Source organism: Chironomus tepperi, unplaced genomic scaffold (genome assembly GCF_022539635.2).
Source record: "Chironomus tepperi strain 1889 unplaced genomic scaffold, CSIRO-AGI_Ctep_v1 contig_359, whole genome shotgun sequence".
NCBI lineage: Eukaryota > Metazoa > Arthropoda > Insecta > Diptera > Chironomidae > Chironomus > Chironomus tepperi.
Window position 1 is genome coordinate 4,131,790 of NW_027226481.1, and position 144,179 is coordinate 4,275,968.

The window sequence follows — 144,179 nt, forward strand, 5'->3', positions numbered from 1 at the left end:
TCATTATCTAATTCTTCAATATCTAATACATCCCCACAGTCATCTTCTGTGTTGTGTATTACAGACAATTTGATAATTCTCCCTGGAAGGTAGAATATAATTATAAACATGCAATGATAAATTTATTTAAATTATGACTTATAATACATGTGATTAAAAAATAAGAAGATGGATACATTTAATGACATAATATCACAATGATGATAGAGATAATGATTATGTGATGTTATTATTGTTATGTATTATCTATAATACTGGCATAATATAAAGGTTGGATAATCTTAACAGGTTTTAGATTATAAGAATAAAGAGAATTCAAGGGTATAGTAGAGTTGTTGGAATAAATCTGAGATTATGAATGATTGGATGTAGAGATTGTTGAGAAAGTTATGGAAATTTGTTAGGAAAGTGAATGGAATTATCTAATTTTAGCTAGTATCACGACTTAATAATGCAATATTATAGATTCCTAGAAATTATCCAGCCTAATATAATTTTTATAGCAAATTTAGAGGAATAGTGCAGCTTATTTTCTCAAAAACAGTATAAAAATCTAAAAATTGAAGCTCCTTTCATTGAAGATCCACTCAGCAATTCTCAAAGCCTCATGTGTCGATAAAAATACTCCACAACGTGTAAACACATTCAATTGCAATAGACTCAAGCATTCAAAATCCAACAGCGAACGAAAAAAATTGTTCATCTCCATTCATTGTCTTTATCTCTCCATGTGCAAGCAAAGTCTCGTCTGTGCACAAAAAAAAAAAAAGCTAAAAGTATGCTAGTTCATATTATTATTTTTATGAAGTAAACAATAACGTTTCAATAGCAGCTGTCATATACACAAACTCACTCAATTTTTTTTTTTATTCATTTCGTCTTCTTCTTCATGAAATTTTTGTGAGAACATGCAAGACGATGCGCTGCACTTATTTGTTGTTCAAACAAAAAATTCTTCTTTTTTCATATATTCAGACTACTTGTTGGAGCGTTGAACTTTTGCTCTATTTGGTTGATTTTTTTTAGCGCAGTTTTTTTTTTTGTACTAAACAGTATGCGGTTGTGAAATATTTTTTTTTTTTCAACTGAATGATTGTGTGGCTGTCTGGAAGTCTGCTTTATTTTGTAGGTTGAATTAGTCATCCACGTGATGAAATAAATTGATTGTTCGCTGAGTTGATTAGGAATTATTTATTGAGTGGGATTGATGGGGATATTTTTGTAAAAGATTAATTGATATTGGGAAATTCTGGGGGTTGAAGGGATTATTAAGGATTTCATTGAATTAATTGGTTATAATCATGTGAAGGCTTTAAAATGTTTGAGGATTCTAGCAGCAACCTTGGACAAACTATAAGGTATAGCCGAAAATTGCAGGCTTTTAGATCTAAAATCCAGAAAATGAAGGTCTGTGGTTTATGACCGAACCCTTAAAAAATTATAAATTCTGCAACAAAAATTGTCAAAAATTCAAATTTTCCCAGAAATCCCCTCAAAAACTGCTCCCAAATAATTAACCTCACAACATGTCCAAACTTGCATTTAGTCTACAATCTCTCTGTTGTTTGCAAAACTGTATTTTTGCCTCAATGAAATTTCATTATTATTTTTCTTACTGCTACCTTTATGCACTAGTTTTATCTTATCAGCCGGTCGTAATAACATTTTTTGTCAGCGACTAAAAAACTTTATATAGTCATTGAAATAATTTTCTTTTTCCTTCATATCCTTATCTTATCATGACGAATGAAAAAAAAAAAAAAAATAAAATATTCGCAATCGCTGTCATATTTGGCATGGTAGAGAAAAAAAAACTAAAAATAGAGCAAATGAAATTTCATAAAGTATAAAATTTGCACTTGAATGTTCGTACATGACAGCTTGACGAGGTCATTGAGAATGTTTTAGTGAATATTAGTATAGATAAGATGACTTGATTGTGCGACTCTTTAAAATTTATTTAACCTTGTGATTTTTTGTGATCATAAAACTGCTAATCTAATAATAGAACATAATTTTTTTTTTTTTGTAAACATCTTCAATGATAAATTTTTCTTTTTTACTTCTTATTACAGGAATCAACTGCATCACATATCGTAATAACTATTTTTGCACATTGCGTGTGATCGAGAGGAGAGAAATTTTTGTGAAGATAAAGGTTTGAGAGAAAAATTGACAAGCTGGGAAGAAGAAGAAAGTCACTTTACACCCCATTCTACAGGCAAAACTATTGTGTGGTGAGTTTTTTTTATCCTTCAATTTTTATTTATTTTGATCGCATTCTTTAAGAGGATTACACTTTAAATGCAGCAATAAAAGAGATGGTCAATTTATTTTTGGTTAAATCTTTATTGTTTTTCACAATTTCCTGTCTTAAAATTAAGATTAGATTCACAAATCTCACCACGAAACCTTGATATAATTGACCAATTTCCACCAATCCAGTTTAAACTCATATATCAAATATTAATCAAATTTTTCAAACTTTCAATTTGTTCAAAGAAAAATAATAGCTTATCGTTGATAAGATTAAACGTTTTCGAGTGTGGGGATTTTAAATACTTTCTAATCTATAAGTCATTTCAAGTGTCTTGAGTGTAATTGAAAGTTTTTTATTTTTTTCTTTAGTACTTCATAAATTATTAATAGTACTGAAGTGTTTACTGTCGTGAAACTATTAATTTTCGGTGGGTTTATGAAACTTTTTCATGGAATTTTAAGTTATGGTGAGTTTGTTTAAAAGATTTATGATGAAAAAAGAGCATAAGTTGGGTGTATATACATTAATGTCAAGTTTATGACTAGTTGTAACTGTTTTTGTCTACTCAGGTTTGTTTTTCGATCGACCATGATCAAAATGTAGCTTGTTCTTGACTGCTATGGATTAATCCATGCAGATAAATGTTAAATTGACGATTAGTTGTCAATTTTCATTTCAATTTTCAATTCAGTCATAAAATTCTAATATCCAATCAAAATTAAAACACAATATTGGAAATGCTTCAAAATTTTCGCTATCTTCAAATAGATAAATGACTGCCAAATACACACTTTTTCATAAAACATCGCCGGCAACATTCTGCCAAATTTCGCAATTTTTCCCATCAACTCAATATCAAATTTATATTTTTTTATCTAGTTTCCTAAACACCTGAATTTTTTCTCTCACTTAACAAATATTATCAAAAAATATTTTTAATTCTCTTTTTTTTTGCCGAAAATAAAAATACATGCAAAAAATGACCTTAAATAGTTTTCTTATCGCGAAAAAAATGAACGCACATTTGATAATGAAAAATTTTAATTTGAAATTTTTGGGGGGTAATTGTGATTGAAGGTGAGATGTGGATAGTTGTGAAGGTTTTTTGTTCTTTTAAAGAATGCGATTGATTTTTTTTTGTGATATTAATTTCTGTGCAATATTTTGAAGGATGTTTGAGGCTTTGTTGGTGAAACTTGAAATTCGAGATGTTTTTATGTTGTTTTTTATAAAAATGCAGACAAAAAACATAAAACTAGCTAAGAATTTGCAATTTTAAGCATTCTTACCTCAACTGATTAAAATTCTCATCAGATTAAAATGTTCACGTCTTAATCTTCGTCTCCACAAAAATTCCATAATCATCCATTATTCCTAACTATTTGTGCAACGTGCACATTTCATCCTCATATTTACTCAAATGTCATTGGCATTTCAAATTGTCGCAAAGTTTATTTGCCTTCTCGGCAGCGAAAACCAGAAAGAAATGTCTGTATCACATTAGAATATTGTAAATAACATAAAAAATATTCACAAATGTAGTAGAAACCAGGCTTACTGATTTTTTTGAGAACGAAAATGCAATTTCATATTTTTTGCGGCTTCTTCTTACGAGAGAAATGAATATCTCTAAGAGTGTATGAGTGCAATTTAAAAATGTTGATTAGCTTGGAAATGTGATAAGTAAATTTTAGCTTTTTATGATGAAACCGTTATCAAGATTTTTTGCGAGGTTGCCATAAAAAGCTTATGAGGAATAAATTTCGCGGTTGAAATTGCTCATAAAATTTTTTGTTTTGTTTGAATAGTTGGAGGCTTGGTTTTGGAGGAACGGGGAATTTTTTGTTAGGATGATTAGGGTAGATTTTGGAGGTTTTATGATTAATTTTATGATACAATCATGATGTTGAGGTTGAAATTGCACAAAGGCTTCCTAAAATTCTATTGCTACACAAAATAATGCAAATCATCCTCAAAATATTGCCAGAAATTCATCGAGTCTAATAAACTGTAATATCGACCATAAACCTATCTAAAACAATACACACGAGTAAATATTAACAATCTAAAATTAAACTTCCAACAAATATGCTAAAAATTCATACAATAAACCCCTAAAATAATTTGAAATATCAACAGTATGAAGAATTTTTATTAGAAAAACATAAAAAGTCTCTATTCAAGTCATAATTCACACAAAAAATGTTATTTCTAATTGAAACTTCAACAATTATTCATGAAATAAATATTTTCTAAGTAAATAACGACATAAAAAATATTCCATTAAAAAAAATAATAGCAAAGTTATGCGTATAAACTGCAAGTGCGATTGCAAAATTTTGCCTACATTCGCATTGTTTAGTTTTCAAAATTTTGTCCACTTGCTGACATTAAAAAAATGCTTTTTTTTTGTGTGTGCAATTTTTTGATGACAATTCTTTTTTTGGTCGCACAAACAAGCATACACACACACAAATCACCGATATAGGCATAGAATATTTTGCCGTATGAAGACGACATGGTCGGTGACAATTCATGACTTCATAGTGCAGAATTTATATTTGATAGTTTTATTAGATTAATGTTTGTACAGCAGTTTTGTATGAATTCAATATAAGTTGGAAGTAAAAAGAAGGCATTTTTATTGTTATGGAATAATAATAAAAATTGTAATACAAATGCCTACTCGCAGAACTTCTCTATCGTTCATCAAGTAAAGGTGCAAATAGATAATTACAAAAGAGTTAATTAAAATTAAGTGTGTCGAAATAAACAAATAAAAAATTAAACACAAAAAATAAAATAAAATTTCCTCATCATCAGGCCGAGTCAGGTAAGTAACATTGAAATAAGACATTGCACTTAGTGTTTATACATCTACGTAGAAAAATAAATTGTTTTTTTTTTGTGCAACTTCTCTATCGCCAAAAATTATATTTTTAAATTTATTATACACTGAAAATAAATTCTCGTCTTTTTTTTGTGTGTGTATAAACATATTATTGAGGTTACAAGCGAGGGCAGTAGATTCGCATCGCATCAGTTAAATTTGAATGGAAAGAAGAAGACTTTTTTTTTTTACTAGCGTGATTGCGATTGTGAATTTTTGTCTTTTCGGGATTTGTGGCGCTTTTTTCTTGGGTTTGTTGGGGTGTCGGGAGCTTTTTCTACTTAGTGTTGAATATTATGTCAGACCTTGACATTGAGACATGCTCGAAAATTAAGAATTTTCCTAAAATTGTCCACAATTTACAACTTTTTGTTCTAAAAAATTGAGATTTCAGAAAATTCTAAACATTTTATAGAATTCTAAATTGGTTCCACAATATTGCTGATTTGGAGCTTAAAATGCAATATCATAAATCTGCGTAGCCCTAAGATACGAGATAATATCTGCAATAATTCAACCTTCACTAAATTTATCTCAAATCAATCTCTAAGAAATTCCAATCATCAAGATTACTACCCGGTCATAATGCACTCAGCAACATCATCTTTTCCATCAACCATGCATTTTATTTATTTTTTTATACACAAAAACCCCGAAAAATATTTTAATAATATAAAAATTCTATTTCATGAACAATTTTGTTTTTCATCATCGTCTTTTTAAAGCCAAGATGCATTAAAATGTTATTGAACTTTTGCGGCTTATTTGCTCACATTTTTTTGTGTGCCTCGTCGCGATGCATATACATGTGAATTCATTCCGAAAAATTCTCAGGAGAAAGAGAGCGAGTTCATCTCTATACAACCAGAAATACACATTGGAATAAAAGCAAATTATTATTATTTTTAAGAGGCACACCAAAATTTCGGAATTTGAAACTTTTTTAGCTAGACCGCATTAATAAAAATTAAATCATGTGGTTATGTGAGGATTATTTTCAATTATGAGCACATTTGTGGCGGTTCTGGAGTAAGAATTGTTCTGGATTGTTTGAATGTTTCATGGATATTGTTTTGACTAAATTTAAGCAGCTAGATTGAGAAGAGTTTAGGGAGGTTTTAAAAAATTTCAGGAATTTTTAGTCATTTTTACGATTTTTTTAATTTCTTCATTGTCCTAATTTGCATATTTTAATTCTAAATCATCTAATTAGTCGACCGAACCCAAAACTACCTAATATTCTCAAAAATTCATAAAAATTTCCAAGAATCTACTCAAAATCTTAACGACTTCCTTCATTCACCCTTTATTACTTCCTTCACATCTTCAATATTCATTCAAGACATTTTCCTTCATTATTAAGTACACGCAATATTCATTTAAAAATGCAATTTATTTAATTTATGTCACCATGCACTAAAAAGAGCATTTTATATGTATATAATTATAGAATCGGAAACAATTTTGTTTTCATTTTGCGTACAAATGCAGAAATTTTAAGAATTTGAGTCAGCATTGCGGTGACGTTCGTGGAAAGTCATTGTGTGGGTTTTGTGGATTAGGAAAATTTATTGGTTTTTATTTTGTTTTTAAAAAGGTAAAATTATAATTTTTAATTGAATAGAAATTGGTAATAAAACTCTAAAATCGGTCGTATCCTTTAAAGTGATCTTCATCCTTAAAAATTGTAAATTAGGCCAAAAAATGACATTTTGTAAATTTACAGTGCAACGTAACAATATTTCCACTAAATCTTACTCATTAATCTACCTCATAACTTACTAATTATAATTCGCACGTGCATTTACGATAATTTCTTATGCATATTTGTGCCACATGCAGTCGTCATTCATCCTCTAAGAAGTTGAAAAGAAATCTGTTAAAAAACAATCAAATATCAATTAGTGCCATCAAATTCTTCTTTATTGATTTCATACCACAATCAAAAAGCAATAAAATAAAATAAAGTTGAGTCCGCATTGGTAACAGAATACATAAGCATCCAGTGATGCATCAAACAACAAGAATTATAATCTTATAAAGGTCTCATTAAGGTTAATTAGTTAAAGATTTTTTTTCACTTATTTTGTGATCACAACGACACCATTAAGCTGAACACCTCGCTAGGCGATTTACCAAAAATAAATTTTTTTTTTTGTGAATTTTTAATCTTCAAAATAATAATAAGAATGCATACGCGAATCTATAAGTTCATGCAACTCACATTTGATTTTATTTTTAAAAAAAAAAAAAAAAATAAATAAATGAATTTTTGCTGATGAGCACATCCAGAATAAGAAGAAAGAAATAAAATATAAATGAACTTTCAAAAAAGAACATTCATACAATTTTTTTCGTTAGTAAATGTACACACATTTTAGATCGGATGTCTGATGTCTGCAGAAGAGATAGAAGTTCGTTTAAAAAAAATAAGTCTATATAGAACGTCTATAGTCATATATTGATGTGCATAATACATTTATAAGATATTTTTAATTTAGACAATCTTTTTCGTTTATTTCTTATTTTTCGTCTGTGCATAGTTGTTGACTTGATATTTTTTTCGATTTCTTTTTCTTCTTTCCATTCATCTTTTTGCATTCTTGTGTGCGTTTTCAATTCTCTACATTTTTAGTGCGGTTGCTATTTTGGATGGATAAGTGAGTTGTTGAAATTGGTCGGTTTGGATGGGAAGTGATGAATTTTGAAAGAAATAGACTAAATCTGAACAAATGAGACTAAATTTGTATGATTTAAAGTAGTTTGTAAAGGGTTTGTAGAAATTTGAAGCTTTTTCAAGCAATATTAAAAGCTAGTTAAATTTATTTTAGGGTTTAAATCACAAAAATTGCCAAAAATTAATTTCAAATATTTTTAAAGCTTTTTTGAAGAATAAAAAATTTAAAATTGAATTTTAAGTTTTAAACTGAATTTTTCTTTCAATTTTAAACAAATTTTTATTTAATTTTGAAATTTTAATTTGTTCAAATTTGTTTAAAAGCTCATCAACTTCTGTTAGAAACCGGAACTTTTCTGGTCATACAACTCATCAAAATTCATTTCCTCAAAATGCTTCACATCCATCCTCACCCAGATAACTTTCCAAACTCACATTTTGACTAACTGACTTGGCGATTTATTCAATGTTCTTTTCTGCAAGAAAAATATACATTTTCTATATACCGCATGCACTCACACTCACTAAATATTTTCAGTTCTTTATTTTTTCTTCTTCTGTGCTCTCTTCACATTTGAGAGGTTGATGTCCTAATATTTTACAGGACATATTAATGTCAAATGCAAGACTTTTTTTTCGGGTTTATTGAAAGATTCTTTGTAACTAAAAATATTATCTCTAAGTGTGAGTTCAATAAAGAACGTGCAGCTATGCATCAATAAAATTAATTTATTTTACGATATGAATTATTATTTTTTTCGAAAAATATGTGATTTATATGAATATTTATATGAAAATGAAAGAATTTATGGCTATGATGATAAGATAGAAGGTTTTTGTTCCTTTTCTGTTTTATGCATTTTGAAAGGAATTAAAAATTAAGTTTTGTTCGATTATTTAAGCATGAACAAGTGATTGTTACGTGACCTTTTGGGTAATTTATTGATAGAGATAGTTGGAGGTATGTTGAGGGTCATTTACAAATTGATGTCTAATTTATCATAAGGTGCAAAGAATTGGTTGGTCTATGCTAAGGAAGTGTGTACATATCAAAGCTCTAAGTCGTCTTGAGTTGCACATGCAGTCAGGTCAACTCGAGTTGACTTTATCACACAAAATATGAGTTAAACTCAACCTCTGGTTGATGCCCAACACCTAAAAGTAAATTTCAATCAAACCTTGTCATACTAGACAGCACACTTCACCTTTCCTCATCATATGTGATGGAATGTTGTTGCATTTTTGTTGTACAAATTCAGAGAAATTCTTAAATGAGTTCATCGTCTCACAAGATAGTCGAGAAACTATTTCATGAATCATAATATGGTTATTACTACAAAGTAGCAGAAAGGTATTATTAAGAATGTCATGAAAGAAGAAATAGGAAACTTAGGCAAGCAAATGGCCAAAACTTTTAATATTTAGAATATAAATTTTTAGTATTATTGAATCATTTTCAGTTGTTGAACCTAAAATTACATTTCTTACCTTCAAAATCATTCCCTCAAAACTTCATAAAACCACACAAAGTAGATGCCATTAAACTACAGCACCAAATTAACTAAAACCATCGCCAATTCCTTTAAAACAATCTCCCTCATTCCACTTTCATCCAAATCTCATTAAAAGCCCCAAAATTTTTATTTTCTCTTGTGTCTTATCACGAAGTAAAAAATTTTCTTCTCTTTATGTCTCATCTCATAATACCGCCGATGTGAGTAGCATCAAGAAGTTATTATTATCACAAACCATTAATGGTGATGTAATTGTAGTTTTTTTCCCTCCTTCCTTCTTCTTTTCTTCGTCATTCCCTCATTTTTCCATAGAATAATCTTAAAGAGTAATCTCTTGTGTCAATTTTGCATTAAAATTAATGAAAAGCACCATTTCATGCATAATTTTTTTGGTGCTATTGTAAGTAAGCAAAGAAAAAAAAAGAGAATATAAGAATGGCAATGACGACGTAAAAGATCGCTATCAAAGGACTATAAATTCAAAATTATTGCCAATCTCCTCGAAAGCATGCCATTATAACTTTTATAAACACTAAAAAAATCTCCATCTAATCTGCGATTACAGTTAAAGATGCCTAAGACTCAGTAGAATATAATATTAGACATTCAACATATATACATCCTCACTTACGCTGACTTGGTTACTGGGATAGTCTTTGTGAAGAAAAGTTTTTTGGCTTTTTAATAGCTTGTTTTTGATGATGGAAATGTTTAGAGAGTAGAGATGAGTTTGAAGGTCTGTTTGGGTGGCTGGGATTTGATATTGCTTTGAGTTTTGAGGTTTTTCCTGTTTTTTGGGTAATAAACTTGTCCTTATTGGAATCAGCACCTTTACAATTCTTATTAAATCGTCTCAGGTTCCATTTTGGAGCAATTCACATATTCTAGATCAAAATAGTTAAGAATCCCCCCTCCTACCCCATTCATAAGTGCTTCACACGATCCCTGACATCACATCCTTTACATCTCAAACTCAGTATATGTATTCTACATCAAGCCATATCAAGTGCAATTCTCAAAGGACATTCCTATTTCAAAAGCATCAATCAACTTACAATGTCTTTCCTACTTACTTTAAAGTATGTAATATGTAACGAGTAGTATGAAAAAGACCTTCGGAAAAAAATAAGGAGAATATACTTTGGTGATGCGCATTTTTTTTTCTTGCTTCCTTGCTACTTGTGCTTACTATATACTACAACTAAACAGCTTTATGCTGAAAACGAGATGGAGGAGAAAAAAAAAGGAATGTAATGTAATGGGCTTAGTAGTATGAGGTGCTTAATATTTGTATGATGTAGTGTTCTTCAGTTTCAACTGCCTCAGCCTACTCTCTATACTCTGACACTGCTGTTGATGCTGATGCTCCCACGAGAATGAAGAAGGAAAAAGTTTTTTTTTTTTAGAGAGAGCATTATAAAATACATAAAAATTGTGCTGTGCTGAGGCAAAAAAATGGCTGTTATATTTTTTTTTATTTCTTATATTGCTGCTGGTTGGAAAGAGTGAAATAGAAAATATTATATATTTTATGTGGTACATTTTCGGCATTAAAAAAACTGCTATGGCAGAAGCCAAGCACACAAAAAAAAGAAGAAGAAAAAATTCGCTAAATTTTTTATACTTTTTTTTTTCTCAACCATCTCATTTTTTGATGTTGAACAAAAAAGGAATATATGAAAGCTTTGAAAAAAAAAAGCTTCTAAAACATACATACATAAAAAACACGAGAAAGGAGATGCGAACATAACAAGGCATATAAAAATAATAATAAAAGAAAATGGATGTTAGATTATGTATTAAATATTATTTTACTTGTTTTTTTAGAGAATATATTCCTTAAGTTAAGTAAAATAATTGTACTGCTGCACATGTTAAGGTGTGTGATGTTATGAGATGATTGAGCAATAAATTCACATTTGCAGTAACTTTTAATCTAAATTTTTGTGGGGGATTTAAATTCTTTTTGAGTTGGGGTTGAAGAAATTTTTTAGTTTTGAGCTTCATCAAGGTTTTATCTGGGATTTTGGAGGTGAAGTCATGAGCAGATGAAAATTTATGGGAATCTGATTCACAATATTGAAGAATTTAATATTTTGAGCGATTCTTTAACTTTAAAATATTGTGAAATTTGGCGAATTCCTTCAATTTAATCGCGAATAGATCAAGTCGGTTACTAGATCCAAAATCTGGAACCAAATCGGAGTCATACTGGCCTGGGACCGGATTTTCGATCAATCAACCGATTTGTGCTATTCGGCAATGTTTTACTTACATAATTTTCAAAAATCTTGACAAAAACTTTTTCAATTTGCACTTTTATCCTCAATTTGAAATTCATTTTGTTGCCATGTCAACAGTTATTTGATAGCACATTTTTTTTTGATAATTCTCAGAAGGATAGAAGCTTTAAAGAAGCAGTCATAAATTATGTTAGACAAATTTAATTCCCTCACATTTTTTTAAGACAGTTCTAGGAAAAAGAAGAAAATCATTCAGCTGACCGAGTTTCTTGCTGTAATTTTTAAAAGGAAAATTGTAAATTGTCCTTGAATTTTAGAGTGATGTGATTTGGAAAATTGTGACGATTTTGACATTTAGTTGAAAATTGGTAATAGACCAACTTATTCTAAAGATCATGAGTGATCGATCCTTATTTTAACTGCTTAAAATCCGTAAAAACCCCAAAAAGCTCCCTTAATCCATCTAACCAGCAACTGCCATTTTACATCTCATAATCCACACATCCAACAAAAATATTATTCATTAATTAGGATAAACAAGCAAAAGAAAAAGAAAACAGCAACATAAGCAGCAAAAAAATATTGTTGTGGGCGATGATTCTCAATATTTTATTTTGTAAATAATTTATTTTTTCTAAAAAATTTACATTTTTATCATGTATGCAAATTATTCTAATAAGCTAAAGTTACCTGATTATATTGTAACTTCTTATTTGCTATCAAACTGTACTTAGCATGGTGTAGATATGTAGAAAAATAAAGGATTGAAGAACACATGGAGAATTTATGTAAAAAAACTCATTGTTCACGTTAACGACGCTGAGTGGTTAGGATTCAAAAATTTTTTTGTATAATTTTATATATTTTACTACATGAATGTACAAACATTGGAGGATGTAGAAGTAGGAAAAAGATGTAGGAGCTCAAGTTTGATGAGCATTTGATGGTTGATTTGAGGGATATTGAGAATATGTAGACAAATGTGGGATATGCTGTTGAAGTTAAGATTCTAATTGATATATTTGAGATCTAAGGGCAAAAAAGTATTGATTATGTAAATGTTTAATGACAAGAAGCGATTTTAGGGCTAATTTTTGATTGTTAAAATCTATTTAACTCTAAATCTACATAAAGTGATCAATTCTTGACTATTTTGACTACATCCCAATTCCTAGTACCAATTTACAAACAATTCTACGTGATAAACCCTTAATCCCATAGAATACTTCCAAGAAAAATAATTTTTTTCAAATCCCTGAGACTTTCAACCGATCAAACATGCAGACAGTGTCTCACACCTAACAACAAGACAGCCAATTAATCAGACAAAACTCTTCAGCCCACCCCTTTCTCCTTCAGAAATGAAATTGCGTTTTAAAAAATATTTTTTTGTGTGCTTCTTTCATTTCTCATAAAATTTTATCCATCATACACATTGAAATGTATTTTTAATGATTAAACATGAATTTTTTGTACATTAAGTATAATCTCATACGCGAAAACGAAACTTTTTTTTTATTTGATATAATTCTGAGGGCTTTTTTTTTTGATGAAAAATATATTTTTAATAATATTCTGTGTTTTTTGTTGCTCCTCCACATCTCTTTTCATTTTTTTTTTGCTGTTGCTCTCATTTTTGGGTTTCAATGATGAATATATGGATGGATGGATGTAAAGTAAATGTGTGTGTATATGTTGCTTGGGGTTTTGCTGAATTAGCAAAATGGTGGTAGCAGAATAAATTACATCGCATCTACCTCAAATCAGTGAGAATATATAGATATATATAAAAAAATGAGAATAATTTTTAAAATATAAAATGAACGCGAGGATAAAGATATCTACATATATCTAGCTGTTAAAAATATGTATATGAGCATATAAAAAATTAAAATATATAAAAAAAAATTATTCATATCTCGCTCTATGTGTTGTACATCACTCATGAGTGAGATCATAGAAATAACAAATTACGGTGAATTTGAAAAGGACTCATTTCGATGCAAAAAACGTGGGTCTCTTTGTGAAATTTGATGTTCTCCCACACATGGATTGTGAGACACCTTAACGATATGAAATTTTAATTTTTCTAGATGTTCTTATGTTGAATATGGATGTGAACATGTATTGAGTTTGATGTAGTGAGTTTTGAATAGACAAATTAAAACTAATGGATTTTTGAGGTGCATCTTAGCATGTTTTCTAATGTTCATGCAACATGTTAACTAGATTTTAGCATTACTTACCCGTTTCAATCTCTAATTACATTAAACTTCACAAAAATATTTCTATTTAATCAGCCATTTTACATAACATCAAAAAAAAAAAATCTCTTTTAAAATCACTTTTTTGTCTTCATTCTACTAGAATAAATTTAGAAAAAAATAAATAATTAGATTCGTGTGTATACCTACATACCCAGCAACTGACAAGCACACACATTCACGAGCATTTCTAATTATTTTTTAATTTTTTGTTCCATACAAAACCACAATTTTACATCTTTTTTTCTTCTCACTCATCAAAAGACATTACCATGCAACGTACATATTTATATATATTTTTTTAATTATTTACTAAGATCCAACATCTCACTCAAAACTGGATGTAGCATTAAATAGCGAGGCATAAAAGGAAATGAAAAAAAAAACAGAAATTTTTTGAAGGAAAAAAAAAATCCAGACATAAAAGGGTCCACGTTGTCATACCATTCTCCATACGGTATAAAGTTTGGGTAAGAAGAACATGACAGATTTGTCACCCTCATGTAACGACATCATTTGTTCTTTCCTTCTCTTCGCCACACAAGCAATAAGTAGATGGAGAGTATTTTTTGTGTTTTTGGGGAGGGTGGGAGGTATGAGAAACACAAAAATTGTGTACTGGAAACAGCAAAAGAAAAAGAAATTATGTGACATATCCTTTACGGTTATAGACCGACAGAACAAATTGAAATCAAGGTCAAGATGTTTCATGTATTTGGATTTTTCTTACTTGCTGTTGATTTTCTTCCTTTCTTGAGGTAGTTTCGGAGGTGGGTGGGGGACTTTTTTAGGCTGATTAAGATGATTCTTGTCTAACAAAGTTGATTGGATGATTTCAAAGCAGAAATTTTTATTATAATTCGATTAAATCATCTGGGAATTACTGAGAACAATCGGGATTTGAAAGGAAATTGGAGCTTGGAGTGAAATATGAGTAAATATATTAAAATGTTTGCAAAGCTCCAGGAATATCAAATATTATCCCAAACACTCTCAGAAATCTCAAAAATTCACCCCATAAAAAACCTTGATTTCCTAATCATCGATTTCCTTTTTAAAGAAAATTTATAAATCATCAAGAAATGTTTCTTTTGCCTTCGATCGCTTAGCATCTCATGAAATGAGGAGTTACAAATGAAAGAAAAGAAAAAAAATATGCCATTTCATCTCTGTATTATATTTGTTCAAATATGTCAAAAGCTCTTATCGAATATGAAACATAAGAAGGCATTTGTTCACTCTCTCATACTCTGTTATGTTTATATAGCAATACATTCCACACAAGAAAAAAGCTCTCATTTTTTTATGATACTTTTTTTTTTTGAAGATTGTTTATATTTGGCAATGGGAGGGAGAAGAGGAATTTTTGAAGGATGAGAATTATATTTTTTACTTTACTTTTCAATTCATTTGAAAACAGCAATGTCACATTGTGTATTTGTATCATACACATATAAGATATCATGAAATTCTAAGCTTTTTTTTTTATTTCAATCAAATAGAAAGTGTATATATACATTTTTTTTTGAAAAAAGAAGCGCTACGAATATGATAACAATCGAAACAATAGAAGAAAAACAGAAGACTTGAGATGATGTTTGGCAAGGCAACTTCCATTTTTTACTTTTTACTTTTTTTTTTGAAGCACAAAAGAATCTCGTCTTGATTATAAATTAATTGACTTAAGAAAAGCTGAGAAATGAAAGAGATTGAAATGACAAAAAAATTAGAAAATTTCACCCCTCACACACATTCTACATCCCCTTTTATTTCATACTTTACTTGATTTTTATTTTCTTTCTTTTTACTCTCACACTTCATTATGTTGGGGAAGGAACATCTTTTGTTGCTATATGGAGAAAGTTTTTTCATATCAAAGTAAAAGGGATTTTTTGGAATTTTTAGGGCGTACTTGGGGGATTTTGATGAGTCGATAAAGTTGCATTAATTAGGGTTTTTGGTTATAAATTGCAATAAATGAAAGGATCTGACTCAGAGTTTATGATGAAGCCACTCTGCGTAGCTACATGAAAAGCTTTGATATTTCGACTTCATCAAGTTAACTCAAGATGAAGCCATCTAAAACTAGTCGAAATCTATACCAAAAAGCTCACGATCGAGCTCTAAATTGACTCAATTCAAATTTCACAGAATATTTATCCATAAACCTTTCCATCAAAAGTTATTTAAAATTCTTCTCAAACTTATATAATCCCCGACAAACTTATGAACCCCCACATCCCTCATGTGTGAATCTAACCATGTATGTTACATGAAGATGAAAAATGCGTTATATGAGATTTTTTTTTTGTTGCCTTCATTTCTCATCTCGCGTGTATTCCTTGTGCGAAGGCTGAAAAAAAAGAGAGAAAGAGCGAGAAATTTTTTTTTTACCCCAGCTATAAAACATTAAAAAGTGAAATATAAAAAGGTATTATGTGTGTACATTATACATTTATGTGTGTACATATTCGTGTATACCTCTGATGATGCTGATGCTGCTTCAAAAAAAAAAACGTCTCATACAAAACGCGAAAGCGCCCTTGCTACAAAACTCTCGCGCGTTTTGTATATATTTCTATTATACACACGAAGAGTAAAGCATCTTTTTTACATTATTATTTGAACAGTTTTTTTATTATTATAAAATATGTATGAAGCTTTTTTTTTTTCTTCATACAAATATGCGTGGTTTTTGAAATAATTTTTTTTTGTGTGTTTATATAGGTAAATGCGAACATGATGATGAAGAAGAAAAGAACAGGAAAATATAAGATGAGAATTGGAAGGAAATGTATGTTAGAATATTGCCATTTGCCACCCACTAACATTAATATTATATCGTACTTTTAAAAATTTTCAATGGCTTTTTACTGGAGGTTATAGCAATTTTACACTAAATTTATAGTTAATTTAGCTTTTATGTTAATATCGTATAGAATAGAAGTTATGGATGATGTTGGAAAATGCCGTTAAATGGATAAATTCTCATATTAGTGCCTATTTTACCTTTTTGTAGCTTATAAAGTGTAGTTTAGGGTGAATTTTCATGTGTATTTCCGTAAAAATCATTTTTCATATTCCGTGTCACAAAAAATTTCAGAACAAAAAATCAAAATTCCGTTAAAAAATTCACAAATCTCACAAAAACCCCTTTTGACCTTCCAATAACTACACAAATCTCATGTAGAATTTTTTTTTTCAAACAAAATATTTCCTGTAAAACATCAATTCAATAATCCATAAAATATGTTTCATATAACAATATAAGAGCTTTTTGAAAGCTTTTCATTACATTTTCACAATACCGTATGAAATGCGATATACTATTGTATTGGATTGTATTTTTTTTTTCGTATCGAACGTGTTAGATATGATGATTTTATTTATGTATTTAAAAGTTATTGATGTAAATGCTTGGTAAAGCCCTTGAATAGGTCGTGAGGAAGACGTGTGTTTTGAGGTCACGGGAGGAAAATCACTGAAATGAAAGGGATTCGACTATTTGTGGTAGATTTATAGCGAGGAAAAAAAAAATGTAATTGTTCACGCGTGGAATATGATTTTTTTTTTAATATTGATTATTGGAACTTGCGAGGCTTAGCGGTGTTGTATTGTTTGCAACAAAATTGTAGAGAGTGATTGAAGTAAGTTGTATTGAGCTTGATGATGAAATAGGTTATTACTTGATGGATAGGTGTTGATTGGAGTGCTCTCGAGTGATTTGATGATAAAAATTGTAGTTTAAATGCTTCCATTTGCTGATGTTTTGAAGCAACTCGTTTGGTTTTAGTATAATACTAGTTCTATCGCTGACTATAGATTCCGAATGTATGGATTACTTATTTCATGTAAAAAATGAAACACAATGTAATCTCTCAAGAGCTATTCAATTTAAAACTATTGTAATGACTAATCCTCAAAATATTTCACTTCATATACCAAAATTCCTACAAAACATCGCAACAACAGATATGTTCCTAGATATGTCGTAACAATAACCCTCCAACCATAAGATGTATCATCAAAAAGAATGTTACTGAAAATGCTTTCGCATCAACCACTGATCATGAGACGACCTTTTATCATGACAATGTATGAATGTAGGGTAGACCTTGTTGTATGTCATACACATTCATATATATTCCAACTTGTTGCATTTAACACAAAAAATAATACGCGAAAAAATTTCTCTTTTTTTGTGTTAACAATGAAAGGAAAGAAAAGAAATGTTCGAATTTTGGGTTTTTGGGGAGTAAAGAGAAGATGAAGGAGGAATGTGATGACATGAAGGAACCTGCGATAAAAATCCATGCAATTTACTGCGAATTTCATTACCTCATGAACGGGGGAGAGAAGGCATCATAAAAGGAACTGTCATTTAAAATGATCCAATTTCCTTGACAGAAGGGAAGAATCTTTCATCGACCGTTAAAAAAATAAACTTTACTAGACTTGATGACGTCCATTTACAAGAAATGAAAAATTTCAAACCATAAAAAATTTCTTTTTTATTGTCTTTTTTTTTTTTTTTTGGTACAGAAATAAAAAAGAAGTTTCGAGTTAGCATTAGCGAATGGATGGGAAATTGAGAGCAAAGAAAGAAAAAAAATCTCTAAAAAAGAAACGAAATAAAGCAGCGACATAAAAATCAATACCCATTTTACTCCCTCCGATTATAAATATTAAATGAGAAGACATAAAAAATCCTCACATAAAAATTACATAAAGTTTTTTTTTATAAAAATTTGAAGCGCAAGCCCAAAAAAAATTTTATATAGCTCCTTTACATCATCATTGTACAGTTTTTTTTTTATATTTCGCTCATTCTCATTTCCTCTTCTTCATCTACTTTCCAATTTTTTTTTCTTATTTCTTCACCACCACCCACGCACACCACCAGTGGAGAATAACGAAAAAAATAACGTGTACATACTATTTCGCTCTATAGTAACTATTATCATCCTAATATTTCACCCTATTTCACGAAACATAAAAAAAATTGGATGAGTTGGATGGGATGAGAAAATCTCATCCCAATTTCTCATGCTTCGGTGACCAAACTTTGCTGTTTTGGATAAAAAAAAGGAAATATAAGAAGAAGTTAAGGAATATTTTAAAGATGGATTGAGTTAATGTGGATTTTTTATTTGGGATAGTATCGTTGATTTATTAGGAAATCTTGACTTGATTTTCGTTTCGTGCATGGTTTACATAAAGTAAGGATTTTTTGTTCAAAGTTCTCTTACAGACAGTGATGATTCTCGCTTAAATGATCATGTTGATGAGTATACTCGTTCAATGTAATTGAGCAGGCTCATGAACATGGTTCTTATCTGTTCGGGATTGTTTTAAAAATTCTTACTCCACGTCTGACTCTCTGCCTAATTGTAGGATATGTGAAACTACTGCTGTGAGTTAGGAGTTGGTGTATAAATAGGCTGAAACATCTCGATGAGACATTTGTCTAGTTTATATCCTTCTGATGCAATAGTTTAATGATCACTTAGCAGGTATTTGTCAAGACAGTTAGACCAGCAGTGGCGTGGTTGCTTGAGTAGATTTATAATGAATCAAGCTCTGAGAACTGAGGTCAGACAGTTCCGAACATGTTAACCTACCTTAATCGATATTCGATGATCATCTGATCAAAGACGGGTTGCCTTGCTAAATATTACCGATGATGAGCCATCCAAAACCTTTCAAATTTCAAAAATGTTCATCTATAAATATTATTCGATTTTTCCCCCTAAAACTATTCGAGCAAAACACGTTAAAAGAGAGAGAATGAGTGGAAAAAAATTTTAACAGCATCTTAAACATTTGGCAATGTGCTTTATCTACCTTTTATAGCATTGGCAAATGGTGTGAGGCAATTTTTTAAACAAAAAAAATGAGGAGGAAAAAAAAAATTTCCACTTACATTTACAATCCTTATTTCCTATTTTTATGATAGCGCAATGTAAAGGGAAATAAAAAAGTAATACAAGTACACATTTTATGTTCCTACACACTATAATATTACTTTCGTTTTTTTTTTCATCTTCATCCATCCATCCATTCCTGCCTAAACACACAAAATCCATTCCCTTATGCTTTGCGCCGCTACTTGCTCTCGTTTTTTTTTATTCCACTGTACTGTGTGTATATATGCTGCTTTTGAAATCCTTGAAAAAAAGAAAGAAAAAAAACAGAGCGAATCGTTTTTTTTTTTTTAAAAAAAAGTCTTTATGAATTTTTTCCAACCCGCACTGCCTCCCCCCGCTCCTCTGTACATCGCCTCACTCTAATGACTCAAACCATTTCTCTTTTCTTTTAACATCATCTCTCATGAAGGGAAGTAAGAGAAAAAAAAATTCTATTACTAAAAAAAATCGTTTGTATTTGTATGATGGCACTCATACCTCATACTATTTATATTTTTTTATATGCCATAACATCTAACTCTTACCACTTTTCAGTGATTTTTTTTTGTGTGCTTCTTCTTCCAGTGCTTCGGGTTTTCTTCATACATTTTTTTGTGCTGCTTTTCTTTTTAGAGGAAAAAAAAAATAATACAAAAGGCGCTCCTTCTTCCAGAATGTAGTGTACAGGGTTGGTAGATGAGGGATGTAATATAGATTCATAAAAATAGTCGGTTTTAGTCAATGACTTAAGAATTTAGATTTCTAAAGGTAGAGCAGCTATTCTTGTCCTGTACTGTTGAATATATAATTAACCTGGGTCTGATTGTAAGCAATTTCAATTTATATGCCTACACACCCCATGATCTGATAGAATATCACAAACAAATCTCATTAGAGTAATGCTGGTCACCAGAAGTGTAGTCAAAGAATGTAATACTTAGAATTGTCTATTTAAAAGCCAGAGTTCGAAGTCGACTTGAATTTTACCAGAAGTCGAGTCGACTAGAGTATCAATGTAGTCCATACAAAATTTGAGTCAACTTCTTGCTCTGCTAAAATCATTCTCTACATCCTCACATATCAACCCTGAATAATACAATAAAGCAATATGATGTCTGCCTTATTCGATGTCCCGGCTACAAATTCTAAGTTTTACAGCCTCTCATTCTCCACTCCCCATTTGCTTGATGTAACATAGTTGTTTTGCACAGAGAGCATTGTATAATACATAAACGATTGTGCATTGGAATGAGGATGCTCTCAATACATTCTAGTGCTTCCTTTAATACATTTTTAGCGCATTTTCCAAAGGAATGACGCTATTATTTTCCTATTCAAAAAGGAAGTAAAGTTAACATAAAAGGAAAAAAAAATTTAACTACCGTTGATAAGGCAAATACACATAAACGCGTAAACGAAGATGAAGAAGAGGAAAATAAAAAAAATAGCGAAGAGAAGGGTGCGTAAGATAGAGGAACATTGAATGTTGTTGCTGCTGTTATAAGAAGATGTGGGTGGGGTTGGGTGAATGAGGAAAAAAACTTTAAAAAAAGTATTTTTATGTGTTATTGTACGCACTTGTTAGAATAGATTAAAATGGGATGAAATTTTTTTTCTACAGCGGCGCATTACAGAACTTTTTTTTACTGCCGCTTCGTTCTTTCTTATTTTTTAATGTATAAGTTTTTTTTTTCTTTTCTTTTTCTTTCCCTTCGCTCTAAAATATTTTTTATTTCTTTCGATTATTTTCTTTTTTTTTCGTAATTTTTTTTTCGCTCTCGCGAATGCGTTTTAATTGGAAATTTTTTTTAAATTGGATTCTGATGATGATGATGGAGGGTAAATTGAAAACTTTTGTTTTGTCGTCGTTAAGGAATTGTTTCCATAAATGATTAATGGAAGTTGATTGTGATGAATAGGTGGGAGATGTTGCTCATATGGGGTGTTTATGTAATATGATGATTGAATTTTTTTTTTGTTTTATGTGGAAACTACATTTGATGTATTAGATTGTAGGTACAGGAGGTGTTTTTGTTGAGACTGTATTTTTTTGGGAAAAGTATCGAATTTTCTTGAATTTTCAAGCTTAAAGTAGAATGCCTATTTTTAAAACTAACAAAATCCTACGATATTTCAAGGTTAACAGAACAATATGGGATGCTATGTTGAGTATTTTTGACTTTTTAGTCGTCATTATGCTGAAAACAGAAGATTCAAATAGTTTGCAGAATTTTAAGACACTACAGCTTAAGAAGATTACACTAAAGACTAAAGGATGCATCTTATGCATTTTAAAAACTGTTGAGACTAACGACACGTCTTTTCTTTAAATTTTCAAATACATCTCAACCAATAGACACACAAAACTACTGTTAAAAAATTGGAGCAAACATTAAATCCAATGTCATAGCTAAAAAAATGGAATGAATCTTACTTTGCGCAATTTAGTTTTTTTCATCTTCCTTAATAATCTAGATATACTATAAAAACGGCGTTTTTATGTTCACTTCCTTCCATTCCTTATACTATTCCACCTCACCAAAAAACCCCACTCATCCTCCTCAAAAAACGTCTTTTTTTTCTCTCATGAAAAATATAATATCTCTCAACTATATATTATGTATACTTATAACAATAGCGGAGGGGATTAGATTAAGGGAAAAAGAAAAACTTCCATCTTTGTAACGGCAGCAGCAGCAGCAACAACATCAAAAAAAAATTTTTTTTAGATGTATATGACTATAAGTTTATAAGTATTCTTGCCTCGCTATTTATCTTTTTACAGCTAAAGCATAAATGGTTGAAAAGAAAAGTTTTTCTTATTTCTATGTAAAATAATTTTTTTTTTCTTGTTTCTTCAAGGAAACGAAAAAATATTGGAAAAGCAACTCGCAGTAGTAGAAAACAATTTTTTTGGGGGTAAATTTTAAATATAGAATTGTGGGGAGATCTTTTTGGTTTGTCTGGATGTGGATGAATAGTTTGGAGAGTGAAATTTTAATAAAATGATTTGCGTTGAATAATAAATTTAAAGATTTATAAAAACGTTATTGGCTGTTGGGAGCTTGATTGTGGGTTATAAGACAGCATTAATAGGATTGAGGATGATTTGGGTAGCCGCAGCCAATTTTGATTGTAATTTTTGACTTTTACGTTCTGAAGGTTTCCTTAATTTGTCCTGTGACAGTTGTTAAGATCAATCACACAGATGTAAAGCATAGTTTTCAAGATTAAGGACATGAAAATGCTAAACCTTAGGATTGAACCATACATCCTCCTATGTATGGGACTCTATACATCCTAGAAACAAAAAAATGCGCCTAAAAACCCTCTAAAACTAAAAAAATCTTCTCAAAAACACAATTTTTTTTACATTTCTTGTTGTATTATTTTTTCAAAAAAAAAAAAAAAAAATTCCTCCTTTCTTGACATGGAAAAAACATATATATGTATACACAATCCAGCATTATGGTATGAGTTAGCGAGAGCAGAAGAAAAAAAAACTTTTCATAACTAAAATTATATTTGAACTGAGAGAGAGTCGAAAAATGCTCGAAGGGGGATGAAGAAGAGGAAAAATATTTTTTTTTCATACTTTTTCGTTGTAAAATATCAAGGAAAAGTCAAGATTAAAATGAAAAATATAAATATAATAAAAAATCATTTCTTTCGTTTTTTTTCTTCTTCTTCTGCTACAATTTTTGCCAAAAGTGGAATGAAAAGTTTTCTTTTTGGGTTTGAGGATGACAGTGGAATAGCGTAATAGCGCAAGAGGAATAAAAACTGGAGAAATTGACAAATGTATTCAAGTTTTTCTTTTACTCTTCTGACTTTCTTTTGCTGTAATGTTTAATTTAAATATTTGAAAATGAGGCAATTTATAAAGATTTTTGGTGGAAGAGACGTGAAGAATTGAGGATGATAGAGGTAGGGCAAGTTAAAAACTAAGAATAGAAACATTTACAACAACAAAAACTTTGAATAGATAGTAGAAAATTGTGAAAAAAACATTTTAGATGAAAAATGACATTTAGTAATTAAGGAAATGGCATCAGATGCTTATTTACATCTTCTTGACTAATGAAATTGAATAGAAATTTTTGCTATGACTGGTTTTGTGCATAAATTAATGAAGAAGTTGAGATATTAAGAAATGGAGATTATGTCTTCATTTTTATACTTAATCTCCTTTTTTGGAGCATTTTTCTTGAGGTTTTTTTCTATTTATAAAATATTCTGAAGATTTTTATGCGATAAATGTGATCAAGGTCTTTCATTTTAACAGACTTGATTGCATATGGCGATGGGTTTCAATGAGATTCGAGACAGATCGTGACTATTGAGTCTTAAATTTGGCTTATTTCGAATTCTGATTTGCATGATTTGTCATCATCGACACTCATAAATCTAACTATCTAAATACTAGAATTTGTCCATAAAAAGACCCATCATTGAATAATTTTCTCTAACTCATCATCAAAACACTCACAAACTACATCCAATAGCACTAAAAAACCCCATCATCATGTCATTTCAAATGATTTTCAACTGACTTTTAATTATCATCAATTGCACAAATAACACAAACATTTTCCGCATTTCACATTTTCACACAATTATAAATTCATTAAAAATTTTCCACATACAAATGAGTGACACAAATACACGTGTATTTAGTGACAAAAACCTTTATGATTGTATTTTTCTAAAAAAAAACCTACCCAGAAAAAAAAAGTTGATAATGATGATTTTGTGACAGCACGACTGACCAATGTTTAATATTATATTTGATTTAGTGACCGCATCACATGCAAAAATGTGATACCAACAGGTTAGCTGCTTATGATAATTTTTCCTCTGATACATAAATATTAGTTTAAACACGAGCATCATATCGAGTTGCACGAGCTAAGGAACGGGAAATAGTGGAAAATTTGTTAATACAAAATTATAATGTGCGTGTATGATGTACGATAATTTTAATTAGTGCTGAATAAATTGTCCCCATAGATAGATCTCACATAATAACGATGATGACAATTATCTCGGACATTTGTCGGACTCTTTTTTTTCTCAGTAAATGTGGGGGTTGGATGGAGGCATGTTTTCTAATCAATTAGACAACGACAATATTGTGTCATGTATACATGCCGTGATACAGACAGATAAAAAAATGATATGATAATATTTTAACAGATGGAAATGAGTGGCCTGAACATTTCCTACAAGATATTTTAGAGGTGCGAAAAATTGGCACGATGGAAATTTCGCCTGTGACAATTGATTGATGTGTGGAAGTCATGTGATTTAATTTGATGATTTCAAAGAATTTTATTGGTCTAAAAAATTATGTAATATCATTTTAGAGTCTATTTTACACTAAACTACTTGAAATATTCCATCAGCTTGAGACATTCGAATCATAATCCACAACAAGCTTCCTGAACCCTTGAACTAAAATTCAATCAAATCCTCAAAACTTTCACTCAAATCAACTCCAAATTGCACATTCAAAGAAGCCAAAAAAATGAATTTTTATCACAAACATGATTGCAATTGTTGATACTACAATTACTGAATACAAATGAGATACACATGTTGTGATACTCAATTTGAATTTGTAACATGACAAAAAAAAATTTATTAAAAATTGTTTTCATTCATATCCGATCGATGTGGAGTTCATTTGTAACAAATTATCATATAGTGTATTTTCAGTTTTATCTAGTTTAAGTGATTATTTGTTTGGAAGTGATTATGGATAGTTTGCTAGTTGAAAATTGCACACTTTTTTGTAATTTGGTTTGGGGAGAAGATTATTATGTGTGTAAAATGCTTGTTTTTAGTGTGAATTTTTGATAGAAGAATTTGTTGAATTTTTAACAATTTTACTGCTTTAGAAGCAATTGATTTAATAAAAATTAGACTAATCTAGTTATAAACTCGACCAGTAGCATTCAAATATCACTCGAACTTAGATCCTTCTTACATAAATCGTCAAAATGTACATTTGGGCACTATTCAGAGTTTATCTCATCACTTTATCGCTCGATTATCAAGAAATTTCAATTTCATACAAGCAAATTTTTATTTTGCCGGTTTTTTGCTATCTCATCTACACATCTACATCATCTTAACCGCAAAACACTTTATTCTCTAAAAAAAACATCCAAACCAAGTCACAAAAAATATGTTTTCGAATGTATGTAGATCGATCAGTTCTATTGTATTTTAGTATAAAGCTTAGACAGTAGCTAGGTTTTATGAGAAAACATTTGAACAAATATTGAATGTATAAAAATATGAACAAATATTATTTGTGGATTGAAGCTAAAACTAATAGAAATTATTTAAAACTACTGAAAATTTGAAGGTGTGTTATTTAGTTTTGATGAGTAGAATTTTATTGAAATTCGATGCCAGAAAATAGTCTATTTTAAATCATTATTTGAGATCAATGAAATATAAGACACAAAATTCTAATTTCCGAGCAAAATGCATCAACCCCTCCTAACCCCTCTCTCAAAATACCTCCTAATCTCCACCATTAAATAAAAATCAATATCAACATTGCAATTCTTTTAAATAAATAAATTTAAAATACATTACATCACATTCAGCTAAATAAATCGCATCATAAAAATTTCTCTCTCATTTTTTTTTGTTTTTTTGCTCAATCAAAAAATAAAAATCCACTCAATTCTAAATAAAAATTTTCTAACTCCCCCAATGAATTTTTCAAATAGTTTTTTTCCCCGTTCATTTTATACTTTTTTATTATGGAATAAAAATTTGCCAGAGAGTAAAAAAAAATTATTGATTTTTTTTTAAAATATATAAAAAAATAAAATATAATTTTCTGTCCCTTTACTAGCTCGCACACTAATGTTGTGTACAATGTCTGTATTACGATATCATGAAAAAATATTACATGACCACGAAATGTCTGCATTATCCTAAAAATAAATTTTAAAGAGAGGACTTGGAGAGGACTAGAGATTATAATTTTTTTTTGAAGTAAATCTGTAGTTATGTGAGAGGGTAGGCTTGGATGGATTGGTGTGGAGTTAGATGGAAAATTTTTGGATGCTGTTCTTAACGACGATAAGTGAGTCGATGTGGCTTGGCTGCGGAATCGTTTAGTATTTCGGTTCCTAATTGTTGTCATACCGACTGTGAGACCATGGGTTCGTGACTCGGCAGACGACCTTTTTAGCGGCTCATAGTCCTTCGTGGTAGGCTCCAGACACTAATGTCAGGTCTAAATCTCAATGATTTGAACAGTTAACTGCGTCTTACTTTCCAAGATTTAATTAAAGTTTTCATAACAATTTAAAGTAATTTTAATGAGATCCTTACCATTAGAATGCTCTCATTACAACATTTCCACTATTTACATTCCATTCAATGACACATCTTCATGTCATTATACCTCAGACACATCATATATCAATTATAAAAAATAAAATAATCATGCCAACTCTATATGAATGAAGACGGTAAAAAAAAGTTATTATTACGACTCACATGTGCATGCATAAAAATAATGCGAAATTACTTTTAGTAATAATTTCTATTCCGCATGTAGATGGTAGATATGCAAAGGACATACGAAGTAAAGAGAATACACAAAAAAAAAACTTTTCTATTTGGCAGACAGGTTGTTTACATCATTACATCGCATAGTGTAATTGCGAAAAAAGGAGTCCTTCAACTTCCCGTTTCATATTTTTTTCTCCCCCTCGTGCTTAACAGCATCTCTATACACATACAGTTAGGATTGATGCTGTGCAGTCAAATACTCATGCCAAGAATTGAAAATAATAAAAGAAAATATTTTTTATCCTCCTCATTTTACAACGAATTGTAAAATTTTTTTTCTATAAAATAGAAGCACTTCCACTATTGAATACATTACATTAATCACCCTCTCGTTTCTATGCCATTGCGGCAATTCTCGTAATGATTTTTTTTTTCTCTTTTCTACATTGCTGCTTTTTTTTTCTTCTTTTATATATATTTTTTTCTAGTTTCAATGCGATGTAAAAATCACACAAATACACTTGAAAAGAATGAAAATTAGAGCTGCGGAAATTTTCCTTCTTCTTTCTTCATCCTCTACTTCTAGTTGGAAGATATTGTCGTTAGGAATGGGATTTTTTTTGGCTAGAAAATGAATGCAATTGTACAATAGTTATTACTAGTGAAGGACACAATAAGGCAATTTTTACGAGATAGATATAAAGAAACAGCATCGTCTCTTGTAAAATCATTGTCACTAGTAACGGCGACGTTGTAATGAAAAGAGATACAATGATGGAATTTTATTTTTATATTTTCTTTTTTCTTAGTAAATACTGAGACAGAAAAGCGCATTTTATTCTTGGCATTCTTAGTTTCCTTTTTGAGTTGTGGGGTGGGGAGTGATGTAATCTGAATGGTGATGATATGAGCAGTTAGGAATTACAATATGGTAATCTGTGGGGGTCAATGATGATGGAAATATTGATTTCTCTTTTGTAATCATGTGATTTAAATGTTTATTCTAGTTGTCGAGTTGGGTATTGTAAGACGATTCTGGTAATCTAGGAGGAAATTCTTGGAAGTAGACGGAGATTTTCATTGAATTAAGAGTTTGGTGGATGCAGTCTTGAAGGGTTGTTGTGATACACGTGACGATATTTTGAACTAAGCGCTATTTTTTCAGGATTTTTCTTGAGAAAACTGTAGTCTATTTGTTGCTGATTCTGTACAAATTTAACAATTTGTAGTATACACAGACATAATCAAATTTGATGGTTTTAGGGATTTTGACCAAAATTCCCAAAATTCAAATAAACGACAAAACTGTCAAATAGAATAATTAAAAATCAACAATTATGTCCACCTCATAAGTGATTACCCTTATAAAATTTTATACCCTTTTTATCAACCTCATAATAAGCATTTTATGCATGCATGTAAATTATGACTGTGCAATAGCTTTAAGACAGATTGTGGATAACATTAGCATCATTTCCAACTACCAATAAACTTACTCCAAGAATTTACTAACAATGAAAATTGTGACAAACGGAAGGCCGTGAATTTGTTGTGTTTCTCCTGGCATCAAAAAGAATAAACGGAAAAAGGAATTTGTTCGCGTTGTGAAAATATAAAAAAAAAATTCCTTACGACATTTTTACTGCCTGTTGGAAAATGTTATTTTTTTTTGTGTGCTTTTTTTTCCCTTGAAGAGTCGAGAAATAAATATATTTCTTAGCTAAAAGAGATGGCATAAAATTATAAAGCTCATAAATTTGATATTTTTTTCTGCTTATAACTTTTTGCTTCGCATACAGCTATTGCCATTGCCATTACTGTAAAAAAATGGCACAAATAAAAAATTTGAAAACTGGAAATGTTTCGCAATATAATATACCAAACTTCTCGTTACTTCTGCTGCTGCTACTGATGCTGTTACTGCTTATACATCCATCCACCAAAAAAAAAAAGGAAAAAAAAACGAGTCGAGGAGAAAAAAAAATGTAATGGCGTATGCGTCGTGTTTCTAACATTATTCGCTAAACAAAACTTTTTATTATTCTATAAAATTTTTGTGCTCTTAAATTTTTTTTTTCGTTTCCATCGTCATATATATAAAAAAGAATAATAAATTTTTAATTGCAATGCTAAGCATAAACACACATACAACATAATTTTTTTTTTCGTATATACATAAATGTAGCAAGCAATATAATATAAAAAAACCGTTATTTTCTGCGCACTTTCATCTCGCGAAAAAGGAAAAGGAAAAAAAATGAGAATAATATAAAAAGCATGAAATTATATGTATTTTTATTATTATTTATACAATATAGGATATATCGTCTATTGAGAGCTCTCGTTTTCCTTCCACCCCGCTTCAACTGTATCCTGGCTGATAAGGTTTTTATAGTTGATATATACAATTTTTAAAATATTTTTTATTCTTCTTCATTCTCGTGTTGTGCTCATTTTGCAATTTCAGATATTATTTTATTATGTTTTCAAATTGACCTGGAAGGAGCTTTAGAATTGCAAAATTTACAAAATGATTGAGTTAAATTTTTAATGGGGGAATTTCTGTGGAGTAACTTGTGAAGGGTTTGGAGGATAATGACATAATTAGTCATTTGGGTGGGCAATATAGAAGTAATTAGAGTTATACTTAGGAGACTTTGAAGTTTATTCATATTTTGAATAGGGAAATTCGACTTGAGTCGACTAGGCTTCATATTAAATTCGAGTTGACATCGAGCTCTGATATAATGGATACCAACTCGATAAAATACATATTGGTCACTCAGTAGTTGCCAATTTTACACTTACAACTGCATTCACTTACATCTTTGGTTCTGCATAACCATACCACAGATACTGATTCAACCATCAACCTCAACGTTCAATATCTCACCATATAGCAACTCAAAACAACAACTAAAACTTTTCAGACATATTGTCAGCAAAAAGTCTCTGAAAAATTCACCAAACGAAACCTTTTCATACTTAAAATATTTTCAAAACATTTTACTTTGTTCTGATAAATTTTCACAGTTAAAAACGTGACACAGAAAGTCACAAGAATCTTTTTTTTCTTTCTTTCTTTCCATCCACGTTATGAAATTTATTCAGACAGGATATTTTCATTGGCATGAGTAAGAATCACTCAAAAATCAAAATAAATTTTTATTGTGGGCTGTGAGATCGTTTTGAATGAGAAAGCCTAAAAATGTAGATGTTTATTTGGGTAAATTAAAGAGAGAGGTTAAACAAATTAATAAAGGCGATGAACTTTTGAGAATAGATGACCTTGATGGGGGAGGAAAAATTTCGAAGGAATTTAGGTTGTTGATGATTTATGTCATGATTGTGTTGTTTTTTGTGGCTGATTCATGAATGAAATTTCTTAATAAGCCTAGACGTAGAAGATGTTTCAGCATAGACATCTTTGTGGTCGATTTGAGGCTCTTGTAATTTGTCTGAATCCTCAAATTAAGTCAGAGCATCCTACATGAAACATCTGACTCCCTGACACTTTCATCTCACCATAAACTTCAATATCCAGCAAATCATTGCAACCCCAGCTGCCATACAATAAAATAATCCATCCCCATAGTTTTCTAATACTTGTCATAAAATTATTGAACCAAAAGTCAATAAAAGCTTTTTTTAAAAAAATTTCAGGCATCCCATTCCAGCTCACATATACACACATAATTTCTAACATAATAATTCCCTTCATCATTTCTGTATCATCCGGGGACTATGGCATGTGTATCGATTGGCAATATAACAGCCAGTAGTATTACAAAATAATATAAAAAGTGACTACTAAAAAAAATCTCATTCCACTATTTTTATGTATCTCTAAAAAAAAATTTTCCTTCTTTTATTTTCATCTTTTGTGTGTTACTGCCGCTGATTCTACAGTCGCTTGTTCAGATACTTATGTATACCATACATCTTTCAATGGGGAAGCGAATGAAGGGCAAAAGTGGATATATTATATGAAACATCGCTTTTTTTTGTTGCTCGCAACAAATATATAAATATAAAAATTTTATATCATGATACACACATTTTTTAGTTGTTTTTATTCCTCCATTCTCTCTCTCTTGAAACAACATTGTTACAAGTTATTCTTTCATATATTTTTTTGTGTTTCTATTCCTTTTATTGAATGTCGATGAAGAAGAAACGAAAGAACAAAAAAACAGTGAAACAAGTCAGGCAAAAAACATGTAGAGGCACTGAGGAAACGAAAAAGAAAAGCACTTCCGAATAGATTCTAGAGTTCGTTTTAACTTTACAGTTAACAGGTTAAGAGGTTGCAATCAGGCAATATTTTTATTCTTTTTTTTCTGAACGGAATATTGACTTTGAATTACGACGAAAATGATTCGCTGATCCGTACTTAAAAATTGTTTTTTTTTCACTGTACTTTTTCGGAAAGAGGAGGAAAAATATTTTTTTTATAACTTTCTTGATTACTCATAACATCCATTCGGATTCTTTTTACATTTTTTTTGTGTTGCCTTTAAATTTGGGGTATGGGGTGGCTGCTCAAAAATATTACTGACTGCTTTCCAATTCCTCTTTTCTTTCCGTTCAGTTTTTTTTTTCTTTCTTTTGCGAAATATATACATCATCATCATCATGTACATGCGAATATATTTCTTTATTTTAAAACAAAAAAAAAAATTATATATAACCGACAAACTTTTTTTTTTCGTGCTGTTATCGAAGTTTTTTTCTGTTGTTCAGAGAATGCGAATGGTGGTACACAAAATAAAAATTGTTAGAAGAATGAGGCATCGATGTACCAGCACATAGAAAAAAAAAAATCATATACAGTATTATAAAAATATATTGTTAAGGTTTTTTTTTTGGGATTTGAAGTGGATTGGGGCGCATTTGTGGGATTAGGATTTGGGTGATGTGAGGTAGATGCTGTCTTTAGTGATTGGACCAATTCTTATATTTTTCCAATTCTATTCACGATCATTCGTAAACTCTAAATAGCCTCACATGATGTAAAACGTCAAAATTGAGCTTCTCAATATATAATCCAATACCATTCTGTAATTATCCTTAAAAAATCTTGTCCGACAAATCAAACATCCTCAAAAACTTACCATAATTGTGCTAAAAAATATAAATTTCTCGATGTTGTTATTTTAATATGAAATATATATATATTTTTCAATGATGTTGTTGTTGTTACATTCTGTGTAGCTCGCTGCTATGAAACACAGCAGTACAGGGACGAAAGTTACACAAACGAGCAGAAATTTTTTGAGAACATAAAATAAAAAAAAAAAAAAATTATATGTGTGTAGTGTTTAGAAAAATGAAGGAAAAGCGCTAGTAACAATTTTTATCCCTGCATATAAAAAAGTACACGAAACGATGGAAAAAGAAGAAGTTAAAAAATGAGAAGAAGAAGAGGAAGAAAAAAGTTAGAGAGGGTGGTATGAGGTTGTTGGGATGGAGGTGGAAATGAGGTGATGGAATTTTTTACACTATACGATGCTGATGCCGTCAAGTACTTTTGGTGTGGTATGATGAATGGAGGGTTGGTAAAATGAGAAATGAATAAAAACGGCAGTAAAAAATTAAAAAAAATAGTAAGTATGAGTTAGAAGCGATTTTTTTAAATGTGAAAAATCTCTCGCAGATGATACGTGTGTGTGTATATGTGCACACCCTCTTTTTTCCATCATAGTAGCTGGATTTTTATTTGTTTCTATACATCATAGCTATATAAAAAAAGAGTAAACAAAAAATTATGCTGTAAATAAATTGAAGCAGTAATTATGAAACTTCGACACATTTCAAACTTTTTTTTTTTATATTTTGTTAATTAAAAAAAATTTACTCGAAAAAAAGCAGCGACGATGAATTATTTTTACTTCTTATTACTTTTTTATGGTTTTGCTGTTTAAGTTTTATAAAAGAGGAAATATTTTGTAATTAAAATTTTTGAAGTTATAAACGTTCGTAGCTTCTAATTTTCTAAATCTTTGCTGTCTTTGAGATTTGTTTGAGTTTTGTTTTGAAATTTATTTGGAAGAGAAACTAGTTTGTGAGGCTTCAGACTTTACAATTAAATGAAATAAATCAGTTTTAATCAGAGCTGTTGCTAAGATGAACCTGTTTATTTGATTCAGATGGATCTATTCTTGTATTATAGTTTACCATAGGATCAAACACTTCAATATATACTACAGTACTATTAGAGCATCTGACCGTTGAGTTTAACTGAAGACCAAATCTTCATAAAACTCAATTAATCAATTTAGAATTATTTAATTAATTATAACAAAAGTCATTAAATCCTAAAGATCATGAATGCTTCAAGGACAGAAAATGATCTCAATGAGAAAATTTGGGCTATTTCCTTTTCTTAGAAACTGGAAAAATCTTCTTGGAATTGATTTCAGATCTTTGCATTGAAACAATTCAACTAAAATCATTTGTCACACAATGCATTTCAAACCTAGAAGATAAAATAGAAAAATTAGACAATTTTGAACGCTTTTTTTTTTAAAGAAAAATAATTTAAAATGTTGGAAAATCCTTATGTAGGATTAAACCGGCGCTTAAAGCTATTTTTTCGATATTATATTTCAATGTCTGCTAAAATGCCTCCTTTAAAACAGACTGGATCTTCATCCTACTGGGGAAAATGTGAGTCACGATTCCTATAACCTGAATAAATTTCTGAAAAATTCATAAATTTTTAAAATAAATTTTAATATGCTAATCTATAGGAGGAGGAAGTGGTCCTTATAACAAAAAACAAAAGTTTCAAAGTAAATATTTATTCAAACCAGATTTCAAAAATCATAAAAAATGGCAACAATGTTCAATAAAATAAAAATAAAAATAATTCCCTAAAACATAAGACGAGAAAAATGAAAAATTGAAAAAAAATTCATCCCTTCTTATTAGAAAATTCAGCATTGTTAAAAAAATATCAAATTCAATATTTATTTAAAAGTACATAGCGAATTGAGCGTTCAAAGACATTTTTCCCGTCTCCTTACAGCATTAAAAAAATTGTAATAATAATCGTACACTAACATCGTAAACGATACACAAACTACTTACATCTACACACACAAAAGTCTATATTTTTTCTAAATTTTTCTCGCTTATTTCTAATACACTACAACATAGAAGAAATAATAAGAAAGATAAAAAAAATAAAAAATAAAACTTTAAAATTTCATTCGCCCTCTTATTATAGTGCCGAAGCAGCTAAAGCACACATTATCATATTTTTTCGCAGTTTTTTTTTTGATGGTATTTTTTTCCCTTCTATATCCAATTCTTTTTTTTCCATGTACCATCTCAACAAACTATAGTTGTATATGTGCGCGGAAAAAAAATGTAAAAAATTATATTCGCTAAAAACGAGGAGAGAAAAAGAAAGAAAAAATAGAAATAAGAAGTAACGTCGAGGAGGAAGAAAAAAAAAAATTTCAACTAAAAATGGGGAGGTTAGAAAGTAATATTACAGCATCCCTCACCGAAAAAAACGAACGGCAATGCTATATAGACGGCTATATATTTTATTTTTATGCTTTTTTTTTCTTTCTTTTCTTCTTCTATGTTGCCTCCAATTTTTACCACCCAATTCATTCAACCAACACCACCCAGCACTCATTCCACACCGCATCATACTATTCGCTGTAAAGAAAAGAATGCTATGTTGCTACTGCCTGCTACTGCTATATTGTAGAGAGTTAGAAGTAAAATAAAATTGTATTACAGCATAATACATCGATTCAATCTATCGTTATATGGGCATTAAGAGTTATTTTTATTGCTTTCGCAGCTAGCTCCGAAAATAGTTTCCTTCATCTTCATTCTTATCCATTTATTTTCCATTTTTTTTTTCTCCTCTGCAACATTTTTTCATGTCTTTGTCCATACTTCTATTTACTATTATAAAAAAAGGAGCAACATATAATGTTCATGTTGGTTTTTTTTCTTCCTTTTCGTGCGCGCCACAATATATTTTCATTAATTTATTGATGATACTTGATACGCTTAGTTTTCAACAGTCATAGAAAGATTAATATATCGGCTGAAATGGCATACATATGTGGATATATATACATTTAGGAAGAAGGAAATAATTTATTGATTCGTATACTACTTCGTGTTTATATTTCTTATTTTTTGCTATCAAGGATAAGAGAATAATAAGAAGTAACAGTTTTGGAATATTTTTTTTTTCTAAATAACTTTCTGCAGTTTAGTTGGTGGATGATGTAAGCGCATTTTTATACTTGATGAATACATCAAAGAGAAATATTTATAGAAATTATAGTAAAATATGCACAATATGCATTAATATTTTATGAAGATTTAGTGATAATGGACTTGACGACTATCTGAATATTTTATTGAAGATTTGGGTCGAAACTATTGATAGAGGTAATATTGAGATAGCAACGTGATCGAATATGTGTAGAAAGTTCTTGGTATTGATGACCTTTTATATCAATGATGATGATATTACTAAGGGTTTGGAAAGTTGTTAGGATTTTTGACATTGTCTTGGATTATTCTTGAACTTAATTAATATTTTATGAAACTTTATGTTTTCTAAATTTGAACTTAATTCTTTGATTGATCTTTTAGTCAACTATAAATAATTTTAAGAATATCCCAGAACATTCGCAGACCATTTTTTTTGAAATTCTTGAATTTTCATGTATTTATACCGAAATAATATTTTTCTCAGAAATTTCCGCATTGATTCGTCCCAATAAAATTCATTCAAAAAGATCCCAAAACAGTCTCAATGAATTCGTATCAATGGAGCTAATGGAGAGTTTTTCTGACATCTCAAATAAGAATGCCAGACAAAAACATGTACGCTGTGCTATGTACAGTGCAAGTTATGTGAAAAAACTGTAATTAATTGATGAATATATTTGAAATTTCAGCAAATTTCGATAAAATTCTTTCAATAAACAGTTTGTTTAGCCTTAAATCGACATGTTCTCTATCTAATAGCCAAACTAGACACATAATCACCCCCAATTTCATAAAATTAGGCTCCATAATAAAGTAACGATTATGATACGATGAAATCCTCATAACGCACATATGTGAACGTCAACTATTACTATCAATTTAATGATTGTAATGGAAACATCTAGGCGCTTCCGCTTCAAAAGATATCAAATATCATCTCGTTCCTTTTTTTCGCGCAACTACTTTACTTGCATACCCATTCCACATTTTATTCAAACAAAAAAGCAAGAAAAAAAATCCCCGACCAACTCACTCCCCCCTATAACATCCAACCCATAACGATACAATACGCGTTAGAAAAGAAATTGATGAAAAATAATTGATAATGTTTGTAGTTCGGTGGTATGAGGGTGCATTTCTTAAACTCGCGAGAGACAAGAACTTTGCGAGAGACGAGAAAATAAAAAGAGAAATGCCGAAGAATAAAAATTTGTTTTTTTCTTCCTTATTTCTTATTCTCTCTCTCGTGAGCGACGACGAAGAATCTGCTTTTTGGGTGAAGTAAAGTTTACATCACCTCATCCCACATCGCATCCTCGTGATATGGTAAAAACTTACTTACTTACTTGATTCTCTCTCTCTCTCGCAGTTCCTCATACCACACATCCTATTCATCATGTCTTGTGATTTTTTTTTTCTTGCTCCTTGCTTTTCTTTTCTTCTTCTCTACAACCCGATGATGATGATGATGTGTTATTATGCTGCTCCGCTAAACGCGCGCCCTTCTATGTATGTGTGTATGTTAGAAAAAAAAAAGATGTATAAAAAAACTAAAGTAATGGTTTTTTGAAGAATCGGCAAGGAAGAAGAAGAAAAAACGGGAAAAAAATGAGAAAAAATATAAGTATTTTTTTTAATGTATGAGATAGTAAATGTATTTGTGCCGCTACCTCATTCCACCTTGTTGTGTCGTCTTCCTTTTTTTATATTTCGGATGAAAAAAAAAAATGAAATAATAAAGGAAGAAGAAACAACAAGAAAAAAAAAAAAAATAAAATAAAAAGTAAATGGTTGTGTATTAGATACATCATCATTATACATTAAAAGCATGGCACAGCAGCAGCAACATTGAATATTGTATACAGAAAAATAAAATAATATGAAAAAAGGGGGATGATGATGATGAGAGGAGTCTCGCTACTCTCAAATGTGAGAATAATTTAACAATGTATTTGTAAATTTTGTACTGTTGAATATGGGAAATACTTTTTTTTTATTTTACTGCTTTTTTTCTGTGTGTATTGGTTTTTTTTTATATTTTTTTTGCGCTACACATTACTAGTAATATGTACATGAAATAAGGGTAGTGAGAGAATGAGAGCAAATTATATTTTTTTAAAATGTGGGGATATTTTTTTTTCATCACCCCATTCATGAGATGGGGTGGGTTTTGCGCCACATTTTCCAAAAAAACTGTATAAAAAATGTACGCGAAAAAAAATTTTACTGCCGGGTATGAGGATATATTCGCGACTACTCTCATTCTCTCGCTTCCTCTCTTCTCGTCCTCATCCCCCTTTCGTACCCGAAATAAAAAAAAAAGTTTAATCTTCTCATACTCTCAGCAACAGCCGTGGTGGTATGGGAAAATTTTGTGAATGAGAAAGCAGCACTTTTTTTTTCGTACTGCTGCTGCTGCTGATGCTCTCCCCTATTAAAAAACTGTGGTGCTGTATGTATATCTATACAATTCTGCCTTGTGAATAGAATAACACAGTACACAGTTCTTTTTTTTTCGGGGGGGTTTTTTTGTGTGATATTCGCGTGTAGGCGGTTTTAGAAAATATTTTTCTGTCAGTGTATAGAAAGAGAGCATGAAAAAAAAAATTGTATAAAACTCTCGGAGTTCCCAAAAAAAAAAGCAGAAAGAAAGAAAAAAAAATTGTGAATTTATATAATGTTAGCGAAACGAAGCATACATACAATTTTTATATATTAACTGCTGGAATACGATGATGATTTTTTTTTCATTCGGAGCACAGCAGAATCAGCACAAGATTTCTAACCGCCAAAGCGGTCATACATACATATAGTTTTTTTAACGATATTATTAGTCTGTGAAAAAAAAGGAGGCAAAAAAAAAATAAAAGGAAAGAAATCATATTTTAGGAAATAGCAGTGGCAGTGAGTGACTTAGTCATACACTTGACTTTCAGTTCATTACAACGCATCTCTCATTTACTCTCGTTTATTTTGGATAATAATTCTATCTAGTTGAAGGAAGTGTGTGCAAAATTATTTGTGAAAAAAAATTATCTTTTTTGGTGATTAGAAAAAAAATTAATTTTTTTTAAAAAAAGGTTCTTAATTGTAAATAAATAAATAAAAAAATAATATTGACAGTTGTTGAATATATTTTTTGACGGAGAAAATATGGACAGAGCATGAGAATATTTTTCTCTCAGAAAAACTCAAATGAACTTTATCAAAACAACAAAAAATAAATAAAAAAAACATTCTGCATAAGAAAATCGAGAATTACAACTGGAAAGTGCATTTTATTCCTTTTTCATCGCAAACACATGTGAAAATTTTCTTTCAAAATATTCTTCTGCAGTTCCCAAAAAAAAAAGAATTGACTGTGAACGAAAATAAAAACTATACTATCATCAAACCATATGATGTGTGCTTACTTAAACTATACATACTGAAATAAAGAAAATAACATATATAATTTTTTTGCCTGTGTGCCATGTCTCTCAATTTTTTTTTTCGACAATATACAACGCAAACATGTACATTAGTGTGATACGGAGAAAAAAAAAATAAGAATTCTTTTTATAACAAAAACTCCATCCTTTTGAACAGAAAAAAAATATATGTATACAATATTTTTTTTTTGGCCACGACGAAGTGTATTCACACATCGGCAATATAATTTTTTTTCTTAGTTTAGCCCCGCTATTCATCAGCGATAGATTAAAAAAGCAATTCATGGTGCATTTAGTGTGCAGTCTTAGGACACAAAATAAATGAAGAACATTTTTTTTTTGTTTTTGAGTTTTGCCGGGTTTTAACTGAGATTTTTTTTTAAATCATTCATTCGAGATTGTCTTGACATTCGAGATTTGAGATGGTAAAAAAGTGAAGTGGAAAATATTGAGAAAAGTTTTTAGTTGGTTCCTTGACAAAAAGAGATTTAAAAAGTAAATTTTAACTTTTTTAAAAATTTTTTTGCTTTTGATTAAATTTTAAATTGAAGAAGTTCTGGAAAATCTCTTTCTATGTGTTCATTTAAAAATCTTCCTTAAAAATAGAAAAATATTTACTTGAATATTTTTAAAATTTTCCGAAGAATTTTATAAGTTTTTCTAATGTTTTAACTTTTTGACTTAAAAATTTCTCACTAAAAAATTAGTCATGCTGAGTTCGGAGAATATTTTTTATTTTCAAATGTTTTTCAAATGAGCAAATAATTTTAAAATATAGCAAATAAAAATAAATTGTTAAAACCTTAACTCACCTTAACAAATTTCATTATTTTCCTTATCAATCAAATTAAGTCAAAGCAAAAAATATTAAAGTCCAGTTTCAAATCTAATCTCACCTAATAAATTTAAAAACTAAACAATAAATTGCTCAATAAATTTCAATAATTCATGAAATTTGTCAAGATTTTTAAAATTTTCCCGAAAAATTCTTTGAACTTTTTTAACAAGAAAACTATAAAAATTAATTTACAATATTTTTCTGAAAGACAAAGTCGTGAGACTAATAAAAATTTATGGCCGGTTCTGAAAACTTTCACTTAAATTATCGAGCTAGTTAAGACAGTTTAGTTTGTGACGGTAGACGTGTGGCTATTTACAAATTGTTTCAAGTTGTCATTTGTTGTCAAAAGTTTGGTTTTTTTTTTAAAATGTTAAAAATTCTAAAAAGAAAAATTCAAGGAGTTTTTGTAAAAAATATTTCAAAAATATAAGAAAGTTCACAAAATTTCTAGCAAAATCCTAAAACATTCAGCAGATCCCTTTTCAATCTCCTTTAGGATCCACAAAAAATTCTCATGAATTACTCAAAAACACTTTAAAAATTCATCAATTTCCTTCAAAGATTCCACAAAAGTCTTTAAAAATTCAAAACCAAAAAGAAAGCAAAAAAATATTTCCCTTTTTGCATATAATAACTACATACTTTCACTTTCTTCAGCTGTGCTTCATCCCATATGCACTTTTCTTGCTATATATAGAGTACACACTGAATATATTCCTTTCCTGCAGCAGGGGAGGAAAAACACATAGAGAGCGAGGCGAGGAAAGAAAAAAAAAATTTCATTTTCATTTCTACAATGTGCACTTTTCTCATGTGATTCTCGAGATTCTCTATGCTTATGTATATAATATCATTTTTTAACATTTCTTGTTGGATTTTTTTCTTTCTTCTTCTAGTGATGAGTGAATTTAAAAAAATTATAATACTTGTGCTGTTTAAAATGAAGTAAAAATTTATATCTCAATAAAAAAATATTTAAAAAGTTGTAAAAAAAAGTGCAAAAAAAGGAAACAAAGAGAAAAACTTAAGTCAAAAACTAATAAAAACCTAATTTATTTGTTAAACGTGTGATTTATCCACAATACAAAAAAATTTAACTTTTATTTCGGCTGTATCGTGATTTGAACGTCATTGATAGTTTATAGGTGTAGCAAATAAATATAATATAAACAAAACTAACTTTTGAGGCCCTTCGTTCTACTTTCCTCAAAACCATGAAAATGGACGAATTGAATAGTCATTTTGTCACAAAACTTTTCAATAATCGACAAAATTAGACGAAAAATTTTAAAATAAACAGTTCTGATTGAAGAAACTCAGGAAAATCTCATCGAATTTATTTGTTGTCAAAAGAAAAAAAGAAAGTTTTATTTCTGGTCTTGCTAGACGGGAGTTGTATTACTGTTAGCAACAAGCAGACAAATTCTTGGAAGGTAAATATTCTTTAGAGATATTTTTAAAATTCATTCCAAAGGACATTTAAAAATTTAAAATTGATAAAAAAATTGAAAGAATGTCTTTAATTAAAATAAATTCTTTAATTGAGCTGTTTACAATATTTTTGATTAAAATGTTTATTTATGGAGAAATTTAAACTTTTAAATGAGGTGTTAAATGCAATTTTGATGAGGTTTGTTGCACTTTTAATTGATAATATTTGACTTATTTAAAGTCAATGCAACTGAATAAATCTTTGCTTAATCTACATTGCAGTGGCTAATACTCGATTTAGCTTTAGCCATTTTCTCACACATTAATAAACAAAACGATTCAAATATTAAGAAAAATTCAAAACATTCTAATCAAAATCATGTAAACACAACAGTTTTGGCGACTTAATGGTTGCTGAATGACGAATTAAAAAAATTTATTGATAAAGAAGAATAATTATATAAACAATCTATAAATAATTTCTAATGAATTTTAATGCGTCTTAATGTTGCTGTTTTTTCTTTCTCTCATCTTGATAATTTTAATAAGCAATAGAAAGTTCTTTTGTTGATAAAAAGTTTCTTGAGTATGGTAAAGTTTTTTTCTGTGAGAGAAGCTAGATTGATTTTGAGATGTTTTGCGAAATAAACCTAATAATGATGAAATGTTTTTTAAAATGTTTATTTAAATTAGAATATAAAATTGAAATTTTAAATGTCATTTCTTGTGATTTGTGAGGAATATTTATTAATATAGAAATAACCTTTTTATATTAAATTTTGATTATTTTTTTTGGCATTGAATTACCAAAATTAAGTTTTGTTAATTCAGTTTTCATAATTAAAAACCCTCAAAAACTTTCAACTTGAAACATTCTTTCATTTTTCAATCAAATTTTCTATCGAAAAAATCTCATGAAATTTTATGTAATTCGATATAAAAACTGAAAAAAGTTACAATATCGCATGCAATTTTTTTTTTCTTGAATTTTGACATCTTTTGTTACAAAACATTTTGTTTCTTTTGTCTTAAATCGAAATTTAAGAACTATATTTTTTTGAAAGGAACTCCAAAGTTTGAAATGTTTATGATACATTTGAATTATTATGTACTACAATGTAAATTCATGATTGAACATGAACAAAAATTTGAGACTTTTGAATTTCCAAACTTTTTAGTTGTGTGAAAAACGATTAAGGCCAATTTTTAATATGAAATTTAAAGTGTTTATGAATGTATTGATAAAGAACGATAAGATTAGAATGTATTAACTTTAACCTAATGATATTTGCTCTTGAGATGACGAAATTGTTCATTTTCAATTCATATGAATGCTATTTTGGGTACATCATAAAAGTTTTAGTCCTAAATGTCTAAACTGAGTTACTAAGAAAATCAAATTTCAGGCTATCGATGCATCAAATATGAAAAAATAAGATTTATGCATCTACCTCTTAATATTCAAAAATAGAAAAAGAATCACCTTTTTTCAAAAAAAGTCAGACACAATACCCAAAAATCTTATTAACCCACTTCAACCGAAAGTCGGCCATGCATCAACTTCTAAGAAATAATTTTCAGACAGACCGTAAAAATCTATTTTATTTTGCAACCTTGCATCTATCCTTGACAACCTTAAAGATTCACACAGTCACTAGCATCCAAAAAAGTAAATTATAGGAACGAAAAGCAATAAAAATTTTATTCAAATTAAGGTCAATTTTATCACAAAAATGAAAAATTACGGAAATAAATTTTAAAATACAATAAAAATGCACGAAAAAGCCGGCATTTGTGTCTGCTATGAAATCAATTCATTTTTGCATACATATGTGTATATCATGATCGTCATCCCGCTGAGAGTACATTTATTCTTCTTTTTATGCCTAGAAATTGAAATTTCAAAACAACAAAAAATATACTTTAGAAAATTAAAAAACTTTTTTTTTAAAATAACTTAATACGTGACAAATTTAATGAAAAAACTTTTTTTTTTGGTATTATTTGCGATTAGTATCAAAGAATATTTTTAAAAACTTCATGAATCATAAAAAAAATAAAAGAGAGCGATGTCTCTCTGTTTTGAGTACGAGAATTTTGTAGACAATGGGTGATTCTAGTTAAAACTATGTCGGTATGGGGTTTTATTGCGGCTTTTTGATTAGATTTTTAGGGCAATAAAATTGGGAATTAGCGATAAAAATTTGTTTTGTGAAATTGGTTTTTAGTGTTGTTCAATTTTAGAGCTTTTACTGAAATTTGTCAAAAAATGCAATTTTGTATTCAACTCTTTTGAATATTATCTGAATCTTTTAAAATCTAAAATTTAATCAATTTAAAATCAATTCATATAAAATCATTAAAATGCGCCTAAAACCACCAATAAACTATACAAAAATCCTCTTAAAACTTACCAAAAACCTATTTACTCTTCAAATGATTTATTTCAAATGTGAGAAAAAAAATTTCTATGTTATCATCAGCACGAAAAAAAAGTCAGCGAAAAATAAAATAGTTCCGTAGATGACCCTGAAAAAAACTCATTTTGAGCGAAATATAATATTATTTCAAGAATAAAATTAGACGATCGTGTGAGAGAGACAGGACGAACATGTCAAGAAATAATCTTATAAAGCCTCGTCTTTGTTGCATTCATCAATTCAATTATTAGTGCCTTTCGTCTATTGCGCGAATTCTAGAATACATACAAATTATTCAATGGCTATAATAATAAGAACAAGAATAAATTCGAGACGCAGACGGTCGAGGATAGAATAAGAATAAGAAGTGTAGATTCTTTTTTATGAAGTAAACTTGCATTTTTGCTTATTTCTTCTATTTTCGCGATTCCGACTGCTTCTCCAAAATAAAGATTAGCGGTTTCAATGTATTTATAAGAACTGACTCGCATTTTCAATGTCACATCAATGTATTTCAGTTTTTTTGTTCATGCTTGTGTGTGGATGAAATAGAAAAAAAAATTGAAATATAAATAAAGAAGCGCAGAAAAATGACAAGAAGAAGAACCAAGTAGAAGAGGGATTTTTTGATGACAGAAAGAAGAAATCTTTGCATTTATCGGTTGGAAAAAAATGCTACACGAAGACGAAGAAAAGAGAAGCAAAGATGAAAATGAAAGTGATCATTCTATTTTAAAATTAGAAAGAAGAAATGTTGACATTGAATTTAATTTAAAATCCGCAAGTTTTTTAGTGTAGCAAAAAAAAAAAAACATATTTGAAAGTGAGAGGAAGAAAAATAAGATTTTAGGAAAATTTCCACACGCGAAAATTTTTTATCTTTCTTTTTCTGTCTAAAATATTTAAAAGCGCATCTTTTTTAGTGTGATGTTGTTGCTAGGGATGCAGCAGTTTGGGGAGATTTATGGGAATTTCTTGGAATTCTCTTCATGATGTCGAATGACTCACTGATGAATAATTCTAAATTGAGGTAGGCTTTCGGCTGGGGTATGTCAAACTAGGTCCAATTTTGATACCAAAATTTGTCGAATTTTAAATCCAAAATTTTACAAAATTTTGAATTCTTCAAAATAGTTTCAAATTTCAAACAAATTCATTAAAACTCAAAACAACAACAAACTTCAAAATCCCAAAAAGTCCACCAATCTTTATTCAAAAACAGCGCCTTAATCTCTCATCGAATCCTTTTCGCGAATCTCATTTTCTTTTCAATGATTATGAATTTTTTGTGGCACATAGTTGTGCAGTCGAGAGATTATTTTTGGACTATATCTTTCATTCTCAACTACACATACGCACATAGAAACGGAAAAAAAATATTTTTTTTCGTGTATAATTACTCCTTCTTCTTCTTATTTTGCCTACTACTAATTTTTTTTATAGTTGTGCACAAGAACAAAAAAATATATACAATTTTTTTTTGTGTGTTTAGTCTTATCAACAAGCCGCGAAACAAAATTTCATTGCTATTTTATCGCGAAAAAGAGTCAAATTCGCAAAATAGCACAAGAATCTCAGTTTTTCGCGTGCTATATAGTTAGATAGTGGTGTGCATTATTATTTCTTTTTTTTGTAACAATGAATATTTATCATCCAATCGATTGATTGTTTCTATTGTGACATTGAAAGCATCTGTCACATCAATTTGATTTTCTCAATAATAATAATAATATTTTTTTGTGCTAAGGAGAGGAGAAGAAGTGGCCTTTTTGCCAATTCTTATGTGGTAATTATTTATATATCTAACTTATAAACACTTGAGAGCGTCTTGTGAGTGCAAATAGAAGTAGCTCTAGAAGATAAATTAGAGGAAAAAAAATAATTTCTTCTCTTCACATCTTGATATTCAAATTCAACTGACGTAAATAGTGAGTAAATAGATAAGACATGTTTTTCTAAAAAATTTCATCTATGACACGCGTTTATTTTCTAAATAAAATCATTTTCTCATCATGATCATTTGATCAGTAAGGTTCATCTTTCAAATACTTTTTAGTTTCATCTGCTCTGAGAGATTTTCAATAATTTTTTTTATTGTTCCTCTTTTCTATGAAGAAAAAAATAGTCTAAATTTTTTCTTGACTTCTTCTTGGATTTTGTGATGTTTATTGTGATGATTAGCTCTAGTTTCGCAAGAAATAAGTCAAAATCATTGTAGGTGGTTATTGTTATGCGAAGTAAATTCTTCAAAAGATTTATTAGACTTGCAAAAAATGACGGCAAATTTTTTAGTTGCTTTGAATAGAAATATAATTACAAACATCAAAAGAGACTTGCCGATAGCAATTTAAAGATAATTTTTTTATATGCATGTGCAAGATTAAAATTATTTTTTAATTTATTTAAAAATGGGTTTTTTGGTTACAAAGCAGAATTTGATAAGGTTTTTGTCCTTAATTTTATTTATTTAGTCCTTAAAAGTTTTAAGATTCAACCTCACAAAATTGATAATAAATATATTACTTTTTTAAAAATTCACCTTAAATTTATACAAACAATTACTTTAAAAAAAAGAATATTTTAATCAGAACGAATAGAAGAACATAGTTATAATCTTAAAATTTTCCCATGACTCAATATAGTACAATCTAAACTTCTATGCCTTCATCACTGTTATTTTTAATTCAGTTGCTTCATCCAAATCTGCTTTATTTTGCAAAACTAAGAAGTTTGGGAAATTCCGAAGAAAAATGCAGAAAATTTTTCTTGACTTTCCTCATCTAAGTTTATCTAGTCATGAAATTTCCCACTTTTTCTCAAAAGTTTTCATAAATTAATGGTTGTTATGAATGGTTCCACCTTGTCTATCTCAAACGATAAAATTCCACTAAGTTCCTCTTTTCTGGGAAACGTTTTTTCTCTTCCTCGATGATGAAATTATTTAACATTTGGCATTATAAAATGAGCAGTATGTATCAAACTGTGAGCATTTTAATTGAGTATTAATTGGGGAATTTGTTGAGTTTTTGGGAGATTTTTCTTGGAAGTTGAATGTTTATGTAAAAGTTTGAGATTACTTTTGGTTGGAATATTAGCTACTAAAATTGTCAAAATTAGCCAACACCCCCAAACTATACAAAAATCCATTTCCACCTAGAAATCATTGAAATCAATTCACAATTGCTCGACATACACTTCATGTTTGGATTAAATAGCAAAAAAAAAGTACAGCAGAAAATTTCTTTCCGTTTCAATAAGTGATGTACAAATCTAATAGTCAGTCAGTGTATTAAAAATCGACACAAAAATTGAATAATCATAGTCAAATAATCTCTTTTAAAAATACATATAGAATTTTTATTTTGCAGAGTATAATAATCCCATCCGAATTTATAGAGCTATGAATGCATGTTTATTTAAACTTATCAAATATTTGATCACGCGATTTGCACACTAAAACTATTTTAAAATTTAGAAGGCAAGAGAGAATGAACAGAAATTTTCGGTAGCTTATAATTTTATTTAATGAAAAATATATTCGGAAACTGACAAGGTAAAAACCAGCAGCAACAACAAATAACGACAATGTAGAAGAAGAAAATGAGGAAAAATAAAATAAAAAAAATTGATGAATGAGTGTAGATAATCAGCGAGACAATCGGTAGCAGTTGTCATGTCCAAATGTTTGATGAATCCTTAAGGCATAATTTTCTCTTTTTCATTTAGACTATTTTTTGCTTGTCTTTTGTACGGAGGTGAGACGCTTGAAAAATAATGCCTATGAGATATAAGAATGAATATTTTATAAAATTAAAGTCACTTGGCAAATTGTACTTAATTTTAGTGCCTAAATAAAGGAATATACATTTTTTTGAAATGCATTTTTTGATGTCCTTGTAAGGATTTTGTGGGAAATTTCATGAAATAGGGGTTTTTGAGCTTTTGAGTCATTGCTGATATGGGTTTTCAAATTGTACTTAATATATTATCATAAGAGACCTAAGCAAACATTAGTTATACCTTTAGAAGCTTCTTGATCACCAAAAGTCCACAAAATTTCGCTGAATCACCCAATTCCACACAAAATTCACCCCAAGGGACACCCGAAAAAAGGCAACAAATTCCTTTATATTTATATTATATTCACCCAGTCTCATTTTTAAATGCCCAAACATAACTTATATAGTCGCTAAAATTTAAACACACAACAAAGCAATTTTCATAAGGCATAAACAATTGTATGAAGAACAAAAACAGCCCTGGTATGGGTGGATAGAGAAGAAAAGCGAAAAAAAAAAAATATTATTACAGCCAATTTTCCACGTCTCGTTGTTTCAGAGCGAGAACGAGTGAGATTGGGGGGAGGTAGTTGAAAAAAAAATTGTAATTTTGCTGCATGATATGCCATTTTTACGTAAAATTTACGACCCGCTTTTTTTCTGTACTTCTATGCCCTTCTTTTTTTCCTCTCTGCTGCCTTAATGCAGATAAAGTAATTTTTTTAACATCAATTAAACTTTTCTTTCCTTTCTTTTTTTTTTCGTTTTCCAACAGAAAATGATTTGCATGAAAAATGAGTGAAAACGCGAAATTTTACTTCATTTGGGAACAAAAAAATTTATAATAAAATTTATAGAAAACTTGAGTCGCTATTTTATGCCATATAGCTTGTGATTATTTAATTACATTGTAGTAGAAATAAAAAAAAAACTTCTATGCAGAACTTTCTCATAAGACATTTGAGAGTCTTCCTGATTTATGTCATTCGAGTCGACTTTATTTTGTGCATTTTTTTATTGTAAAAAAGAGAAACATCGAATAATGTAAAAATAAAGTATGAAGGAACGTGAAATAAATATTCTGAAAAAAACTATTCTAAACTTCACTTTAATGCCCCTGTCTGACTGCTATGTTAATTTTTTTCATCGCAAACACACAAAAAAAGCTGAAAAATGAGAAATTACAATGTGAAAGAAATTATACATATTGTAGATAATTCATAACTTCCAGCATTTAATAGCAGAAAAACGATTTTTTTTTCTATTTGGCTGCATTTTTTTGAGCTAAAAAATGAATATGTTGAGAGAATTAGAATGGGAATTGGGAATAAAAATGGATTTTTTTGTTGCTGTATGTCCGATGGGATTGCTTTTGGATTGAAATTAGGAAAGGCTAATTTTATGATGGGATGGACTAGGGTTGGGGATCATTAAGGTAGAAATTGCGAGGAAAACTTCAAAAATTGCATTTTTTTCATGTAGTTTTGACTGTAAAATTGGCAATAATTTCTACAAATGTAATAAAAATTACTAATAAAGAAGCAAACCATTTCATCTTGCACTTAACGCAATATTTCCCATCCATTCTGTTTCTTCTTATTAATTCTCCAATTCTACACCAAACAATCTAACTTACCTAATTGCCAAACACACAAAAAACATCATAAAACAGATTGAAGATAAAGAGATTATTATTATATTTTCTGCAGTTATGTTGCAACATAAATGCCTTCCCTAAGGCAGTCTTCTATCTTCATTCACATCAAAAATTTTACTACAGACATGAAGAACAGGAGATCCAACCAGTCGCATCGTCTAATGACTACTTTTTTTGAGCCTCTTTAACGTGGGAAAAAAAATTTCGCAATCGTTTAATATTTTTTGGGTGTTGAAAATTCTAAAAATATGAGGATGATTTCTATTTCTGTTATTAGAAAGACGCAGTTATTTATTAGTTCAGGGTGAAGTTAAAATTTTGCGAAAAAAAATAAAAATTTTGGCAACAGAAATTTTGCAAACGTCGCAATATATCAAAATTTACCAACTGTTTGACTTGAAATAGACACAAAAAACAAGCTACAAAACTAATGGCCAATCATAGAACATTTTTTGCTATCTTTAGGCTGTAATTAAGACATTAAATGCAAGGCTTTCAAAACACACGGCAACTATCTATCACTTAAAAAAGTGAATTTCTTCATTTTCTTATCAATGAAACTTTTATAAAAAGAACAAGCAAATAAAAAGAAGAAAAAAAAACTTGCTTCAAAAACGCTAAATAAATTCGCGAGCGAATTTCTAGGAAAATTGATAATTTTATCAGTACAACGTCATAAGCTAAGTTATGACGTTCAGGTCAATTGATTTTAGTTTCAAGTTGGGTAAATTTCAAGTGTTGCACGTCTAAATTTCATTTATAGATGAATTGATTTATTTTTTGGTGGAATTTCAAGGAATGCAATCTACAATCTAAAGCCATGATATTAATTTAAATTGACGCAAATTCAATTAGGTAAAAGGGAAATTGAAATAGATAAGACTTAATAATTGGGGGGTGTGGTATAAATTTTATTGTACAATCATTTTCAAACATCTTTAGGTGACTATTTTGCAAAAGTAATGCTTGGTGTAATCTAGTATAAATTGGATTAGATATGAAATTTTTAAAAACATTCAATGTTGAGTGTAAAATTCTCAAATATACTCAATGATTAAAGCCCATCTACAAAACTCTCTCATCATACCCCTTCATCTCAATTATTTCATCTCACCCAAAAAATGTTAATCTCAAAAATCCAAAATATTCATAATCAAGGTTAAACAGACCCAAAACATCATCTGATCATCTTTCATTCCACGAGTGAAAAAAATCATTTCATAACAATTATAATTTTGCCGGTTATCAAAGCAACAAACAAAACAAAAAAAAACTCGCTCTGAATAGCGCCAGCACTCTCAATAAATTTAATTTGCCATATGTGAGCTCTAAAAATAGAATCAAAATAGTCAGACGTCAGTAAATTTTAAAAGAATTTGATGATACCGACGTCAGCATGAAAAACTACAAAAAAAAAAAATCTTTTTATTTATAATATTAGAAAAAGAAGAAGAAAAAAATTTTCACTTTCCATTTCGAACACACAAAACTTGCTCTATAATTTTTTTTGTTCCTTGTTCAATAGAAATAGAGAAAAATTCATATTTGTGCTTTGAAATATCAACAAATCTACTCACACAAAGTAGATAGATTTTTCAGCCTTAGCAATTGCGAATAATAGCATTATTATTAAAAATAGTCTGGCAGTGCGAAATTTGCCGACTATTGTCGACTTTACATGCTATATGTATGCAGTTTTCTTCTTCCTTATCCATTCGCTTCAACCAAAAAAAAAAGTGTATATCATTAGAAATATTTTTTTTATTGTATTGTATGCGCGAATTTTTTCGTGTGCATTTTCTAACATACACTGAAATAAAAGTGAACGCGACCGACCGCTAATATGTATATTTGTATTTATAGACGTGATGATTATTATGAAAGAATAAAGAATGTGTTTTGTATTAGCCGTGTAGAAAAAGAGAGAGAATATTTGTTACATATATATTTATTTTTGTTTGAAAATAACACACAGCACATCATGTGTGTAGAAAAATCAGCAGAGGCAATCGACCGCTCGTCCGAGAGATTGTCACTAGGTTAAGGTGAAGGTCATAGTCGTTGAATGCATTCAGTCGGTTTTGCTCTTATGTACATGTTATTTCTGTTGAGTGAGGAGGAGGTGGAGCAGGAAAAGAGCATTTGAATGTGCAATGAATGAAAATTGTTGGTATATATGCACACTATGCACATGGAGAGATGCTTTACTTCTCTATAAAAAACGATAAAAAAAGCAGCATATATTCTGTGTGTTATCGTGCCATGCTCGTTTTCTCATTCTCGTGCTTTTTTCAACAAACATTCGCTTGAGAAAATATGCTCGAAAAACTATGTTTTTCTACACTAAATCGTATTTGTTCATATTTCATTCAGGAATGGGATAAAAAAATTTGTTTTGAACGACAGTTTTGCAGCGCAAGTACATAAAAAAATTCCTCTATGCGTTGACATTCATTTGTCATCCGGTATAAGGAACAATGTTCTTTGTAAATAGAGCAAACAACGTGAAATATGATGAAAGTCATGCACTTCTTAATTAACAACAGCTTAACATTATTAACTATTAAAATATTTATCACAGACTTCAAAAGATTATGACAAATTATTTATATTGTTATATCTTATTACCTCCTTTGTGTAACGACAGGTTTTGTAATATTCTTTTCACTTTAATTTATTTACATCACCTTGTGGTGGCATCTTTGTGCTATTTTTGTTGACTTTGCGAGTATTGTGACTGTTTTATCATCTTGCAGCATTATCTAATGTGACATAATTTTCATTGATTGTCTGTAATGATGTATTATTAAATTGATAATTTTAGAAAAAACTTTCTGTCATAATAATCAGGATGAGATGTTATGGAATTTCATGTGGGATGATTATTGCGATGCGGTTAGGAAAAGTTAAATCTGTGGATTATTTAATAAATTTTTCTTTGAAATCGAGTTATTATTGAATGGATTATGATGAATTTTATCTTGTAATGTTCAATTTTGTACTGAATAATGATGCAATTTTGATTGACAATACTTTCTGACTATATAACAAGTCATTAGCTTCCACAATATCTTATGTAGAAAATTCTGAAATACTCCAATCTAGAAGATTCATCCGAACATTTTTGTCACTTGGACACATCCTACATCCATCCACAAAATCTTCAAGAAATTTCCAAAAATATTCCACAACAAATCAAAACATAAACATCGCCTAACTTCACTCATTTTCTCTATCAATAATTCACACACAAAAACTAAATATTCCATAATTATGACAAATGATATTAATATTCGAATAAGAAATAATACTTGAGAATATAATCGACACGTTTCAAAATAATAAATTATGGATGTATGGAGAGTCCTATCAAATGAGCATCACATAACGAAAACAATAAATAGCTCTGATTTCTGTCATCTAAACTTGTAGAAAGATATTTCGTCAGAAAGCAAAACAAATCATGATTAAAGTGGAGAATATGATGCTACTTTTGTTGAAATGATGGAAATCTTTTTATGGACGAATGTGTCCTTGTGAGGATTTCGGGGGAAAGTTGTAGGAGTTGCTGGTAAAATTTCAAAAATATATTAAACCTTGCAACTCAAAAAATGCATCAAAAAAACCCAAAAACAGTCACATCAACCACAAAACCCAAACATCAAACTAGAAATAATATTCCCACAAGGGATGAGTAGCTGTAAAGAAGATATAGACCGAAAAATGGTGATAGTGTCATAACATGAAGTGTTTTATTCGACATAAACATCTACTTACGGAAAATAGCGTCGTCCCTTTTGAGACGTATAGTACATAAAAGGAAAAGAAAATAAAGTAAAGTAAAGTTCATCATGTATAAAGCATTATGTAGAAAAGGAAAGAAGGAAGGGAAAAAGGAAACAAAAAAAAATTGAACTGTTGCATACTTTATCGCCATATCACGTCCTCATACATATATGTGAGTCTATGTTATGTGTACACATAAAAATGGAGAAAGCATAACAAGAGAAACTTAAAAAAAAGTTTTTTTTTTATTCCATATTGTTTTGCTGGTGATGAGAAAGGAACGGAAGGAGAAGTCGAGACTTTTATAGAACGTGTGTGCATGTATGTTGACCGAAAAAGTGAACTGAGACACAGATTTTTTTATAATAGTTTGCTAAAACTTTTCGTCTATCAAATATACATGTGACATTGTCATCATATCGCATGATTGTATATGTATGTCATTATGGCAAACTATACACTTTTATCGTAGTTTTCTGATGCGGCTACGGTCTACTGACTTAATTTGCAAATGTGTGCGCGAAACTTTTATTTTCTGTAGTTTACTTCTTCGTTTTCTTCTATTATATTTTTTCATTTATTTGATAAGAAGTTTCGGTTCTCTTTACTGTTTACTCAAATAACAAAATGAAATGTTTTAGAGTTATCAGTATGCGAAGACTGCCATAATTGAAGTATTTTTTTTTGCTTTAATTTATATTTGCATCCGTTATAGCATTTCCTGAGACTTTGCGTACTATCAATGTCAATTGACATAAAGAGAAAAATGCCGCGTGATATGATTCATGCATTTTTATGAGTTGTCTGTGATTTGGAATGAAGAAAATTATGTTTTGAATTATTTCATCAGAATTGCTTTTAAATATTGTGTTTTATTTACTTTTGAGAATTTCTTCAACAACCAAAATCTCAATTCACGAAATAATATTCAAGTTCACAGCTTAACCCCCTCAATCCATCAATAAACCACCTCAAATTACCAAGATTATAAACAATTTCTCACATTCTTCTTCCACTTACAAACATTATAAAGACATTTACATGCCAAAAAAGTGTCTGCCTTGAAGGCGGTTTTTGATGATGATAATGAAAAATTTTTCTAATCACAATTTTCAATTACAAAAACATCGACCATGACCTCCTTTTTTATTCTTTCATTTACTTTCGACTTGTGTCTTAATTGTTTCTTATATATACGTGACGTACGCAAAATATTTTTGTTCCTACTCACCGGAGAATTTCTCACCAAAAGTATTTGGAGGAGCAATTTTATATATATTTTGGGGGGATGAAAGACTGATGGGCGGATGGATTTATGGTTTGAGATGTGGAAATAAATATCACTCCAGAGTCTCTCAAATTTGACTGGCATGTTGATTTGCTTAAAGAGAGGAAAATTTTCTGAGCACAAAAGGGTTTTTCTTCAATGATTTTTCATATTTTTGTTCATCAACGTGGCTCGCTCCAAAAAAATAAATTTTCTCATTTCTTGTTCATCAAAGAGAAGCAAAGAAAAGACAAGTGGAATAGCACTTCCGAAAATAAAATGAAATTGTTGTGGAAAAAGGAAGAAAAAACTTTTTTTCCATTCTATAAAAACAAGACGGAGTGGGATGAAGAAGAAGTTAAGAAAATGGGTGAGAATTATATATAACGCAACCATTCGCATGTATATTTTATCTGTTTCCTTCTCACCATCATCATCATCGTCATCGTAGCATTTTTCACTGATGTTCTTCTTATTCTTCAACGTCTTTTAAGAAGGGTAAGAAATGGCATTATGGAGATGGGTGAAAAATTTTCCATCTTCTTCTTTTCATCCGTCGACAATTTCCATTTACCCCATACCATACCGGCAGGTTCTGTTTTGCCTTTATGGAAGGAGTGAGGTGACGAAAAATTGTTGCAACAAAAGGGCGATGCTTTCTCTCGTTCATGTGTGGGTGGTGAAGAAAGAAAAGACTTTTTTTTTCGAGCGACCGTTTTCATTTCCCTTTAATATGGAATAGAAAGTGTGGCATGGCATGAAAATATGCGATAGGCACAGATTTCCTCTCAATTGTTTGAAATGTCTACGTATACAGATTTTTTTTATGTGTCTGAAATTTTTTTTTCTTTGCCAATCTACACCCCCAAACAAGGATTTCAATTCTATTGTGATGATGATCATCATTTATAGTAGAGAATGGTCCTCGTTATGTATACACACATGTGGCACACTTGAAGACAAAACAAAATATGTTAATCACTTGAAATGATATCAACATATGAGAAGAAAATTCTTTTATATATCTTGGGATTCCGCATCCCTCCGGCTACATATTTTCTTTTCTTTTCTCCATTTCTTTTTCGTTCTGGTGTTGAATAATAATAAGAAGTGTGTAAAATACATTCTTGACCTTTTCACACACAACCTGTGTGTATTTTTTTTTTCTCTTTTATTTTCTTCATTCTGTATGTCGCACAATTCTTTTGTGGAAGCACATGTGGTGGATTTGTGAGTCATGCACCTTTTTACATAATTCTTTGGGTTTCCTAATATCAGTCTATATACGCATGTATGTATGCAGACAGACGTCGAAATATATATTTTGGAAGGTCAATGTATTAGATATGCGTGACATATGTATCTGTGCTTCCAGACACAACAAATTTTTTTTTTCTTTTATTTCTTTGTTAATTAAAAATTCAATTCGCATTCAACTTGATGAATTCTTACTTCTTACTTTTTAGTGTCTTCGACTAAATTAATAAAAAACTACAGGTAGAAAAAATGCAATGCATAAATTTTAATAGCGGAATCAGTTTTTGAAGCTTTTGAATTTGAATTTAGAAAATGAAGTTTTTGTGATTTGAATTTTAATTTTTTGTGGTTTTGGACAACTTCCATTGAATAAGTTTGTCTAGGTATTTTTTGAAGATTTTCCATGAAGTCTCTATGGTCAAATTACCCAAAAGCTTTCTCAAAATATACTAGCCACTTCTCGTGAAATTACATAAATTTATTTTCATGAATGAACCATATAAAGTCACATGTTTCTTGCGAACTTTGATTAAATTCCATTAAAAAACATCACGAAACTTTGACTGACATTTCCGGGTTTTCGGTGACTGAAACTGCAAATCTGACTTTCTGATGCTGTGAAATTAAAATTTTAAATTTTTCTCTGGTTCATTTTATTCTAGAACATAAAATTTAGAAGGGGACGAATTTTGTTGCATTTTGACAAAAGCAAAAATCATGTCGAAAAAATCACATCCAGAAAAAATTTCTAACAACGCAATGATCCAACCTTCAAAATGACTTAGAACTCCTTCTTATTCTTTTCATCTATAAATATTCCTCGTTTAAAATTTTTGCATATTTTTGCATGTATAGAAAAGACCGAAATGACATTGAAGTTTACATTTGAATTTTTTTTGTATTTTAAATATTTATAACCTCGAACATCTTCGGTCATTGGTCTCTGTGAGATGCATATAATGAGAATTATCAATTCACTCAAAATGATGAGAATGATCTAAAAATATTGTAAATTGATTAGCAGCAATAAATAAGAATAACAAGAAAGAGCATCTAAAAGTCATTCTAAAATGTATTCTTGATGAATAAATACATCCAGACTCCATCAATTTAAATAAAAACTTGCAAAAAAAAAATTATTATTGCTATTATATTCATAGTCCGTCTTCTATACAACCGAAATTTTTATTGACGTACTTTTTGCATGATTGTATAGAAGCTATTGACTGTGCACTCTATGTGCTAATAAACACATGGCCGAATATCTTATTCTTAGACTCTGTCCGTCTGGAGTAAAGAATAGAATGGAGGGAATGGAATAAGAAGTAAAACTCTGCAGTCGAAAATGTGTTTCAAGGTTATACAGCAAGTAGACAGTCAAAAAACTATTCATATAAAGCCTGCTTAGTTGTGTCTAATAGCTCAGAATGTCGTTTCGAACAATTTTTTTTTTCATATATTTATATTTATTTTTTTTTTCGTCTGCGATTCTTGTCTTCTCCTCTTTTTTGCCATTTTCGTTAGGTTCGGGATCATTCCGTTCTTTATTATTCTTAATATTATTATTATTTTTTCGGGAATTGCTGTTCATTAGAATGTTGCAAATAATAATGAATGTGCGAGCTATGAGTGTATTTGAGATGGAGAGCAATAAGAAGGAAAACAAAAAAAAAACTAGTCTGTCTGATAAATTGAATAAATTATTGTACAAAAAAATATTTCTCGTTTTCTTCTTCTTGATGTTCCTTAAATGCTTTATGAGTCGCAGATTTGTCTGGATTGTATTATTGACATTAATAGTGCAGTGAGTTAGGTAGGGAGAAGGTTAAGGGATATTTTTGAAGGGAATATGGTGAGTTGAAACTAAAATCAGTTCTAAAATTGTACAAAAATCCAAAAATTCATAAATATTATCTTTATCATGATATATTTGTATTTATTCATTAGACTAATTGTTTTAATATATTCAATTATTTGATAATAATCAAATTTGTATAGAAAATTCACATTAAAACCAATTCCATTGCTCGTCGACTGTACAATGCCCTTTTGCATTTAACTCTTTGTTCTCTAAATCGACGCGAATTATTCATATTCATGATGATAAATTACCAATAGCATTAAAAAAAACTTGAAATGTGACTGAGAATAATCAAATATCAAATTATCAGGATAAGAAGACAATCTCTGTCTAAATTTAATTCTATTCCATACTTTATTGCCCCACTAAATGTTAATGAAACAAAATTTTCAAAGTCAGACGGTCATTATATAACAGAAAAAGAACAAAACTCTAGTCAAAATAGATCACGTCATAGTTGCGGTTAGTTTATTCAAGGTTGAATTATAATTTCTTGTCCATTACACATGTTCTTCATTTTTTTATACATTAGAAGCACTTCATGAGCAATCATTTTTTTGTTTTATAAAGAATTAATTTTCGGCTTTTCGGCTAATCAACGAAAATTGAAACTTTGCAGTTTCTAAGACACTCGCATATGCGGTAATGTGTGTCTAGATGTTGATGATGTATTGGTATGCACTTGAAAAAAAAAAATAGAATTCTTGTCTTCTTCTTTCACTTTCCGACTATTTAGATTCATTTTTCGCTGTGCAAATATTTTTTGTGTTGTAGGGAATATGAAGAAGAAATTGAGTAGCGCGTAGTTGAGAATTCAGTTTTGGAGTTTCTGATGTGGAGGATTCTTGTGATTTTTAGTTGTGCATTAAATGGAATTATTGGTAAATTTAAAGTGATGCATTCGAAATTTAAAAGATTTTTTGAAAAATTATTTTAAAATCCGTGAAGAAAATAGAAATTTTCAGGATTCAGTATTACAATTACAACATTGTTTGCAAAATAACATTTGATATATGATGAAATTAGCGTGTGCAAGTGCAATTTATAACTTGACATTAATACTGCTTTCTAACTGGATATTTCTCCATTTTTTATCTACTTTGTTTTATTTTATTTAATAAAAATCTTATCTTGATGATAAGAGAAAAGTACATTAACTCTCTCTATGGGGTCTGAATTGTAAATTTTATAAGAGGTGTTTTGTGATTTTTAGAAGAAATTTTATGAAAATGTCAGCAAATTTGCAGTTTATATAAAAGCTAAAACACGATATATCCCAAAAATATCCACTATCTTCCCCCATCTTTTATAATCTTCTCACTCACAGCACGACATAGACAAATGCATACACCAAATCATGGATATTTATAGGAATTAAGATACATAGACGATACTCATACTGACTTTGTCTCTTCTTCTATTTTCGCAAGATAAAAAAAAAATTATATGTGCTTAATTACGACACTACGATGCCACGCTCTTGACTTTGAAATTCGCATCTCTTTCCCGTGCATATGTGTGCCTTTATTTTTGCACTTCTCGTTTTTCTTTTATTTTGTTTTTGTCGTTGAGCTAGAGTTTAAAGAACTAATTTGACAGTGATGAACAAATTCAAGGTTAAATGAGAGTAGAAAAAAAAATTGTTATAATCGCAATTCTATGACTTTGATGAGGTTTATTTTGGAAAAATTTGTGCATTTGAGTGACAAGATTGATTCATTTGGTTTAATTTGAACTTTTTGGGGTGTTTAATAATTTTTAAAAAATTATTTTGGAAACCTAAAACTGAATCAAAATAGAAATTGCTCATATAATACCAAAAAAAGTTTACAAGAACAACTAGATTGACATTGAAACTAGAGACGACATGTGTAATATTTCTATGTTTTGCAATTCGTATTAATAGGTCACACCTGATAAACTACAAAATTCAATTTACTATTTAGATCATCAAAGTAAAATAGTTATTCTTATCAGCAATATACTTTCGAATTAATCATATTCTAATATAGAGAAAGCTTCTGATTATTTCCGCATTTGAATTTTTATTGTGAGTAAGCAAATTTAGGAGAATTTTTATATTTTCCAAAACGTAAACAATCTAAAGTACTCGTGTCTGTAGTTAAATGAAATATATATAATAAAATAGTACGAAATATAAAACCTAATCGTGCCAGTCAGTTCTAACGTGTCACTTAAGTGGATCAGGATGTTAATAGAAGTATAGAATTTCTTTATAGTTTTTATGGTATACAATTTTTGAAACTAATTCAGACGTAATTCCTGTTGGAAATTATGTCTTGAAGGAAATATTAAGAGGAAGTTTGGGAGAGTTAATTTTATGGGGTTTTTAATTGGATTGCTGCAAATTTTGGTGTTTTGAGGTTTAATTTCGGAAGTTTTTACGCAAAATGGTTGGTTTAAGTTAATTTGAGGGCATTAAATATATAAAATTGAATATTTCTATCAAGACAGCAATTCACAGCATTAGATGTGCACTCAAATAATAACCACAGACTTTCCTGTCTACACATTAGATCACTAGAAGATATCTCATGTGGTTATATGTAATACGATCATTTAACAACGCTAATACAATTTATCAAAATAAATTTGAATTTTTTGCGAATAAAACTACAAAAGTGTACTTGAAAATCTGTTAAAAAATTCATATGATCTTGTTGAATTCATGAGTTGTTCGTTTTATTACACACTAAATTTCTATATATGATTCTAATTGTAATACATTTTGTAAAAATGTGACTCTTTTGAGTTGAGTAGATTTTGAGACTTTAATTGTTTTTTTAATAAAAATTTTTGATGAATATAACAATTTAGACTTTTAAAAAATTGTCCAAAAATTTTAAATGTTATTGAATTTATTTTCATATACCCCAAATAACCTTCAAATAAATCCCCAAAATCTTTTCTATCAAATCCAGAAGCGCAAAATAAAAACTGCAACTACAAACAAAATTTCACAGTCTAATCTCAAATTTTATTCCATACTATCGCAGAACCACAGAATAAAAGTATATCAACAACACAAGTGTTTCCTTGTAAAACACTTTATACTTTCAAAAAATAGTTTAAAAATGCACGTAGACCATGTGTACATATTGGGTCCAGATGCTTTATATACTTTGATTTCTTAACCATTAATGTCACAACATTTCTAAAACAAGTACCGATTATCATTTTAAAGTTTATTTTTTGACATTAAGTAAGATTTCGTATTTAAAAATAGAATTGAAAATATAAACAAGAGGAGATTCTTATGAATGATGATGAGATTAGGAATGGAATAGTGTGAAAGGTTTGATAAGGAAATTGAGCTTGATAAGGTGTGTTTTATACATTTTAGGAATTTCTCGTTTGTCAAATTTTGCAATGTATTAATATTTGCGTTGATAATAGAGTTTAAAAAGTATTACCGGTGAATTTTATTAAGTTAAAAAATATATAAATTTTATTATGGGTATTATTTAAAAGCTAAAAATAAAAATTGAAAGATGAATTTAAAATTTTAGCAAATATCATGAGAAAATTCGTTGGATTTGGAATTGTCCATCTTAGATCTTAGGAGTTTTGGAATTATTAGTGAATAAAATTCATAAAATTGAGCATGATCAATTAGATTGATTGAGTATACTCTTAAGTATACTCATATTGATTTGACTGAATATATCCATTGCCTCTTAGGGATTACCATACTTTCATCAATGAAAAATATAGTCATCCAGCTAATAATTTGAGCATTTATATTCTCATAAAATGACAAAACACATAGAACATTTAAAATTTCCGAAACAGTCACAAAGAAACATCATTCAAAGTTACTAGTTCGCAAAATTATTATTCTAAAAATAATTTAGGTTAAAAATTATTGAGGTGACATAAATTAATAACAATAAATCAGCATAATTAAGTCAAAATCAGTCAATTTACTGTATTTAAAGTCTTCAAACTTATTTTCATAAGATTTTAAAAAAAATCTCATTTTTTTCTTGTTGCTACCCTTCAAAAACCCCCCGAAAAAAAATCTATCAACCCATCCATTAATAATATAGATAGATGTGTTCATCCAAAAAAAATACAATACTCGTTATCTATGTTTATTTTTAAACACACATTCTTCATTATATTATTTTTATTATAGAAGCATAAAGAAACAAGAGAAAAATAAGAAAAAAAACTTATCGTCTTGCGTAACAACAGATGGTTAATATTACAGTTTATGAAAGGCATGATTTGAGATTATAACTTGCCAAAAACAATGATTGAAAGATATTTCATTGAAGATTTAAATTAACAAAAAATCTTTATTTTTTCTATCATTCTAGGAGAATAACAACAACACCAGCAAAATGGTGGACACCCAACACTTTTGTCTGCGATGGAATAATTATCAGAGCAGCATTACATCGGCATTTGAGAATCTTCGCGATGATGAGGATTTTGTCGATGTTACATTGGCCTGTGATGGAAGGAGCTTAAAAGCTCATCGCGTTGTATTATCAGCATGTAGTCCTTACTTTCGCGAGCTCTTAAAGGTGAGTTAACGGTAGCTGTTATTTGCTAATGCAATTTAAAGAACATTGTACACTTTAAAAAAAAATTACATGAAGGAGAGAGAAAAAAATGTGTTTTTAAGTAGCACAAACATCTGTCGCCCTTGTCTTCCAACTTCTTACTTTTAATTTTTGAAGATTTTGGAGTTTTTTTTAAGGGGACTTGATTGTGTCGTGGAGGCATTTTGTCAATTTTTAGGATTTATTGAATTTGAAATTTTGAGTCTTGATTTGATCCATCCGAATCGAATAAGATACGTTAGAAATAGTCATTAACCAGTTCTAATGTATTTTTGTCCAATTGAGCGACAAGTCCATTAAACATAATTCAAAAATTAAGCCATTAAATTCAAATAATCCCTAAAATGCGCTCAAAATTCAGCATCGTCCTTACTTCCTCCTGCACTTCTTGTCATTGATGTTGAAACAAGTTGAAGTCATGAAAGTTTCTCTTCTCCGATGTACACTTATTTTCATGTGGTGGTTTCAATTGTAAGCCGGATGTAACAAACAACCGAAAAAATTAAAGAAGAAGAATCATGTACACAAAAAAAAAAAAATTGAAATGCACAACTTGAAAAAAATGAGAGAGTTTTGTGGCTTGAAATAAGTCAGCAAATAATAATAGAATGTAATTATATGCCGTAGCCCCTTCTCCACATTTTCGCATCCGCAAATTTTCGGCGATGCACAAAAATAACATTAAATGCAATTTTTGCTGCCTGTTTTTTTTTTCGTGAATACCATTTATTGTACGTTATGTATGAGTGATGTGGCAATGATGAAAATAACATACAGAAAAAAAAGGTTCAAAATCAACTCATAGTGAATGCAAAAAAATGATAATTGCGAGATTTTTTTTTGATTATTTCGGTGAATGAATTTTGCCAATTTTTTTTATGTACCCTCCTCAACATTTTTTTTGGAGATTATTAAAAAGAAGAGAAACAGCAGCACAAAAACATTTTTTTTTTTCGTGCATTCGTAATTATTTTTTAATACATGAAGCATTGAAAATTGTGCAGCACACCGAACACGAATTCCACCAAATTTCTCTTTACTGCAGTTTTTTTTGTGCTGTGCGAACCAACGAAAAGTTTTTTTTTATTGCCATCAACTTTTTTTTCATTCATTCATTCATAATTATATACAATTGCAAATCAATGATTTATTCATTTTTTGTGTTGTATTTCCCGATGGCCTGCACTTTTATTTCATTCAATTATAATTTTTTATTTTATCATTTTTTTTTGTGTGTGCACATTTGCATTCATTATTTCGTTGACCATTTTTATTTCTTCTCATATAACTTACACCGAAAAAAAATTATCGTTTGATTAAAAAAATTGGCATTTAATTTGAATTTGAAAGTAGTTGATGAGAAATTATGAGATTTTAAATTAATGGGAATTTGGTTTTAATTTGTTGAATATTTGAGATGATTTTTAATTTTGCGATGAGTTGGTAGGGTTGAGAAATTCATTTTTGAGAGCTTTGAATTGTGGAAAATTAAGTTTCTGAACATTTTGGGCTCATCAAACTTTGTGCGTATCAAACAATTACAAATTTGCATATTATATTGAATTGTCATTAAATGTTGTCTTTCGATCTAACATAATTAACAATTACAAGACTTGCAAATGTGAATAATCACTAATTACTCATTTCCGTCGGTCAAATTTCCTAAAATTTACATTTACATGACATAATCCTTACAATCTTAAATTTAATTTAATTTAGATTTGTCTAACAAAATAATGATTCATAGACGATTAGCGGAAATAGTTGAATGAATAGCCCAAAAAAATCATATTAAATTTTGAGTCATCTAAAAATTGATGACAGTTTAGATTAATAAAAAAAATTTGTGATTAACTCTGGAAATTTTCAAATGACTTTAGCATTTTGCAATATAAAAACTTAAAAATAGAAAAATAAATTTAATGAACATTTAAAAAATTTTAATTGCACATAAACTTGTCAATTTTTCTAATAGATTTGACCATTTTTTTTGTGAAGTTCAAAGCTATTTTGCACAAAAAATTTTCCGCTTGTGTTCATAAAATATGTCATCAATGTCAAATTTATAGCATCAAATTTTTAATTTCCAACAGAAACTTTGATATTAAAATTGAAAAATAAATGCAAAAATTGCAAAATATTTGATTTTTATAATTATTTGAAAGTGAATTTTCAAGTCACATTTTTATTATCAAAAAATTCCCAATCTTTATTTATCTCGAATCAGCAAAACAAATTCATTCACGAACCGACAACCTTAAATGTCAACATACAAAAACAACAAAAGAGTCCAACAGCTTTCATTATTTTGCACCACAAATATTTTCGTACAAACTCAAATGTTGTCAAGGACACTTTCTAAAATGCATCACAATTTTTTATTTTACGTCTTAAAATGTGCATTTTTAAAGTTGCAGACACAAGAAAATTTTACCTCTTTTGCTGATGCAAGAGTGATTAAGAGGAATGAAGAAGTAGAAAACAAGTCACACAGTTGACTCATGGATAATTTTGAAATGTGTTAAACACTTTTTGTCCTACATATTCACTATTCAATGCTTTTGTGGAATGAAAAATAAAACCTTTTTCTTTAACGTCTCAAAGTATTAAATTTCGTTTCGGGATATCTCATTTGTTTATTGGATGCTTACGTTTTGCATGCACTCGATTTATTGCATTCGAAAATTGGAATTTAGTCTCAATTTTTAAAGTTTCCTTTTTTGACTTTCTCTTGAGTTGAGAAGGATTTGAGCCAGATTTGAGACTATTTATCTGCTGTTAAAATAATTGGAATTGAGTGATTAATAGGATATTGAGTTTTGTGGGTTATTTGAGAATTTTCGATCTAGTTTTAGTTGGGATTTTTGTATAAATTTTGTATATTTTTGGTTTGATATTTAAGATCTTCCGGATTCTTAGTGCCGAATTTGGTTTAAATTTGGTTGATAACAGCGGAGTCACGCTGGCCTTAGGCTTGATTTTTGATCGATTAATCGACTTTGTCATTCTTAAATGTCATAAATTCTACAAAAATGATTTTATCAGTTGCAATTTTAAATGTTATGCAGACGAGTAACCAAAACTGCTCATAAATCATGAAAAATGCATATCAAAGGAACTTCCACTCATATCATCACCAAGTTAATTATTCAACCCACCATTTGAACTCTAATTTGATATTTCCTTTATAAAAAAAAGCAAAATTCTCCAAACAATTTCATGCAAATTCACAATCATTGCCCTCGAAAAAATGCCTAAACTATACACATTAATATAAATAAAAAAAAGTCTAGCAGTTTATCGACCATTGCACTTTAAATTTGTATAAATAAATATTTTTTTTCAAATGACAAATAAAGTGACAATAAAAAAATAAAAATAGTGCAATGAATTAGGTGACAGACAATATAAAAAAAATTTTGGAATTTTTTTTTCGATTAAATATTTTTTTTTTGCTAATTAAGAGCATTGCCCCTGCTTCAATTCATTTCTTATATGAGAAGTTGTGTATAATTAACTTCAACTAATTGTACAGCTTTTAATTTGAATACATTTTGCATAAATTTTCACTTTTTTGGCCTTTATTTTTCATTATTTCTACGGGGCGAAAGCTGACTTGTGTGCATTACATTTTATAAAAAATGTAGGAAATAAGAAGAAGAACATGAAATTTATGGCATTTACGACAGAAAAATTTGTATCTTCCATGACATTATTTAAAGTCATAAATGTTATGTAATTACACCATCCACAGTTGTTGTTGATAGCAATTAACATTAACGTAAAAATGCATTTTTATTTCGAGAGTTTCTTAAAGAAAATTCCAATTTTTATGGATTGTACAACGTGCAGACTTAACAAAAAAAAAAAAAAATTTGTCTCAAAACTTATTTAATTTTCTATTTTCAGAGTACCCCATGCAAACATCCAGTTATTGTCCTTCAAGATGTTGCATTTACGGATCTTCATGCCCTCGTCGAGTTCATCTATCACGGTGAAGTGAACGTTCATCAACGATCATTGAGTTCCTTTTTAAAGACAGCTGAAGTTCTTCGTGTGTCTGGTTTAACACAACAACAGGCTGAGGAGACTCACAATGTATGTGTCATATATTTATTTTAAACTCAATTAATTCATTTAATCTAACGGAACATTTTCATTCTCTCATCTTTTGATGCACAAAATTTACAGTTAGCTCAAGTACAAAGTTTGGCACAACCTGGTGGACGAACACCATTGAATCATCATCAAAGTTTCACTGATAAATTGGTTGAGGAGGCACTTCAATTTCCACATGGTGCATCACCTCCACCTCATTTGAATAATATGCATAATCCATCAGGTAAGCTTGACTATAATTCAATTTAACACATCGTAAATTAATTCATGGTATAAAAAAATTATTTACTTTCAGCTCATTCTGGCGCAACTGTCAATCAATTATTGCGTCGTGCCGCCGCCGCAGCTGCAATGAGACGTGAACGCAACAGCTCATGTCATTCAGATGATTTACAATTGAAACGTCATCGTCCAGATAGTGGACTTATGGGTCCGAATATAAATAATAACAACAACAATTTAGATATCATCAATCACATGCCACAGATAACTGCAACTGATTTCTCGACCAATATTAAGCACATGAATAATATTTCGCCACATATTAAAGATACTGATCGTTTGGATGTAAAGACACCTAATGGTGAGTATTACAACCTGACATTATTGTATCTCTGAGCAATCAAGCCTAATTAAATTAAGTTTCTCTAATCCTAGGCAACAATAATAATACATTGAGCACAAACAATAACAATCCAAACAGTAACAACAACAATTTAAAAGAGACAATTAATTTGACGACAAATGGCAATGGTGGTGGAAGTTTGGGATCAACAACAGACAAGGAGAGTTTGACGCCATCACCTTCAGCAAGATCAACGGATGATGTTAAAACGGAACCGATGGAATTAGTTAGTAACAGCATTAGTCACGATGATGAGCACAGTAATGATTCAGTTGTTGACGCCGATCGACATTCGAGTAATGGAAATGAGTCAAAGGGACCGCTTAGGTAAATATTTTTAATCGGGGATGTGGTCAGATGTGGGAAAGATTGAGATTGGACATGGACTCAATCTCAATTTGGTTAGCAAAAGAGCTCAAAATTATTATTCAGCATCTGATCATGTACCTGATATTTAAAATATGAATGGTTTGTTATGATAACTGTGCACATAAAGATTAAAATATTTTAGTGGATCACATGAGGATGACATGGAAACAGGAAGTATTCATAATCATACAGCACCTCCATTTCTAATGTCACCGAGCGATAAACTCTTCCCTCCACCCGGCTCATTCAACTTCTCAATGGCTGCTCTAACTGATCCAAATGCTCTTGCTAGTGAGTACTATTTTGGTATGACTACTTTGCAGTCTTTTGCTGGAAAATTTCGAGATTAATGCTCTCGAAGTTTTCACTGTATAGATTTCAATTTGATAAAAAAATCTAAAAAATTTCTATTTTTTTCCTAATTCTTCTTGTAGATTTCAACTCAATGCAAAATGCTGCCGCTGAACTGGCTGGATCGCCTCAAGGTAAGACAAGATTTTCCACTCACATTTTACTTCTTTTTTGATTTTAAATTTTTATAAATTTCATTTTTTGATTTTGAAATATACATAAAAATATTTTTTGGAATTGAATAGAACCACCAAAAAAATCAGATTTTTGATTTTTTAACACAAATAAATTACCAAAAAATAATTTTACCCCCATCCACGGTCGTTTGATTAAAAAAAATTCAAAAAAACAAAACGATTGAAATTATCCAACCATTTCATGAACAAAAAAATATGAACAGTAATAATAATAATATTATTAATCCAATTATTTTATATACAAAATTACCTTCTCACCTGAATTAATCAGTTATATAGAAATCAAAATTTATGAACCCCCTTTTAAATACCCCCGAAATTCCCAACCCCCCGTATTCCCCCTATATACACAAAAGTTAAATAAAAACTCATTAATGGTGATGATGTTTTACAACAACAACAAAGAAAAGGAATTGAAGAAAGGTCTTGAAAAAGAAATTTTTTTTTATGAACGAAACTTTTCTGTCGCAAAAAAATCCAAAGGAATTAAAAACTTTTTAAAATTTGTGGTTTTTGGCATCTTGATGTGATTTTCATTTTAGTTACATTTAATTAGATTAGATAATTCATCAGCAATGCAGACGTACAAATTCAACTGCTTTTTGGTATTTTACATTTATCAATGGTGTTTTATAATTTTTTATTCGCTTCAAACATAAACTAGAACAGAAAAGAAAAATTAACAGAAAAGTTTCAAATTGGCATTAATCGACAAGACCTTTTTATCAATTTCTTCTTCAATTCCTTCTAATTTTCGCTTCAGAAATCATTTTTTTTACAAAAAAATGACAAAACATTATCAACAAATCCGTCCAAAATTTAAAACAATGTTGTTGAATAAAAATCAGAAACATACATGCAAATTTTTTAGGTATTATGGTATATATAAATATTTAAGGCTTCCGGAAATAAAAACAATAAAAACCAAATTTTTAAGGAGAAAAACAATCTAAACATTTTCTCCAAAAACTATTTTATATTTACTACTAAAACCAAATAAATAGAATCTAACCTTGGACCGCTAAGACAACTGTTACATATTTAGATACTAATTCCATTCTAACTCATTTTCTTTAATATTCTTTAAGATGTACTTGGTGAAAAAAACAATATTAACTTCTGAAAAGATAAACTACGTTGTTCCTTAAATTTTTATTATTAAAATATCTTGTGGATTTAATGATTTTTTATTGAATGTGATTTGAAATTTTGTGTGACTTCTCTGGACAAACAGATCAACATGTCATCCATGACATTCCTTAAGTAGCATCTGAATCTGGCTCAACACCTGGCTGCTTTCAGTCAATTGCCAATCACAGACATTGCCTCTTATTTTGAGCTCAAAAAAAGCTATTGTCTCACAAACATGAATTTTTGACAACAAATTTTGGAGTACAACGCAAAAAAATTTTCGAAACCATAACAAAATCAAGGATCTCCTTTCAAGAAAATACTAGAAAAATCTCATTGCTAAGATTTCATCAGACGAAATTTAAAAAATTCATTCAGACCTTTTGTTAAGCATATCCATCCCACATCCCTTAAGTTTGTGATGACAACGTCCTATTACTCTACTAGTAAAACCATATGTATTTGCCAATTTATTGAATACAATAATTTTGTTACAGTAATACACATGTAACATAATTCATAATAGAATTACATCAACTATGAATGGGTAGTTCAAGTATTTTACAATTGAAATCTCATTATACAATAAAGGACCAACTTCAGAAAATCACGTAGACAAAATAAAATTACAACATTTCAAATCATATTCAAAAAAAATCACGTATTCCAGTCGATAAGTCTTGTAAAAATTCAATCGACCATCGACAATTTTTTTCCTTTTGAACTTATATTAATAAAAGATAATCACAAGAAAATGATAAAAATTTAAGGAATAATAACGATAACCTAACAATAAAAAAAGCAGAAGAGGAAATTATTAAACAAACAGAAAAAAAATCTAAGGTTGAGGTTACTTGTTTCCACTTGAAAAACTCTTTTGAATTTCAAAATAGATAAAAAAAAAATATTGAAATAATAAAAATAAAATCTCTTAAAAATCTTTCAACTTTCTCAAGTAAAAAAAAATAAAAAGTAATGAAAAATACTTTCTTCGATAGCTGTAGCAACTGTCCTCGAAATTAAATAGTTTATTTTTCGTCTTCAGTTTGTCTCAATTCTATGACTGACTCTATTAAGCTCTCTATCTCACCTACTTTTACTTGTCTTTCTTTCACTCTCTGTCTCTCGTAATGTTTTTATTATAAAAAATAATTTCCAGGAAATTGATGACTTTTGCAGCTAGATTGAAAAGTTTTGTTGTGTGGGGATTGTTGGGTGGGAATCAGAATGACACATGTTGTGAAAAGGAAGGTCAAATAGATAACTATTGGAGCAATTGTGTCGCTTGGGTTGGGTTAACATAAATAATTACTTAGAATTTAAATATGATGGACTTTAAAATGATTTAAAAGAACTGATAATTCATATTTTAGATTTAATAAGTTTGCAAGTGCATTCCTTGACGATTTTAAGTTTCCGTCCGCAACTTTAGATTTAAATTCTTTTTAAAAAGCATTAATTACAACTATCTGGTGGTACTTAAAAGCACTTTAAATTAGAGAATATCTTCAAAATTTAAGATTTAAATTTATTCGCTTGAAAATTGTGAACTTCAAGATTTTCAGACTATTAAATTAAACTCTTATAGATGAGGATGATCTTTTACCGAAAAAAATAATTGAAACTCACAAAAAACATTCAAACCTAGCTGTAACAGTCATCTATTATCCGGGAGGCATTGAATAAATTTCAAAGGTCCAATGCAAAATAAAAAGAAGAAAAAATCTTTATTTTGATAAATCTACACACATAAATATTTATATATACCGAAATATCCATTGATTTTGTCGAATTTAAATAAAAAGACAAATGAACCATAAATAAGATAAATTTGTGATAAAGGAAATCACCTATTTCTCTTTTTCTCTCACTCTCTTACTCTCTCACTTTTTTGTATCTCCTAAATATATTAAAAAACCAAAATATTCGATGAAGAAAATATCTCTGAAAGACATTTTTAAACAAAATATTATTTGCAAGATCGCAAAACAACCTAAAAAAAGGATTAAAATATCTATGAGAAAATGATTACACATGAATTCTTATGTGTCTCTCATTCACATACATACATACATTAATTCGATAAAAATTGGATATAAAATTTAAAAAACAAGGATTGGATGTTTACAGAATTCGATACAAAAAAATTAAAAAAAAAAAAATAAACATTTTATTAATCAGGAATAAAAAAAAAAATTGAATGAGTTGAAAGAAATTGATATTTAATGAAAAATATGAAAAAAAGTCGTATCCACCATGCAATTTATTTGATTTGACATCACAAAAAAAAAGAAATGAAAAAAATTTAAATTTAATTAAAAACAAACTTTACCGTGAATTGGTTTTGTGTGCTAATTTATTCAATGTATAATTCGTAATTTATCGTGTCATCGTCGTGTTATGTGTGTTTAAATATTTAACTATGTTTTTTCGTTTTTTTTATTCTTCCTACCTCAAAAAAAAAGTCATACCTTTGTCTGTCTCTATCTCTCTCTATCTTTCTTTATTTTTTTTTTCATTATCATTTTTCATTTTTAAAAATGAAAAATTGAAAATTTTCTCATTTTTTTTGTTTTTATATTTTTTTGGTTTTTATTGCCTATCTGTCATGAATTTTTACTTTGATTATGTATAGTGAGATATATCTATCTCTCTCTATCATTCTCACTCTCTCTCTATCTACTGTTTGAAATATAGTTTCTCTAACTCTGAATAACTTCTACTTACCAATGAACTTACTATCGATATTAAGAAAAATCTTCCAAAATTATGAGATATAAATTCTCAGTTAAGGAAGTAAATCAATTTATTATATGAGCTAATGTACTTGCTCACAACTCGAATATTAGCAAAACTATACTTTATTTATAATTTATTGTATCCCCATATTGAAAAGAAGAAAAATAGGTCATAGTGTCCCCTTAAAAACTTTATATAATTTAGAATATATTAATTCTGTCCTTGAATCGTGTCCCCAACAAATATATGCTAAATACTTCCGTTTGTCTAAATACTTTCTATAAAAGAATATAAACCAGTTTCGAGACAGTGTCGTAATGCTAATTTAGTTCTGAAGGAGAATTTCAAGGTAGTGCTAGGAGAAGGATTTAAAAGATTGTAATTTAGATAAATTGTTATTTTTAATTATTTTTTTTAATTAAAATCATAAATCTTCTTAACTTTAGCTATAAAGCTCCAATATTATTTAAATTTAACTCAATTAGTTTTTTGTTAAATTTGAAAATTTTATTTGTTAAAATCAAATTTGAAATATTTTACAAATTTAAATTTCAATCATAAATTGCGATCTTTTCAAAAATCTAGAGTTTTTCAAAATCTCATTCCCCAAAAGCTTTTGCATTGACCTTTGTTAATATTGAGAACTCCCAAAAAATCTTCAAAATTTACTGACCAAAATCTTCTATTATCTTCCATCTTTCTGTCTTTTTGCCTTTCGCTTTCTACTTTTGAAAGTCCCAACAAATTTTCTGAATAAAACAACAAAATAATTCTACCAAGAAGAGATGCATTTGATTTGATTAGAAATTAAAACAATTGTAACAAAAAAAAATTAATTAGTGACAAAAATTTTTTGTAAAATAAAAAACATAAAATTGGTTGATAAAAATTGATTATAAACTAAAAGTTTAAAGAAATTATGAGCAGATAATGAACAAAAAAATAAGACGAAAAATTTTTATTTACGCAAATGTTTCTCTTAAACATGTCAAATATTTGTCATACAATTTTTTTACTATTATTAAAATATAACGTGGAAACAGTAAGCAAAAGTATTTTGTGTACTGAATAAAAATATATTATTTTTAAGATGAGTCGTTGTACATATAAAAGTTTATATACATTATTTTACACATATTAATCATTTTATACAGACATTTGAATTTTAATTTTTATAGTTATTTATAATCTTAATTTTTAATTAATATTAATATTATTTGGAGCTAAAAATTGTAAAAATTATGTTAAATATTTTATTTATAAATTGGGAAGACTAACAGGAGGTGGAAATTTTGCTGCCAAAACAAAGAAAGTTTAAATTAAATGTTTTAAAAAATCAAAATTTATTATTTTCAATTTTCAAATTTATTTTTAAAATTTAAATTAAAATTGAAATTTTTGTAAAAATTCTAAATGTTTTGTCAGTAAAATTTACACCTCCAAGGTCAAAGGTTCATCAATAAGATGATAAACAAAAATTTGTAAAATATTTATGTTAAAATAATTCGGAACAATTGAATTTAAAACTGCTAATTGAGTCTCAAAACAGCCTCTTTTAAATTCAATTCTCACATGAGTCATAACAATTATCATTATTTTGTGTGATTTTTATTTCAATCTAAATTATTTTTAATTTTTTAAAAACTACCATGCAAAAATTCATCAAATTAACTTAATTTTGAGAAGAATAGAAAAGTTTGAAAAAACCCGCAACATTCCATTTCATTAATAAAGCAAAATTTTCGACTAATTTCAACTTCAATAAAAGTCACACAGATGTATAAAAATATATAAATAACTAAAACTACCCCGATCAAAAGAATAAAATTGGTCATATTTTTTGTAATTATATAAACAAATTATTGGAAAAAGGTCATATACACGAACAAAAATCGGAGCTTAAAAATTGTACAGATTTTCCCGCCCCCCCCCTTAAATGAAAGTCAAAATTGTGGACAGGAAGAATATTTTTATATAATGTGGTGATGGTGATGATTGGCTTATCTAACGGTCGTTTACCTCTTTATTCTCTACTTTGTCTCCTTTTTCTCATCCACAACAAACAAAATTTTTCATATTTTTTGATTGCCATTTCAAATTAATCCTTATAAAAAAATTGGCATAAAAATAAAAAAAAACACAAAAAATTAACAAAAAAAAAAAAGTTCCAATCATTCCAAAACTTTGATGACGTCACCCATCTCTTGCAGCTTCCGGTGGAATTTCAACAACACCTGGTGGCACATTAACTGAAGACTTTCGATGTGATCCATGCAACAAAAATCTCTCATCACTCACACGACTAAAGCGTCACATTCAGAATGTCCATATGCGACCAACAAAGGAGCCCGTTTGTAACATTTGCAAGCGCGTCTATAGCTCATTAAATAGCTTAAGAAATCATAAAAGTATTTATCATCGTAACATGAAGCAGCCAAAGGTTGAAACAAAAGATGATGGCAACAGTACGGGCTCCATTCGAGCGCCAAATTATCCTTTCTTTCCAATTAATCCGCGCACCGCTTAAATTAATGATGAACAAAACAAAAACAAAAAACAATTTAAATTATTTAAAAATTTGTGTTTGTGTGAAAAAAAAAACAATTTTAAATTGCCATGATTTTTGATGAAAACAATGGATAGTGCCATGAAATAATTAACATACGTACATGAAAACTATGGTACACAATTCAATGAAATTTAATATGCACTTATAAGCCATAAACTCTTTTTAATGAACAAGATTTTTTTTTAAGAAAAATTAAAAATCGCACAAAAAAAAGCTCCACACAACGAACTTAAAAGCGCTTTGACATTAAGCTACTTTTGAAGAAAAAAAAACCTTAACCTGAATAAATTAATTAAGAAAATGAAAAACAAATATCACAAGTTTATATATCACAAGTCCAATTATTATATTGAGGAAAACTTTATATTACCATTAGATTATAGGCAAGTTTTTTTTTGAGGTTATTTGTTTGTTTTTATTTTATATTTTTTTCATTGTTTTAATTTTATTATCACATAAATTAATTATTAACGAATTTAATGAATCTTAAGTCCCCCTCAAAATATGAATGTATCTGAGAGTTATAATGAAGGTTTTGATGACGAAATCTCTGAAAGATTCTCAATATTGACTATTTTTTACTGGAAAATGTTGAGCAAAAGTCGGTGTCGAATCTCAAAATTTAAAAAATGATGCAAATTAGTTTGAAAAACTAAAATTGAACGAAATTTTGTATTTACGTTCAGAAAGGTCAAAGTTACGTCCATAAAATAGAATAAATTTCCTCAAAATCTTCATCAAAACCCTTAGAAACCCATTAAGACACAATCGTGTAAATAACTAGTAATGACAATTTTCCACAATACTTCTTAAATCTCTCTCATCTTTCCCTAATCTCAAAGAATTATTATAAAAATTTTTAAATCTTTCTCCTCTTTCTACTTAGACAATTTTTAAAAGAAAAACAATTTTAAATAAAAAAATAGTCATTTTCGCTATGATTTTTAATTTTAAAGAAAAAATATATGCAACATGAAAAAAACTTACTATATTAAGAGATACTTACGGTGCAGGAAGTTTTTAGAACAAAAAAAGATTAAAAATTTCTACTTTAAGGTTAGTTAAAATTAAAAAAAGAAAAAAACTTGACAAAAAATACAAAAAATGACCAGTTAAACTTGAAATTATTAAGCATAGATACAAAACTTTTTTATCATAAAATTTTAATATCACTTAAAATATCACTGGATTCTTCCAGACAGAAATGTTCGAAAAATTAAGAATGAATTTAGATTTTATGAACATATTTGTAAATTATGATAAAGTTAAATTTAACATTGAAGAGTTTTTGATAAAAATAAGGAAAAAAAAATTCTTGTTTGAAATTTTTAAGGATGTCTTTTGAATGTTTTAACAAATTTTGAGAATGGTTTTCAAAATTTCAATTAAAGAATTTTTTTAAAAGTTCAAGAAAACTTTATAAAACTTATCAATTGATCCTTTTAAAATTTCAAACAAAACCAAAAAAAAAAATTATTCAATTAAAAATCACGAAAGTTCAAAAAAATCATAAAAATTTTACTCCATACAAAGTTTTTCGAACAAAAAATTTTTCTCTTTCCTTAGAAAACTTTCTTTTAAGCTAAAAAAATTTCTAAACGAACAATAAATACCTTTTTATTGCTTGATGCTATGAATATTCAGCACACATACACTATATTATACGCATTAGCTTTACATAAATAAGAAATAATATTTTTCTACAATAAAACAACAAAAAAATCATAAAAAAATAATTCAACAAAAGAATTTAAAGGAAAAACTTTAAAAAATCTGACTTGTTCGCCAAATTGGAACCAATCGGTTATGAAAACTAATTTTTTTAAGCTATGAAAAATGGAATGTTGAGCCAATTTTTACTTTTTTCTCACAATTTTTTAACTTTACTATATTTTTAATGATAATGGAATGCAATTTTCAAATTTTTATAAGACAAAGATGAATTTTTTTAAGCTTTTTATCTACAAAGATATTTTTTTTTACAAATTTTAGGATTATGAACAAATTTGATGAATATGCTTGGTGAATTTTGCAAGAAAACTGATTGAAAATTAGGATGAATTTCAAAATTTGAAACTTTTTTGCAAACAAAATTTAAAAACTTATAATTTAAGAGAATTTTAAGATTTTCAATAATATTTTTAACTTTTTTAAAATTAAGATGCTTTTTCCTGAAATTTAAAATTCAAAAAAATTGCCCAAAATTTAGGTTTCTCAGAAATTTAAGCATGGCTATGAACTTTTTAAACCAAAATTAAAATTAAATTGAGTTAAAGATCATTTTAAGGGGTATCAAAATTTTAATTATTTAAATAAATTAAAAACTTTTTCAATTTATTCTCAAATCTTAAATTTTTTTTGGCTTTATCTTTGATATAATTTTAATTTTCACACGCAATCTTCTCAATTTTTTGAAATTTTAAAATCAATTTTCAATCCATTTTCTTGCAAATTTAAATAAAAACCAACAATATTTCATCAATTTTAAAACTTTTTGAATGCACAAAAGAGCCAAAAACTTTATTTTCTAAGAATTTCATTATTTTTACGTTGGATTGCCTAAGTAGTAAAATTTTTTTCAAATATATTTTTTAACTTTAATTTATTTACACAATTTTGTTATACTTTTTTTTCTTAACCCATATTTTATTTTGTTGATTGCCTATAAAAAGAGTAAAAAAGGGGCTGCATTGGGATTGGAGACTGCAAAAACGAGTAGCAAAAAAAAAAAAGAATGAATGAATCTCGTGAAGAAAATCGAGAAAATAATAATAACAAAAATGGAGACATTAGTGACAATAAAACGATTTTTATTTTTCTAATTTTTAAAAATTTGTGTTTTTTTCTTTGTTATCCTTACAATTCACAAATCATTCGCTATATAATCAGGCCATAATAATTGAACATCCAAAAAAACAAATTTTGTTTCAAAATTTATTGAAAAAATTCTTCGCACTCCCAGGTGGACTCTTTTTTAATGGATATACATTAATTTTCAAAATTCAACGTTCGGTTGTAAAAAAAATTCCATTCAAACTTATGTTTTTAAGTTAATTTATTTTCAATTGGTTCCAATTTTTGTGAACCCGTTGGATAATGTTGCATTTACCTTTATTTGTACAGAAAAAAAATCTTAATTAATTTTTTTTTATGTTTTTTAGTTCTGTTTTTGAACATTTTTTTATTTCCTACCATAAAACTTAAATGTTCATTTACAAAAAAAGGAATAAAAATTTTATTTGTTGCTAAAATTTTTTTTTTCGTTTTTTTACTTTTAATTTGAAATGAAAAGAAACCAACCATCACTTGATATACATCACATAATAAACTTATTTATATATAGTGTAATAAACCAATTCCCGTATAAAGTTGATTTGTAATTTATATATTTTTTCATTAATTAAAATTTTTATTTTTTTCTTTTCTTTTAATTTTGACGATGAATAAGAAAAAAAAATTATTCAAAATTTTTTTTGTTAATTTATCATTTTTTGGCAAAAAACAAAATTTTTAAAGGTGCTTACGAATTTCTCAAAATTTTTACAATCAAAATTCCAACATTCTACAATTTTACATGATAAATTGGTCGAGAATGATAAATAAAAAGCCTGGGATGCTAAAAAAAAACTACAAAATTAATATTATCACTTTCTTTCGGAAAATGTCAAAATTTTTTACCATCAAAATTTTTACAACAAAATTTATTCAAAAAAAAAAAAAGTTAACGAAATGAAAATTAATATTTTGTTTATAACGTCTTACAACCGCCACAATCGACTTGGATTTATACAAAAAAAAAAAAAAAATTAAATCAAACACGTCTGAAGCCTGAAAAAAAAATACCAACAATTTTTTAATGTATAAAAATATTTTAATTTTATTTTAATTTTAACACAAAAAAAATAAGTTTTTAGTCACAAATGTCCCTAAAATTATTATTATTTTTCTTTATTTCCCGGTGCCGTTCCACCGATGCTCTGCGTACTCTCACAAATAATTTTGTACTGAAAAAATCAAATAAACACACAAATAATGTTTAAAAATTATTTCGGGAACTAACTTAAACTTGGGATACGGGATGACTTTCCACACACACGCACATAAATGATAAAGGAGTTGGAAGTCACGGAGGGAATGGAAATCTTGAAAGTGGTGGAATCCTATCAAATCGCTTATCATTGCCCCTCCCATTGACGGCATGTCATCGATGTGATGTATGCGGTAAACTTTTAAGCACAAAACTCACACTTAAGAGACACAAGGAGCAACAGCATTTACAGCCCCTCAACAATGCCGTGTGCAATTTATGTCATAAAGTTTTTCGCACGTTAAACAGCTTGAATAATCACAAAAGCATTTATCATCGTCGACAAAAGCATCATCTGTACTCAGCACATCCATCGTCACAAGCTTTACCACCGCATCATCTTACACAACTTCCGCAACCAAATGCGGCGAAACTTGACTTCATGTGAACTGCAAGGATGAGAAGATTTAGCATGTGTGAAGATTTTTTGCAAGACAAAATCTTTTATTGAGAAAACAAAAATTGGATAAAAAAAAATAAGAATTTGCAAAAAAACAGATTTTTTGCCTCCCTCAAATATTCATTTTTACATTTAATGCATGTGTTTAGTATCTCCTCCTTTTATGCTACCCCTCGCCTCACTATTATTATATTTATCATTATAAATTATGTTATTTTTCACTATATAAACATTTTTACATCTTGGCTCGCGATCTTCATTTTTATAAAATGATAAAAATCATATTTAGAATATCAAAATTTAAAATTAGGAAATTTTTTTGAATTGATTAGAATTATTTTCCTGATTAATTTGTCTAACTTGATCAGCAAAATTCTGATAATTCAAAATATCTACCAAAAGTTAACGAAAATCGGATGAAAAAATTTATTCATTTTGCAAGAAAAAAACTGAAAAATGAGGAACTGCTAATTATTTTTTTTACTAAAGACGCTTTTAAAAATTACCTAAATTGTGATTAATTTAATGAAAAAAAACTTATAAGAATATATTTTTTGTTTATTTTTCTTGTTTTTAGTTGGAAATTTTTTTAGTTTATTTTTTTAGCTAAATACTCAATCAAAATTATTATTTTTTGTGTAACTTAGGCGAAAAATGCTATTTGTTGAAGATTTGGTGGGGTTGGTTGTGGCTGATGAGATGATATAGAAATTTTGAAGAAAATGATTAATTGAGAATTTTAGAATAATTTTGAAATTTCTGAGAATTTTTAAAATTTGAAGAATTTGCAAAATTTTTCTATTTTTCGAATTTTTAATTTATTCAAAAATTTTATAAATTCATCATTTTCATCAGCATATAATTATCCTACTCGAATCTCTCAATCTATTTTAATTATTACTATTATTTTTATATTTTTGAGAACTGCTATTAGTTTTATATATGCATAAAAAAAGCAAATGAATGAAAAATTCCATTGAAGGCTAATATCGAATACCATTTTTTAAATTAAATTTTTTTAATTTTATTATTTTAAATGTTTCTAAAAACATTAGACGAAGAAAAAAAAAATGAGTTTTCATAACCAAATTTTTAATTTAAAGAAGAAAAAAAAGTTTCCTTTTTTCGCTAGATTTACTATTATTTATTTTGAAACAAGCAGCATGAAACTATGTGAAAAGTAGCGGACTAGTAAAATTTTTTAATTCTGCTACGTTTTCAAGCATTTTTGTATATTTTTTTTCCTAATTGCATCAAAAGCTCATCTTGAGCTTCCATAAATATTATTTTCATACGCATAAATAATGAAGTAGAAAAGTAAAAACAAAAAAATGAAAAACAAAATTTTGAGGAAAAAGATTTTGTTCAAAAAAGCTCTAATTGACAATAATTATACTGTAATAGAAGTGAATAATTTTTTTAAAATTAGTAATATCGATGACTGCACATCAAATTAATAAAGTTGTGTGTAATATGTAAATAGGGAAATAATGTAATGATTTTTTCTTCCATTGAGGATTTTTTGGGAGTTTTGAGTCAGACTCGGTTGATTTTCGGTCAATTAATGCAACTTTTGCAGACCAAAATTTAAAATTTCAACTTCAGTCAGTCTTAAAATTCACCAAAAAATTCACAAAATATTTAAATTAAATAATTACAAAAAAAATTAAAATTTTGGAAGAAAAATTCCACGAAAAAAGTACAAGGACATTTAAAAAAAATTTCGAGCATTTCAGATTTTTTAAAGCTGGTTACTTGCCAATAACGTTTATTATTTTAAATATCACAAAAAAATATAAAAGAAATGAATCTAAATAACGAGAAAAAGACGATATCAATTGCATTTTAATATGAATTGAAGGCATTTAATTACTTAAAATAAATTGATTTTATCATTGTTAGAGTTATGATTGAAAATTGAGGCTATTGTGGACTTCAGTTAAGGAGTTTTATAGAAAAATTGATAAATCATAAGAAAGCAATGATAAAGTTTAATGAAAATGACGAAAAAAATGCTAATTGTGGATATCATGAACTGATTTAAAACAATTTAGATTTGGATAAAAATTAAATTTGGATTAAATAATTTTCAAATTTTAAAAGCATTTTAGAAATCAACATTTTGTTGAATTTCAAGCATTTAGATCTTTTAAATTAAAATTATTTTAGAAAAAGTCTCTTTGAGCTATGATTAATTTATGAAATTTTCAAATTCAATTTAAAATTTGCACTTGAATTTCTTTAAATGTCCACAATTACATTTTTGCTGACTGTATAGAAAAGTAATAGACTAAATCACAACAACTAAACATCAAGTAAACCACAATACTGACACACCAAATGCTAATGTGTTTAATATATTAAAATCGGATACTAAACTCAAGCAACACAAAATTAGAACAAGATATTTGGCAATTGCTGATAAGTCATAGATTTTTTGACATCATTTGCCAAATAAAAAGTCACAAATTGACTGTGAAAAATTAAATTTTGTGTTTGCTGAATGAGAAAATTAAGCCCCGTCGCATTTATGATTAAAAATGTGCACTTCTACCAATAATACGTTATTCGCGTTAAATAAAAGGAACTCCTTGTACTTATAAGAGAAAAAAAAAATAAAACAAATTTTTGCTCAAATAAAATTTGAGCTTAAAAATCATACAAACAATTATTAAAAAAAATGAAGAAAAATGTTCTTGCCAGATGCAAATAAAACAAGTCTTTAATTCTTAGATGTTATGTTTAAAAAATTAATAATGCTATGACTAAAATGTATCGCAATTTGTATTAATTATTGTGATTAGCAAATGAGAAACAATTATTGAAAGGATGAATTACAATTAATTAACATTTAAAGAAAAAAATTATGTAAAACGAATGTGATCTGAAAATTTTTAAAATTAATTTAAAGGAAAAGCAAGCATATTAATGAAGAAAATAAGAGACTGTGTGAGCTTGGCGGTTTGAAATGTTGCTGAGTTGATGTTGAATTTGACATTGAAAATTTTTAGAGAATTGATTTAAAATTTGAATTTGAAATTTTTTAGAAAAGTCAATTTTTTGATTTAATCAATTAATCTGAGCTCTGTATGAAATTTTAAAAAAATTTTGATTAATTTACAAAATTCTCAAATTCACTCAATATAATTTCTAAATTCTTATTCAAATTTCAAGCAGTAAAATTTCAAATCTCATAACTCTCAGTCACGGCACCGCAAAAATTTGTGCCTAAAACTTTGACTTTTGCTTCGAAAAATTGTCAAAAAAATCATCAAGAAAAAAAATTTCATTTTGATTTAATTTTCATATTTTCATTTTTAATTTCAAAAAGGAAAATTCTTTCGTTATTTTTTTTAACAATTTGTGATCGTCTAAAAGACTGAAAAAAGTGAAATTTCGATGAATGCATTAAAAAACACGAACCCAATTAGGAGAACTATTTAACAAAAAAAAAAAAAAAATATACAATTTATGGTATAAAAAATTGAAAAAAAAATTACTAATTTATTTTTTTGACCTTATTTTCTCAATTTTTTGTATGAAAAGAAATTTAATAATTAAAATTAGGCGCTTAGCGAATATATTTAATCAAAACGAAAAAAAAAAATTGATATGTGAATATTAAATATATATTATGAAAAATTGGCCTCCAAAATTTGTGAAATTTGAAAAGTCTGAAACATTCGTTTAATACCAAAATCTTTTTTAGAAGAAAATTTGATGAATTATAATGGAACGAAGATGATGATGAATTTTTTCTTACTTATATATTATATACAAATTGAGATAATTAAATGTGGATTTTTTGGGGTTTTCGGAAGGAAATTTGTAAAATTTGATTACAATTTAGCTTGAGCTTGATTTACAAAATTTAATTTGGGGCTAATTTTCTAATATTTTAGATGAGATGTGACCATACATCTGTGATCTTGTCCTGATAGTACTGAAAATTTTGGTTTTATTCAGATCTTTAAATTAAAGTCTCAAAAATAAGAATTTAAATTTAAAATTTAATTCTAAGATTCTTAAAATTGATCAAGCCAATCTAAAAATAAGTTTTAAAAATTGATAAATTTCCACCAAAAAACCCACAAACTTGTAAATTAATATAATAATTCGTGAATCTATTAGAAAAAAACACAACAAATGAGAATTTTTGTTCTGTAAGAAGAGCTTCTTTAATGGATACATAAAAAAAATTAAATTTAATATAATAATTTTTGCTATATCTTAATTGAATCTTTCGGGCTATAATAATTTCAAAGATTTTTTTATACGTTAAATAAATTAAAGAAAGTAAAACATAGAAATATATTATTTTATTTTTATTGCTTTATTTAAGTGCATTTACGTACATATTAAATTAATTATTAATTTTTCAATTAATTTCCTTTGTTTTTTATTTGCAATCTATCGATGCATTTTGCATTTTTATGGCTACAGAAAAAAATAAAATGTTTAAATTATTTTTTTTTCTGTGCAATTTTTTTCCATTCTCATTAATTATTTAATTAATTGTCGTTTTGTCTCTCGAGATGCATTCATGTATGCATTTATATATATTGTGATACACTGAGGAGAAATTTACATTTTCGGCAATAAAAAAATCTTTTTGTGATTTTACTAGTATTTAAGGAAAATTAAGTGATCTTTTAAGTCTGTCGAAAGGTTTTAAAAAAGTGAAAATTATGTTGAGGCTTAAAAAACTTTGGAATCTATTTTGGCTAGTCTTTGAAAATTTTTGGACTTTTATATATGATGAAAAATTGAATTTAAAATGTCAGACTGAAAAAAATTTAAAAATATATATTTTTTGGTAAATAACTATTAAAAATTTTACTTAAATCCACAAACTTTTATTGATTATTGTGGATAATTTGAGATCTAGTCTTGAAATTTGATTATTTTTTGGAATGGAATTTCAAAATTTAGTATTTAATTTTAAAAGAAATCGAGCCTATAAGGCTCATCAGAAAAAAATTCTCTCAGTGTACAAATCCATACCGCATAATTGAAAGCATTTTTATTGTCCGTTTAAAAAAAAATATTCAGAATTGATTAATTACGATAAAGTGGAGACATTATGCATTTAGAAATGACACTGACTGTCATTGAGACTGACTTTAATGTGTCTGCATTTTATGTTAGCATAAAAAAAATTTCTCTCTCCCCCCCAAAAAAAATATATATAAAATAAAAAGCTCATGAGGATATTGAAAAAAAAAATGCAACGATAGAATGCAATTGTTATTTTTGTAGCTGAATTTTTTTATTTTTATTTTTTTTTTCATTTTTTACCAATTAATATAAATATATATACATATAGAGATATATAGAAATCTATATATATATTTTTTCAATCATGAAAAATCAATTGTTTCACCTTCATATATTCAATATATTCATCCATTTATTTTTATTATTATTATTAATTTTTTTTTGTTAGAGCATTCATATTCATTCTCTTTTTGCACAGTTGTATATGCATTAAATACATAAAAAATAGTAAAAAAAAATTAAGAAGATGAAAAAATTAAAATTCATTTTTAATGTTTCCACTGTTTTTTCTCACTTCATTTTTTTATATACAATTTACATAAATGATAACGATGAAGAAAGAAAAATTGCTAATTAATTAAAATGAAATATGTTTATTGTAATAGTACATAGCAAATAATATGAAAAAAAGGATCGTCAATATTGAGAATTGCACACACACAAATACAAAAGATAATTTTTTTCCCTATAAGTTTTCCGTTAGTAAATGAAAATACACATACACAATTATTAATAACATAACTGAAATAGTAAATAAAATTACAGAAAAAAAATAATAAAAAAAAAATACTTTTTGTGGATTGAAATTTTTTAAAATTTTGAGTTTTTTATTTGCTTTGTTAATTGATTTTCAAATGGGATTTCAAAAGTTACATGCTCAAAAACTGCAATTTAATTTTTCTAGTGACAAAATCAAAATTGATTTCAACATAAAAGCATAGAAGTTGCTGTAAATTATATTCATGTCGTTGTATATTACATAGAAAATAGTTACTAAAAAATATGGAAATCAAAATAATTAAAAATGATGTTCATGTCTCAAGATGATTCGTTTGTTGAAAATTTCAGCTATAAGGATTAAAAAACAATTTTTTTAAATTAAAAAATTAACTTTTCAAAATGTTTTAAACTTTAAATGAACTTATCAAAATGTTCTAAAATTCAATATTTTCAAAACTGATTAAAATTCTTCTTATTATTTTTTGAAAATTAATTCCTAAAGTCCCCGTCAACTTAATTGAATTTCAATAATTTCCAACTTCCAGAATACATCAAAAAAGTGTGAACATCAAAGAAAATTTTACAATAATTACTACGAAATAATGAAAAATAGTTCCTAATAAAAGGTGCATCAATTACAGTATACTAATAGAATAATAATCATAATTGTCACATTTTACATACAAACAATATTGCATATAGAAAATAATAAAATTTTTAAAAACATTTTCCTTTCAATTGAAATTCAAGATTAAATCAGTTTAAATTTTGTCACTGAAAAATATAAAATTTGCTAGTTTTTGTTTGAATTTAGTGATTTTTGAACATTCCTACAATTTAAGATTCAACAGGAATCGTCATCTCCAAAAACAGTGCAAATTCAAAATCATCTTTGAAAAAATTTCAATATCCACAAAAAGACACAGAAAAAATTCATTAAAACCATAAGAAATGAAATAGAATTAAATGCTGTATAAAAAAAAAAATTGAAATTTACACAACAAATATGTCACAATTTATTAAAAATACAATAGAATTGAATGAGAAATCATTGATAATTACAGTTTATGTTGTAAGAATCTAAACTTTTAAAACAGAATTGATGATAAAGTATACACAAATACACACACACAGTAACACAAATACATACAAGAAAAAAAAATATTTCAATAGATTTTTAATTAAGTAAATGAAGAAGTTGATTCTATGGAAAATTCACGACTTTTGTGAACTATTTTTTGGTGCTGAAATTTTGAGAAATTAGTCGAGACTTTGAGAGTTAAAATGAACTTTTGGATGAAAAAATTGGCAAAGTTCATCATTTTCATTCAAAATTTTTGATCAGTTGACTTTTAAAAATCATTCAAAACAAAATCTAAGACTTAAATTTCTATATTATAATTTCACAATCTCCAAAAAAAACCTGGAAAAAGCTTCTTCAACTTTAATGATGATAATTATGAAGATGAAAAAGAGTAATGGCTATAGAATTTTAAGATAATGCACATTAATTTCAAAAAAAAAAAAAACTGATGATTTAACTTTGACAGAAAAAAAACAAGCAAAAAAAAAAACTGAAAAAATTCTTTGTTGAATTAAAATAAAAAATCAAACAAAAAAAAATTATTTTTATCAAAAATTCATAAGAAGAATAAAAATCATTTAAAAATAAATGGAATTTTATGTTAAATTTAATGCATCTATCGACGAAAAAAAAATTATCGACAGAAAAAATCTCTCTTTACTTCTTGTGCTGTTCAGGGGATTTTTTTTCCTTTGTGCTTTTATTTCTCTACTCGTAATGACAATAATTTTTTATGATTTTTATTTATATTCTAGGTGAATGATGTTCTCTGCCTTTTTATAACTTCTTCTATTGTCTGACTGTCTGACTTTTTTTACAAACCTATTATATATTTTTTTTTTAATTTTTTCCTCCTCTATATAAATATATATTTGTAAAACTTACAGCCATAACAAATTTTGTTGTCAAATATTTTTGATCTTATTGATAAATAAGCGTTCTTAAGAGTTGTAATATGAGTTATATATACAGACTAAACATTTGTATATATGCACACTTATGTCGAGACTTTGTCTTTGTTGGGCAGAGTTGAATTCAATTTTTTGTTTTATTTTGTGAGGCTTTGAAATGGAGAAGTTATTTGTCAACTAATTGTGGTTATAAGGGGCTTTGATCATTATTTTTGAGGAAGATTTTGAATTGTTCATTTCAAATTTACTCTAAAATTGTCGAATTTCTTTCAATTTTATTTTAAAAATTTCAAGAATTTAAAATTTAATTGAATTTTAATGATTTAAAACGTTTAACAAAATTTAAAATTTTTACATGAATTTTTTTCATAATTAAGGCTCAAATTCTCAAAATATCTTCAAAAATCAAATTAGCAATTGATTATTAAGCTAATTATTACAGCCCATCTGTCCACAAATTAAGTAATTCAAATCTTCTCCATTCAAATCTCACAAATGACATTCAAAGCAAAATAATACCAATATATACACTATAATTTATGTTATAGAGAGAAAAACAACCGATAAAATTATTAAAATTTATTTTTATCTTAAAATTTAATTCAAAATTCAATGAAAAATAATATTTTTAGTGGTCGGAAAGAAGCATTTATAACTAAATGATAAAAAAATCTACGAGCGTCAAGAGTCGAAAGTTATTTGTTCGATGAATCAAAATCTAAAATCAATCTATAAACTAAAAAAAATCTAAATCGAAACAAAAAAAAAAAAAAAAAATTGCATCACAAAAAAATTTTTTTCCGTTCCAATTATTTTTCCAGGCTGTTCGCCGAAAAAACTGTTTTCATGTCAACTGTGCGGCAAAGTTTTATGCTCAAAAGCGTCGTTGAAACGTCATATTGCTGATAAACATGCGGAACGTCAAGAAGAGTATCGTTGCATCATATGTGAGCGCGTTTATTGTTCTCGCAATTCATTAATGACTCACATCTATACGTATCACAAATCGAGACCTGGGGAATTGGATATGAAGGACATAAAATTCTTTTAGGAATCTAAATGCACATTTAATACAGATGATCACATTACGCCTCTTTCAACTTTAACTTTGCTGCCTCATGCTAGACAATTAAGACATTATCAAACATTCTCAAATTCAAGCAATTATTCTGCTGCCTCTGATTGGTCAACTTTGCTATCGTATACTGTTGATTATGATATGAGATGTTGCCATCATGTTGTCCCGTCGTCGTCATTTTATGATCGTCAAGGTTAGCTAACAAAAATCTACACACTCAAAAAAAATCTTAAAATTAAATCGCATCGCATTTGAAAGTTTCACATTCTTCTCTTTCTGCCTCCTTCTGCCTTTTTCGCTCTTTCTACTTTCTATTCTATTACTTTATTCCTATTTCTCTTCTCTTTTTCAATCTCTATACAAATAAAATCTTGAATTTTCTAAAAAATTTTGCTCGATTTTTCTCGCCTATTTCGCTCATCATTCTCGCTTCATCATTTTTGCTCGAAATACAAAAATAAGCAAAAGGATTTGATAATAAATCTTGTAGTTAATAAATAATAATACCTATATTGTAAGATAAAAGTTAAGTTTAAAAAATTTTATTACAAAAAAAAGTAAGAAAAAAAAAGTTTAATTTAAAAATAAAAACATCAAGTACGGATACTGAATGAATAGCTATAAACGCCATGAGAACAACCGCACATCAACTATCAACAATTGATAAAATAAATTCTGTCTTCCACTTCTACTTCTCTTGTCTACTATCTCGTATGCATATATTTACTTATAAGTTGGTTTTTCTATCTTCTACTTATAGTCTGTAATATATATTATCGATTATTACGTAATCTATCATCTCTTTTCTCTCTGTGACATAATTTTTTTTTTTATATCGATATGATTGAGTAAAAATATAAAAGTTTAAGTAAAGTAATGAGAATAATATGAAAAGTTTTGTAATATTTGGTGTAATATCTTTTAGTTAAATTTGAAAAGAATTTGAAAATTTATAGATTTTATTTTGGAGAATTGAAGGAATTTTGGGTGAATTGTGATAAAAGTGGAGTAGATTTTTGGTTGGATGCCATTTTGGGATCGAGTTAAACTTAATGACGTTATTGTTAATTATTCAATTAAACAACGTTGATTAGAATTTAAAAATTCCTTAAAAATCTTTTAATTTTTTCGAATTCTCTTACTCAAATTAATTCAAAAATTTGTTTTAAACGTTTAAAGTATAATATTAAAAAATTCAATTAAAATAAACAAAAAATCAACGAAACAAATTAAAAGTTATTTTATTACATTTTAACAAAAAAATCCTTCAATTTCTACAAACTAAAATTTTAAAAATTTTCAAATTTATAAAAAAGCATAAAAATTGTTAAAATAACTTTTAAAAATTTCACCTTAAAAATTAAATTTATCTTAAAAGTAGAAAATTGATAAACATTTGCACAATAAGAATTCTACTATCTATTATATTAGTATATTGAAAAATCTATATTCTCTCTATTACTTACTCACTATTGTTTACTATTCTATAGTTGACTACCTATAAGTTATATTTTAAAAAAAATACAAATAATTAATAACCAAAATGGAAAAAAAAAATATCGCAATATGGTTAAAAAAATAAGTTCTATTCTCTCTATCTCACTCTATCTCACTCGACATATTGCGCATAAAGTTATGAATGAATAAATAATACAATATAATAAATAAATCTCTCTACTACTTCTACTATAATTTTTGATTAAATGCATCTTCCGACAACTATCGTAATTAATTGGTTTATGATTATCAATTGGTTTATAATTTTCTATTGACATGAATGATCAAACTCTCTATCAAATGACAAATCTATCTTGTAAATCTTACTGAATATTTTTTCATTTTTGAAAAATTTATTTTTTAAAGATTTTCCATCCCCCAATAAATAATTATTTTATGCTGATCCCTAAAATACCTCTATATATATTTTTAATTTATTTTTCATTCATTATTTGATAAAATATTTATCCTTTCCATTGGTGTCTATGCTTAAAACTTAGAAGTAACTATGTGTTGTTTTTCATTTTTTTTATACACAAAAAAAGCTTCTTCTTGTTTTTTGTTTCCTATTTATTGATTTTTTTACATTCTTTTAACACAATTAACTGTGATTTTTATTTACATTTTTTTCCCTATAAAAACAAGATTAAGATGATAAGGCTTGGAATTTTTTTTGATGCTAGAAAATTGTGATATTTTGTGATTTTTTTTATAGATGGATTGTGATGATAAAATATTTTTGTAGCTTAGATTGATGTAAGCTTTATGTTTATTTTTGTGGAAATTATTCAATATTTAGTCATAAGTATTGGAATCCGTAAATGTGATTGATAATTGGCTAGTGAAATCTAGTTAAATGATTTTGAAATTTTGAAAGTTGATCATTTAATTTTAAGAAAATTAAATGAATCAATTTCAATATTTACGAGTAAAAATCAAATTTTATTGCAATTTGATGAATTGCTCTGCTAAAAGCTTTTTTCCTGAGCAACACAAATGAAGAAGGCTCTTGAATGAAGCTTTTATGGCTCCACAGCTCTTTTATTAACACCAAATGGTAACTGCTTGTATGCAGCATCCATATGACATCCAAATAGCTGCCAAATAGAGATTTTCTCATTTGGTGTCAATAAAAAGCTTGGCATTGTCTTAAAAGCTCCAGAGGCGAGCTTCTCCATTTGTGTTGCTCTGGTTTGACTGTTGCACAATGACTGATATTCATCAATATTTGTCAACACTTCAAAAAAGCTTATTACCATAAAATTACAATTATAATCACATTCAATTGCCTCTATAAGTTAAATCAAGCATAATAATTGACCAATTCACATCACAATCGAAAATCACTGCCCAAGAAAAAAATCATAAAAATGTCAACATTTTCATAATAATAAAAAAAAGTCCATCCAAGCCTTATAGATAGAAATAATAAAAACTGATGTTGCATGCTTAAATGTGTTGTTTTCATGATGTTATAACTATAAGATGAACGAAAAAAAATTAAAGGATAAAAATCGATGGACTGATGATTGTAGTCTGTCCCCCTTCCATTATACATATACATATTTATTTTTGGTGTTGTTGAGTTATTTTTGATGACCACATGAAATGAAATGAAATTAATGAGAAATTCAATGATGATTAAAAAAAAACAGATGAAAAATATGTCGTTCAAGTATTTGATGTTAATTGTTTTTAAATGTAACAAATTTTTTTTGAAATTTATTTTTAAAATGATCGAAAAATATCATATAAATGTTGTTGTATTTGAAGCAATGTTTCACTATAGGTAGGTACTTTATAATTTTTATTTTTATTTTCATTTATTTTTCTTACAAAAAAAACATAAAAAAGCTTTTAAATAAATAAATTTTCCAGCAAAATTAAAGAAAATTTCGCTTTAAAAAATATTGAAAAAAATTAAATTCTTTTGGCTATTAGTAGAAGCACTCTATCAATAATAAACAAATTTTACTATATTCTTCTACTCTATCTCTATCTCTTTTCCACTATCTTTCTCTTCAAAAATTTTTCTATAAAATTTAATGAATCTGAAACGTAAATTTAAAATGCTGAATAATTAATTATAATAAATAATGATATTTTTTATCTGTTTCGGAAAGTTTCAAATTATTTTTTTTTTTACATTCTTAGTCTCTTACTTTTCTTTTAATTTCATTGCTTCTTGCACGACAAAAATAATTTTTAAAAATTTAAAGCTTTTAAGTGAATGAAATTGAAACTCTGAGAAATTTTATTCAATTTTAATTGGTTATTAATAAGTGAAATGTTATGTAGTTTGATTGAATTCGAATATGAGCTGAATAAAGCCTTGATAGCAATAGTCATTAATATTTTGGATGCTATAAAAGTGACTTTGAGGTAAATTAATTACAATTTGCCAAGGTGTTCTCAAGAAAAGCCTATTTTGAGTCATTACAAATTTAGAAAATTCATATTTAGGCATAAAATTAGATTATTTTTAAAAAACTTAAAGTTTTTCCTCGAAGACTTCAATTTTTTCCGAGAAATTCTTAAAACTTGCACTTATATAAAAGCAATCCGAAAATTCAATCAAAATTGTAATTTAAAAAAATCCAAACCAATTTATCAACCCCAATAAAAATTCTCAGAACAAAGCTTTGCCATTGGATAAGAAAGAAGTGATTTTTATATAAATTATTATGAAAATCAATTTTTCTTCTCCATTTTTCAATTTTTTCAAGCTATTTACCATCAAAACGAGAAAATTTACTAAAAAAAAATTATTTCACTTATGCTGTATAATCCAATTTTTGGCAATAAACAGCAGAACAACAAAATACAATTTTGCTGTAATTATCATTGAAATAAAATGAAAAATTTTTTCACGTTTTGAAGACAGCTCGAAAAAAATGGAAAAACAAAAGTTTGATAGAAAAATTTGTGCATGTTATAAATCTTGTCTTGCATTATTTTCTGTGCTTTTTGTGCTGCTTAATTTTTTCAGTCTACTTTCATTGCATGTCCATGATTGTGCCTATTTTTATGCTACCCATATTGCTTTCATTCAAAGTCATGAAATATAATAATGCTTAGCGTAAAAATAAGAAAAGAAAAAAAAGAAGAAAAATAAGTTAATGCATCATACTTACTACTTTTTTTTATTAAAAAAAAAATCAATGAAAAAATGTCAAAAAAAAAAGTTTGTTTGAAAAAAAAAAGTTTACAGAAAATGATGACGAAAAAAAAAATCGTTTCACTCTATAAAATTTATATACTTTTATTCTAAACTTTTATTTCTTCACTGCTATATATTTTTATTATATATATTATATTCTGACAAGACTGCATAAATCTTTCTTTCTCGAAAAAAATATATTATATTATATATGAAATTAAATTATTTATTAATTGAGCTGGGTGTCTGGTTTTTGGGTGATTTTGATGGACTTCATTGATATTTCTATGGTTGAGCTTACGATTGACAATATTTCAGTCAATTCAGCCAACAGTTTAGTTGATTCAAGTTAGTTAGATGCTTCAAATTGATGTTTTCAATTTGAAACAATCCTGAAGCATTAATTGCACAAGTTAGATCATGGATTGAACTTTATCATTTACAAAAAAAGTTCAATTTATTAAAATTATTAGAGTTAAATTCTCAAATAATACTCCTGAAATTAGAAATAATTCAGAAAAAAATTAGACTTTTTATCCAAAAATTTCCAAAATAAATAACAATCTCAAATAATTCACAGAAATCACCTTACAAATAAATGTAAAACCCCCAATAAAGTCCCTCAAAGCCCCCCAAAAACGAAACCCCAACTCATCAATTTATTTTCTTAAAATTAAATTTTTCCTACAACCAACCAAAATTCAAAAAATTAATATTTTCCATTTTCTTTCATTTTCTTTTCTTCTCAATTTTTTTGTATCAATTTAGGACCCCAAAGTGGTGTCATCTCCCCAACATCATCGAACTCATCACAACACAATAATACTCCCCTGCGTATGCCTGCTCCATCATCAGCTGGTATTAATGAGCCACAAGAGTGTCCATATTGTCGACGAACGTTTTCATGCTATTACTCATTGAAGAGACATTTTCAAGATAAACACGAGCAATCGGATACACTTTATGTATGTGAGTTTTGTCATCGACGATATCGAACGAAAAATTCATTAACGACACATAAAAGTCTTCAGCATCGTGGCTCAAGTGGAATGCTTAAGAGATTACTTAAAACATCAGCGATAAAGAATGTACTTGGTACACATGGTCCACCACATCCGCGGCCACACTTATTTGATTTCGCTGCCGAACTTGGTCAACCACCACCGGGTATTCCACAATAAAAATGCAATCAATTAATGAAAATTGCAAATGCTCTTTACATTAGACGATTCAGCATTGATGATGATATGATGTATGAGGATATGAACGACAACATAAGACATACATGAGACATGCAACATTAATTTAAATTTAAATTTAAATTGAAAAAAATGAAATTCTTTTTTTCGGAATGAGACAATTCTATTTTTAGTCAATTTTAAATGTGTAAATTTTACATGAAAGATGATGAAAAAAAATATACATATTAACAATTTACATATACATATATATACATTATATATATATACTTGCATCAATCAATCAATTTGATGATGATAAAAAAAAATGAGAGAAAAATCTTTTTTATTTCTAAAATATCAAAAATTTTCTAAATATTGATGAAAATATCGTAACGTGATTTGAGAAGAAGAAGAACAAAAAAATAATATTTTGAATTAGTTTATTTATCTCTAAAAACAATTTTTTGAGGTTAGAAAAATTTGATGAAATTAATTCAGTTTATGGAGAAGAATTCAGGAAAAATCTCAGGAATTTAAAAGAAATCGAAAAATTTGAATCGAAAATTAAATTAAAAATTTGAAATAAAATTTTCAATTTTTGACTAAAAATCCAGTAAATAGCTGAAAGTTAGTTAAAAATTGAATTTTAATCCAACATCCATATCGATGACCACACATCATATCGAAACTGTAAAAATAAATCAAAAAAACATAAAATTCTACATATCAAATGAAGGAAAATTAAACGCGTGGTAGCTTCTGTCGCAGGCAGATTGAATTTGAAGAATTGACATATCTCATTTAAAGTGTTTGTTAAACATTGAAATGAATGATCAAATGAAAAAAATATCAAAAAGTGTATTAATGAGATTAAAACAAATGAAATTTTGGTTGATCCAAAATCGACTCATTTAAATGATAAAACACCTCAAAAACTGAATGAATTTCATCAAATTTTATCCTCATAAAAATTAAATTTTTCTATCCTATTCTTCCCCTTAGTTGATAAAATCAAATATGAGATATTGTTTTTTACTTGCATTTATACGCATTGGCGATTGTGCAATATTTTTTTTTAATTGATATTTTTTTATAGAGAAAACTAATATTCATATTGATTTATTAATTTTTTTCTCTTTAATATATTTTTGGGGGTGATTTTTTAAGTGTGAATAATATTTAGTGACAATTTTTCAAACGAGCATGAATTTGTTGATTTATTGACAAATTTAAAGTTGATTTCCACAAATATTACAATTTCTATCACTGGTTGATATGAAGACTGTTGTGGATTTATCAAAAAATTAACTTAAATTATTCACATTTAAAAGATTGTTCCTGATAAATTTTAAATTTTACTATTTTAATGTGGTTCACTATCCAATATACTTATAGAAATTTCACAAAATTTCTGCCAAAATTGAACCACAAAACTTTTATTTTTTTTTAAAACATATATCAAAATATGAAAAAACTTCTCTGAGATGAACAAAGAACAAGAAAATATCATGAAAAAATTATAAATTTTTAAATTTAAAAACGATTTAATGACAAATTTTTGATCATATCATAATGCACACATCAAATGAAGAAATTTAATTAAATTAACAAAAGTTTCATTTCAATTTCTTTAACTTGAAAGAATTTCTCTATTTAAGGAAAAAGATTGAAGATTTTCTGGGAGATTTTTGTGGGGTTTTTAGGTATTAATTTGTGGATTTTTTGGATTCTAATAAAAATTTATCAATGAGTATTAACAGTGGATTTAGAAATCTACAGGGCAAGCTAGAAAGTATTAAAAAGTGTATCAAAAGTTGAGTTCATATAAATTGTAAAATAAAAGGGTATATCGCTAAAAAATCACATAAAAATCCACTCAATGGCTGCCAAAATTTAACTCAAAGTCAATTATATTGAGGATAAAAATTTATAAAATTTCAAACTGCCTCAAAAATTTTCACTACAGCCATCAAATATACAACCAAAATCTACATCAATTGAATCCAAAAAATTATCAAAAATTTTACCAAAAATCCTTCAAAATTCCCCAGAAATACAAAAAGTAAAATGATTTTTGAGAAACACTGTTGACCACATTTTATTATTATTGATAAGAGATAATTAAGGAAAAAAAAAGTATAAAGGAATAAAAAAAAACTTTTTCGCGATTTGATAAATTAATGAATGTTTATTGAGAATAATATAAAGAAGAAAAAAAAGAGAAGAAGTAATTATAATGTTTGTAAAATGCAATTTCAGTAAAGATAAAGTTTTTTCTTTATTATTTTTGACCTCAGTGATTCACCAAATAAGTACAAAAAAATTTTAAAAACATGAAGGAAAAAGAGAAATAAATTGAATATAAGAACTCTGGACATTTGAAATCTTGAGGAAAAAGATGAAAATAATAGTTGATAAAATTTTCAATAGTTAAACACTGAAATTCAAAAAAAGTTAATTTTGTCAAACTTTGAAAGAGAAAAGTGAATGAAAATATTTTGTATGGATTTTAAGGACTTTTGAGGTTTTTTGTATTGAATTGCATGAATTTGCAAGAAAAATTGATCAAAAACCTTAAAATATTCTTCAAAATCCAAACTATCAAATCAAAAGTCTTAATTGCACTCAATACAATTCTGAAGATACCAGCTATTTGAAAGCAGACATGAAAATAACACTCAAAAAGTACAAAAAATAATAATCACAAAGAAAACAAATGATAATCTTATTTAGTTGAATTTATCCAGAATTAAATAAGACAACAAGAGTGATCGTGACTTGAGACTTAGTTTTAAGTCACAAAAATTCAAAAATTTCCATAATTTCTACTAAAATGAAAGAATTGTCTACAAAAACTCAAATTTTTAGGATAGTTTCAACTTTATGAGAAATAAAACCATCTTTTCGGTCTACATGTGCCATAAAACTGAAAATATGACAGTATTCAAAATACAACGGGTCTTAGCTATTTCCTTAATAAATAATAACGAAGATATATTAATGTAAAAACGTAAAAAAACTCCTTTTCTATGATAAAAAAGCTTTACAAAATATTTATACACAGTTCTCTTGATTTACAATGCTTTTTGGATTGTAATTTGGTGCCAAAATTTTCAATGCTCAAAAAATATCACAATTTTCTCAACTTTTCTCTTTTCAAAGTTCTGACAATAGTTCAAAAAATCATGAACTCCTGCAGCTCAAAAAAACCGAATAGTTTTCTTATCAAAACAGAAATTTAATCTTAATTCTAACTACAATTTCAACTTTCTAAAGTAAATAAAATTTTTAAAAAAATAACGAAAAAATGAAACAAAAGATATTTCTGTGATTGAGGAAAAAAATAATCATTTATCAATAATAAAATAGCGAAAAAAAGTAGAGAAAAAAAATTTTCTTTTTTATTTGAAATCCGTGACAAGAAAGAATTGCAAATCTTCAGGGTATTTACCAACTTTATCCTTTCTCTTTTACGATGTTACGAGTAATAAATATTATAGAACTAAAAATTGATGCACAGATTTTTTTTTGAAAAAAAGATGATAAAAATATATAAAAATTGATATTACGAAGGAATGAAGATGAAGAAAACTAATAAATGAGAGTTAAAGTGTAAATAATGTATTTTTGTGCCAAAATTGTAGTTAGATCTTTTTCCAATTTTTCTCTATAAATAAAATTCAAGACAAGAATTAAAGTACGATATTTAATATTACGAAATTGCGGTTTTGAAGATCAATTGGGGTTGAATTTTGAGGTGCAGTGATTCAAGAATGCTGGCCTTAATGGTCAAAATTGAGAGTTCTACTGTTCCTTTAAATTGACAAATTTAAGGTGAATCTGAGAAAAAGTTCAAAATTTTAATTTGAAATGCTAAAAAAATATTTTATTTCATAGATAGACAAAATTCACCTCAATAAATCATGTTAGAGTTGATTTTAATCTTTAAAGTTCAAATAAACCTGATAAACTCGAGCTTGATATAAAATATCAGTTAATTTTTTAATAAACTAATACATTTTGCATCTTTCTGTTTGAATAATAAAAGCATTTCAAATTATGTCCAACATGCATTTGAATAGTGATTAAATAGGTTTAAATCTTATGAATTTGAAAGTAATAGACTAACCTATAATCACATTTTAATTTGAAATTCCTAGATTCACCTTGAATTTTAAATCAACCTTCAAACCTTCAAGCAAAAAAAACTTAAAAAAATCACAAGGAAAATTTTTCTCCAAATATTTCTCAAAAAACTCCGAAAATTTTCCTCACCAAACATTTCATTTTCCTTTTTAAAATCTTTTAAATTTTTCAAATCAAAACAAACATCTTAGAAAAAATTCCTTCTTTTTCCAAATCACAGATTCAAAATCAAAAGAAGAAAAAATTAAAAACTTAATAACGACTATCGACAAGAAAGTTGATCATTGGATTTTTTCCACAAATTGCATATATAGACAAAATTTATTACTAAATCACTATTAAATGAAAATTTTTTATCTTAAAAATGTACTTCTGAACATATCAAAAAATGGAAAAACAAAAAAAAAAGAAATGAAAATGAAAACAAAATTTATTTTGAATGTCAAAATGAAAAGGTCTCACGAACAAATGATGGTGTTGTGGAGTGGATGCAGGATTTTGAGGTATTTCGCTGTTAGTTTTCAATTACGAACAATTTAGTTTAATATTTAAAATTCAAATAAACTTCCAAAAATCAAGAAAAAATTACAAAATTTTAAAACTCTGAAAAGATTTAAAATTAAAAATTTGAATTCTCAAAACAGCAATTTGATAAATTACTCAAAATCTTGTATTTGCTCCACTTCATCATCGATCAAATTTGTTAGAATTTTTTTTTAAAAAATTATTTTAATTTTGTTTATTTTGGCTTTAATTTATTATCAATTTTTGAATTAATTTTCACCTTAAATTTAATTGCAATTATGTTCCTTATTTGATTTTAACAATTAACATAGAAAAAAAGAATGAAAAAAAAAATTGCAACTTTTCGGCTTAAAAATTCAGTATATGTGTATAAAAAAAATTGCGTGAAATTTAAGGACAAAAAAAAAAATATTGGAAAATCTAAAAAAATTACATTAAATTTTGAATGGAAAAAAATCTGTGATTCGTACAATTATTTTAATGTTATTAATTTTTTAAAAATGGTGAAAAAAAAAATTAAGTGAAAAATTGTGAGAGATAAAAAAAAACTTTAAAATTAAAATCTACAAGAACTGATTAGATCATTATTAATTATATTAAATTATTATTCAGACATGGACTTTTATATAGTTTCAAAATTTTAAGTTTCGGCTACCAAAGATTTCTTTTTTTGATTAATTTTTAAAGAATTTTTTTTTCGTTTCTAAATTATTAAATAAAGTACACAGAAGTTGCACAGATTTTGTTCCACAAATCATTTTTGGATACAATTGGAAAATCTTATTTTCAACTTTAAAACATTTTACTTCTTAACATAATACTTTAAATTTATTCAAATTGGGATTTTTTGGGGAAGTTTTGCAGTTTTTTATTGAAATATCAACTGAAATTTTATCAAAATTTGATTTAAAAAATTCTAAATGAACAAATTTTGTTAAAGTTTTAATTGAAAGAATTTCTTTGAAAAAATTACAAAATTAAACCCTAAATACCCCTCTTGCTCCCTCATACATCGCTTTAAAATACTTCAAATCGAACAAATTACAAAAATGCAAAAGAAAAACAAATGCAGACAGCATAAAAGTACACGAAATTAAGAGAAAAATATGAAATAAATGAAATTCAATACACGATTAATGAAAGTTAAATTCCGAAGAAACAAATCAATGAAAAATAAGCAGAAATGAAATGAAATAAAATAGTAACGCGATATACCTCTGTAAAATATACAAAATGAAATGAAAAAATCATCATAGTAATTAAAAGTAACAAGATTTTTTTTTTCAAATAACAATAATAACTAACAGATTTAAAAAAATAATTAAATATTAAAAAAGTTTCTTTGTGCCATTTTTATGTCGACAATTAATGGGTAGAATAATTAATTAAAATAGTTCAGTTTTAAGAAACAGATAAAAAATCAATTTTTTTAATTATAATTCACAATTATTATCACATCTATTTCAAATTTATTTAAGTTTACTTTACTGCTCTTAAGCTCGTCGTCGTATAGTCTTCTCACATATCTTACAAATGTGTATATCATAAAATAAAACTTTTTTTAAGAATTAAAAAAAATGTGAAAAATTTTTGTGTTTTTTTTTCTAAGGAAAATTTTTGAGTGGAAAATTTTGTCGACAAAGTTGAAAAATTTTCCCTTCAAAAACGTTTGTTGTGCTTTGTTGGGTGAGAAACTTTTGAGAATTTCACAAATTTCTTCAAAAAATTAAAATTTAAAAAATTCGAAACTTTAATTTTTTCTTGAAATTATAAAAAATTCCTTGAAATTATTTCTCACCCTCCAGACCAATCCAAATTAAAACTTAAATTAATAAAAAATAAAACTCTGTAAATTTTTCAATGGGAACCGATAGTTTTTTACCGTCAAAAATTGATAAATTAGAAAACTGAGACATAAATGAAGATGAAATAAATAAAAAAATGAAAATATCTACAAGTCCGAATTTATAAATGTAGAAAAAAATTCTTTAAATATGAAAAAAAAAACTTCTTGATAAAGAAATAAATGAGAATATTTAATGAATTATATAATTAATTAATTAAATTAAGACAAATTTTAAGAGAGAAATTTAAATAAGAAAAAGTTTTTTCCAAGCAAAATAAATAAAAAAATAATAAAATAAAATCCTTCGTGTCAGTCGTAAGAAAGCTGAATTCTGATTTCTAAGAAATTATCAATTAGAGAATGGAATGGTTGAAGAAAAAAAAAATATTTACGACAGTTGGGATTTTTAAGGCCAGTGACGAATAGTTGAAATAGTGATGAAATTTAATACAGAAGATACGTCTTTGTACAGTTTTAATTGGGGGCTCTGGTGACTTAAGTATGGGAATTTTTGAAATTTCCAACTTCTATTTTCAAATTAAAGGATTAAATTTGCTCAAAATGAATTCAAATCCAGCACAAAAATTCCTACACTCAAGTCAGATCTCCCCAAAAAATATTTCAATGTACCTCTTTGCATGTGGTTTTTTATAAACTAAACAAGATAAAACAAAACAAAAAATGAAGAAGAGAACGCAAAAAAATCAAATTTTTATTAAGTAAATTTACATTTTCTTTATTTTTTACAATTATTTCAAGTCCTATCTACCTTCATAAAGATTCCTAGACAAATGACTGCTGTTAATTTGACAAAATTTTCAATTCCATCAGTCATTTGACCTTAGGAATAAATAAGCATATTAATAATAGATTATTCTTTTGCAATATTAAATTTTTAGTTGACATTTAGTGATATATGTGAAAAAAAAAATCAAGTAATAAGAAATGATAAAAGCACCTCTTTAATAATTTTTAATTTACAATTATTAATATTATTATTATTATTATTTTTACTTCCATAGATTTAAAAAATCAAAAAAAAAAACTTTTTTTTGCTTAAATGTTAAGTCATTCCATTGCAGACGCTAGGCGTCTACAATAATAATTTTATTAATGTAATGAATGAAAAGATAATGAAAAATTAAGACACGCAAACTAATTTTTTTATGCAAGGACTCAACTCTGGCAATATTTTTTGTGTAATGATTTTTTAAGTAACTTTTTTTTATTTTGTTTGGTTGGGGATTCAAATTGGGTTAATTTAAGATTCCTTGATTCTGAAATTCCCCCAAAAATCCCCACAAAAAATGTATAAATTTGGAATACCTCCTCTAAAACTCTTCAAGCAGCTTCTTTCCGAGCAGATTAACGCAAAGTATGAAAAAAAAAACAAATTTTCGTTTTACAAAGCAAAAAATATATAAATAAAAATTTTAATCACTTTGAAATAAAAATGCAACCAGTTCAAATGCAAACAAGCTGCCTTTAAGTCAGTACAAGAAAAAATGAAAAAAATAAAAACTAAATAAAGAAAATTTAATGCACATCATTTGTGGATGATGAAGCAAACATAAAATCCTCAAAACTTTATAGCAAAAAAAGGAAAGTAAAATTATAATGAAGAAAATAATCTGCAAAGAAAAAATAGACACAAAAAATGGATATAAAAAATATTCTTTTTTTACAATCAAAACCGGACAAAAGGAATTGTGAATGGAAGTGAGATTTAGGATTAATTAGTGAAAAGACATTCAAATTTATTTTTAAAAAATTAGAAAAACTTTAAAAATTTGAATTAGAGAATTTTTAAAAAGATTTTTAAATTTTTAGAAAAATTTCGAATTTTAAAAATATTTTTAAGTTTTAAATTTTAAAAAGTTTTGAAGAGTTTTCATTGAAAAATCCTAAATTTTACTTCCATTCACAAAGTATGAAGAAATTTTTATAATTTTCAAAGCAAGCAAAAAAGATTGTAGAAAAACCATTAATTGATGCCGACGAGAACAAAGTGAAGAAAAAGATGAAAAACATTTACATAAAAAATAGTTAAACGATATACCTCAACAATAAAATTATATTATAAAAAAAGAAAATTTTACAATAGAACCGGAATAATAAATGAAAAGTTAAATTACATATACACACAAAAAAATGAAGCAAATGGCCACAAAAGAATTATAATTTTCCTTCCTCTTCTTCATTTCCAACAAAAATAAATAAAAAAAAACCTCTAAAAATTCATCTCTCTCTTTTTGTTCGATTCGCTCACTTCTTTTTGTAGAATTTTTACGAATTTTTATGAGCAAAATGGAAATTTAATTGCAAAAATATGAGAGATAAAATGTGAAAAATTTCACATTTCCCTAAAAAAGAGAGAACAAAAACGAAAGTGAACAAAATTGAATTAAGAAAAAAATTATCAAAATAAATCTTCAAAAAAATCTTCTAATTGAGGAGGAAAATAAGGAAAAAAGTTTCAACAATAAAAGGATTTAAAAAAGTAAAGAAAATGAGAAAATTTTTTTCTTCAATTAATCAAATTATATTGAACATCAATCAATTAATTATATAAACTTACTTATAATTATTATGAGTGTAAGAAGAATTATAAATCAAGAAATAAAAATAATATTTAAAATTAAATTGAAAAAATGAAAAAATTGAAAGCTTTTTAATAATTTTTTAAATTTCAGAATTTAATTTTCAGCACAACATTAAAAATTTAGTTGAATTTTATTAAAAAATCAATTTTGAGGATCTTTTTAAATCCTTAAAAATTCAACAATTCGAAATTTTTCAACACAAATTTAATTTTCTTTTTGTGGCATATTCTTTACTTCCTCAAAAACAAACTTCAAGTACTCAACAAGAAAATCATAAAATTTAAAACTAAAATCTTCATTCATCGTAACAAAATAGAAAATAAACTTTCAAGTTATCTCTCTTCCCGACTCTTTATTACACTTCCTTGCACAAATGTTCAAAAAAAAAAAAATATGAAAAAGTTTTTCTGACTTTTTAATTTACTTTCTTTTCATCTTCCTTCGGGATTATCAAGCACTCGTGAGGAAAATGAGGAAATATTTTAATTGCATTTTTTTAATTTGACTTAAGTGACATTAGAATTTTAAAAAATTATTCAAAAATCTCTATTTTTTTGGGTTAAGATTTATATTTCTTGAATATATTGACAAAGAGCAAATTCACTTATTATTCAACCCAGAGCATGTACTATTATTGGGAGTTGTGGAAGATCGGAAAGTACAAAGGTCGACAAACTGAATTATTAAGTTGAAAATTTCATTTTCTTTTAAAAATTAAATTTTTTTAATTTCTTATATGATTAAAATTGATGATTGAATATCAAACTAGTTTTTGATGAAAATATTTTTCTGCTTACCTTTTAAGCTTCTTCAAAAAAAATAATAATCTTAAAATTCTAAATTTCTCAGGTTGATAAATAAGAATTTTAATTATTGAGAAATATATCGGCTATAACTCTTGATTTCCAGCCTTTCCCACCAACTATTAAATTATTTATTGTTAATTAATAACAATTCCTTTAAAATGTCATGAAATTTTAAAATTATAGAATTCATTATTTTTAAAATTTCCCACATACTTTTTAGTATATTCTAGATATTCAAAGGATCAATACTTAAATAAAATTAAGGAAAATGAGAAAGCTTCTCAGTTTTTTTCCAGATTTAAAAATTCACAATTTTCTGGACATTTCAATATCATCGCTGAAGTACGTTGGATTTGAATTTAAGGATACATCCAGTGGATGCTCAATATGGAAGAAATATAGGAAATTATTCTTAAATTTGTATTATTGGCTAGTAGTTGTTAATTTATTAATTGCAACTATATCATCCGGAGCTTCAATATTCTCAAGACCATTCGATATTGAGAAGATCACTTATGGATTACCAGTGGTGGCTTCCTCTCTAATGATCACTCTTAAATCAGTTGTTTTGTTCCTTAGTAAAGATAAAGTTCTGATTATTATGAAGGAATTGAAGTGTATCAGCCAAAAGCAAGAAATAAACAGCTCAAAAATGTTCACAAAGTTCTTCTACGGATATTTACTCTCCCTATTAAGTCCATTGATTGTCAACATAATGACACCAATTGTGAAAATTCTCGTGTCAGGTGAAAAAACTTTTCCACTTGACATGAAGTTTCCGTTCGATGCAACGAGCAAGTTTACTTATCCGTTAGTACTTCTATGGACGGACTGGAATCTTATCAATGGCTTGATTATATTCTTTGCAACAGATGTTCTACTTTATGGCTTCATTCGTATAATTTCTATAGAATTTGAAATTATTCAGCATAACTTTGAGAATTTAAATTTAACTGAGTCAAGTGATGAGCTTAAAACCTTGATTTGTCATCAAAATGACTTGTATGATGTATGCATAAAACTAGAAGGAATTTTCTCACTAACATTCTTCTATAAATTCATAATCAGTTCATTTGTCATATGCTTTACCGCATTTCAATGTTCAACATCATCTGATACGTCAAAAATCATTGTAAATATGACAATTTGCATAGCAAATTTCAATCAGATTGGCTTGCAATGCTTCTTCGGGCAAATGTTGAAGAATGCAAGTGAGAATGTCACAAACAGTATATACAATTGTCAATGGGAAAATACAACGAATATGAAGGTAAAGAAGTCATTGATGATTTGTATTACTAGATCTAATCGACATGTTGCACTAACGGCACTGAAATTTAGTGAGATAACATTTGAACAGCTGACTTATGTGAGTAATTAAATAGCATATTCATGTAAATATTTTAATTATTTAGAACTTTTTGTATTTTAGATTCTTACATCGACTTATTCATATTTTACGCTGTTGAGACAAATATACAATTCTATGGGTACTAAACATGAATGAAGAATCGATGGATTATTATGAATGGACGTGTAAAAAAGTGTTTTTGTGATGAATTTTTAATTCCTTGGAGTTCAAACATATGTAAAATAATTATGTAATCTAAGTAACTTTATGTTGACATAGGGTGTTCTATTTGTTTCTATTAAGTTCTACGCGTCACGTGTGAGTTATTAGCATTATTTATTAATTACCAAAGGCCACTAATGTTTGATTTAAGTTATGTAAGTGTTATGAAAGTTATGAAGAACTAAATTTTTCTGGAGAAATGTTTAGGTGTTTCGCGGAAATATTCCCGACTCCTAGTTAATGTCCAGTCGATGTCTAGTTCAAACAATTTTTTGACATTCGGATTTGGATTTAAGTTTAATTTGAGGATATTAAAAATTTATTGCTAATTTTTTTAAGTGTAAAACTAAGTTTTTGTTTGATTCATACTTTAGGTATGGATCACAAAGTTGTGTACTTTATGTTTAGTTTTCCAAACTTGTTGGTTGTGATTAACTTGATTGTTTGATTTAAATTCCTATTTTCAATCAATGTTTTAAATTTGATCGTAACTGAGAATCAAGAATCTAGAGATTTTTGATATTTTTAGATTTTAAAACTTAAAAATTTGTATGTGCTGTATTCAAAAATTGACAAAATTAAAGAATAAAAGCTAATTATTGCTTTCAGCAAGCTTTCTGAAAATTGGGAATGTTTTGATTTCGATCTCAAAATTATGTCTAAATAATTAAGCAGAGCTAAAAATCAAGCTGGATTTCGTATTGGAAAGTCGAATCAAATCGGCTTAAGAATAAATTTATGAAAATTAGAAAATTAAAAAATAAGATCTGTTAAAAGAAATTATTAAATTTTGTTCAACGGTCTTGAAATTTTCAAACTCCAATCTATTCCAATTCCAATAAGAATCTAGTAAGATTCTCTCTCAAAAATATTTCTCTCATTGTTTTTCTCTCGCCGACTTGCAAATTTGCAACATTTTATTTTCCTCTCCATGATTCCTCTCTCATACAAGTCATTACTGTTCTTGAATCACATTAAACAGGAATAACTGTATCTTAATATTACAAAGAATAAAAATCATTTAATTAGAATTGAATGAAAATGTAACTTTTTATTTTCAGCTAGACATTTTTCTTACAGACTTAAATTTATTCACATCCAAATGTCCAGTTTTCAATTCATTTCCATTATCGCAATAATTCTTCCTCCTTCTTTTCTGTTCCTTTGTTGTCCAAAACAATAAAATTTTACGATCTAGTGAGAAGAAAAAAAAAAATTCGAATATTTTTGTTATAACATGTAAGTATGTCGATGACTGTGTGTTATTTTGTTGTTGTACAATTCAAATGTTATTTTCGAAAAACAAACATTTGGATGGGAGTAAAATTGAGCGTAAGAACTCAAAAACATTGCGAGAGTGAATGTTGCAGTTCGAATGTTGACTCCAGTGTTGTTATTGTTTTTCATATTGCGATAATTTTTCCTCTACTTTACTTCACTCGAAAGAATAAAGAAACAGAAAAAAGCAGTCGCATTCAGTCAGTCAAGTCAGTGCCACGGTTAGAGAATCATTTTTCTTTAATTTTTTCTTTACGTTTTAAACGCAAAGTCAAAAAGGAAAAATATTTAAAAAAGACTATAATTTTATTTTTTTTCTTTGCGAGGGAGCGCACATTAATGGATATAGAACTTTATTTTGTGTAGATTTTGATTTTATGTAAAATAAAATTTCTGTACAGTGTGTAAAGTGCAGTACCCGACACTGTATAATATTGTAAACTTATCACACTAAAAGTGAAATAACGGATAAAGAATTATTATTATATTTTTGGATGTGATTTATCATCAGATAGACCGAATATTTTTGTGAAAGATAAACACAAGAGGAAATTGTCAGGAAGAGATGCTTTAAAAATTTATTTCCGCAAATATTCAACTTTGCCTTAGCAAAAAAAAGAAAAATTCTGAAAATTGTGAAGACCAAGAATATTTTAATATTTTTTTTTCATGCATAGAATCTTATTTTGTGTAAGCCAGAAAAAATATAATCGTTTATATATTCCAACCTCTCTGTGTCTGTGTCGTTGAGAAAAAAGAATTCCGAAGGAAAAATAGTGAAAAATAATAATTTTTTCTCGTATTTTTTGCAAGCCAGAAAAATAAGAAGAAAGGAAGATAAATAGAGGGAAAATTTCTCAGTGTTTCTTGTGTTTTTTTTTGTGAAAATTTTATCTTTGTGTTCGTCCAAAAAAGAATTTTATTTTGCTATAGAAAATTAAGTGCTCAGTGTATCAAAAATTTATAAAAAAATTGTGAATTAAATTTTAAAAGTGAATCACCTTGGAAATTCTCAATTTAAAATTAAATCCAGAATATCGTAAATAAAGTGAGTAAAATCTTGTGTGTGTGAGAGAGAAAAGAATCAAAGCAAGCGAGAAAAAGAGAAGAAAAATAAAGTGAAAAACAGCCGAAAAAAAGTGTTTATGTTTGGATAAGAAAAAAGAAAAACGGAAAACATAAGAGAAACGTGTTCCAAGAGCAATTTTAATTGGCATTAAAGGCAATTCATAAGTAACATAAGAATCGAAAAGGTAAGCTACAAAAAAATAACCGGAAAAAATTTTATATTTATGTTCGTAACAAATGCAATCGTTGCGTCTATTTTTAACACTGCTCCTACTATACTCGCACTTAGTGCCTAATTGTTTATGTGTCGAACAGATTTCTCAATTCCATTTTGAGGAAAATATACAAAAAAAAGTTATTAGAATGAGATGCACACACACATCCATGAACTTACGTGATTTTTTCTTACAAAATCAACGATTTTTAACAAGATACTCGACGTGGCTAGATAATTGTCATCAAGACAAATAATTTGATTGCTCAAAACTTGTCGGATCTCGCGAAATCATGTAGATTATTATGGTGACAAATTTAGTTTTGTATTATAAAAATTATTGCAAGCTTTGTTGACTCATAGATTATTATTATTAGACTTAAGTGGAGTTTTTTTGCGGATATTTGAGTGTTTTTGCGAATTATTTTTTTGTGATACAATCCAAGCAAGTGACACTCAATCAATGTTGTGAATTCTTAGACTATTAAGTTAGCAGTGGTTCTTGAGGCTATTTAGCAGGCGACAGTCTGTAGACTTGGAAATAATTCACGATATTAGATATTGGTTTTGAAAATTTGGCGTAACCGACTTTTGGCAACTCCACTGAAGCCTGATTCCAAGTTTGTTTGAAATTTGTTCTTAAATTAGGTGAAATACGGTCTAAGTACCGACCAGACCAACGCCAGACTGGTCCTTATTTATTGCCTTTTCTTCGTTGTGTGCTTTCCAGGATGGCTCTCCTTTGAAATTGTCTCTATCGCTGATTACACTTGCCACCTAAATTCTTATCAACTTCCTTAATTCCATGAAAGCAATACCTGGCCAAGTAACAAACCAAGTCATCGACCTTTTGGAACAATTGCCCAATTTTATCCAAACTTATTTAAATTTCCAAAAATAGACATTAACACTTCAACTGTACGTCTTATTTATGCATATTTTTAAGCAGTTCCATCAACTCAAGAAGATTAACAACTTGCACTTTTACTTAACCAAAAATTTCTCCTTAAAGCTCTTTCAATTATTCAAAAAGCCACAACTTCCTTGTATGATTCAAAAACATTCATTTTTTATAAACTTTCTTTCTCATATTCAATACTTCACTTAAAATTCATCTGACCTAGAATATTTTTTTTACTCGATTTCAATCCGGTTTTATGATTCATACCGGCCAAAGTCCAGTCATTCTACTTATGAATGTCCTAATTTCCCTTAATGTGTTGCTCAAATTTCTAGAGTATTATCTCAAAATGCACAATAAATATTAGCTTAAAATGTTAACAATTGAGATAGAGTCTTAATCTATTTACAGCCATCGAGATGTCACACAACCCATTCTATGACATAAAAAAAAATTTGAATTTTTATTGCCATTGCTATGGTTCTCATATATGACAATGACGATGATAATAATAGTAATGCTAATGTCGTCTCATAAGAATTGAAAGATATACTGGATATATATATTTTTTTTGCATTATAAGTGCTGAATGGTGACATTTTGTTGGGAAAGAAGCAAAAAAACCGGCTGAATTGTGTTTTCTGGTTGAGCGAGAAATATTTTTTTTTTTTTCGAAAATAAATAAAAACTGTTCATAGTGAGTGACAAGCTTATTGAATATATAATGAGAAAAATCAGCTGACTATTGTGAGTGACTTGTGCTTTTTTATTTGTGTCAATTTATGGTGGAGATGAAACTTGAAATGGTACAAAATTCACATCTTTGTTTATTTATGTTTTGGAGCGTTCGGGAGTGATGTGAAACTGAAATTAGCGTTTTTGGGCTTTTTCCTTCCATGGTGACGATGATGAGACAAAATTGCAGGAAACCCCCTCCCCTACACCCCTAAACCTCACGTAATTCGCAAAATTTCCCCTCAATTTCCAATACCACAACCCCAGACTAAACCAATAAATTCAACCAAAAATCCATCCATCCAAAATGACAATCTAAATCAGCTATTTCTGTCTGCATTAAATTATCAATCTTCAAACTGTAAAAAAAACTGTCACGCCTTATAAATTTTCCATAATAAAAAAATCTCGTTCTTAAAGTAGAATGGAATTAGCATAAAGTGATCAATTAGATGAGATCCGATTGACCGAACAACGGTAGTTGAGCAATAATACTATAATTTTGAATTAATTAGCATAAAACCCCGTTAAGTGTGACAAACACAAAATTTTCTGCGTGTTTTTTTTTAGATGTTTTGATTCCGCAAATATTTACAAAAGTCTTGTTAAAAAAATGTATATTCAAGGAGAAGAATAATAGCTAATCAGGTGGTGTTGGAATTTGAATTTTGTTTGATTTTTGAAGAATAATTTGAGTTGAACCATTGAATTTTGAGATTGATACTTCAAAAAATATGTTTATGGAATGTTGTTACTATGTGGAATTACCAGGAACAACCAAGTAATACTCTTTAAGAACTTCGAAATTCGACACAGATTCTATTCAATATCCAACAATTTCATACGAGTTCAATATTGACAAATACGATAACAATCACGACTATGTGGAATAAAAAAAAAAATCTCTGCTGAGTATGTAGAAAAACTTGAGATAAAATCACAGATTATTGTTAAAGAAGAAAAAAAAAAATTGAATTTGAGATTTTACGGAGAAGAAAAAAATCAGCTCAAGTACCGTTTTTTTTCTTCGATGCGAGAATGTTACTAACCAGAATCGATACTATACAATTTAAAAAGGTGCGAAAAAATTTAGGGTTTTGTGGATAGGCAATAATGTATTGCAATTTTTAGCTTTCTATTTGTCCATGACCTTGGGGATTTAGAGTACATCTAAATTTAATTTGATTTCCTTAATTGAATTGACGTCACATGAATTAGTTTAAAATCTTCTTATACCATTATTGATGATGTCTGTGGGTTTTACCTCCTTTTTGTCGACGTCAGTTATTTAGAGAAATCATTGACTTTTTGCAGAATTGTGACTGGTGAACTGTTAACATCTTCTTTGTTTCAATTAATATGAGGCTTAGGCAATAATACTTACTTACCTACTTACTTCGCAGGCCGTGCAGATCAATTGTGATGCATGACCTTTCAAACAAAGTGCAAAACTATCTCTTAAGACAGCTTTCTTTCATTAGTTCTTTTTCCGTTCGTAGCTGATTAAGGTGTGTCCATTATAGAGATATAATTACATCCTCAGCAATCGATTCAGCAATCGACAGAACATTTTATTAAACCAGAAGAGTAGGTCACAATAGTTGAACTCGTGGGTTTGCTTCTGTCCAGAGCTCGAAGTCTACTCGGATTTTGTATGAAAAAATAGGGTTCGCCCAGATGCGAAGCCTGCAGTTTTCTGCATCTATGCATCTATGGTATCTAATTTTGCAAACCCTAAAAAAATTGACTTAAGTTGAGTTTACTTCAAATAAAATTAGAATCAACTTTAATCTCTTCTCAATCTCTTCAGTTGTCTAAACCAGCACCATAAATACACTTTCAGCATCCAAAAAAGGAAATAAAAATCTCAACTTCCTATTTTTATGCTTAAAAGTAGCGTACAATGTTGAATTTTGTATCTATGGTTCTCTAGATTTTAATCAATTTTTATACCTATATACTTAATTGGGCAATAGATATAGTAAATTTTAACAACTTACTTCCAACATAACAAGTTTCCTAAAATATGTATCTTGTATATATATATTTTTTTCATCGGGAAGTGTTCTGTTGCTAAAGCTGTCCAATTAAAACTTGAAAAAGCAAATAGAGCAGACTAAAAAGTTGCTTAATTGCTTTATAACATGGAGATTTACAAGCCAGAAAACCTTATATCGTATTATGATGCAGCTTAAGGCTAGATGTTAGACAAGAAACTTTAAAATAAACGATTAATTGTCGTCGTAGATCATCGTCTAAAATATTTATTTTTGGGTAAACTTTTGAGATTATTTAAGGACTTCCTACCTCAATATTTACCTTCGTATTGAACATTTTAATCTGTTTCTATAAATATTCAGATCCGATCTGATTCTAAATGGAGAAAAAAATTTGAATGAAAATTGGCATTTTAAATCCACTCCAATTCCTCTCAGACATTAAGTATATATTTTCGTCCATTATTTTCCATTTAATAATTCATTCCTTATATACATAAATTCTTTAACCGCACTCATATCATTTACTTGCTCTTTAAAAATCATATATATATATATCTACATACAAAACATCCACATCCAACAATATAGAATTCAATGTCGTTCCGGCAAGTCTTAACAGAGCATACAAAATAGCAGATATTTGTGTTGGAGAGAAATCATGAGAGAGAAGAAAAAAGTTGTTAAGTGAGGGTGAAACCCAAACAGCAAAAAGGATAATGAAAGCAAACACACAGCAGTCATTTGAATGTGTGTACTGTGTGTCGTCTCTCTTTATTTCTCAAATGCTGCAATCAATTTCCTCTAAAAACATTCATCCCTTCACTTATTATACACGTTAATAAGTTTGGTGAGGAAATTGCAGGGTTTTTGGTTATGATTTGATGAGCAGTTTTTGGAGTGGGCGATTAATGGTAAAAAAATTAGAAAAATAAAAGATGTTTTGGATCCAAAAAAAATTATACACATAAAACTAGAAATGAGACATGAGTAAGGATTTGAACCTTTGATTTTGTCAATTATTCATTATTAAACTATCATAATCAGATATATATTTACTGCATATTGACAAAAATCGGATTTAAACAATCAAAATCCTGACAGACAATAAGCATCCTCACTTAAATGAACATGCTCTTAGGTATACTCAATCAATATGATTGAGCAAACTCATTTTTATGACCAGACTCATCAGCATGATTCCTGTTTGTTCGACTGCATGCGGCAATCAACTGCATGCTTTACTTAGGACTTCATAAACTACATCATGATAAACATGATCGATACCCAAAACGTCCGTCCATATCATCAAAAATCCAGCTATCAAAAACCATATAAAGTAAATGTGGGTTCATAAATTTAAAATACTAAAAGGAATCATACACAACAAAAACTAGCTTGTCACTTTACTCCTTTCTCTTTTTATATTATAATGCATTCCTTGTGCATTTTCTGCGAGTAAATTTAAAACAATAACAAAAATGTATTCTTATCAGTTTTGTGCCAGAAAGCAATTTATATGACAATTTTACCATCCACTGTTGTTCATTCAGTCGAAAATTTTTGTGCATATTGCATGTGCTTTCTTATTTCACATTATTTTCATTTTTATGAGGGTGCATCGACGTATAAATAAATATGTATGTACACACATATACACATTCATGTGTATACACAATAATATCCAACAATCACATTGCTTTACCGCTTGTTTTTTTTTGTTTTTGTTCATATATTCTTAATGCCAGCTGAAGAGACACGAGTAAATTTTAAATGCGGGAATGGTAAATAGTCAACATTTATCTACACAAAATGTTAGATGTATATGCTAAAATGCAATGATGATGCCAGAAACGATTCACATCTTCTATAAACACAATCGAAAAAAAAAAATATGCTTTTTATTATTGTTCCTACTTGTAATTCAATTGGCCCCTATGCAGATTGTGCATTAGATATGGCAAGACGATGAAGAAGCAGTCAAATTTAATTAAACATTTTATTTTTCTGTGTCATGAAATCACACAAGACATTCAATATGATATATTTGGTGCCAGACATTTGTGATTTTTCCCCCCCTGTGTGGGAACAACATTTTAATATTCGTGGAGAAAATAAGGAACGGTCTCAGAAGGGGTCGGAAATAATTTTTATTTCATTCTCGCTTTTTTCTATTTTTTTCAATACTGAACATATCGTCCACACATATAAATGCTGTGGCAATAACAGCTAGCATTAAATGAATTCATAAATTGTTCATTGAAAACTATTTTTTTGGGTGCATTTTCAAAGCAGTTTTTGTAGAACTAATCTGACTGATTGACTGGATAATTGATTTGCATAACGAGTTGGCTGCCTGAATCAGATTAAAAGGCCAGTTTTATAGCTGATTAACTGATCTACCGGAATATTGTTATGCGTATTAATCACTTCCGTACATGTCTCATAAAAATCCTTCAATTTTGGACCCGAAAAAAACAGCTTTTTATCGACTGATTTGCATCAATATCCATGACTTTCACACTAGTTCTTTTAAGCATTCGCATTGTGAATTGAATATTTTTTGTGTCTATGTATGTGAATGCATTTTATGACACCAATTTTTGGACATAAATTTTATGCCATTTTTCTCATTTTGAAATTTTTGTTCGTGTTTTATTTTTTTTGTTCCTTCATACTCTCTCACTCACTCGCACTGTGTTGTTTTGCGTGTTTGTTGCACATTGCACACATTAATGTCAAATTGTATAGAAAATTGTAGCTGATGCTGGTGGTAATTGAAAGCAATTTTTCATTCTGTCGAGGAAAATTAATTTTTTTTAATATACATGTGCGACTGTTTTATGCAATTTTATTTTATTTCTTTTTTTGTTGTTTGTGCTTGTCGGTACATGCCTCTTTTGTGTTTGATGGATTAAGTTGGAGCTGCAAGAGAGTTTAAAATGATAGTTTGGGACAGATGATGCAGTTTTTTTGGGCGAAATTTGATATGCAAAAATTATGAAATTTTCAAACTTCAAAATGACTAAAAGAGGATTTGGCAAATGAAACAATTTATGACCAATTTTGTGTGAATTTATGAGTGGAAGGCTGAATGAATATTTTCTGCAAATGATTGCAAAAAATTATTTTTTTGAAGGTTTTAAAATTTTTATGTTGATTTAAAAATTAGTTTTTTTCTATGTGGATCAGCATACAAATTTCTATGAAATTCAATGCAATGTTGTTTCTTGTATGCTGATCTTGAAATGATTTAGGAATAGAATTTGCACAAATTAGTATGCGGACAGTGAGATTTTGAAGGGCAATTGCAGGATTTTAATTTGGAAACAAGTTTAAACTTAAAAAAATAGAGATTGAGATCTTTGCTGCTTAATAAACAATTTTGAACATTTCCTTGCAATCTTGAAATGTCTTGAACAATATAACCGATCTAAAATCCGGCGTCTGGCCGACGTGGCTCTTTAATGGTTCCACATTCTACTCGAATCAGAGTTATACCGGTCTATAACCGGATTGTTAATCGATTAGCCGATTTACACTATTTAGGTGAAATATTTACAAAAGTGTGTAGAAAATTTCAAAATATTTTGTTTAAATTTCCATTATTTACCGTCAAAACAAGTTTTTGTTGCAAATATGTAGACACGCACCCAAATATTCATTATCATAAATCCATAATAGGCATTTAAAAGTAAAAATTTCACAACATTTTGCAAAAAAATATCAAACCAACTACTTTTTCCATTTGCATTCGTTCATGACCTTCGTAACTTGCAACAGCGACAGGTGAGCGTTACATTCTCTTATCAGATTACCAATAATTAGTTCTTTAAAGTACAAAACGAGCATGGGGACCACTGACTGTACAAAAATGAATATCAAATATCAAATTAATGTAATAAACACAGAAGTACGTTCCTTATGGGGGGATTTTTTTCTGCATCACTGTATCTATCTGTCTTATGCTTTTTGCTTATTTCGTGAAAGTTGAATTTCATTATTCATAAGGAATGAAATGGCAGAAAAAAAAGTTCTTCTTTTTTTTGGTGTGTACGTATTATGATGCCCCAGAAATCTGCTTTATTCTTCCTTTTACGTACACGACACGAGAGAAATTTCTCTTTTTTTTCATTCTTACTTTATGAATACAGATAGAAATTCCCTGCGGACTATTTAGAAAAAAATCATAGCATAGATAAACGGAAAAGTTTCTGTTATTCTTCATGCTCTTCTCAATTTTTTTTTTGAAGAATTTCCCCCCTGTCTTGTGTACTTTTTGGAAAGAAAAACGAAAAAATATTTTAAATAATAATTTATCACGCTTGTATACATACTTTAAATTATTCATTTGGCTTTTCATCGAGAATAAACTTCAAAAAAAAAAAAAAAACTTTTCATAAAAATGTTATTTCGATACTTTTTGGCATCTTCTGCAAAGCGGCTATGTATAATAAAAGTGAGAAAAATTCTTTTTGACGAGAACGAAGTTGAGGGAAAATTAGCTTTAAAAAATTTTCTCTTGAGAGAGTATCAACTTATTATTTAGGGAGTATAATCAAAGTACTTCCAAGAATTTATGAAACAGATTTGACATTCGAGATAATTGACTATACATTGCATAACGAGAATATCTTTGAAATTTGATGAGGCTCGTGGAAGAATATGATTTGATGCTTAATGGATTCGTTACAAGAAGAACTCATCAATTTATTCAATGCCGTCATTTTTTGGATCGAAATATTGTCAGAGACATGAAACAGATGAGACAGGGAGGGTCAAAAATTCAATGATTATTCTAAGTCGACTTAAACAGCACAAGCTGTTTGCTAGGTCACCGCTAAGTCATCATGCTTACGGCAAGACATGTCAGAGTGGACATTCTAATATTATAACTAGTTCAAGACAAATTCGTGTCTACAAAATGATTTATTCTAACGGTTTTATGTCTACTCGAGGTATGATTACTTTGGCGACACCGTGACGACCATTCCTATAGCGAAAAATACAGTTCACCGCTTAGAGTCATTAGTGTACGACTTTTCAATCAACAGCTTAAATGATATAACAATCTTTGCATGCTAAATGATCAAGCATTGCTGATTCAGGTTATTTCCATCAAAAAATCCCCAAGAATCAATGACAAGATGTCAATAAACCTCATTATATCCAAAAAAAGTATCAATTTAATCAAATCTTAAATATCAAAATATTATTCCACTCCTAAAGTCATCGTAAGCAAGCAAAAAGCACATGATACTGTTAGTAAAATGATCAAATTTATGATCATTAAAAATTAACATTTCAGTGCTAATTTTACCTGCATGAATATATGTAACGGTAAATGAAGAAGACTGCTTTAGTATTCTTTTCTACTGCTACTTGCTACTTCTAATGTCATTTTTTAATGACACTTTATTCTCTTGAATAATTTTTTTTTTCTTCACATGCAGTTAACGTATTGTGCAGGTTGGATCGTATTGCCGCAGGCTAAACATGAGAATTTATTGTTTGGTTGGGAAAAAAGGTTGAATAGATTTTATCGCTTAAATTGCTCAGATTCTGTTTGAACTTTATTTGCAGTATAAAATATGGAAAATTCTTTAGTTTCTAAATTGTAATTATGTTTTATAGCGAGAATCTGAGAATTGTGGAATAGAAGATTGATGATGAGATTTGCAAAGTTGCTGGGTCATTCACCTGTGAGATTTGGAAAAACTGTAGATAAATTGTGTAATTTTCTGCTTTGATTTATATTTTTGGTTAGAGATAATTGGACAAAACTAGATCAAGCCCAACCTGTAAAGCATTTTAAAATTCAAATCAATTTTTTTTTCAACAAGTCTTGCAAAGGTCTGCAAGTATATTGAAATGCAAATAAGCACTTTAGTTTAAATTAATAAGATCCATAATACCATCTCTTATAAAACTCAAGTTACTCAAGTAAAGTAATTTTAATAATTTCAACATTTTCATAAAATAAAAATTCTCTTTACGTGAGGCAATTCTAGCTTTTTAAACCAGTTTTTATGTATTCACTTTAATGGTTTTTTGCTAGTCTAAGTGAAATAATAAGTGGATGTTTCTAGTCTTCTGCTGTGTCTAGATTTCAGGTTTATGATTAAAACATCGACTTCGAGTTCAATCAACCTGTCGATATTAATATTTAAGTGAATATTGTCTATGAATTTAATCGACATAATTGACATAGCTCAAATTGAAATATTTCTTTTTCTTTGTGACAACTTCATTCATGAAATAAATTTTTAATGTCTAAATTATACCTTCGGCAAGCTCCAAAAAATGTTTTTTCTGCTTTGTTAAATTTCATATGCCTTAACGTTCATTGCCCTGTTCCACGTAACGTTTCTACCCTCAAACAAATCTCCTAATCATAATTCAAATAACAATAACATTTTTCAATTTAAAGTAAATTTTCCACTTTACAAATTCATCAACATTTAGACAAAAAGATAACTATTTCCACATCAAGAATTTCTCATACAACTGTAAAATAGTTCATTTAATGAGAATATGTAATTAAATTTGCGCATGGAAGCAAAGAATGAGATGAGAAAAACGAGAAATGAAAGAGATTGCGAAATAAATTCACAAAATATTATATTGTTGCTAAGACTGTGTGAGATTTGGGTTTATTGGAGGCTATAGCGCATTGTTTGTGATCTGCACGTTGATTTAGATACTTCTGGTATTAATGGAGTGACGATGATCACAAAACGAATGACACTTGTCCGTATATGAGTCCTACTAATACGTATGAGTACCTGAAATACTCAAATATAGATAAAGATACATCTTACCTACCTGCCAAGTCAAACAGTCAACAAAAAACTCATAAGATTATCATTGCTAATGTTTATTCAGTAAAATTTAACTCAAACAATTTAATTCCACTAAAAATTCATCAACCATACCAATTAGTAACACAACTTGCCTACAATATAGTCATCCTATATAGTAATCGCACCTAATCAGTCATTCAACCTTCCAGACAACTATGTAACTACAATAATTCAAATGAATTCATTTAGAATGCAAAAAAACCTCCACTAGTGGAGTTATTATTACAGCTATACTCATTTCTGAATTAGCATAGAGAAGATCATAAATATTCATCTGTTATGTGAATGAATACCTATCTAGTAAGCAGCAAAAAAAATGATTATATTACTAACAAAACAAGATTACATTCACATCCAGTTTTTTTTATACAATAAAACATCAGCATGTGATCTCACTCTCTGTATGTGGGTTAAGTATAGACAAAGTCTGTAAAAGAACCGCTAGACAAATTTATTTATGTTATTTCTTTCTTCATCATGGCAATAGAATCAACAATCAATTCTATGCCATTTATTTTCTTTTTAGTTTTGCTATTTTATCTCGGTTGGCGAATACGATCGTCGTGGATGAGTAGATGGGAGGAGGTCAATTTAGATGAATAGATTGATGATATATTGTCTGAATGGATAGATTGATGCTTTATTAGGTTAGCAGATGTGAAGATATGGGTTATAGGGTTGAGTTAGAGGGGAAAAAATTAGAAATTTAATTTATTGTTGATGATTTAAACGGAATTGATCATAAATGTCCTATATTGAGCAATTTGTAAGCTCAATGACTTCTCAAGTGCTTGTATGAACTAAACGGAGTTCCAGTTATCAGAATTCTTTATTATGCAATTAGAAAATTCAAATCTAACCTAAAAATGAGCCTTTACCATCTCAACAAGCAGATCCCCCACCATTCTAACTCATCAAAATAATAGAAATCAACTTTCTATCACAGAATAATTTGAGGTCAATGAATGAGAGTTAAGTCATCGAGAAGCAATTTCCTAATCATCTGTTACTGTCATTTCAAGTCGTAAATTTATTTCTCTTTTTTTTTTAGAATGAACCATGCCATCTATTCCCATCTATGTCATTCATTCTTGATCCATCTCCAATATTATTTATGTGTATGCGTGTGCATGTCTGTTTGTTGTGTTAATCCAATTCCCATATATAAACGTAATTTACTTTACATTCGTGTGATATAATGAAATGAGTAGCTGATGAGAAGACCTAAAAGAACTTAAATTTTTCGTTGATGGAAAGTTGAAAAGATATTCGATTGAAAACAGCTGTTGTCATCAAAAAAATGTTCTGTACAATTTTTTTTCGTCGTCTCTCTCATCTACATCGTTTCTGTGTACAATATATGTACTGGTGACCGCGCAATGACACCGTACTATGCATACATATAAGCATGAGATGGGTTTTGGTGTAGGAATGATTGGCAGATGTTTTCGAATTAATTTATCGATCTCTCGGTGCCTCTTAAGGAAGAAAAAAAAAATTTATTTTATTATTCTTGTGCTTTACTTCTTTGGGGTATTGGAAGGAATAAATTTTATGTGCATTCAGAAAAATATCCGCATTAAAGAATATAAAAGATGCTGTATTGACTTCATCGACCTAGGACACGACATCTATAAATATACATTAAAGAATGTGAGAAAAGAAAATTCTTTTTTTTTTGTGTACTTTGTGCTGTGAAAGGAAGCGTGAAAAGTCAATTTACGATTGATTCTTTGATAAAGAGAGTCTCATGGAAATTTTTGGCTATTTTTGGATGGTGAATGTCAATGAACATATTTTGGAGGTCTTTTAATTATGATGAATTGAGACAGACGCACTTCATTAGCCATTTAATTCTTGAAATTATCCAAAGTCCTCTTACATTAGAATTAAAGCCACAAATTCCTATTCATCCACAAGTCCCACCCATTTATCACAATAAAACAATTTCGACAGCATGAAAACTCCATCAATTAATTTATTGACAATCATTTTAGATGTTAATGCATCCCCATAATTTATACTGATAAATCATTTACTCAATAAAATAAAAATGAACACAAAATTCAATACTTTATGATTGCACATAAGCACTCGCTAATCCCATATACACATATGTACACATAGACACCAAACACAAGAGATCATAATAATCTGAGTATTAAAATCGTATGCCATAAATATAATATCATCATCATATCTATTTATTATCAATTCATCACATGCAAGTCATGCAGAATTATGACACAATTTTTGAATTTACGGATGTGGATGAGGAAGGTGGATAAGGATGTGTCATTTTTGTGTGTTTAAAGCATCTCCTATATAAAAGACAGAAGGATTCTTACATGACATATCGAAAACAACTTTCAAATTGTGCCATAAAAAGATACTTTTTTACTTTACGATGTTCTGTACTTTCCTTCACAATTCCTGTTTGTTAAGAAGGGGGAAAATTGTTAGAAAAGTAGATAAGTTATGGCACTTTGGCATGTTTTTAGGGATAAAAGTTTATAAGTTGTCAAAAGTTTGCGAAATGCTTAGAAATTGTGTTATTAATGAGAATTGAAAGGAGCTTCCAAAATTCTAGTTTTTGAACTTTTTTCGTACCAACATGACTCAACCTCGCAGTTAAAGCCACCGAAAACCCCTTAAATCCAATTTATCCCCACAAAAAAAAGCTCTCACATCATTTTCACACTCTCAAATTCACATTCATACTTACTCAATTTCATTCGACATGAATTCGAACGACAACAACGGTTGAAGAGACTATACATCGACAAAAAAAAGAAGAGAAGAGAAAAAAACGATGCACGATATCGTTATTGCCATAAATGATGACTTGTGAGAAAGGGAACATGTCGTGTATGTACTTTATGGATGTTTTTTTTTGTGTGTGCCTTTACTTTCCTTTCACAATGGGGATTTTTTTTCCTTCATATTCTGCAATCAAGCTCTTTTTGAAAAGGAAGTTTGTTGGTTTTCGATTCCCTTTCCGAGGATTTTTGACACATAAAAAAAAAAAAATTATGTGAAATAAGCAAGTTGTGCTATATTGTCGGTGGTTATTCATCATTATTGCTTGACATTTGATAATTATGTAGTTTGACAAGAACATTCATCAAGTGAGTGTGGAAAAATTTGTTTTTATTTTGGGTGTATTATTGGGGGAATTGATGAGTTTTCGGAAGGTTTTATGAATAGTTCCAATTTTATGGTAAGAGGGTGGAAGAAGCCTTACATTGAGATTCTTATAAAACATGTGTTGATGATTCCTACCCAGAGTGGAACATGCTGTGACAAGTTGACCGAATGGCTAGTTATAAATTTGATATTTAATGGCAAGTTACACAAATGTCAGTTTTATATCTTGCCATACGGTCGTGTAATGACAGGGTGTTCTACTAAAGGACATTTTGATTCCAACAGCTTGAACTGTTATGTCTAGGACAGAGACGTTCTGGGACTCAAGCTGCTGTCTTTCCCCTTCCTAAATCCAGGACGACAAGCTTGATCAAAATTCCCATCCCTACTTCACTTCAGACAAGTTAAACCACAGCTGACGATGAGTACATCCATTTAGATCTTGTCTCCACAAAACCTTTGTTAAGTCTCTTCGAAATTCAATAAAATATTATCGATTTATTCAATATTTCATTCTATTTTGTGGAAATTGTCTCTTATTTCTACTTATAAGTGCTTCATTAATTATAAATCATTCCTCAAAAACCAGACGTTAGTAAATTTTTAAACAGATTTATTTAAAATTCCACAAGAAACACACCAAAATGTCAAAATCATGACATTCAAATCTGTACAACTTCCTCAAGAGTTCCCCCCAATTTATTCTTCCTTATTTTACGCATATTTCAAAAGAAAATCGTGAAGGCGATGGAAAAGGAATAATTTTTCTTATTTTATGTATTGATATTTCTCTTCTTTCTCTTTTGATAGATCATATTTACTTAAGCATTCATGCTGTATTATGCATGAATCTGGAAATTTTTTCTTTATAAATAAATTCACGACGAAAGAAAATTTTTCATGTTTTCTCCTCTTTTTTTTTTTTACTTTTTATTCCTTCCTTTATCGTCTCATTTTTTTCTTCCATTCCTTTATCCATTCAGTCGTGTGAGGAAGCAATTGATTTTATCAGTTTCTTTATCGTGTACATTAAGTAGAAATGGTATCATGCATAAAATCCATTTTATCGAATATTGATGATATTTATCAAAGGATTTTCAAGTGTATCGAATGAAAAAAAGAAGCAAAAGAACGAAGAAAGACAGTAAAGAAGGATGGAAAACGTTTAGTATATCCCTATGCAATATGTATTTATGTACACCGAATGCACTCAATTTGGATGAATGTTTTGGGAATATATAAGACTAGGAAAGAGATTATAGACAACTTTATCGAATTGAGATAAGTTTAAAGTTGAGGGAATAGAACTGCACAGTTTTTGAGAAAAGTTTTGGGATATTTTTGACTCAGACTGAAGTTGTGGATTTGAAAATTTTATTCATAATATTTTTAAAGTATTGCAGATTATGTAAAATTTTTGAGGGGATTTGAAATCGGATTCTGGATTTTTTAGCATATTTTACCTCAATACATCTCAGAAGTTTAGAAAATAAATTTAAATATTAATATTTAGGTTAAATTTGATCGATTTTGAGGAATAAATTTGCTCAAAAGGGATAATTCGGAAATTACGTTACATTTAGGGGGTAGTGGGGAGGTTGACAAGTTTGTTCATGATTAAGTTACGAAACATTACAACAGGAGAGGATCCTAATATTATCATTCCAAAACTCTCCTAAATCCTCATTCCTCCTAACAATATCCATTAAAACATCGCAAAAATAACAAAAGGAACCAAAAATCAATAACACAAAATCGTAATAGATATTATTGTGGCTTCTCTAAACTTATTAAGTTTCCATTTTTCAAATTAATTTAAGCAAATTTGCATATTGGTAACTGGAGTACATTTCAGAAAATGTATACATAAATAAATAAACATATCGATGGATGGTATCGCCGATATGAAAAGCAATACTGTTATCGTATGACTGTATAAGCTTCACGAGTCACACACAGACTGTTTTTATGAAGAGAGAAAAAAAAATATTTTTTTTTTGAAAGATAAAGTCAACAGCATTTATTTCCAATAAAATTTTTTTTGTCGCTCTCATTGCAAACAAGTTAGTTGTAGAATCAATATTGTTTTAACTCGTTTTTTTCTGTTGAAAAATAGTTAATTGTCTGTAGTTCATGTAGAGTGAATGCGTTTTGGTATGGATTGTTGGGAATTTGAATATGACTGTAAAAAAATGGTAAATTGTGTTGGTAAATATTATGGAAAAAGTTCTGAAGAAATTGATTTTTTAATATTGGTAGCCACACCTTTACCAAATGCAGTCATTTCCATTGAGAACCAAACTATTGATTCAATCAGATTCGAAAATTTTATATCCTTTATCAGACCTAAATGTCAGACTTTGAGGCAGAGTCTTTGATAATCTTCAATATAAGCCTGATAATATTCAGGCAGTTTGTGACTAGATGCAAAATATGACCGACCTTTCTTATCAAAATATAGAACCAAAATGCTAGCAGTACACATATGGGTCCTGAAATTATTTTTGATTAGGATCAGCTGATCATCAGTAGAATTATGAATTAGTAGAATATGATTAGAACTCTACAAACTTCTATCAATGACTTTAGTCAAGTTAGTCAAGTCACTTGAGGCATAACCTCTTATTATCAACGTAACGCTAATTTGTCTATTTCATAAATTATAAATTTATCCATCAACATAAAAAAAAATTTTCCTTCATATTCAAATGAACTAATAGATTAATCGTCATGGTATGTGTTAAATCTACACTCTCATTATATTCTGTTCTACCTCAAAAACTTTCATTATCAAATTGACATTTTGGAACTTAATATCATGCTATGAATAATTTCAGCGTACGTGACCTGGTTAATTATTTATTTATGTGCAATTTAATACTATTTGCATATTAGAAATAACATGTAATAAATTATTTAGTCTGAGTTAGAACTTAAAATAAAAATATATTCAAGGAGTTCCACTAATATATTCTCGTTCAGGTCGTGATATTTAACATTATGTCTAGAACTTGCATGCATAGGTGGTTTTCCATATGGAACTAAGATGATGCAGCAGTTTTTGGATGAAAACAAATTTTATTATTTGCTCATTTTAAAGACTTTTTTATGTCCAACGAATTTGCATGCTGCCTAATAAGACTTGCACACTTAAAAATCAGATTATAAACAAGTCATTGACTGCCTTAAAGTCTTTTTTAGATGAGACAACAAAAATATTTCGTCGAATCAATAAACAGGAACAAAATAAGCAGCAATTCAATTTTCTAGGTCATAGAATTAGCAGCTAGAAAAGTTATCTCACTTGACCTCTTCTTATAACACTCCCGGGCAAGGTTAGATTGGAGGATGATGATGTTTGGGGTGAAGTGTTTTCATGCTTTTCCTTTAATGTCAGTGTTATTTACGACGTCAAAGTCAAGTCAAGGTATTATAGCACCACTTAAGAGGATGAGAAGATTTTCTTGTTTACAGATCATTATATGATTTAGTTCTTTTATAAGATGAAGAGATTTTGAAGATTTTTGGGATCTTGTTAAATATTTCTGAGTCATTTTTTAAATTTAGATATTCAAAATGAAACAATTTTTCTAATAAATCTTCATTGTCCAATCTTAGATCCGCATTAACCCACAACTTTAGCATCATCATTTATAAATCAAATATATGCCAAAAGTCATGCAAAATTATTGACATTTATTTACGTCAGATCAATAAAATTTGCTATTCTTCTTTTGCTAGTGAAAGAAAAAGTGCCTTCAACAAAGCATTTTAACGGTCGATTGAATGAAATCGTCATTATGGGGAAACACAAAACTATCTCTTTTTGCTTTAATAGCCTACTAAATTGCAAATTTTGTTAGCTTTCTTTAGGGGATTTTTTTTTTGGCAGAAGAAATGGGTCAGGGAGATGAATTGAATGGAAAGTAATTTTTTTTAGAAATTAGTTGAAGAAGGCAAATGAGGTTTAGATGATGCTAGTTGTTATTTTAGGATTTAGGACATGAATATCTGGACAATTGTTGTAAGTTCTGCAAATATTTGAAAATATAAATTGAATTTTTGCTTAAATTTAATGTCAAATTTCATCAAGTAGCTTATTTACTGTTTGAAATTCTCATTAGAATTCCCCAGAACAATTCATCGCACTGTACGCATGGAATCTTTAGCAAATATTCTTAGTCATGGTACGCATGCTAATTTTTCCTTTAATTTTGCATTTTAAAAGATGCTAATTGACTGTGGTTAATTAGCAAGAATATTTTTTTGATGCAAATGTTAACACCAATCAGAGAAAATGTGAAAGGTTTGCAATAGGCTAATCTCTTAATAATCACCAGATAATGAGTTTGACAATTTATCAAATCTTATTTTCAAAACGATGCAAATATCAAACAGATATGGCAAGCTGAACATTAATTTCGATGATGCAATTTATTTTAAATTTGCTTAATGATGAATAATTTAGTTTCCGGATAAGAAACGAAACGTGATATGGTAAACGATCAGTAAAGTGGGTGCAAAGAATTGCACAATTATGCAGTTTAAAAATTAAATAGAAATTATAGTGGAGGTGAGCAGATGTGCTGGATTAGTTTTCATATTAATCTGTTCGAAAAACTATATAAATTAAAAATTTTAAATTTTTTAATTGAATTGTAGAAAAATACTAATGACCTAGCCCTCCTTAATAATTGAAAACTCAACTACAATGTTGCTTGATTTAATAAATAAACCGGTCTCCAATCCCAATATTATATCACGTGTATCCAGAATGTGTATCAACCAAAACGCCATTTAAAAATCAATTAACAGTTCTGTTAATTTATTCTATATTTTTTATCTTGAAATAACTTCAACATATGATGAAATAATAATACTGATTTTAATATTTACTAATTAAAATTAAAAAATAATTCATGGAATTCATCTACATACTTAAATTAGCTTATTTACCATTAACACGCGAATATTACAAGCAGTCCAACGTGATCGCTGGGGGAACCGATTCATCATCGTGTTTATGGTAATACGTGCAATTGTCCCGAATAGCACCGTGACAGCTAATTTCGATCAGCTTTTGCGGTGCAATGCGGCGCGATTGGGTACGGTGTGAATATAAAACAACAAAGCAAATCTCCACGTCCTCTCTGTATTACACTAAATTCTTATTTTTCAACATCCATTCATCTCATATTTTTCATTTTTTAAGAACAAACGACAAAGTTTTTTGTTGTTTGTTTTCCATTCAGTCATGCAGCTGATCTTTGTCATCCTATTATCAATTTATCTGCGTTGAACTATGCATAACGTAAGGAGATTACATTGTATGTCGTGATTGCCCTCCCATCACGACTATCATGTATCATCCTAAAATAATAAAGTAATTGAAATTTAAATTACATGCTATCTGATGTAATGTTGGGGACAGTGGATCTCTAGTATGAGAAAGAAATTTTTATAGTTTTGCTGTCATATTTTCCGATGTATGCTTTTGAAATGTGTTTATCTATCACCTAGAATTGCGGTTTACCAATTGGAAAAGCATAAACCCTTCAAATACCCACAAAACCTAATCAAACTCTGCCTAATTACTCTCTTAAAATCCAAAAAATTCCAAAAAGAAGTTTAACTTCAAATTCATTAAAAATTTCCTAATCCGAATAATTCAAAAATAATGAAAGAAAATCAACAAAAAACAATTTTTTTTCTTAGACAGATTAAAACAATGAACGGAAATTATCCTCACAGTTAATCAAACTCTCGGATATTAAAATTCCATTTGAAAGCACACAACAAAAAGTTCAACAAACAAGAGCAAATTCTGTGCTAAAACATCAAAAATTCTATCAATTTTCTTCTTAGAACCGGAATTTTCAGTTTTGTTGCTGCTGCTTTATTTTTGTCACAAACGCTGTTGCTTAAAAAAGAAAGAAAACTAATGAAACAGCGAGGAATGAAATTAAAATAATTTTTCTTAGTCTGTTATTTAGTTTTGAAAAAAATAAAGCAGCGGAAAAAAATATTGGAAGCAATTCTCTCGAGTGATTTAGTTTCAACTAGTTATGCTGCTTAAGGATGCATGAAAAATGAGATAAGGTGGAAAAAGTTTATTACGGGAAAAAAAAAGTTTCAGGATGCAGTTCATGATTTATAAAGCTTAAGGAAGTCATTTGGGGTGCATTTGAGTTATTTTTATAAAATAAACTCAAGAAGGAAATTTCGAAACTTTTAACAGCACCGCAGCTAAAAACCTTTCCAAAAATTACGTCAAAATCATGAACAATCAACTCAAACTCAATTATTTCTTCTTAAATTTTTTGCTCTTAATTTCTTTTTACATTAAGATTAATTCCAATGTAATTATCCTCTTCATTTCTCAGCGCTATCTAATCAATCAATCAGTTGTAATTAATTTCAACATCACTGATGTAATCGAGTATGAAAAAAAAAATTAATTCACAATCAATTTTCAAATTACGTTTTGATAATCTAGAAAATGTGAAGTAAAACATGCAAGCTTAAGACATAAAATGCAAATTAAAAAGTGAAGAAACATGCAAAAGACTCATAATAGAAAAGCAGTGAAATATTGTGGAAAAGCATGACTTAATAAGCTACTTGAAGATTTTGTAAGGGAATCATGGGCAATGTTTCTGTTTTTTACGACACACCTTGGTGGTAAGGCTCGACCGAAGCCGCAGATGGCATGGGATTCATGACATTTTGACGGTATATTAGTGTTACAGGAATCAAAAGTTGCTCTTAAGTCTCACAAGCTTTAATTATTACTTAATTGCAGATTTTGTGACATTAGATTCAATTTGAATACCTTTAATCGAAATATGAAAAAACCTAAAATACAAAAATTTTCAACGCTTCGATTGATGTTTTCAAGTATTGATAAAATTACGTGAATAAAACGCAATAAACTTACATTTCTTGCAAATGTTGTATAAGGTTATTAAAATGAGCACTTAATTAAACAATTAGAACGTGATTTAATCAACTTGGTCAATGAATAACAAAATAATATAGAAAGAGGAGTTTTTAGAGCGCCTAGAGACACGAAAGAGGTAGGAAATCCAAAATGTAATCTCAAAGTTCGCATGCTAAACTTATGTTCGTCTTTGAAGAATTTTTTATGGTAGACAGCATTAGTGCTGATTTCTAAAAATACTTTAAATATCAATTCACTTCATTACCATATTTTTAAAGATACTTAATTAAGAATCTGGAGTCTGCAATCTTTTAAACATTTATTTTTTTGCTCAATTTTCGAGAATTCTCAGGTGGATTTTTTGATAAGAGATTATTAATTTTTTTTACTTTAATTTTGTTTCATTATATTCTTGTTTAGCTTGTTTCTTTCATATTTCGATATTGAAATTGTTCTCGAAACTCAATAGAATTAAGGAAATTGTTCTAAAACTTATTAAAAAGTCAAGAACTCGCTATACTGTCAATTAACATCAAAGCGTCAACAGGAAACCGCAAAATTGAATTTGAAGCTTTTGTTTACTTGTAGAATGCAATCAAGTCATACTAAGGAACAAATTTTAACTTTTTTGTGGTTGTATGGCTGAATGACTCTTAGTTACGACAAAAAAAAAAAGTGTCAAAAAAATTTAGAAACTTGACTTGAAATAAATTTTTATTGATTTTTGTGGTTGACATTAAATTTAATTCCTCATTTGAGAAAGTAAATTTACAATAGACAGAAAATCAATAAGCTTGAACAAAGCTTCGATGCGAATCTTTGGAGACTACCAGAAATGGATGAAAATAGATTAATTTTTTAATGAAATTTACAAATTTAGAAGGCCACATTTTGCTTCCTTGACAATTTAGGTAAAATTTGGCAGATTTGTGGGACGATTTTTGTTGGAGTGGATTTTATTGCTGACATTTTTTATTATTTTGTTTTGATTATAAATCTAACAGAAATCTAAAATTCAAATTTTTCAAAATTTAACCTAGAAAAAAATCAACAAAATCTAAATTCATTCCAGTTTCAATTTCACTAATTTAAATCACATTGCTATGCATAAACACATAAAATCTCAACTACACTTAGCGATACATCATGTGCAATGTTAAATTCGTGATGCTTGCAAAAAATGCTGATTTTGATATTTTTCACTGTCTTTCATCTCGTTCCCAACTCTCTTCTATTTTTTTTTCTACAACATGATATGTATGCGAGAAAAAGTACACAACAGCTAACAAAAATAAAGAAGACAAAAAAACTGGTTTTTCTCACTGAGCGCTCCCAATTCGCATTTGCAATATTTGCAATAGATGAGAGATTGCTGCAAGCATCTACAAAACTAGTTTCATGACTTTTCGCCACAATCATTTTTCAATATATAGTATATATAGGTTTTATAAAATTTCGATATATGTGCTTCGTAACTAGATGCATGTCACAAAAATTGATTGCATAGCTTGACGAAATCTTTGATTTGATGTAAAAATTGTCACCTAAAGCTAGATAATCTAACTAGATGAAATAAGTTCTTGATTGTTGTTTGCAGTTGCTAGTTCATATGAGTATTTAATTGTTTTTTATGGGAAGCATTTAAATTTGAAATTCAGATTAAATGATATTGTAGAGCTACAGAGCTTTAAATGCTCAGAAGCACCTCAACAGCTCCCAAACTTTGAAGAAAATTTCAATAAAATACCTAAATTATTAAGTCCAAACACATCCAACTCACCTCAATTCATCATTAAGCAATACACCTTCAAACACTAAAAACTCGTGATTCTCATTCAGTCTATCGCGTGCTCAATGCTAAAGTTAAACGAGTAATAATGAAGAATAGAGAATTAAAGATGTGGAAAGTTTTTCTTCTTCTTCTTATTTTCAATGCTTGAGATCTTTTATTGTAACAGAACTAAAATTGAATTTAAAAAAAAAATCGTAATTTATGTGGTTTGAAATTCTTTGTATTGTGATATCATGTGGCGCAACTGACGGGAGAAATGATAAAGATTTTACAACATAGAAAAAGTTTCCAATCATGGTCTTGCATAAATTAAGAGACTAAAAGTTCTGCAGTATCCCAAAAAAAAAAGAAATAAATTTATATCACATGCAGCATCATCGTCTTATGCTTGTCGATTCAATTTAATAAATTGCATTTGTTCTCGATGGTTTTAAGTCATAACTTTATTATCATCATTATCCTTAAAGTCAATTATTATAATAAATTTATCATCCGTAAAGCTCTCCATCCCAAAAATCCTTATCACACAACACAATTCCACAGAATTAATAGTTAAATTGTGAGGAGAAGGGAGGAGACTGAAACAGAACTATAGAGAGAGGATTAAATCCATACAGACATATCGCTTGCATATTTGAGCTTTTTTTTTCCTTTCCTTTAGCCTTCTTTCACTGTATGAAGTTCAGTACTGCATACACACATGTAGCCTGCCAGCAATTCTCATTTTATGTGCAATAATCCTCAACTAAAATGTTCATAAAACTAGATAATGTCGAAATGAGAAATGATAGAGCTTAATATATTGAAGGTTTTTTTCTTTTTCATGTGCATGAAATTGTGATGTGATTGTAGGCAGTTTGGGTGGATGGATTCTTAAGATGACAAAAGTCAGAAATACAATTAGAGTTTTTGATAAAAAATATGACAAATTTTAAGGATTTATTATGGGAATTAATTTAGTTTAGATTAAACCTACAAATTATGACAAATTTTATCATCAAGGACTGACTCTCAAGGATTGCTCTGACTAAATCTAGGACTGGTCATATCGATTTATGAAGAAAGGTTTATAGTTGCTGGATATTAATGGTATAGTAGATTCAACTGATAATCGGGATCACAGACTGTTCCAGCTTTCGAATCGAACATCACACCCAATAAAGCCTGAAACCCTTACTTATTATAATTCTTCATAACTAGGTTCTCAAACTTAGGTCATCCATACAATATTTGACTCGACTTTGAGCTCTGATTTTACCCATGCCCTTATCATTAACAGCATATTGTATAGATGCAAATTTGCTTACAAATCTGCGTCTTATCCTCAAATCTACACAACTTAATCCAATTTCATTTACTTTACTTTCAACTCTCTATCCATTTTAATATTAAGCATCTCAATTTTCAACTCGCTGTATTTCAACTCGCTTATATGAATTGAAAAAAAAAAGTTGTCGAGTTGCAAAATTTTACCACTGCTGCACAACACAAAAAAATTTTATTGGTGTGCTAAAAATGGTAAAAAATAGAATTTTCATTTTTATTATTATTTTCTCACACTCTCATCACTAGAAATTTCTGTGTCCTCTCTCCTAAATTGCGATATCAAATGATGAAGTGTTTTTTTAGTTTGAATTTTTATTTTCATGCACCAAAAGAATTGACACTTTAATGGTCGTGTATGTGAGAAGAGATCATATGTTGTTTTAGTATGTGCAAATGTTAGCTCATGTTGAGAAAATATTTTTATTGGAGCGGAATTGTAATTTACGGTGTGGAATATGCTGCAGACAATTTCTGAATTATGATTTGAGGATGAAAGAAGGAAATGTGATTTTATAATGTTGTAAACTATTTGGTGACGAGGGTTATGTTAAGCTATGAGTTGATGAATAGATGATTCATTTTATGAAATATAAGCATCAAGTTTATGTTATTTTAATGAGAATATTCTATCACATATTTAGCAGTAATGTGCACTCTTGCTGAAAGGACGAGGATGTGGTCTTAATTATGTAACAAATAATGATAAAGTTTGGGTAAATCATTAAAGAAGTTCATCGACGAATGTGTCTCATTATAGAATTATCTCAATAAACGTCTCTGCTTCTAATAGATAATTAGCATGCTCTCATGACACTCTGATGCCATAACTAATGAGCAGCACAATGCGGCAAGTCAAAATCAGCCATCTTCGTGCCTTCAGGGCATCTTAGCATCTTGTCGTTAATACGATTATTTAACAGTACTGTAGTAAACATGTTGAATTGTTTGGGACCAATTGGTATGCTCACTGTTTGTTCTAGTGTTGAAAAACCCACAGATCCACACACATAACGCTTTCCTAGCAAGCTAGTGCTAATAAAAATCCATTTGCAGAAGATCCTTTGATAATAACATATTTTTCTATATTTTTGTATCAAACACTTTCATCAGCTTTTCCCGATTTCATCATATTACTTCAATATAAACATCCCTTACTCTATCATTCATACTGTCATATATAAACACATATACCATATAAATTGTAAGGTTATGAAATGAAAATTCTTTTATCAGTGAAATGCAATAGTCTTTATTCGACTTTTCCATTTGCTCAGCGAATTTCTTCACAATTCAATGAGCTTTTCAGTTCTGTAAAACGATAGCTTGTACAATCGTTAAATCTCACCAAAAATAAAAACTCGTCTATATGTGCATACATCTACACATTCTTCACACATGTTTGTCAGACACTGGAGTAACTAGGTTAGTAACGTGCAGTTACTACAAATATAGACGCAAAATATTTTTTTTTTTTCTATTTCATCGAATTGAAGCTATCTAAACAAAGCAATAAATCAAATGGAAAAAATAGAGTCCTAATAAATTGCGGTCGATGCACAGTAAAATGTAGAGCTTCATGAAATATATTTATTGATGGCATTTTTTCGTGTGAATGGAGTGTGGGATAAATTAAAATTTTACATTTTAATTGAATTTGACAGTGTATTAATTATTTATAGATGAATAATTGTAATTTTCGGCGGAACTGGATATATTGAGTAGATTATTAATGGTGGACATTTTAGGGAGAAGTTGAAATCCGATTTAATTAGTGCATTTCTGGTCAGAGTAACTCAAATTTACAAGGCTCCGTCATGGCTGCTGTTTTAACCACAATATGGCCTTTACGCGGGAGTCATGTAGGAGTCATGCCGTTTCCATTTATGACAGTCGGATGTATGTTCCAAATCTGACCAAAAACAGTCATCAGTCATTGCAAAATCTAGCAAATTCTCAAGACATCTTTTGAATTATGTCAGCACTACTAACTTAATAATATCAACAGAATAAAGTCAAGTAGAACTGTCAATACACATTCTTACTATCAAAAGAATCGCCGCTGTGAGAATTAAAATACATTTTATTTACACGTGTGTAAGTTGTGACTGTTCAATAAACTAGAAATGACGATGAATAAAATGATTTTAATGTCTCACTAGCGTTCTTATTGCCTTGACCGAGCGCCATTTTCAGTTTATTTTATGTAAATCATTGCACTAATTGGATGCAATAATTTTAATTTTTTTTTCTCGTGAAAAATATTCTGTTATCCATAAATTTATTAATTCATATTAAATGCTTGTTATTTTTATTTTTCCATGTGAGGAATATGAGAACATGAATTTCGTGATCATGAACGATAGTGAAGGTAAAGCAGCAGCAAAAAAAAAATATTAAACCACAATTATCGGACAATTGTGTTCACTTTGCATTCCCTTAAATTGATACCGATAAACATAGATTGTGTTCAGCCACAGAATGCAATATATGAACGAAATAATACATTTTTTTTGTGGATGCACTCAGCATGAATAAATACATGCTGAATAAATTTTTTATTAATACGTGTGTATTTATTAATTGATAGTTGCATTAATAAATTCAATGTCAATGATCTTGCGACACACTTTTTTTCCAGTAGCTTTTTGATTTTTATAGCTTAATTGCATCATATCTATGTCATGTGACACGCAAATATATGCAATTTGGTTAAATAATATGAGGTTGGAGTTGTTTGCTTATTATGGGTTGCTTTTTAGGGTGGAAAAGTAGGGTTGATCTATGATTTTGAAGCATAAAAAAGAAGATTTTGAATAATTAATTTTATTGAGTAACGTAATGGATGAATGACTCCTTACCACAATGTATAAAAATTTTTTTGAAAAGCTCCTGTTTTTATGGATTATTTTATAATATCAGTCATGATTTTTTGGTCGGAAAATATATGGAAATAATTCAGTTCTGTAACAACAATTTATGAATGTTAATTAGGATTTTGAAACTATAGGCTTATTCCCAATTTTTTAACATCAAATTTACATAGTTTGAGAGTAATTGTACGTTGTCACTATTGCTTCACTATCAGTGCCATACACAATTGACTCCTAATGGAATTTAAAATTTCTAGACCTCGCTCTTGCCTATAGATCACTAATAGAACTCCAAAAATAAAATCAAAACATAATTCCAACAGCATTATCAATATTTGATAAATATGAACAATAAATTAATGAAATATAAAAATTATTGCATTTTAATTTAAATGTTTCAACTGAACTTGACAGTTCATAAAACTACAATTTAATCAAAAATTTCCATTGAACTTTACGGGGGTAATGATCAATTTGATTACTGTCAGTTGACTAAAGTCCAATATTGGAATAAGATATTCAAATTTCATTTACAGATGACTTGTTAAGGAATTTTGGAATTCTTATATAACATCTGACAATATTTTTGAGTTAAGATTTCAAATGTTCAGTTCCAATCAAAATTTCTAATAATATTTCCCAAATCTACTTCTTCAAGTATTTCATCCCATAGCAACTTCCGTAATTAAGACAGAGAAATTTGTTCTACAATATTTTTCTTTTTAGTTTTATTTACAGACATTCTTGACATAACCAGACTAATTATTTCAGAACTGTAAAGTATACCAACAAGAAGAAATTTTATATTGAAACCTTTAAGTCTGTCAACATTGCCTTCTGCATTAAATCAGTCGCAATATTGAAAAAATATTTACATTGTAACAAAATAAACCCCAGCCAATATTAGGGGGCTGCAAAGTCAATAAACCTTTTTCAATTAATTCATTTTTAATTAAAAAAATTTTTATGTACCCGATAGGATTTTTCGGTGTGTTGTGAATTTTTATATCGTTATAATTTCCTTTGTTTGAGTTCAAAAGTTGAAATTATTTTTAACAAATTTTTTTCGATATTTTAATTATTATTAATTATGCGGATATTTAAATGTTATTTTTAATTGCAAAAATTTATTCACAAAATGCCACGTTTTAATGCATTTTAATGATTGAAAGCTGTCCACTCGTAAAATTTGTTAAATAAGTGATTTTATTTGACTAATTATTGAGATTAATGATTAAAAATTTGTTATTTTTGACAAATGTTGTTGACACAGTGGCGAAAAAATGAATATTTTGGGTGACAAGATTTATTTAGTGGCTTATGTGAGAATTGACAAGGCTAATTTACATGATAAATGGATGTTGAAAACTTTTAGTAGTCAATACACTGTTGTACAAGCTTTGCAGATCCTAATAGGCAAATTGCATGCTTTAATTTCTCAGATAGACCACTAAGGTACTTAAAAGCAGTCTCTTTGCGTGTTAGGTCATTTCATATTTGATCATTAACCACATTCAGAGCTAGTTTTTATGAGGTTCAAGCTTCAAAACCCTGTTCCATAAATAAAATCATCACAAAGTTGCATTTGCATTGAAAAAATTTCAATTTTAATTTAATTTAAAACCTTTTTACATGGAGGTTAAAATTCTTCCTTATTGCTTCATTGTAGTCCAATAAAAGCCACTTTACACGGTGTCATTCCACTCAATTTAATTAGTTCCTGGTACAATATTACTATCAGCATAATTTTTGTAATTTTACATGAAAATTGCTATAAATTTAACCCAGTAAATGAGTAATGAACATACTTAAACTATATCAACAAATAATTTGCTTATCATGAACTATTGAAAATACACTTAGGTGAGATTATCTACATTAATATTGTAATTATGAGTATCAGCATTATTAATAGCTTTATTCAATGATTTGTGGAAATTTACTATTATCATAATTAGTCTAGATTACCGACCAGTTATGGGACGAAATGAATTTTAGATGTTGGACATAAATATAACAAACTGGCTAGATTGATTCATATTATTAAGTAGTCAAATCAGATTCCTATGTGTATTGTAATTTATTTCAATTTTATTAGACGATAATGTCTTATGAAATTTGGGGTTATGACTGAGTAATTTGTTCTGTTGATTATTTAATTATTTGTGTTTCATTTAATTGTGTTCTTTTGATCGACTGTGATTATATTTTGTCACTTAGCTTCGTGACGAAGCAAGAATTAAAGATATACGAGGCTATGTTCATAATTTGAGGCCATTAACAATGTTTTTTGCATGAAATCTTATTGATTTTGCAATTTTTGCATGTTCTTATAATCTAAGCTAGGCAATCAGACATGTTCTCTTGCTTTGTCATTGCTAGAACCTTCATTTACATTCCGAACATGCTTATTCGCTTGATTCTTGAAAAAACAATCTTCGAGGTTCAATTTAAGCAACTTAAAGTCTTCAACTTTATAGCAAAAATGCAGCCGACATTGAAGCTCAAAAAAGCTTGTTTAATGACATCATTCCACCTACACTTCACATCCAAAAACCCTCAAGAAAGCTCACTCACACAAATTGCCAATCATTCAACAATAATTCAAGTAATACAGCATCATAACCATATTATTATATCAAAAAGCTCAATTCAAATCTGAATGATTTTCTTATTTCCCATACACACAAAATCACACAAAATTTTCATGTCACATCTGCAATCGACAAACATATTCAATCAATAAAAAGCAAAATCATAAATAAAGAAAATAAAATGCAATAAACTTCCGCTTCCGTTCCTCACAATTTATATATATATTTTGGTATGAGACAATATTTAAAGTAAAGTTTTTTTTGTTGTTCTATAAATAAACTACATCTAATAAAATCGCATCAATACTTTCTATAAATCGTGTACTTAAAACACTCAATTTTGCTTCTATTCTTATGTCTTGTCTCGAAGACTGAATTTTTGCTATATCCTTAAGCAAAACTGCAATTTTCTTTCTTCCTTCCTTATAATTTTGCTACCGTCAAACGATAAAGTTGACGTTCGACTCTACAGAACAACTTAAACATTCGATAAAGAAAATAATACAAAAAAAAAAATGAAGAATTGCATCTTCGTACAATAACTGCAATTACAGCAAAAAAATAGTTACATTTTATTTGTATGAATAAAGGAAGAACAAGAAAATACGACAAACGTAATCCAATTTCCAAATGTTTATCCATGCTCAATGACTTTGATTGATGCTTACTTAATTGAACACTTTTAGATGGATTGGATGTAGAATAAAAATCGAATAAAAAAATTGAGTCTTGCTGAGTGCAATGTCTGATTTTATTTTCAATATCACAATCAACTTTTTTGTATTGTTAAAGATTTTTTTTCTACTTTGATTGGAAGTTTTTGTAGAAGGTTTTGGGAAGTTTTGCAATAGTTGACTGACTTGATGGACTGACTTACGGATGGATTGAGGTGAATGGGATGAATTGATAGGTTGAGTTCTGATTGGTACTTGATCAAAGGTTATGATCGATGTGAAGTAGATTTATGGAGCTGTTAACAGAGAATGATTAGGTCTGGATGGATTTTGTTAAAGGTTAGAAGTTGTTTGAATGCTGAAGTTCAAGACATTAAGTCTTCCAAGTATGTAAGTGGACGGATGCAGTGTCTGGAGCTTCATACAATTAAAGGATTGCCTTAAACTTTGAAAACTTCATCAAATCTTTGAACTTTAAATTTCTTTGTCTGCTTTACCTTCCTAAAACTCTTAAAGTTCTTAAAAAAGTCCCTTTATGATCATCACACATGAAAAAATCTTTAAAGTCCTTTATTTCCCGTCAATGCAATGCGCATACAGCAGATGCTAAAGCTGCATCAATTTATATTGAAATTGCATCACCTAGTGATTGTAAAAAAAAAGATTCGAGATAGAAAAATGAGAGGAATTGTATATAGAAGTGAATTGCATTGTTGCATCTATCGTCTATCGATTGACTATCAGCACAGCTTCTATACCAATATATTTTTCCGTATATTTTGATATCATTCTATCTCGCCTTCTCTATCGTTATATCTCTGGACTATTTGTAGTTATGGACGTATTTTTACAGATAAATTCATTTCCTTTACGAATGAATGAGTGCATTTCATAGTCTGCTGTTACCGTTACAGATCGTTGTGTATGCAATCTCAATATTTATTGAGCAATGATTATAGAGAAGGATTGTGAAAAATGAAAGGATACATTTGGTGGATATAAATTTGTGTATTGGAGATTTTGAACAAAACAAAAAAAATGGGAAAAAGAGGGCAAGCTGAACATTTTTTTTCTGTGTGTGAACATTGAGAATGAAAAATAAATATGCAGTTGAACATATTGCATTGAATCAAATGCTATTCATAATAATTTCATGCTTACTGCATTTCTAGAAATGAAAATAAATGTGAGCAAAACTGTGGAAAGTTTCAATACATAAATGGAAATTATGTATGAGATGAAATATGGATTTATCGAATGATCGTAGTTTATGAGTCACCGAATTGAAATGGAGCGCAAACATTTGTAATTTTGACAAGAATTTCTCATGTTGAATCAAGAATTTGACAACAGGAGGGCAGTGCATCACAAATTGATGGCAAACATATCCTGACAATTGTACATTCCGCACTAAAATTCATTAAAAATCTCAAACCAACCCCAAAGCACGAAGGGACATGCACAATAAAAGAATCGGTTTAAAGGAAATCAATGAAAATAAAAGCAAAGCGAGCCAAACTTCCTTGATGGATGTCACAATTTCCAATGAGCAACATTTCACCTATAAAATTGATTTTTATCAATATTCTCATTTTTTTGGGATATTCCGGAAATTTTTATGCCATTTCATTGAAGAAAAGGCACAAAAAGGCAAGCATTGAATGATTGAAAGAAGGAAAAAACCGGAAGCAATGAAAATTTTCTTCAATCTTCGTTCCAATGCAAAATTCATTGTCATTTCTTGTTCAAATTTAGAAATTGAAAATTCCGTATATGGAACCATCTCAAATTTACCATGAAAATTCCTTCATGAAACCTTATCTGTATGTTTTATAATATGACAATATTTCCGTACACACATGTGTATGCTTGTGGTCTCGTCCATTTTCGATTAGTTTAGATAACCTTTTCCTTCGATGCGAACATCCAGCCTTGCCAAATCGAACACCATGAAGTGTGCACCTTAACATAGCAGACAACAGAAAAAAAAACTTATTAAATATTTTATATCGAATGATTTTTCAGCATAACCAGGAAGGTGTGAGAAAAAAAAATAAAATTTTGCCGATAAATTTTCATTTCAACCATAAATAAATTCATTGCCATTTGCCTACAATCCCCGGCGGTTGGATGGTGCACGAGTAGGAAAAAAAAATATCATTTTTATGCAAATTGAAAAGTCTGTGCGGCTAACAAGGCAATTTGATACGGAAAACCACATAATTTAATATCATTTTTTTTTGTTGCTTCAGCTTCACCTCCCCAGTGCATTTTGTTTTATATTCACAAAAACCCCAAACTAAAAATTATGATTATTGTATATGTATGCATTAAACAATTGCCATCTCAATAATAGCAACAGAACTATATTTATTAGCTTAAATGTTTAAGCCAGTATCGAGCTTCATTAATTAGCTAACTTCTGTGTCAGCAACAATTTATCATGGCTCAATGGGACGATAATGTCTAGCCCATCCAATGTCATAAAGAATCTAAACGAAGGAGAATGAAAAGAGATTGAGCAAATAATAATAAAATGTACAAATTTTAATGACATTTTCTCGTGTAATAAAAAAAAAACTGCTGAGGGAAACATTGAGGAATGGATTGGTGGTTTTCAGGGTTGGAGGTGGTCAAATGGCAGAATGTTCAATATGAACACTCAGGGCAGATATGTAGGTGGGTTTTTGGTCAAAGATCCCCTTTTTCAGTCAAAATACTTCAATTTTCTTTAGTTTTTCGAGACTAAAATCCCAAAACTACCCCAAATTCAACCATTCTTATGCAGCGCAGTGACACATCAGATACCTTTCTAATGTAGCTTACTTTGACCAACTGAAAATGCTTGTTAATATTCAATGACACAGCAAAGTAGATGACTTCATATGTCTTTATGCTAACAGCACATAGAATTCTTAAAGGACATCCCATAAACTCTTGTATACATTAAAGTTCTTCAATCACTTAATTTACACCCCTGTCTAAAATTATCTTATTTCAAATCGTACAATGAAGCGTGCAATAGTGCTTTATAATGGGATCATAGCTCACAAGATTCACATCGTTTGATAAGAACGACAGTAAATGTATTAATGATGTCATGTTTCTATACAACTAACAACATGTATTATATGAAAAAACGAAAAGAGCAAGATGATAACTACATATTGTTGTCGAAACGAAGAGCGAAAAAAAAATCATCATCAAGGGGTCGAAAAAATGAAATAAGCTAAATTATAAAGGAAGTAGGAACATAAAGGAAAAGAAATAAAAATGCGAATCGTCCTGAGGATATCATGGAATGTTCATCGCAGATGAGTTTTTATGAGAATTTTCATCATTAGATGCTTTACTAATTAACCATGCTCATTGCTTTCAACTTCCTTTTTTTGTTCTATGTGGAACACGCGAGTGAGTGGACGAGGCTACAAAATAAATCATTTCGTTCCTTTGTATCATTTTGCAACAGATTCTCTTGCTTTTTTATTTTATTTTGATTTCATTTTTTTTGTGTTTTGTTTCGTAATATAATTGCTAATTGCTGCTGGGATTTTTCTTTGTAATTCATTTTCATTCCTTTTTGGCGAATGAAGTTCTCATTGCGTAATTCCGTAGGATTGTGGTTCATAATATGGAAGTAATAAGATAAAGATATGGGGCAGTGAAACATTTTTTATAGCTTTTAAATTATCTTTTTTGCTGGTCACACATTTATTTTAGATTTTTGTGAGCTGAAATGATTTTTGTGCTGTATTATCAGATGCTGGAGAGTTATCAGGGATGGGTTAGACCCTTATTGATGGAAAATTTCTTTCAATTAATTTGTAGCTTATGGAGCAGTTAGAAGTGACAGTAATTTGTTGAGATAAGGGTTTTATTGGATTGCTTGTGATTCTGGGTGGGTACTATAGCTGCAATAATTCTATTTTGTAACAAATTCTTGAGAGAAATTCACAGTACAACCCTGACCAAATCGATAACAAATCGACTCAATATCCTGGTCAATATGCTCCATATTCTTCAAGAAAAACTGATGATTATGTGAAATTAAAGCAATAAAATGTTAAGACCATTTTACAACAATTTAAGAATAGGAAGTAGATGAATAAAGCTTCTCATTTACAATAGAATTTTTGTTCTCATCTTGTAATTTTGTTCTCATCTTGTATGAATAATTCACTAGATTTATAATGAATAAATTCTTTTCATTGCTACTGGAAACTGTAAATTCTTGAGTCATCATGAAAATGTTTTTTTTTTTTTAGCTGTAAAAAATGTGGCTTATAATGGGATATAAATTTCTAGAAAATAGACATGAAGAAGGCTTATGATGATGGTTTGGTCGTTCAAAAATTCACAATTATGTTTGGCGTCCAATTTTGTGACCGAATGTCTGAAATTGACAATTATGATTTCTAAATCAAACGAGAAGTCTATCCAATTTTGAAATTAATTAGTATCATTATAATATATTAATAAAGTTCTCTACCCAATTACTCAGAATTAAATGTATATTAAACTCAAAATTACAATAAATTCCAATAAAGCCAATTAATATTTAACATAAAATCCCCCAAAGGCATTCTGTGTCAAGCATCAAAGCCTCATTACAATTAGGTCAAATGCCAAAAGTTCCGAAACTCAAAATATTCCGAATCAATTTGATGAAAATGCAAAAACATTCCAAAATTGAAAATTTGTCGATGAGTTGCTGATATGATGCAAAACTCATCAACCTAAATTTTTCATCACTGCGGATATGTCAATGAATTTATTTATGATATTTTTTTTGTGTCTCTCATCAAAATGCATCAATCTAAAAATACATCCTTAAAATTCTCATGTAGACCAATGAGCTGGAAAAATCATCGACGTTTAATTTTTGCTGAAAAAAAAAATAATTTTTCTGCTTCACAATTTACCCGTATCAAATTACGCGAATCATTTTACTGCCAATTTTTTTTTCATCGATATACCCATCAAATGTCGGCGACATGAGAGACAAATACACGGGAGTGCATGAATGAGCCGGGAGCATCATAAAATAAACGAGAGATAAATCGATTTTTTCCCCAGCTTAAGCGATTGGGTTGGAATAAATGTGGATTTTTTTTTTGCACTACGTGTCTCTTACTCATTCTATTATTTTCACTCTATTATGGATACATTTCGAGTCTTTCGAGCACTCGACAATAAAAATTCATTTATTCTTCTCTTTTAAAATGTTTGCTAACACATTTTAGATGGTAATATTGTTGATAGAGGAATTAATATGAAAATTGTAGAGGATGAGAAGTTTAATTTGAAAATTTTAAAGCAGTAATTCAACAAAATTTAGTTAAGAATCAAGCACTTGCATGTGAAAACAGCCAATTTAACATCCCATCCTCTCATATCCACCACCAAACGCAATAAGATTCCAATAAATCCACTCAAAAGAAATCCCATTAAAGATTCGATAGCCTGAACTCACGTAGAAAATGGAAGTCGGCAATTTGAACCTTTGGCTTAAATGAATGCAAATTTGAAAATCCAATAATAGCTTTTTATAGCTTATTTTTTCGCACTTTATATCACGCTTATCCCGTTCATCATCAAATCGAAATATAGATAAGGTTGTCAGTAGGTGGAAGGTTTTCACCTTGCAAAATGATATCTGACAATGTTTTGTTTTCCGATTGGATTATCTGAACTGTGTACAACATTGAGGTTATATATTTTTTTTGGCATTGTTCGATGTCAGATTAATGGATTTCTTTTTTTATGGACTTGTGTTTTTGATGGTTTTATGATTGTTGTTTATTAATTTAAATGCATATGTGACAATTGTTGGTTTAAAGGTCAAGGAACATGTTGTGTTGCTATATGGATTGAGGAAGTTTATGAAATTGCATGTATGACTTCCCATATCTGTCACAAAAACAATTTCAAATTCTAAATCAATTCCTTCCTGCTTCAAAAAACTATCAAGTCAATCATTATTCAGCAAATCTTTTTAAAAAAATCTTCATCGTTTCCATGACTTTTAAAAAGTTCAACTCTATTCTATTATTATCCTCAATTCCTCATGATAAGGAAGTCAAATCCATTAATACACTTGAATTGATTTTCATCCATTTCGATTCCAAATTTCCACATAAATGACTTTTCTTCTTGAGTTGCTGCTTCTGTTATCCATTTCACAATGTATGGATACATATTTGAACATCACGTTGTTATCATTAAACTCTGTGACACTTTTAATGTCCACATGATATTCATTTATTTTTTGGAAGGATGAAAACTGGATAGGAAATGTGGACTTTTATGGATAATGGGGAATTTGATGTGATTTTGAGGATATTAGACATGGTGATGTGTTTTGAAGCTTAGGATGCTCAAACTAAGGATTAAGCTAGAGTAAGGTTAGGTCTAATCACATTCAAATGCTATCAAATAATCATCGATAAGAATTGATCCAAAAAGAGTCATCGAAACTCAATTATCAAATATTCAATGTCAAATTTCAAGAACATCCAGCCTTATAACAATTATCGACATACTTATTATTACCTCACATATACGCTTAAGCTCATAAATCCCGTAAAATTTAGCACACGGTGAATTAATTTCTAATTACATTTTGAGTTCATTCTCTCGTGACGTAGAAAATGAAGAAGAGAACGAAGAAGCTTACGGTAATCCACAATTTTACCATTCTCTCGTAATTCGTTCGCCGTCGAAAGCGTTTTACTAACATCCAACATATAATATATATGAGAATATACAAGAAGAAGAATTAAAGATAAAGTCAATGTATGGAGAAAGATGTAAGAAAAGAATCTCATTCACAAACATCTTACATGTCGATCTCTTTGTACTGTTTATATATATTTTGGCAAAAGCCACGAAATGACACAATTCGGTTCTGTGTATGTACATACAGTTACGATGATTTTCGATGTAAATAAGAAGATATCAACTATTGAAAATATATGGGGAAGGATTTAACAACAAATTTGTTTGTAAATGTTTAGAAAATGGGAAGAAGTACATACGTTAAACAGGCATTAAAGCCACAGTAACATAAAATGATGATAATTAAGAAGATCGTATTGTAAATTGTTGTCTATTGTGCCTTTTTTAGGAACTTTA

General features: G+C 28.4%; 2 protein-coding genes across 21 annotated transcripts; both read left to right on the top strand.

Annotated features, from left to right (window-relative positions):
- Nucleotides 1–2,112: 2,112 nt before the first annotated feature.
- br (broad-complex core protein) lies at nt 2,113–93,484 on the top strand. 20 transcript variants are annotated; one of them, XM_070646047.1, is made up of 10 exons: nt 38,320–38,453; nt 40,718–41,254; nt 61,623–61,832; nt 65,781–65,969; nt 66,063–66,213; nt 66,286–66,573; nt 66,633–66,942; nt 67,112–67,290; nt 67,419–67,469; nt 92,735–93,476. In XM_070646047.1, exons 3-10 carry the CDS (start codon nt 61,647–61,649, stop codon nt 93,145–93,147), a joined length of 1,767 nt encoding a protein of 588 aa, XP_070502148.1. In that variant the 5' UTR covers nt 38,320–38,453; nt 40,718–41,254; nt 61,623–61,646; the 3' UTR covers nt 93,148–93,476. The 20 variants fall into 20 exon arrangements, with proteins under 20 accessions (XP_070502151.1, XP_070502148.1, XP_070502146.1 ...); XM_070646045.1 differs by lacking the exon at nt 38,320–38,453 and adding an exon at nt 39,239–39,475; XM_070646046.1 differs by lacking the exon at nt 38,320–38,453 and adding an exon at nt 39,239–39,405.
- A 10,304-nt stretch (nt 93,485–103,788) lies between these two features.
- Or13a (Odorant receptor 13a) lies at nt 103,789–104,580 on the top strand. The gene is made up of 2 exons (XM_070646361.1): nt 103,789–104,442; nt 104,506–104,580. The coding sequence occupies exons 1-2, from the start codon at nt 103,789–103,791 to the stop codon at nt 104,578–104,580; spliced, it is 729 nt and encodes a 242-aa protein (XP_070502462.1).
- Nucleotides 104,581–144,179: the final 39,599 nt, after the last annotated feature.

Coding starts and splice junctions, on each gene's coding strand:
- br (XM_070646039.1), top strand. Junction 61,833..65,780: donor ACTTTCGCGAGCTCTTAAAG/GTGAGTTAACGG, acceptor TTCTATTTTCAG/AGTACCCCATGCAAACATCC. Junction 65,970..66,062: donor AGGCTGAGGAGACTCACAAT/GTATGTGTCATA, acceptor CAAAATTTACAG/TTAGCTCAAGTACAAAGTTT.
- Or13a (XM_070646361.1), top strand. CDS start 103,789: ATGACACCAATTGTGAAAATTCTCGTGTCAGGTGAAAAAACTTTTCCA. Junction 104,443..104,505: donor CATTTGAACAGCTGACTTAT/GTGAGTAATTAA, acceptor TTTGTATTTTAG/ATTCTTACATCGACTTATTC.